At 41.4% G+C, this 144,179-nt stretch overlaps 1 protein-coding gene across 1 annotated transcript; it reads left to right on the top strand.

Moving 5' to 3' along the window:
* The first annotated feature begins 22,735 nt into the window (after window positions 1-22,735).
* Cpe (carboxypeptidase E) lies at window positions 22,736-118,809 on the top strand. Its single transcript, XM_027394064.2, has 9 exons — window positions 22,736-23,042; window positions 95,160-95,356; window positions 97,109-97,276; window positions 104,254-104,371; window positions 106,488-106,670; window positions 109,188-109,327; window positions 113,111-113,210; window positions 115,287-115,405; window positions 118,173-118,809. Exons 1-9 carry the CDS (start codon window positions 22,736-22,738, stop codon window positions 118,269-118,271), a joined length of 1,431 nt encoding a protein of 476 aa, XP_027249865.1. The 3' UTR covers window positions 118,272-118,809.
* The last annotated feature ends 25,370 nt before the right edge of the window (window positions 118,810-144,179 follow it).

Here is a 144,179-nt window from a genome sequence, read left to right as displayed (position 1 = left end):
TTGTTTGTCCACTCTGTTGACTGTTTCCTTGTAGGATGTTTCTCTGTTCCATTAGCTGTTTTCTTTCTTGCCCCGGCCCGCGGGGCTCCGGTAATTCGTGGGTCCGAGGTGGATCACGCCTGCAAATAATGGGCGAGAAAGAAAGAGCGGGACCAAGCAAATTCTCTTGTCAAGGCCCGTTTATTGATTTATCCAAGGAGTTTTTATAGAGAAAGGAGGAAGCAGAGAAAAAGGAAGTGGGGGGAGGGATGAGTTAATTGTTCTCAGGTAGGTGTTCTGAATCTCCTGTGTTTATCTCAGGCACTAGCTAAGGAAATGGGGGAGGGGATAGGTGTTAGTTGTTCCTTGGGCAGGTATCCGGAATCTCCTGTGGTAAGCTAGACTTTCTGGCGTCTAACTAGGTATGGGGTCGCCAAGGCTGGCTTCTGACATCTCCCCCTACTAAGTATAATAAAATGGAGCGTCTGGCTTAGGCTACGTGATGGGCACCCGCATCCAGGACCCTATGTTTTATGATATTGTCATTTATATGACAGTGAGGGGTAGTGCCTCTGTCTTAGGCTACGTGAGATGCACCTGTCCCCAGCACTCCGATGACCCTTCATAAGGCTAGCAGCTCGGGAGTGCTTTGGAGTGGGCATCTGGGGGTCAGTCTCACGCTAAACCCGTCATGGAGGACGCTACAGCCGTTGGGAAGGGTCGGCATCTGGCTTGCGGCACCACGATATTTCCCGTCATGGACGGCTCCAAGGCCAAGGAAATCGGGAGGTTCGATGTTAAAGGCCTGAAAAATCCAGTCCTTTAGGACTGGGGGGAGGGTTATTATCGTCAGGCAGCTCAGAATCTAATGCCGCTAGGCGATGGTAGTGAACCAAAACCGGTTTTTCGAGGATGGTGTCAATCTGGTGCTTAATGAATCTGGTTAGTTTCTGAAAAGCCCAAGGCCCAAAGGAGATTAGAATGAAAAACCCAATCATAGGCCCAAGGATAGAAGGTAGCAGGGTGGAAAGCCATGGAGAGGTGGAGAACCAATTTTGGTACCAAGATTCAGCTTGTTCTCTTAGTCTCTTACGTTCTTCTATGCTATCCTGAACCTTTTTTAGGCTATCTTCGACTAGGCCTGTCTTATCTGAGTAGAAGCAGCATTCTTCCTTAAGAGCAGCGCATAGGCCCCCCTGCTGTAGGAAAAGGAGGTCGAGGCCTCTCCTGTTTTGTAGTACAACTTCAGAGAGGGAGACAACAGAATCTTTGAGATTTTTTAATCCTCTCTGTAGTTCCTGTATGTCTTTATTTATAGCTGTGCTTAATTGTGCATATTGTTTATTGGAGGTGACTAACGAGGCTATGCCTGTTCCTGCTCCTGTGGCTCCCAGACCTAAGATAACCGCCAAGGTGATAGCAGTAATGGGCTCCCTTTTGGGTCTGGACTGGAGGGCAGCACCTCGATCCCAGAAATTCAAAAAGGTGACTGGATCATGGATGGTCAGGCGGGGTAATAGTTGAACCAGGACACAATAATCTCTTTTAGACAAAAATACCGAGGTAACAATGTAGGTGGTTAATCCTGAGGAGCAGGCGAGATAAGAATTATTAAAAGTTGAGATGTAAAGAAAAGAGGAATTAACTATAAGGGTTTGATTGCAAGTTTGAGAAAGTGGGGTTGGGGGAAGCCTATCTGGCCCAAGAAGGCATAGACTCAAACCTGACACCTGCCCAAGTGTTAGTCCTTGGCCGTCAGTTGGATTCCAGCGTAGGGAAGAGGTATCGTTAGTGGGGTGTAGATCCCAAAAACCTGCAATGCCCTCATAAAAGGGAGGAGAGGAAGAGTAGCAGACCCAACCATCCTCTATAAGGGAGTGGCTGGCTTGATGAAGGGCCTGAACAGTAGGGTTAATTAAGGATAGAATAAGGTCAGCGGAAGAGGGAGCTCCTGGGGGGGGAAATGGTCAGGGGTTCCCTAGTCTGGAGAGGCCCCTAAGGCTAAAGTATATAAGTCAACTATCAGGGGGGGAAAGGAGGGGGTGGTCGCAGTAGTTGTGAAGCATTGGCAGCATCACTGGCTGCCAGGTGTAGTTGTAGATCTGATAAGGGCTTCCAGCGGTAACGGCAATCGAAGGTGGGAACACACAAGTAGCCAAAAAGACAGCATCTTTTATCTAGAATTAAGCAGAATTAGAAGGCTCCTCAGGAGCTTTCCCTGGGTGGATTAAGAAGGCATTTAGGCAACCATCTAGCATATTTGGCCTGAGTATCAAAAATATATGTATGTCCTTTTCCCCAGATGAGGACCGGATCTGGTCCATGCCATTTGTAAGTTAGGGGATCTTTTTAATAAGGCTTAAGCATAATTTTGAGCCATTTATGGATGCCAGAGGCGATCTGAGGCTGATTTTTCTGTAGGATCATACATGAGGAAATTTAGCACAGACAATGTATGGTATAGAATTCCTCCTCCTTAGGCAACCTGGTGGCCGCCCATTCTCTGGAGGTCATCATATTGATGCCGAACTTAGTGCAGACATAGCGCATTACAGCCTAGAACTCCTGTCTCAGCCTCCCGAGTGCTGGGATTAAAGGCGTGCCATCGGGCCCGGCCCCTGCGTCCCTGCCGGCTCAGGAGCCATCGCTGCCTGGGCTGTGGGCTCGCCTCATGTCTACAGAAGTGTGGATCTACAGAAGCGCAGAGGCAGGCGCTTCATTCCCCTGAGTCAGCGGCATGCCATGTCCCAAGGACCCAGCTGTCCGCCACTGCTAGCCTGGGCTCGGCAGGCAGGTCCACGTGCACTGGGTGGGACTAGGCCATATGGGCTGTTCCGGTATCACCGGTCTGGGGAATTAAGCACAAAATTGTTGGAAAGCTTTGCTAGTATATCCAGACCCATTATCTGTTTTTGTAACTTTTGGCATTCCCATGCAGTCAAAACATCTTAAACAGTGACTTATAACATGCCTGGTGGCTTCTCCTGTTTGTGGAGTGGCACATTTTTAACTTGCCAAACTCTGTAATGTGAGGCATATCTATTCGTCATAAATGGTTGGGGGGCAGGCCTTGAGGATTCATCCTTAAATTAGCCATACCCATATTGTGGACATTTTTTATATTGTTTGATGATTTGACCAGCAGTCTCTCTGGTTAAGCCAAATTTTTTACTTAGACTTTTGTTATTATGATGAAGAAAAGTTACAAGCCTGTCGAGCTTTTTTTATTTAAGGCAAATCAACTGACTTTGTTAATCAGATAATTCATTTGGCTAGTAATCAGGGAAAGGCCTATTTAATAGGTTCCCATTGTGACCCATAAACATGATTCTTAGGTGAATATCATTTTGAATTTGCTTAAATAATATTTTGACTTGACTATTACTAGACCCTGTGTATGGGACTGTTTTTGTTACCTTATAAGCCTTAAATATATAGTGACTGTCAGTAACTCTCCCAATAGACTATTGGTAAAAATTAACATAGTATTTTTTTTAAAGGACTGCTTTTTACAATTTTGGAAATACAAAAGAATTTTTAGTGTAAATTGTAACAGTCCATGAGCTAGAAACTGATTATCAATTCTTCCTGAAAATTGAGCAAAGGCAATCGCCTATGACTCATTGTTCTGAAACCACCAATTAAACTGTTGCTTAGAGTAGGAGACAGGTATCATACTTGGTTTTTTCCTAAAATACTTTTTAAAATCTATATGGCATTTTTGTACCATGTAGGCTAATGCTTTAAAATAAGGGTTTAAAATATTTAGGCTGGTGAACCATAGTAATGGTTTTGCATAGTCAATATATCTGATGATGCTGAATCGCCTCCTCCAATAATAGAACTTGTCTACCTTTCTAGTTAGCTGTTTGGGTATATCTGGATCATTATCTCCTTATAGAATTTTACTTAAAGGATTTAAATCATCATTAGATGTCCCAAAAAAGGCATTTAACCAATGAATATTTTATAACAATTTTTAAAAAATTTATTTAAAGATTTTTAAACTATCTTTTCTAATTGTTATCTATTAAGCCTTATTTTTTTTTTTAGAATATAACATGTCTTTAACAATTCTCTAGATTTATTTAGAGTTTTTGAGTAGACTTTTCTAATCTAACCTTTGAAGCTGACAAGCTGACAAGACTTCATTTGCATGTTAGCTGACCTGCCTTAATCTGTATCTGTAAAGACAAATTTAAGCTGTGAATCTAACAGGTTGGCTCTCTCCTGAGGCTTTTTATAAACCCTTTTTAAAATCATGTATCAACTATAATTTTCTAGATTTCCTTTTTTAACCATAAAAATTTAGTAAGACCTGTATCCTCTCATCTGCCAAATTTTACAGAATCATCCATAGAATCCTCATGCCTCTAAGCTAACAATATAGGCTTTTGTTAACTTTTTAATTGACTGTCTCCTAGGGCTGAAATCAAAATTTTTCCTGCTAAGACATTAACTGACTGATTGGATGCTCCTTTTGGCAATGTTAAAGTGATTTTGATATTTTAAAAACAATATCTGAGGCAATGTAAATATCTCTCTAATCATATGCAAGGCAATTTAGGCATTTTCATTTATCCGCATTCATAAATTTACAATCATATCACATCACGCATCCAGGTGTGGCCACACCGTTCATTCATAACTTGCATACGTCTCACACATTTCTCCTTTTGCCTAGGTTATGATCAGTTTGTTGAAAAGAAAAATCCCTAATTGAAATTTCTAATATAGTAGCTATAGCCAATCATTGAAATATGAGCATCCAAAATTTGAACAATTCTAAGCTTAAATATGTTGTCCTTTTTTCTCTATAAGTCTCAAAAAGTTTCTGTCTGGCTGTATCAATAACATTTATATATGTATTAATTAGCCACCAACTATGGTGGCATCTCCCAAGGCTGGAAGTTACCACGTGGAGGCAGGCTGTCCGCTGCCCGGGCAGCCATTTTGTCTAGCCTGCCGCAGACGCCAGCATGAGGTGGTACCAAGCCGCTGGCTGAGGGCCGGCAGACCGTGGCCGCTGCCATGGCTGACTTTGGCCTTAGCTTGTCTATGCCCTCTGGGCCGCTGAAAAATCTGTGGCTGTATTTTGGGTGCAAGCCTGATCCCTTATTCTTTCTTTTGTTGGGACTCTGTCTGACCTGGAGCTCTTTCTGAAAATGCCCAAAGCAACCTCTAGAAGGCTCTGTGCACTTCTTTCTCCCTGTGCCTTGTTTTTTGTGTAGGAATAGCTTATTTTTAACTGAAGTTCCTGTAAGGCAGCCATCATCGATAATTCCTGAGTGTAAGCTAGGTCCATATCTGAACAATTCTTAATGAACTCGCCACATCAGTCCTCCTCCTGTGAGGTCTTAGCGTGGTCTGGCATGCATTACCAACATTATCATAGGCTAGCTATTTTATAATCAAAGTTCCCAACATCTGTGTCTCTAACATTTTTGTAAAATTCCATATAGTCCTAGAATTCAATTCTTAATCAACTCCCTAGGTCCCTGCCTGGTCTCTATAACAAATATCCTCCTCTTGACCGGCAGGCCTTGGTTATCCGCTTTTAATTTCCTAGGGGTGAGGCTTCTATAGTAATATTCCCTATCAGCCTCTGTTGGTCTATACTGGACACAAGCCATTAATAGTTCCTAGAGCTGTTTGAATGGTATTGGCACATGTATCCTGCTATGTTCCCCTGAGCCATTCTCTCTGACCCAAGAAACCTGTAAATTTCTTATCTCCTGTAAGAAATTTTGTTAAAATTTTTAAGTCTCTTAGATATTGTTGAATTTTACCATTGAGTATTTGCCTTTCTGTATTTCCAGTTTAAAATGAAAGAAGGAGGTGAAAGCTCTCCATTTTGGTACTTATTAACTCTCTCTCCCTGCTCATCCCAATTATTTGTCCTGTATATTCTTTACTATCTAGCCATCTCTAAGTAGGCGCGGATTTTTCTGTTCTCCATTACATTCCTAGATATCTCCTGAGGGCCTGCGTGTATGCGAGGCCGCACCTAGTCTTCCCAAGCCCCTGCGAAACTCAAAATGCTGCATCATGGCAGTGGCTTTTGTAAGCGGGAAGGATCCTTTTAAAACGTTTAAACTCTGAAATCTCCTGTACTTGAGCAGTCTAAGCTTCTACTATCTGTTTTTAGTTTGGGGTTTGGACTAAAGACAGGGTAATTTTTAAGGTTTTTAGGAGAATGAGGCTCAAGGCCCGTAACTAAAAGTCTGTGAGGGAACTGCCTCAGCTCCCTTTTCTATGAGCAATCTGTTAAGGTCCTTCTCCAACCTTTTTCCAAGTTAGGAATGAATGTCTGGGCTTTCTAAAATGACCCATGGACATTTTTTTTTTTTAACAAAAAGGCAAAAAACTGAATCAATCCTTACATTTTACTCAAACTCCTCTTTCCCGAAAGGAAGTGTTTGACTTCCTTAGACAATTTGGCCCATATTATCGAACGGAATGAGGGGGACTTACCAGGGAATCAGTCACTCATGAGCGGTGAGAACTTTTCCCAGACCAGCGTCCGTCGCAATCCGGCGAGCAGACTTTTTGTCGGTGTGCACTACCGAGGTTTCCTTGGGGCAGGGGTCTCCATTCCGACGAAGAATCCGTACCTCGAGCCGCACGTTTGGGCGCCACCTGCCCCGGCCCGCGGGGCTCCGGTAATTCGTGGGTCCGAGGTGGATCACGCCTGTAAATAATGGGCGGGAAAGAAAGAGCGGGACCAAGCAAATTCTCTTGTCAAGGCCAATTTTTATTGAAACCAAGGAGCTTTTTAAAGAGAAGAGAGGAGCAGAGAAAGAGGAAGTGGGGGGAGGGATGAGTTAATTGTTCTCAGGTAGGTGTTCTGAATCTCCTGTGTTTATCTCAGGCACTAGCTAAGGAAATGGGGGAGGGGATAGGTGTTAGTTGTTCCTTGGGCAGGTATCCGGAATCTCCTGTGGTAAGCTAGACTTTCTGGCGTCTAACTAGGTATGGGGTCGCCAAGGCTGGCTTCTGACACTTTCTCTGCAGAGACACTTCCTTTGATTCATTCTCAGGTGGTTGATATTTTCCTTTGTTGTTTGTACTTTTGGAGTCATATCTAAGAAACTACCTGCTCTAATGTTATGAAGGGTTTTGTCTGTTTCATTCTAAGCATTTACAGTTGCAGGTGCTACAATTAATCTTTAACCCACTTTGAATTAATTTGGGGCATGTTATAAAACAAAGATCCAATTGCTTCTCCAGTACTGCTTGCTGAAGACTGTACCTTTCCTAATGTTTGGAGGACTGGATGACTGTGTATGTGGGTTCATTCTGGGATTTTTATTTGGTTCCATTGATCTGTGTTTTGGAGGATTTGCTGTTTTGTTGTTTGTCTCGTTTTGCTGGTGCTGGGGCACTGAACTCAGGGCTTTGTGCATGCTAGGCAAACACTACCCTTGAAACATATCCCCAGGGTTTTTTATTGTTGTTATTTTAGTGTTCCGTGCTGCCTTTTAACTTTTAATTTAACTTATTATTATTATAAATGATTCCCTCCGTCTGCTTTCCCCTCCCACCTCTTGTGGGAACTGTCATGGGCATCCTTGCACAGTCTGTTCTCACCTTCTGACTTCACTTGGGTTCTGAGGATTTTACTCACTTTATCAGGCTGACATAGTCAGGTAGCAAGCTCCTTTGCCCTCTGAGCCATCTCACTGAGCCTTGAATTCTTTCATTGTTCACTTTTTAATGCATAATGAAGCTGAGAACTGATGCTTTTAGAACAAATTCAGGCTCAAAAGGCTTGCTTTGGCTCTACAGGTCTCTTGTGGTTCCTTGTGAATGCTAGGATTTCTTTCTGTTTCTATAAGATGCCACTGAGAGTGTGATAGCTCTTTCATTTAATCTGTAGATTGCTTCAGGCCATTTGTCATTTAAGCCATATTGTTTTATAAAGAACCAGCATGCAAGGTCTATTTGATTTATGTCTTCTTGGTTTCTTTCTTCACTGACTTCTGATTTTCAGTGTTTGAGCCTTTTATTTCTCTGATTTTTACTCCTGAGTACTTTATTCCATTTGGAGTTATTGTAAGTGGGATTATATTTTGCACATTTCTTTTAGTAGATTTTATGTTCAGAAACACAACTGATTTCTGTAGGTTGGTTTTGTTTCCTGTAGCTTGACTGCATTCATTATTCTGTGTTTTGCATTTTCTGTGTATAAAGTCACATCTTCTGTCCGAAGGAGCTTCATCTTTTACTATGAAGATGTTGTTGGTTTCTTTTTTTCCATGTAAGTGCTTTGTTTTTTAAAATTAATTTTTAAAGATTTAATTATTACATAGTCTTCTGCATGCAAGTGTGCCTACACACCAGAAGAGGGCACAAGATCTCATTATAAATGGTTGTGAGCCACCATGTGGTTGCTGGGAATTTAACTCATGACCTCTGGAAGAGCAGGCAATGCTCTTAACCCCTGAGCCATCTCTCCAGCCCATGTTAAGTGCTCTGGTTTTCAGCTCCAGCACCACATCAAGTTGAAGTTATGAGTGTGCCCTTCTAGTCTTTTTTCAGATCTTAGAGACTTTCATTTCCCCCCGTTGAGTATAAGCTATGAGCTTTTCATACAGAGCATTACTTTATTGTACTCTGGTGAATTTTTCTCTATTTAGTTTGACAAAAGTTTTCTTCTTATCATAAAATAATGCTGAATTTTGTCAATTTTTTTTCTGAGCATGTAGCTCAGATTGTAGAATGCTTGTGTATATATGAAGTTCTGGGTTTCATCCCTAGACCATTTCAGACAGGCATGGTTGTGTTTGCTGTCCATTGTTTATTAGTGTTATGTAGTTTTTACACATTTGTGAGATTTCCAGGTTTCCTTCGATCTATTTTTAGTTTCATTCCATTGTGGTTAGAAAAGTTATATGGCATGATTTTAATCCTCCTACATTTACCCAGACTGTGTTAGTGACCTAATACTCAAGCAGTCCTTGAACCCGCTTGAACATATGCACTCAAAAATATGTGTATTCTCTTGCTGTTAGGTGTCAAGTTTCTTTTTCTCTCTCTCCCTTCCACCCTCTGTGTGTGCATTCGTGTATGTGTGTGTTTATGTGTGTTACTGGGGAACAGGAGTTTGCTTTGTGGGTCTTTAGTCTTGCAGATAAAATAATTTTTTAAAAAACTTCTTTATTGAATCTTTGGGGTTTTTACATCATGCACCCCAATTCTGTTCACCTTCTGGTCCCTCCATGTCCCCCGCCTCATCCCTGATGCCCCCACCTTGAAAGAAAACAAAACAAGGTAAGCAAGTAAGCAAACAAAAGCAAGAATGAAAAACCCCACAATAAACCAAAACAGAACAAAACCCATACCAGGAACAGGAAAATCTCTGCTTCTCCTTCTCCCCTGCCTCTCCATTACTTCTTCATCAATCCTGGTAGCACTGGAGGCTTCGGTGTATCATATAGTATCAAGGCCTCTGGTTTTTGGTACACCATCCTCACTGTGTCCTCACCAGAGCTCCTGTGGGGTATCCCATGGCCACCCTGAGTCTTGGAGACCTTCCAGGTATCATTCCATAGGACCAGAACCTTCACGAACTCCAGCCAGGTCCCAGATGGGGTAGATGTGGGTCTGGGTGTTAGCCAGTCAGGTCAGATCCAGCCACTGTGGCCACCTGCCTCGGGTGCAGGGGAGGGGTGGGGGGGGCAGATTCAGCTCCCTTACATGCATGCCCTCAGGGTAGGTTCATCCTCACCTGTAGTAAGGGGTGGTGGCCCCCTCTCCTGAGTGCAGGGGCCAACTCTCTTGCTGTAGTGGCCAGAGAGAGAGAGAGAGAGAGAGAGAGAGAGAGAGAGAGAGAGAGAGAGAGGCAAGGCCAGATCAGTGAATGTCAGGGCCAACCCAGCATAGCCCTCTGATTTCATCGCTTATGGTTCCTAAAGCTTCAGACATCATATCTGGTTCCACTGGCCACAGACATCAACCTAGACCCCAGCAGTGACTAGACCAGGGACCCAGACATGGTCCTTGGCAGCAGTCTGGGTGTGAACAACATCCTGGCTCTGGGTGGAAGGAATGGACGCTCAGGAATGGGAATGGTTCTGGCAGTCATGTGGCCACTGGATAACACCAAGGCCTCAGGTTGCAGTCCTAGTCTTGGGCCTCTGTGTGACCATAGCTTTTAATGTAGGACCCCAGCTTGGATCCCAGCCATGGTAGAACCATGGACCCCAACATGGTACTTAGCAGCAGCTGGGTCTGGATGTCACCACTGCCCACTCGGCAGTATGGCCAGGAGACACTAACTTGACCCTTGGTCTTGGGTGTCTGCATGGCCTTTCATGGTAACAGGAGCATCAGACAGGAATATCCATCAATGGAGGTTGGTCAGCAGCCGCATGGGTTAGGGTCTGCAGAGAAGCAGGGAGAATATCTGGTTTCAGCCCACACATAGGTAGGATTTTGGTCAGTATGCAAAGAATGGATAGAAAGTGGAGAAAAGGAAACATTGTGCTTTTAAAGAGAGAGCTCAGGAAAGTAGACCAGCAACTGCATGAAGGGAGGGAGCTCTTGGTGGTACAGTGTTAAGTCCTTTATCTTACTAAGGGGTTAATGTTTTCAGGTGATTCAGCTTCCATGAGGGGCCCAGATACTAGCCAGGTGATTGACAGATCTAGCTGGTTTACCTCTTAAGGGAGCTCTTATATTCTTTCTATCTACTTTTGCATGATGTTCTCTGTGCTTCTGAGGGGAAGACATCAATGTCCCATTTAGGGCTGAGTACAGGTAAGGTTGAGTAACAGTCACTTATTCTTGGTACTTTGGTACTTTGACTAGTTATGAATCTCTATATTATTCTATGCTCACCACCTCCACCACCACCAAAAAAAAAGAAAGCTTCTTTTATTAGATATCTAGAAAAGGACCAAGGACCTTAAAAGCCATGGACGATGAACTTCTCCTTACATCACCTTTGGACCCTACATCCCTCTTTGCTAACTCTAAGAAGGAAAACAAGTGTGCCCTCTATAGGCCTCCTGGTTAAAAGAACCAAATACTTGTGGCCCTGGGTAGAGCTCCATCTTGCTGTTTCAAAGATTAGCACATTACATATGATTGTCTATTCCCTTAATAGTTATTTCAGCTGGGCCTGTCAATTATGTAGCCAGGAGCTCACTCCATTCTGAAAGAAAGTTGACTTACTTGAAGGCATGCTAAAAAGATGAGAAGAATAATTATCCCCTTTAGCAGACAATATATTGATGCTTTCCAGCAGCTCCTTCCTCAGGCAGCAACTTACAATGCTTCTAGTGGCTTTCACGAGTTCTTCCTCAAAAAGTGTAACACCCTGTCTAGTTAGGATTTCTACCGCTGTGAAGAGACACCATGTCCACAGCTTCTCTTATAAAGCAAACACTTAACTGGGGTGGTTCACTTACAGTTTAGAGGATTAGTCCATTATCATCACAGCAGGGCATGGCAGCATGCAGGCAGATACAGTGCTAGAGAAGCTGCTGAGAGTCTTACATCTTGATCCACTGGCATAGTTTGAGCATAGAAGACGTCAAAGCCGGCCCCCACAGTGACACACTTCCTCCAACAAGGCCATACCTCCTAATAATGCCACTCCTTATGAATTTATGTAAATCCAATTACATTCAAACTAACACCCCCTACACATACCCATTTAGATACTGACCAAAATCCTGAGCATCCTTTTCCTGATGCTCCAGGCTTTCTCACTGTTTTCCTGAAGACCCCTTTCCTTTTACCATGCATCTTTTTGCCAGCCTCCATTTTTAAACATGCTGGATTTCTTAAATCCTAACAAAAACATTGACTTTCTTTCTCCCTCTTGTCCATCTCGCTCCTTCTAGCAGATTTCAAGACTGACAGCTTTCTGGCCTTCTTGTTTTCCTCCCAAACTCTAGTAACACTGCTCATGATCATCTTTCTGAGTCCATTTTAATTATCTCATTGGGAGCTGGACAGACAGAACAGCAGCTAAGAGCACCAGATGTTCTTCTAGGGGATCTGGTTTCAATTCCCACCATCTTCTATGTAGACCTCATAGTCATCTAGTTCCAGGGGATCTGATGCCCTTTGCTGGCCTCCCTGAGTACCAGCCACATATGTGGTGCACAGACATATATGCAGACAAAACATTAATACATATAAAACAAATGAAAATAATAAAAATATTTTATTAGTGTGGCTAAAACCCTATAGGTAAAACCCTGACTTCTATGGTTACATTCTGACAAAGGCTGAGAGCAGAACTAGCCTATGACGATAAACAGAAGTGTTTAGATGGCATTTTGACAACATATCCATTTAGCAAAACAAGAGTAGTCATTCTAAAGCATGTCTCTCAGCAGGGGGTAGTAATGAAGGCCTATTGTATAAAAATTATGTATCTTTTATAGACATCACATAGTTGGGCTTAAGTCCATTCAGCTACTTTCTTTTTTTCTTTTCTGGAACATGTTTTAGTTAGGGTTTCTATTGCTGCAATAAAACACCATGACCAAAAGCAAGTTGGAGATGAAAAGGTTTGTTTGACTTATACATCCAAATCATAGTTCTTTATTGTAGGAAGTCAGGACAGGAACTCAAGCAGGGATGGAACCCTGAAGCAAGAGCTGATGCACAGGTCATGGAGGGATACTTCTTCCTGCCTTGCTTCCCCTGGATTGTTCAACCTGCTTCCTTACAGAACCCAGAACCACCAGCCCAGGGATGACACCACCCACCAAGGGATGGGCCCTCCCTTATTGATCACTAATTGAGAAGATGCCTTACAGCTGGATCTCTTGGAGGCATTTTCTCAACTGAGGCTCCATCCTGTCTGATGACTCTGGCTTGTATCAAGTTGACACACAATATCAACCAGTGCACCTCCCCAAACCCCTCCCTATTGCATTTCATTTGAATGGTTGATGGGTTTCCATTTTTGCTTCCTGTAGTTCATCTGCTCCTCTTCCTCTAGTCCTACTCTCTTTTGATCATTTTCATAATTGTTTCCCCTTTGCTCTTAGTTTATCTATTGTGTGTCTTTGTCTTTTTAATGGTTCCTATGAGACCTACAGCATCACAGAAATATAATAGATTATTTTAAGCTTATGGAAGTGTAAATTCAGTTTCGCAGAAAGGTTTAAAATTTTCTCCTCCCTTTCCTCATTTTGTACTATTTGACTCCTTGTGTTTTCATGACCACCTTGGCCTCTTTTCATGTCAACTTTGAAAAAGTCTCCTTCCCTAAGGAAGCATAGTAATGATGGGTTACCTTAATTTCCATTTATTTGGAAAAGTCTTTCTTTTCTCTTGCTCGTTTGTGGAGATGTGCAGACCCTGACAATTGTTTTCCTTTAGTACTTTGAACATGTCATCTACTTCCTTCAGGACTGCAAGATTTCTGCTGAGAAAACCTCAAATAGTCTCACGGAGGCTTTCCTGTATGTAACAGATCACTTTTATTTTTTGTTATTCTCAAAACTCTCTCCTTAGCCTTTGTTTTTATTTTTCACTCATTCATTCGTTTGTTTATTTATATATTACCATATATAGATACGGTAAAGAGCAATTGCTACTCTTCCAGAGGACCTGATTTTGGGCCTCTGGATACACCTGTCTTTCACAATTGTCTGTAACTTCAGCTCTAGGGGACCCAATGCCCTCTTCAGGTCTCTACAGGTACCTGTATACATATGACATACACTTACAGGTATACATGTGTACATAAAAATAAAAATAAATCCTGCTGGACAAGGTGGTACATGTCTTTAACCACAGAGCTCAGGGGGCAGAGGCAGGCAGATCTCTGTGAATTCAAGGTCAGTCTGGTCTACACAGTAAGTTCTAGGAGAGGACTAAACAGAGAGACCCTGTCTCAAAAAGAAAAAAAAGCAAAAAAACAAACAACAACAACAACAACAAAACCAAAAAAAAAAAAAATCACCACCACCACCACCAACAAAACAAAACTTAAAACAAAACAAAAAAACCCAAACCAAAATCCACTTTTCATCCTTTGTTTTTCCATTTTGCTTCTAGATACCCACAACCATTGTATTGGTTTACAAAATGATGTCTAATAATTTCCTTAGACTATATGTATCCTTTTTTATTCTTTCCATTTTGATGGGATACTTTCAAATAAACATTCTTCGAGCTCATTAATTTTTTCTACTTGATCAAGTTTATTGTTGAACCCTTCTGGTAAGTGTTTTGGTCATTACTATACTATTTAACTTTCATATTTGTTTGATTCTATTTAATTATTTGTCCTTATAATATTTTATTTATGTGTTTTTTTTTTCTAATTTTGCTTGTTTTGTAACTTACCGGATGTTATTTACATCATCACTTAGAATTCTTTGTCAGAGAGCTTAACCCATTTGTGTGGGGTTAGTTAATGAACATTTATCTTATTCTTTTAATTGTGTTTTGTTTCTTTGGCTCTTCAAATTCCTAGCATCTTTGAACTGATGTGTGCATATCTGAAGAAAAGGGCTTGGATATAGCTTAGGTGGTAGATTGCTTATCTAGCATGCACAAAGCCCTGGATTCAATCCCTGAACTGTGTGGGTAGGGAGCCCTGGCAGCTCTACTGTTGGCAGGAAAATGAACAACAGGAGGCAAGAAGGAAATCCAGTTCAACACAGCTTAGATGGTGCTGGTTCCATCTTCTAGAGTCTGACCCTGAGAAGTTTACTTTTGACATATTCAAGCACAGTATGACTTCGAATAAAGATTTCCTGGTGACAATTATCACAACAAAGCCTAAGGTACATTAAAACTCCTCTGCAAAGCTCATGTCTTTTAAAAGTACCTGGGACCTGTTTTATAAGAATGGGCTCTACTGACAGAGAAAGGATGCTCAGGATTCTGGGGGATTCAAGTGAGGCCTGGCTCTACAGAATAGCAAAGATCTCCAGATTATTCACAAGATATTGCACTCCAACCTTCCAGGTGTAAATCCCTTTCGTTGAAGACAATGCAAGACACTAACAAATCTCAGATAGGCAAGGCCCCAAGGACTTTGGCTCCAGAATGTCTCTTGCTTCTACTGCTGTGCCTTTACAAGTTTGCTGCTACCAGTTTTCTCTGGTATCTGGCATGGTGTGAATGGGTGTGCAGGGATCACCACTGCCTTTCATGTAGTGTGATTAGCTCATGGAAATACCTGTTCTACTGGGCAGTTTGACCTGTGGACTATTATGAAGATGATTTTCTCTTAAACTGTACTGTTTAAAGTGTTGCCCCTACCTGTGATAAAGCAGGGGTTGCAGAGGATAGAATATAGGAACAAGAAAGTGGCACAGAGCTAGGAGTTACACAAGCTTCACTTGAGTTGTATAGACTGTGGTTTCGGTTAATGATTAAGGAGAACAACTGAACCCTAGAACTAGTTAGCTCAAGTTGTTTTTGATATTGGGAAATTTGTCCATGTGTTTTGGTGTGCGTCATAGCTAAAACAAAGCTTTAAAAAATTAACTTGATGTAACTAGAAAACAAAGAATTGGATGGTTACTTAAGATAATTGGACAGGACTCTAAAATATGAAAAGTGAAACTAGTAACTTGCTTTTCTGGTCATTGTAAAAACTACTCTCCTTATAAAGGGTTATGTCTGAAAGACTCCTGACCCGAGAGAAGTCTAAAGGATAAATGTTTAACTGTGTGTAGGTTCTTGGGGATAATTTGTTTTTCATCTATAATACATAAAATGTTTACTCATGTAAGGGATGTGGAAAACATGTTGCTTTTTAAAACTTGTATTTAATGTAGTCATTCACTTAAAAATAGAATGTAACTACATTGTAATTTTTATATTGATTTAAAGATTCTGCTGGGGCATATAAACTGTAAAGGAGAAAATAAAGATGGTAGAGGGAGAACACTAGGAAAGATACAGAAGGAAAGGGAAGAAGGAAGACATCAGGAAGTAGTTAGAAGGAAGTCATTGGGAAAGAGACAGAAGAGAAACATCAGGGTAGATGAACAGAACAGAATATGAACAAAGTAGAACAAGCAAAAGAAATAACAATAAAATGGTAGAAAAACTTTAATCCCTCAGAAAAAGAAGTCTACATGTTTTTTTCTCGCTGTCCCTGCATCTCACCCCAATCTTTCTGACCTGCAGAACGCTGGACCCTCTGCATTACAGAGACTTTCAAGATTCAGGAAGGTGCTCACTGTAAGTGTTACAGCTCTGAAGGGAAAGGTATCCTGGCAGAAGCAAAGGAATACCTACCGTAACTTCCTCTACCTTTGCTGGATATCTTTCTTTCACCTTTTCTTGTACCTTTTCTCTCACCATTTTGTGTGAGGCAAGACAGAAGCTGCCTCTCTGCTTCTGAATGTTTCATCCCTTCTCCATCCCAGGGAAAAGTTTTGATCTCTCTGGATTCTAAACTATGTGGGTTTTGAAGTAGGGGTTGAAATAGGTAAAAGCGCCCGGTGTTGGTAGCGCACGCCTTTAATCCCAGCACTCAGGAGGCAGAGGCAGGTGGATCTCTGTGAGTTTGAGGCCAGCCTGGTCTACAGAGTGCCAGGAGGATAGGCTCCAAAGCTACACAGAGAAACCCTGTCTCGAAAAACCAAAAAAAAAAAAAAAAAAAAAAAAAAAAAAAAAAAAAAAAAAAAAAAAGGTAAAAGCTGTTCTTGCCTGTTTCCATGTGGCTAACCTTGACTTTATGCTTGCCTGAGGTACTTTAACCTCTTAACTTACTCTTAACTCAATTCTGGACTTGTAATGTGGCTAAGTCTTTGTTTCTGTGGGAAATTGGACGTCTCATTTTATCTTCTTACTCACAATACTATTATAGATGTCATGGACAGAGTCCGAGGACAAGGACTGAGAAAGTCACATCAAAATCTAATTACAATAGTTGTTGGCAGTCCTTGGTCTTCACTGACTGGACAGATGATGTCAGGTCCTTTCAGGGTATCCTCAGAGGCCTCATGTCATGGTTTGAATATTAACTTTCCTACAAAGGCTCATGTTGAAGGCTTGACCTCTGGCATATTCAGGGTTCATAGTTGGGGTCTTGGGAGGGTTGAATTGTAAGAGCACTCATCTCATGCATATGCTAATCCATGGATGATTTCTAATAGCTGAGTGGGTTGTAAAAAGGGATTCCAGTTGGAAGAAGTAGGGTGTGAGTCCTTGGTCCATTCTTCTCTCTTTCTGCTTCTTGGTCACCTTAGATGAGCAGCTTCCCTCCATTACACTGTCCCATGTATGGTTGTGTTGCTGCCTTGCCACAGCCCAAAGTAATGGATGTAGATGACCTAGTACTGCATCCCTGAAATGGTGAGTTAGATGGATATGTTTTTCTTTCAAATTGTTAAGCTCAGGGATTTTTGTTACAGGGATAGTTTTTTTTTTTTTTTTTTTTTTTTCCAATATGGAGCTCTCTATAACACGCTGCCAGCTCCTCTAGAATAAGTGATATATAGGAGAGACACAGAGAGAGTCACACACACAGAGACAGAGAACAAATAAGATGGAAGCTGGTGTGTGTGTATGCCATGACGCATGTGGAGGTCAAAGGACAACTTGCAAGAGTCAGTTCTCTCTGCCTATATTGTGAGTCTCGGGAGTCAAATACAGGTCATCAGGTTGGTAGCAGTTGCATTTTCCCACTGAGCTATCTTCCTTTCCTCCCTCCCTCCCTCCCTCCCTCCCTCCCTCTCTCCCTCCCTCACTCACTCCCTCCCTCTCTCCCTCTCTCTTTCTCTTTTTGTAACAGCTTTGGAAGATGCATCCCATTATTTCTTTGGGCTTTATTTTTGCTGTTGTGGAGAGCTAACCCATGACTTTATGTATGCTAGATAAGTGATTTACCACTGAGCTAAACCCTGAGCCCGAATTTCCACCATTTCTGCTTTATTATGTTCATGTGAGATACTAAGTTCTGCATACATCCTGATAGAAAGAAATTAAATCATGTTGGTTATTTGAGACTTTGCCATGGTGGGAATACTTGCATCATGAGACTCAGCAAAAACACTGAAATCAATCCATTTCCCACCAGAGAGCTGTTAACCATTTTTCTAATATACAGCTGGACAGATGTAGAGCTTCATGATCACAGAATTTCTATGGGGTAGATAGATTGGAGACAGCGCTCTGGAATACAGGAATAAAAGTTACATACATAGAAAAGTCCCTGAACTTGATGAGAATAGAAGTGAAGCTGGAGTAGGGGCTGTAGGAGTTTAAATACACAAAAACAGATGTCTAGAAGTGACATTAAAAAAAAGTCAGCACTATCTCTCTCAATGCCTTTTTCATGTTTGTACATGTATTTCAAATATGGTCTACATGTTGAATTCAGCTGTGGGTATATAGACACATTAAAGACTTGGCATTTTTATTTTAAAATAAAGATATTTTAAAATTCCACCATCAAGATGAATAAGCACATACATGTCTATGAAGCCACAAAGGAGTAATGCATGATCCAGAAAAACTCATTAGTGCAAAGACGAAGTGTTAATTCCATTGAATCAATCAATGCCTTAGAGTATGTGGCATGACATCTATTGGTTTGTGGGATACCATTTCAAAATGCAAACTTGCAGAACCACAGCATTTTAGATTCGCAAAAATCTAATAGTCCTTAGCAAATACTAATATATGCATCATTATTTCTTAGAGCATGGGTTGTGGTTTGAATGAGAAATGTCCCCATAGGCTCAAGCATTTGAACACTTGGTCCCCACTTAGTGGCTCTGTTTGGGAAGGCTGTGAAACCTTTTGGAGGTTGAACCTTACCAGAGGAAGTGTATCAGTGGGCCAGGGGAAGGCTTTGAAAGTTCGTAGCTTTGCTTACTTCCAGTTATCTCTTTCTGCTTCCAGCAGGTGGATGGAGATAAGATCTCTCAGCTCATTTCTCTGGCCACCTTAGCCACCTACTGCACAGAGTGGCCTCTCCCTGGGGAAGTGTAAGCCAGAATAAACTTGGTTCTGTAAGCCTCTTCTGGACATGCTATTTTATCTCAGTAACAGAAAATTAACTAATGCAACACATTGGTCAATCAAATATTAAAATTTGAAACCCCTCCTGTCCTTTTGGTTGTTTTTAACAGGGTCTCACACATAGAAAAGTCCCTGAACTTGATGAGAATAGAACCTAGGTTGCTTTCCAACTCATTGTAGTGGATACTAGGTTGACACTCTTGACTCTCCTGCCTGCCTTCAGTCCCAAGTGCTTGCATTACAGGCATATGCCACCATGCTTGGTTCATTTCCTGCTTAAAATCAAGAACATTAAAAATGTCTTTTAAAAAGATTTTAATGTTTTTTAAAATTTAATTTATGTGCATTGGTGTGAGGGGGTCAGATCCCTTGAAACTGGAGTTACAGACGGTTGTGACCTGCCATGTGGGTGCTGGGAATGGAACACAGGTCCTCTGGAAAATCAGTCTGTGCTGTTAATCACTGAGCCATCTCTCCAGCTCCTGATTTTAATATTTTTTTTATGTGTGTGACTGCCATGTGTATGCAAGTGCCCAAGGAAGTCAGAAGGGGGTGTCACATCCCCTGGAGCTGGAGTGGTAAATAATCATATAACACCTGACTTGGGTGCTGGGAATCCAACTCAGGTCTTCTGGAGGAACAGGATGCATCCTTAACTACTGAGCCATCTCTCCAGACCCTAATCCAAGGATGAATATTATTAATGCCTGACTCATGGAAGCTTGAAAGCACATGTATTTAAATATGTACTTATATATTTATATAATACATAAATATTATATTTATATACACATATATATACACACACATACAAATATTTGAGAACTTAAAACAATGTCATTCATATTATTATTATTATTATTGTTGTTGTTGTTTTAAGTGTATATATGTTTTGTCTACATGTATGTCTGTATACCCTGTGTGTGCCTGCTACAGGCAGAGAAAAGGAGGGGGCATTGGATCCCATTGGACTATAGTTACAGACAGTTGTGAGTTATTATGTGGATTCTGGGAATTGAACCTAGGTCCTCTGGAAGAGCAGCCAGTGCTCTTGTTACTGGGCCATTGCTCCAGCCCCAGCACATACATACATTCTGTAAATTACTTAGGTGGTTCTCCTATACTCAAACACTAGAGAATGGATAATCTAGTCAACTTTTGTAACATATTAGGGCCATAGGCATCTAAGATGTATGGGAATTCTTCAGGCAATGTCATATAGATAGTATAATCCCACATTTTTCTCCTTTAAAATAAAAACAAAACAAAAAGTACCTCATGGCCCATCAAGGTGACAATAAAAAAAAGTCAGCCAAGGAACAAGATAGGACTTCAATGAGAGGGTGTTGCTTGTGTGTAGTTACTAGTCAATACGTCCCCACCCAGCCACAAATTAGTGAGGTTGCTGTAAATTACTGACATGCAAAACTTAACTCTATAATTTTAAAGTCATTGGTTTTAGCCCTCTGTTTTCTTTTCTCTGGTTTTCCAAGGTCACCCTTGGGGGAATGATTTTTAGCAATGTAATTATAACTCTGGTTTCAAACTTCTGAACTAAGTAATCAAACACAGGCTGCCCATAGTGGGAACCATGGAGGCTTTTTGTTGTTGCTGTTTTTCCTAAAGCTCTGTCAACCTGAAGGAGGATTTTGGATGGCAGCATTCCTCCCCAAATGTCCCCTACCTAGATTGGTGGTAGGGGAGGTGTCTAACTGGACTACATGCCAGCACTGGGGAACTTGGAGACAAGAGACCAGGAGTTTAAGGCTAGTCTCAGATGAGCCTGGGCTACATAAGACCCTGTCTGAGGAGAAGGAAACACAAACAAACAAACAAACAAACTGTGCTGCTGTGGAAGATTTGACACAGGGATCTGAAGCTAGCCTTCCTGCTGGCATCTTGCCAAGCATGCCTGTTTTTATTTGTTTCTTTCTTTATTCACTTTTAATTACACGCTTAAGGTAAAGTGGGCTAGCCTTGAACTCTGTCTTCCTGCTTCCGGCTCTTGAATTCTGGGAGGATGGGTCTGGGAGGATGGGTGTGCACTATCACGACCTGACTTTTCCTTCCTGTTATATTTTATTTATATGTGTGCATGCCCCTATTTACTTATGCTCAAGGAGACCAGAACTGGCATCTGATTCTCTGGTGCTGGAGATGCAGACAGTTGTGATTCCCTGCTTGTGGGTTTTGGGAATTGAACTTGGGTCCTCTGCAAGAGTATTGTGTGCTCTTTACTGTGAAGCCTATCTCCAGCCCCTGAAACAGTAATATTGATTTGATGACCTATTGTTGAAATTCTCAAGATGAGCTGATGCCTACAATGGCTGCCTTCTTTGGTTTATGGTTGTTTCCTGAATGGGTGACAGACAATTTTTAGGTGCCTTATTCGCCAGTGCCACTAATATTTGGTGCCTTAGCTCTGGCACTCCAGTTATGATTACTCAGGGGTGGAGGGTGGGATGGGGTGTGGGCAGGGCAGCCACATCTGCCACAGGTCTACTTTTGAAGGCAGTGGGCCTTCTTAGAGCCACAGAAGCCACACAACCCGTCAGTCTTATTGGTGTCACTTTCCAAGCCACTGAGTTCCCTTTGTCATCTAGCTGCTTGAGACCCGAGTTTGGAAGAGAAGGGACATCCAGTCAGTGTTTCATGCTCCACAAAAAAAAAAAAAAAAAGAAGTTATTTATAGATATGGATTCCCTTCCAGGTGACAGGTTTTATTCAGGACAGCATATTATTAGAAAAGGTCCATCATGAAACATTGCCCAGCTGGTGTGCAGTCTTTCTTTTTGGTGGCCATGCCCAACGGATTATTTATTCAGATCCACGCTGTTGTTAAATCCAAATGGCAAACTTTGCAGAACAACATCTGCTGCAGATGTTGCAAAAATCCAAGTCCTGCCCAAGGGTGGTCATTTAAGCCCTGTTTTTACATTTTCACAGCCACTTAGTGAAAGGATGCTATTTGTCTGTATTTCCTGCATTACAGGATTTAATCATAAGACCAAACCAAATCCTTTGTCTAATTCATGAGCAGAGCCTTATTTTGTGTTTTTCAGGGTGTCACACAAGATGACTGATATAGGTCCTGCTTGCAAAGGACACTGTTCTGCCTCGCTCTTCGTTGTTGTTTTTCCTAGAAGGACATAGGAATATGTCTAAATGTAATTATAATAAGACAGTATCTGTAAATTAGTAGAAAGCATCTTTGAATCAAAATGCAGTGTTCTGATTTCTAGCCAGACCCTGCTGTGATGAAATCACAACCCTTAAATTTTCACTATTGAAGAAATGGTGATCAGGGAGAGAAGGCAGTAGCTGGTTGCTTCTCAACCCCACCCTGCTTTCTGATGCATCCAGGTAGAAATCCTAGAGATGCTACTTAAAAGGCTCTACTAACAACCCAAGAATGTGCTTTCTACAAGCATGGTCCTGGGTCATGGTTCTCTTTCATTGACAACAGCCTTCCCGGGAGAAGGCTTTAGCTGTTATTCCACCTGCATGGTCCCTGGCGCCATTTGGCTTTTGACGTGGGTCTGAGCCAAGGAATAACGCCAGCATCACTAGCTGCTGCCAGCCCTGTGTTGGGCCTCCTGGCTCCCGCTCCCCGGGGCGGGTAGTGCAGCGCGCAGGGCCGCCGCGTCGCCGCTGTCCTCTGGGTGGCTCCAGCGCGCACCGCCGCTCATTGAGCCCTGGAAGGTGAGGCGAGAGGAGGCTGGTGCTGAGCTCGCCAACTCCACCCGGGCCCGGGCAGACAAAAGAGGCCTGCGGTGCAGCTTGCTGGGACGCGATGGCCCGGTGCAGAGGACGGGTGCTGCTGGCGCTGTGCGCTGCCCTGGTGGCTGGCGGGTGGCTGCTGGCGGCTGAAGCCCAGGAGCCCGGGGCGCCCGCGGCTGGCATGAGGCGGCGCCGGCGGCTGCAGCAGGAGGACGGCATCTCCTTCGAGTACCACCGCTACCCCGAGCTGCGCGAGGCGCTGGTGTCCGTGTGGCTGCAGTGCACCGCCATCAGCAGGATCTACACGGTGGGGCGCAGCTTCGAGGGCCGGGAGCTCCTGGTCATCGAACTGTCCGACAACCCCGGGATCCATGAGCCCGGTAAGTACGCTGCTTGCTGCGGTGCCCCGGGGACGGAAAGGAGGAGAGATGGGCCCGGTGCCGATTCCCGGTGGAGGATGCCTGAATGGAAGGTGGGAAGTGGAAATGGAACCGAGAGCCCAGCCTCTTGCACATCGTTCATATCCCCAACCCAAGGGAAGCTGGAGCGATGGGGGCAGGAGTAACGGGCAAGCAAATCCCAGAGCTCGTTCCCGGGGTGTTCTTCCTCACAGATGGTCAAACTCTAAATAGAATGAAATTGTGAGTTCTCAGGAATGAAAACACCTTCCCCGCAGACACGAGTGGAAAATAAGGTGCAGAAGGCGGGGTCTCAGAGGAGACTGGGAGAGTCGTTTATCATTTGTTTGAGAATTTCCAAAGAATCAGCTTATTGGGCGCTGCAGGCTCTGCGCACCCACCTCTACCTATGTGTGAGCATTAGGTACACTCCCGGCTGTGGATACTGGCAAATTTTAAAAGGATATTGATGATCTAGGTGTCGTGTGCATGCATGTAGCTCTTCCTACCAGGGTGGAAAGGGGGGTCTCTAACAGGCATACAAATTCTGAAACTGCAGAGGGCCTTACTAAGAGAAAATAGGACATTGCATTTTTTTGCCCCCTCTGCTTTAGCCTCTCTGAGACGAACAGTTCATGACCGGATTTTATCTCCATCATGTTAGGCACTTTCCTTCGATGTATGTTACAGCACGTTTTAATTTATGTTGAAGGCTGTGGGTTTAGTATTATAAGGACATTTTAAGCAATGTTTTGGGATCTTTTGGGTTATGCTGTTCTGAAAAGATGTAGGCCTGAGCTTTCTGTTGATAATAAAGGCCCGCTAAAGCAATCTGAGCATTAAAATCAGTATGGAATGCCTTTTATTTATTTATTTTTTAATGGCGAAGAAAACACAAAAGCTAGACTAAAAAATTCTCAATGCAGGACGTGAAAAGTCTCCCTTTCTCCATCTGCCCCGCGCATTTTCCTTCTCCCTGGGTCTCTTGATCACTTAGCTTGGCCTTGAATTTGAAATGTGCTTGAGGATGGCCTTGAACTCCTTCTGATCCAAATCCTAATGGGATTATGGGTGTTTCCCACCACTCCTGATTTTTTCCCCTCTTTCTCCTGTGTGTGTGTGTGTGTGTGTGTGTGTGTGTGTGTGTGTGTGTGTGTGTGTGTGGTTTTGGGATGCAAAATATAAAGGCTGAATAAGCCTCTCTCGCCGACCCATGCATTCAGCTGCCTGCATATTTTTCCCAGCTGCCAGCAGTTTACCCATAGTCTATAAGAAGCAACTGAGAAGGGTTACAATAGGCGATAACAGAGATACCTTGGCCTTTAAATGTGGAGTGTGTGCGGTGACCAATAGTAAGCCTTTAGAAAACATTCCTTGCCTACCAATAAGGTAGAAGAAAGGGTGTGAATGAATCTGCTGTGAAACCCCTGAAATCAGCAACCGTGCACAAAGGGATGCAGCTCAGTTCGTCGTGTAAATCAGAAACTTGACAGCTAGTGTTTGCACAGCTATTGGAAAAATAAAGAAAACATGCTTTCGTGAAGATTCATTTTTCAACCAAGTGGCACAGCCAAAGCTGGCCCCTTCTGACAGTTAGGTGACTGTGCTGCTTACCCACAACCCTCTGTTCGGCTCCCTAACTGATTATTCCGGTGGGTCTCTTCAATTATTCAGAGAGATTTTATGAAACCTACGGTTTAACGCTATGTTGCCTTGCTTCAAATGTAGAGACAAAATGATAGAATGATATTATTGCAAGAATATGATAGGTTCTGCAAGTGAAAACAACGATTTTGTTTTGAATATTTGGAACGGATAGTATATTAGGATCTGCAAATCAGGTTGGAAAATGATCATTTTAAAAAAAATGTCCTTCAAATTCTTTTAGGTTAAACAAATAAAAAAAGGAATAACTTTTGAGGTAGAAATGGGTTCATTCCGTGTTTTTTATTTTTATTTTTTAAATCTTACACCCCAGGGTGAGCTAAGTTCAATGAATTATACACAAGGGTGGTTCTTGCCCTCAGGGGGATGTTGAATTGGATATTTGGCATAAAGTTATGGAGCAATTTTTGACTGGTGAGACACGGAGAATACTAGGGTATCATGGGTAAGGTGGCCTAAAGAGTGAGTGACAGAAGGCAAGAAATGAACAAATTATTGAAATTTATAAGTTCTAATATTTCTCAGATCTCTTTTGCTTTTTGTGTGTTTTTTTTTTTCCTTTGTTTTTTGATACAGGGTTTCTCTGTATAGTTCTGCTGTCCTGGAACTTGCTCTGTAGACCAGGCTGGCCTTGAACTCACAGAGATCCACCTGTCTCTGCCTCTGTTAAAGTTGTGGGCCACCACCACCCGATGGTCAGACCTCTTTTGAAGGAGGTTCTCAAAAGTACATTTTGAGTTGTTTGAAATATTACTCATTTAAAAGCTTTATTATTTATTTTTCTGTGTGTGTATGTGCAGGTGTGAATGCATGTCTCTGGGTATGGGTGGAGGTCAAAGGACAACTTTCAGAAGTTGGTTCTTGCCTCTACCACGTAGGGCCTGGGAATAAAGGTAGGTTGTCAGGCTTGGCAACAGTTGCTTTACTCCACATCAGCTCTGACGTAACACTGACTTGGCTGAAAACTTCCATGTCTTCTTAAATTATTCATTTCATTTTTTAGAATGAAAGAATAGTCAAGTTATTTTTTTCTTGCTATAAACAGTTTTAGAGGTAGCTGAGTGGCAGAACACCCACTTAGCACATTGTGTTGGATCCCCAATACAGAAAAAAAAATGTGATTATTTCTAAGGATTTAGTCCAGGTAGTGGAGCCCTAACCAAAGCGACAGCAACAATGGGAAGTTTTCTTTGGTTGGATTAGCACTTTATCGGCAGATACTTGTTGAAACCCACAGGTTTCCTCTTGGGCAGAAGGAAGCAATCTTTGTATTTGTTTGGTACAGTCTGTGCCTGTTGCTGAGTTTTCTTGTCCCATCAGGTCCCACCACCCTTCAGCCCCCAAATGAACACACAGAGATGTATATTAATTATTAAACTGTTGGCCAATGACTAGGGCTTCTTACTGCCTAGCTCTGTCTTAATTATTAACCCATAACTACTAATCTATGTATTTCTACATGGCCTACATCTTACCGGAGAATGCTTGGCACATTCTATCCTCCTGGTCCCTCCAAAAGTTCTCCTTCTGGTGCTTCTCTGCATACCTTTCCCAGAATTCTGTTAGTCTCCTCATCCCACCTGTCTTCCTGCCTCTATCAGCCAAACAGTGTTTTATTCATCAATCATTATATATATACAGAAGGACATCCCCCATCATGTGAAGTGAACTGAACTTATCTCCTCCAAATGCTGCCCTTAATTATTTGCTGTTTGAACTCATCAAAAGGGAAAGGAGGCCAGGGAGTTGTCTTTGGGGAGATGGGTTCCATCAGTGAAGTGCTTGTCACCCAAGGTGAAGGCCAGAATGGGATCCCCCAGAACTCATGAAAGAGCTGAGCAGACAGCCCTTGTCACCTCAGTGCGGCAATACACTCAGGGGACCTTAGGAGCTTGCTGGCCAGCCAATCCAACTGAACCACCAAGCTCCAAGTTCAGTAAGTTCACCCTGTTTCAAAGAGTAAGGTGGAGAGTGACTGAGGAAGGTACCAATGTTCACTTTGTACCCTCCCACTTGCATTCAAGCAAGCAAGAAAACACACATACACACGTTCATGCATGCATGTACACTAAGGAAACCCCATTTTGAAATCATCAGTGAAAAATATCTATGCATATTCTGTCATGTTCAATGGGAATCAGTTGATTTATGACTGATTAAAACATGTATTAAAAACCTTTATTAATTTGAATCTAAGTACTAGGATTGAAACGCTCAGGCCATTCTTTCCAGGGGTAAAAACCCATTTGTTTGGAGCAGTAATTGTTTAACATGCAACTTGACCTTGCTTTTGGGAAGTCCACCTGATTCATAGATGAAATGCCATTCCTGAGAGCATGAGTTTTCTCTCTCACAGGCTGGAATGATGATTTTGGACCTATTCCCCTCAAATCTGCAAAAATTTAAAGTTCATGAGTGCCAGTATGTATTTGCCAAATATTACGATGAAACATGTTTAAAGTGGGAAATTATACCAATGTGTTACGCTGAAAAAATACCTGCAGAGCTTGAAAACAACACAAACAAACACATAGAGATTTTGATGAAGTGTTTTTTGTGTATGAAATAGTGTGAACTGATTACAACCAAGCAGGAACTGTCAGGGAAGATAGATGTTAGATTCTGGAAAAGAATCTGAACCAAACCACACAAGGTCAAGAGTTATTTTCAGACTGGATGAGTCAACAGGGCTTTTGCCAGAAGTTACATTCTTGATTGACTTGTGATTGGCCAGTGGAAGGTAGGAGAGGCTAATCTGGCCTATAACCTTATAGTCTATGCCCAGACTGCCCAGGCTTGGGATAGAATCTAGGGCTGGTGCATGCTGGGCCGGGATATCCACCACCCCAAAGAGACAGCTTTTTATGGAAAGTGACATGAGAAGTAGTAAAGAATCATCTCTACCACGCACCACATTGGTTGACCTAAGGAATAAAAAGTCCTTGCACTTTACACTCACGTTCTTTGGAAATATATTAAGAAATATGGAGGAGCCTTAGGAAGAGAAACATGTCACCCTAGAAATTCCTAAGTTCATTCAATGCAGCATTGATGCATAGTTTCATAGGCATTAGATAAATAGGAAAAACAGGTTTGCTCATTTAAACAGTTCTCAGCATCATTAATATGTGAATCCCTAGATTAGCTGTATGCAATACAAGAAGGCCATCCCCCCACCACACACACACACTTCAGCAGTACTGGGGAATGAATCTAGAGCCTTCAACATGCTATAAACATTATTTCACTGAGTTCTATCTCCCCAGCCCTGTCGAGTGCATAAATACTGTATTGGCATTCATTATCTTATTATTAAGGATTTATTTTATAAGTCTTCAGCAGAGTGTCTCATAAGGAAAACTCTTCAGGAGGTGGAGCATGGTTTTTGTTATTGTTGTTCATAAGTAACTGGTATAGTGGTTTATGTAGTCACCTTTTACTTACCTCAAATGCTTACAGAAACATGAGCAGGATTTCGAGACCACGAAGCATAAGATAATTTTGATGAGAAAGGCTAGTGAGACTGAGTCATTGCAATTTGTGTTTCCTTATTAGGCTGCTTCGTGCTTTCATACTTAATTTTTTAATTATGATTATGATGTGTCTATTTGTGGCATGTGTCCATGAGAGCAATACCCAAGGAGGCTAGAAGATGGAGACAGATTCTCGGAAGCATGAGTTAGTGGTGGTTATGAACCATCCATCATGGGTGCTGGGAAATGAACTCAAGTCCTCATTAAGTACTCTTAGCTGCAGAGCCATCTCTCCACTCCCCTTGTTTTCTTTTGTTATAAACTCACACCTCACAGGAGTGCCACCAGGCCAGAGGAACATAGTGTATCCCAAAGTTAGGAGATGGGGTAACTAAAGTGTTTCCCATTACTTGGTGGCTCTGGGAACTGTGCTCCACTGCCTGAGTCTTTTCAGGAGTTTTGCCCAGCTCTTACTGCTAGTGTTACATTGGCCTGGTTGGCTTCCCTCCTGTTCTTACAGTTTTATTCTTCACGGATGTTTGCCTTTTACTTGTTTTAAAGTGAGGGGTCTTGCTTTTGTTTCAGTCTGACCGACAGTTTTACTCAGTAAGAACAAAGAGCTCCTTGTTTGAGACTATCTTCATGGTTGTTCCTTCAGGTGAACAAATACGTCTAGGACAAATCTGGTATTTTCATTGGCGATCTAAGTTGTTTTCCTAAAGAATTTATGATTACTTGTCTATCCATCTCAGCACCAGTGAAAAGTATTTGGAACTGGCTTTTTCATGCCTTCCCAAGTTTCTCTGCACTGGGGTTCTTTCTTTGTGTTTCCACGATTCTTTGGAAAATAGGGTAAAGACTACATACATGTTAAAGGACTTGAGTTCAGATCCTGTTTTTTGTTTTCAGCTAAGTGCTCATGAGAAAGCCAGTTAATTACCTTCTCACTGGTCCACATACCACCTGTGAAATGATAATGGCATGATAAATGAGATAATAAATACAAAGTTCTCAGTTCAATATGTAGTAACAGTTAATTCACCCCTGTTGTGGCATTTCTTTTGTTGGCCTATGTGTTCTTCTTGTACCTTTGTGCTTAGGGGTTTTACTCTGTTTGTTTTCCCCTTAAATGTCTAGTACAGCTGTTGTAGTTTGGCTATGAAATGTGCCATGTAGGCTCATGTGTTTGAACATCAGTATACTGGTGGCTTTGCTAGGGAGGCTGTGAAATCTTTTGGAGTTGGAACATTTCTGGAGAAAGGGTTTATGCTTCAGCCCTACTCCTTGATCACTCTCTGGTTCTTGACTGCCAATGAAATGTGACCAGATGACTACTTCTTCTATCATGCCTTCACCACCACGATGGAATAGATCTCTAACTGTAAGCTGCAGGAAACCCTTCTTTCCTGAACTTGTTTTGGTGGCCAAAGCAGCAAAGAAACTAATGCAGCAACACTTCAGGCATGGTGGCCACTCCATGGATATCTGTTGAATAAGTACACACTGTCTCAAACAGGCAAAAATGCTCATTACCAAACAAGACCATGATGAGGGTCATGATATGATGCAAGTGAGCATGCCAGAAGTGGGATAACAAAGGGTCACGGGAATGTGTATAATTATATTTTATTGCATACAGTTTCTCATAATGGAGAAATCCACCAACTACTATCTCCTCAAGGTGCAAGGATGTCCTCACTGTGTGGTTGAACTGGAAATTCTTTGCCCTGGGATTCCTTTATTTCATAAAGTTAAATTGCCTTTTAGAAAGAAAGTTAAGTAAAAGTTCAAAGTAAAATCAGAAAGAATTTCTTTAGTGACTTTTGACTTAAAAACAAAACGAGTGACTGGTGAGATGGCTTAGTGGGTAAAGACACAGCCAACCTGAAGATATGAATTCAGGCTCCAGGATGCCCATGGTAGAGGCAGAGACCTACTCCCTCAGGTTGACCTCTCACCTCTACACTCAAAGTGATAGCACATATGCTCATGCTCATATACTCCCAGACAAATGAACATAAGTGAAGTGTGATCCTAATTGGCTTTATCAATAAAAGACCAGAGTCAGATATCGAGGTACATGCTGAAAGATCAGAGAAGCAATGGAGCAGCCACAGTCATTTCTTACCTGTCTGAATCCTCAGACCAAAGGGCCAAGATCCTGTCTCTGCCCCCTCCTTATCACTTCCTGTCTCCTGTCTGTACAGACCTCCAAACTTCTATGGTTAATTAGTGGCTAGCTCCACCCTCTGATCTCTAGGCGAGCTTTATTTGTCAGAACACAAATGAACCATCAAAACACATAAGAAATATATAAAACATGTACCAGTGATTGGTGGTGCATAGGAAGAAATGCATGCTTTTTTAAACCACTGAAGCTGCACATCTCCAGGCTTTAATTTTATTTTCCCTCAGGACATGATAGTCCGACCCGTGCACTAGACAACGGCATACAGAAGACCTTTTGGAGGTGGCTGGTAGAGCAAATGAGCTCACATGTAAAAGATGTCTAAGTTGTTCTTCCCTTCCCAGTAATTATTGGAACTACGTGTATCCAACAGTTTGTGAATGTTTTTATTTCTTTAAAAATTCATGATATGGCTATTTCTAATAAAACATGCCCAAAGAGAAGGACTGCTTATGTAGCTAGAACTTTTGATTATTTTCAGATGATCAACCTATATTTCAAACTGTCCCCAAATGAGTTACCCTGAAGGAAGAAGGTGAGGTATGTAGAATATTACAGGGCATATTTTAATTTAAACAAAACCCACAGAGCTGGCTAGGACAGTACACTCAGGAATAGCTTTCTGAGGCTAGTAAATCTTGCTTTTTATAGAAACCTGTTTACTGTAAAAGCATCCTGTTCTACAGTAATCATTTAAAAAAAATCTTCATTTAAGAATATTTCATTTCAAGTAAAGGCTCTTTTTTTTTTAAATGATGCAGACCATGTATTTTTTAAAATGAGCTTAAATAAAACTTTCAACTTAAATTTAGGTTGCTAAAAAAATGTCTTGCTGTGGTTTTGCTTGCCAGGGGAATTGGGATAAACCCATAATTTATGTGATTTGCTTGCTCATGGCAGACAGCTCCATCACGTGCATATCTAAAAGGGATGCGGTCTTAGTGAACACTCACTCCTAGGTCCTCTTCCTACATCACACCAACTATGCAAATCCAGAAAGTTCCACTTTTACCAGTTGGTCATTTACTGCAATTCTACCCCCCCAAGAAGCACCTTGGATCTACAGCTAAACTCAAATAATACATTTGACCATGTTTAGGGCAGTCAAAATTCTGACAAGCAGTTTTTAAACAGTTAAATAAGTGTTTTTATTTTATGTGTTTGCGTGTTTTCCCAGAATGAATGAATGTATGTGCACTTTGTGTGTGCCTGTTCTTTGTGGAGGCCAGAAGAGGGTGCTGGATCTCTGGACCTGGGATTTCAGTGGTTGTAAACTCCACCTGGTGCTGGGAACTTTGGTCCTCTACAAGAACAACTGAGCTATAGACTTTTTCTTCTTTTGCTAGTAATTAATTTTTAAACTTTTGGCTGTAACTGTCATTTCACACCAAACCCGATTTCTGATAATGCAAATAATACTTCCACTTTAATTTAAGGATTACTTAATAAATGTTCTTCATATATATGGTGTTTTATTGTGTTTATCAGCCCTTTAAGATAAACCCTTTGCACACTTTTCTTCAAAAATTTTTACATGTTTTTGCTCTCCCTCCCTCCCTCCCTCCCTCCTCTCCCCTCCCTCCCTCCCTCTTTTGGCGGTGCAGGGCTGTGTGTTTCATCACATTAGTATAACCTTTAACCTACTGAGTACATCTTACGCTGACCTCAAAATAGCAATGATTGTCCTGCTTCAGTTTCCTGATTAAATAAACATGAGACCTGCATCTGACCCTTTACTTCTCCTGCCTTGGGTTTACCCTTTCACAAAAGATGACAGTTACCACCCTCAATTCTTGAAAATGTCTGTTGCATACAGATCCCAATGTTAATGACCTTCCCATTTTATCCTGGACACTGCAAACATAAAGATAATGGACACAGGAGAAGGTGCTAGAAATGCTAAAGGCATTTCCAGAATAAAATGGTTTGTGCTCTCGGATGCAGGGTCCAATTTCTGGTTTTAAAGTGCATGGTCCTAACAAAATAGTTTTGCTTGTGATGTTAGCACAGATGTTTTTTGTTTACATTTACTAGAGGGAATCAGTCTTATTATTGTGGAAACTTAGTAAATGGTAACCCAGATTCTGGACTTCTCCAGCATCGGGTTATTAGATGCTACGATTTTGGAAACAGCTTTAGATTGGTACAATTCACTGACGATTCCACACTCCCACAAAGAGAAATCAGCTGGTTAAATGGATTTCCTCAAGACTCAAATCCACTTGTGAAAGCTAACAAAACAGCAGCAAAATAATTCTCCTGCGTTTACTATGTGGACATATAGTTAACAGTACTGCGCAGAAACACACTCTAAAATATGTCAGACATATAAATTTTTGGTCTAAGTTTTGATGGTGTGGTGGCAAGACAGTTGTTAGAGCAGATATCATCTTAAAATGCTTAAAATTTCAGATTGGTGTTCAACATCTATAGATGTCTCATACTATGTATGCTAATTCAAAAAAATAAAAAAAACCAATTATTTCTAAACTGCTTTTTATTTCAGGAATTTTCTTTGGCTATTGTCACTGTAAAATGTGGTCACATATTCTCTGATGGTTTTTAAGTACTTGGTCCAAATTTGCCTCTTCTTTGGCATGAGTGCTCACTGGGTGCCTCTGGGTTCAACTTGGAGAGGCCCTTGAATATTAATGCGACATCTTGCTCTCTTCTTTTCCTCCCTTTTAGCTGGGGCTATCAAAAGAAGACAGAAGAGTACTCCTATCTTTAAAATTTATTTAAAGATTTATTTATCTTATTGTTTTATGTGAATAGGCATTTTGCCTACATGTGTTTATGTGCATGCCTGGTGCCTTTGGAGATCACAAGAGAGTGTTGGAGCCCCTTTTGGACTGGAGTTACAGATGGTTGTGTGCTGTCATTGGGTGCAGGGAGTAGACCTTGGGTCCTATGTAAGACAACAAGTTCTCTTAACTGCTGAGTCAACTCTCCATACCCTAATGTTTGGCTTTTTGTCTGATGTGAGTCACGAACACCCAGGCATGTATCAGCATGCCTGGCCACATATGGGTCTGTGTAATGATATCTCTTTCTGCCAAGATGCCTGAATCCTGCAACCATGTGGGCGCTCAGAATAACATACAGAGTCTTATATTAATTACAATGTTGTTGGCCAATGGACTAGGATTTCTTATATGCTAGCTCCAGTCTTAATTATCAACCATAATCATAAGGCTTATCTTATGGAGAATGCCAGCAGAATGTGTCCTGTCTTCCTGGTGGTCAGATGGCGACTCCAGAGTACAGAGCAGGAGGAAGAGAGAAGAGCAAGAGAATGATTTCCATCTTGTACCTGCTTATATACTGAGTCTGCCTGCTATGTCACTTCCTGCCTGGATATCTTTACTACATTTCCCAGAATCCTCCTTGACTCCTAGTCCCACCTATCTTTCTTTCCTATTGGCCAACAGTGCTTTATTTATCAACCAATAAGACAAACATACACAGAAGGACTTGTCCCATCAAGTCTGTGGACCCATTTGCTGTCAGTCATTTCTCCATAACTATCTTTCTCTCGGTATACCTACAAGTTGGGTTCTGAATTAAGAGCATTGTTGTGTCTATGGCACACAAAGAATTAGTGCTTACCTTCATACAACTTGGAGTGTGCAGGGTCCCTCTTCTGTAGAAAGTGATGGGGTTCTCACATATAGTGTCTGTGTGTCCAGGCACTGGGGAAAAAGAGGAGAAAACCTGAGTTTTCTTTCTTTTTGAAGATGTTGTCACATGATCTTATTCCCTACAAAATGCTTGCACCCTGTTGTCACTTCACAGCTAAATGCAAATACACACATGCAGGTAAAACACTCACATAAAGCCAGGCGTTGGTGGCGCACTCAACTTTAATCCCAGCACTCGGGAGGCAGAGGCAGGCGGATCTCTGTGAGTTCAAGGCCAGCTTCGTCTCCAGAGCGAGTGCCAGGATAGGCTCCAAAGCTACACAGAGAAACCCTGTCTTGAAAAACCAAAAAAACAAAAACAAAAGCAAAAACGAAAAGAAAACAACAACAAAAACACTCACATAAAATAATACAATAAATAAATCTTTAAAAATTATTAATAGTTTTATTTTAAGAAAGACAGGTAACTCAGGGTATTTGTTTTCCCAGTGGGCCATTTTTAAGAGGATTTATGGAGACCATGTCTTAAAATAGCCATATTTTGGTTAAGTCTATGCTGGCTTTTTTTCATTAGACAAGGATAGCCTGTGGCAGGCTGCATAAAGGAGCCTTATTCTTTCTCTTCCATGTCCTTGAACTCCCCCATTCCTTTATGACAGAAATCAGAGCTGGGAAAAAGGACTTTAAGAATGTATCTGTAAAATCCTCTGAGAATTCATGGTTTGAGTATTGTTTATGCTGGAATTTTCTTCTCTCTGGAGGGCCATCCTTTCCTTTAATTTCTTAGTCAAACATACTAAAGCTGCCAGAAGGCTGCAGTGACTTATGGCCATTTAAAAATTAAGTTTTCTAAAATTGTCTGGAAAATAAACACGATTAAAATGTCACTAAGATAATAAATGAACAAGTGCAAGAGCCTAATGGAAATCATACTTTCACAGTTTAAGACACATTTTTATGTCAGTATTAGGTTTTCATGTTGCCAAGTTATGCATTTGTATGTCCTCCTAGTTGTTTTTACTATTTTTTTTTACTTATTTATTTATTTGTGTGCCTGTGAGCATGTATGAGCATGCACATGTCATGGCACACCTGTAGGAGTCCGAGGATGACTTGCTATCGTGGGTTCTGGAGATTGAACTCAGGTCATACAACCTATTGGCAAACATTTTCACCTTCTGAGCCAGCTTGCTGGCCCTTTCCCATTTCTTAAAATTAGGTTTTTCTAACTCATCTATTATTTTCTGGACCCAGGGTAATGACTATTGAGAGTGGGTTATTCAAGATGTCAGTTGGGTCTGTAGTAGATTCTCAATGTATTAATGAAAGAATGAATACTTCAAAAAGAGAGATAAAACATGTTAGATGTACCTACCCACTTTTGCTAGCCATTACCTGTGAGCATGCTAGTTAAATGTTATATCAGTCACAGTTTTGTCTTCCTTCCCATACTCTTGAGGAGAATTGAGGCATCTCTCTGAGCTTTACTGTTATATTTGTAGTGTCTGGCACCTGCCATTTTATCACCAGTAGGGTCCTGTGTTAATGCCCTAAATTGGTCCTGTTTCTTTTTTCTCACTTTTTTATTTAAATTAGAAACAAGCTTCATTTACATGCAAATCCCACTTCTCTCTCCTTCCCCTCCTCCCCTGCTCCCCACTGACCTCCTATCTCATCCCCTTTCTGCTCCCTAGGGAGGGTGAGGCCTTTCATGGAGGATCTTCAAAGTCTGTCATATCATTTGGAGCAGGGCCTAGACCCTCCCCATGTGCCTAGAGGGAGAGAGTATCCCTCTAGGTAGAATGGGTTCCCAAAGTCTTTTCATGTATTAGGAATAAATATCGATTCACTACCAGAGGCCCCATAGATTAACCAGACCTCTAAACTGACAACCTTGTTCAAGAAGTCTGGAATAGTCCTATGCTGGTTTCCCAGATATCAGTCTGGGGTCCATGAGCTTGTTCAGGTCAGCTGTTTCTGTGGGTTTCTCCAGCCTGGTCTTGACCCCTTTGCTCATCACTCTTCCCTCTCTGCCACTGGGTTCCAGGTTTCAGCTCAGTGTTTAGCTGTGGGTATCTGCTTCTGCTTCCATCAGCTACTGGATGAAGGCACTAGGATAGCATATAAGGTAGTCATCAATCTCATTATCGGAGAAGGGCTTTTAAGGTAGCCTTTTGTCTATTGCTTAGATTATTAGTTGGGGTCAACCTTGTAGATCTTATTCTGGTCATTTGTACATAAAGCCCTCACTGTACACCAGCCCTCAGATCTGATTCTTCTTTAGACATGGTTCGGGGCCAGCGAGATGGCTTAGCAGGTAAAGGTGTCCACCACTAAGCCTGAGGACCTGAGTCTGGTCCCTGAAACCCATATGATGCTAGAAGAGAACCAACTCCTTCAGGATGTTCTCTGCCCTACACACATGCACTCACTCACACATGCATGCAGACATGCACACATGTGTACACTCCACAGCAGGGCCGTACCCACACATCTGCCCACTCCTGCACACAAAACAAGCAAACAGATCTTAAAACAACAACAAAACAAAACCCGGCTCCTCTTTCTACACGGTGGTCCCTCAGTCTGGCTGCTTTCTTGAATCAGAATCAAAGCACAGAAAGGGCTTTTGGTCCTCTGGTGAGCAATCCTGGAAACTGTGAGGGAGGGACTACACACAGCCACATGTGAGACTTCATTTTCAATGAAGCACCATTTCAGTATTGGTTAAGAGTGATGTAGGGCGCTGGAGAGATGACTCAGAGGTTAAGAGTACAGGCTGCTCTTACAGAGGACCTTGGTTCAATTCCCAGCATTTATACATTTGCTCAGCTGCCTGTAACGCCTGTTCCAGGAGATCTGATGCCTTCTTCTGACTTCCACAGGGATCAGACACACACATGGTGAACAGACCTACATGTAGGTATGATATTCATACAGTAAAAATAAAGATAATAATAATAATAATAATAATAATAATAATAATAATAATAATAAGAGTAACAGGATCCCATCAGAAAGGTTGGAGGGGGAAGTCATTGCAACAAGATACACAATACTTAAAAACCAAGGAAGTACAATACCAAATACTGTCACCTGGGAGGAATTGGCAATTCTAATTCATGTTGGAAATAAATTCATAACAGTATATAAATCTATGGATGTGGACTGAGTTAATAGCATTGCTCCTTTGTACGTTTTGAGGTATGTGAAATAGAAGCTATAAAGGGGGTTCAACACACCTGTCCAGCTGGGGAAAACCTGTCCTGCCCATGGCTTCTGGTATCACATTTGGTGAGAACTTCGGTGAGTTGACACAGTCTCTTCCTAACTTCTCCCAGCCTGCCAAGCATGTATAAATGTCTTTAACACTGTGTGCCTTGATCTCCTGCCATGTGTGCACAAATGTTTCTAAACAGCAGACCTTAACATAATGTGTGCCTTTGGGGGAAGAACCTTTAGCTTCAAGAACATTTAGAAAAAAAAATGTGTCTGCTCATTATTTTAAGTATATTTAAACCTAATGATATTTGATGGAATTTGGTACATTGCAGTGTCTAAAAGTTAAACTAATTCAGATAAAAAAGGAACAGCAAACATATGATTGGTTTCTTTGAGTGGGCATGGTAGGATCTCATGTATCCCAGACTGGCTTCCTGCTCTCCATGCAGCTGAAGATGCCCTTGTCTCAACCTCCCAAGTGCTGGACGTGCAGGCCTGGACCAGGGCCCTGCGCATGCTAAGTGCACACTCTACCAACCTAGTTGTGTCTCCAGGAAGACTTTTTTTTCTTTCTGAGATTATAGGCATTATCTAGCCAGTTTTCTGTTTCTTTTATTTTTTAGAGACCGGATTTCTCTGTGATGTAGCCCTGTCTATCCCAAAACTTGCAGTGTAAACCAGGCTAGCCTCCCACTCACAGACCTGCCTCCCAATCCCAAGAGCTGAGATCAAAGACACCACCACACCCGACTTCAGTTCCGTGATTTTTTTTAAAGACACAATTATTTTTAATAACATACCCGTACCCCAGACTCTTATTTAACAAATAAACAGAAGTCATATTTGCTCTTACCAGAATTTGTCATAACAGTTTCATAAAGTACACAATTAACCTTCATGACAGCCTGTGAGGCGAGGATTATATCATTTTATAGATGAAAAAAATGTGTAGTAGAGGGGGCACTTGCTTTGCTTTAAGTCATTTGGCTGGTGAGGATATTTTTAATCTGAAAAATTTTAACAGTATTCCAAGAGGTAAGGCTTGCTCTGGGTTCTATTGTAGCAATAAAAATCCACGAGCTGAGTAAACAAAGTGGACCCTAAGAGAGACATACATTGTCCCCTGGAGAAGGGGAAAGGGTCAAGATCCTCTGAGAAAATTGGGAGCATGGGAAGAGGGGAGAGGGAGCTAGGAGAATGAGAAGGGGAGAAGAGGAGGGATGCAGAGGACATGAGGGAGCAGAAAGGTTGAGTCAGTCGAAGAATAGAAGATACTAAAAATGGAGATGCCATAATAGAGGGAGACATTTTAGGTTTACAGAGAAATCAGGCACTAGGGAAATGTCTGGAGATCTCCAAAGATGACATCAGCTAACAATCTAAGCAACAGAGGAGAGGCTACCTTAAATGCCCTCCCTTGATAATGAGATTGATGACTGACTTATATGCCACCCGATAGCCCTCATCCAGCAGCTGGTAGAAGTAGAAGCAGACACCCACAACTAATCACTGAACTGAACTGGTATCCAGATGCAGAGAAGCACGAGTGAAGAGCAAAGGGGTCCAGACCAGGCTGGCAAAACCCACAGAAACAGCTGACCTAAACATCAGGGAACTCTTGCTCCCCAGACTGACAGCTGGGATACCAACATGGGACTGATCCAGACTCTAGGAACATAGGTTTCAGTGAGGAAACCTCGGAAATCTACGGGACTTATCCCTAACACAGGTGTGGACTTTGGGAGCCCATTCCACATAGAGGAATACTCCCTGAGCCAAGACACACAGGGGTGGGCCTAGGCCCTATCCCAAAGCATATGATAGACTCTGATGACACTCTATGGAAGGCCTCACTATCCAGGGGGAGCAGAAAGGATATGTGATTGGTAGGGTTTTAGTTGGGGGGGGGAGTGGTAGGGGATGATGGGAGGGACAAGGGAACTGGGATTGTCATGTAAATCAATCTTGTTTCTAATTCAAATAAAAAAATTATTTGGGAATTTCAAAAAAATCCATGAGCAATGATAATTATTTAAAAGTTTCTTGAGACTTCTATTATTTCTAGGCTTCCAAGTGTGCTTGGAAGTTAATAGTTACTTCAGGGAACTGGTGAGACAGTTCAGTGGATAAAGGTGCCTGCCCCACAGCCTGAGGACCTGGGCTCAGTCTTTGGAAACTGCTTGGTAGAAGAAAAGAAGCAAGTCCTGAAAACTGTCCTCTGACCTACTCTGTCTCTGTCTCTATCTCTGTCTGTCTCTCTGAAACATACATATGCCCCTATTTTGTGCATTCACCCACATGTACACACACACACACACACACACACACACACACACACACACACACACGCACACACACATACACACACTAACAAAAACATGAAAAAGTCATTGATTCAATGTCACTGGAGAGGAGTTTAGCCCCTGATTTTAATTTTTAAAACATTTTCCATTTTATTTTAACTGTATTTAAGTTTGTATAAACTGTATTGTAAAATCTCATGCAGCATGCAGGAGTGTAAGTCAGTGTGAATTTGGAGCTACTTTTCCTAAGCATTTAAAGTTCTTATTTTACTGCTGTTATTCCTTTAGCATTGAAATTGACCTCATTGATTGCTGTGATTCCAGGAGCTCTGCATATGGTGTGGGGGTGGGGGGAGGGAATGAATGAGCATGTGTTTCTTGAGTGTGCAGAAGGGTGAGGTGTGCTGGTGTTTTCTCAAAAATTTATTGGATAAAGTTAGTGTGTGTTCGGACTCTATAAAGACAGTAGCATAAGGGAAACATTCATACTTGGGCCAACATTTGCAAAAGGCTGAGAAGGCTCTTTCGTGAACTATGTAATATTTTCCATGATGTTCTCAGACCCTGGTCATATGCTATGGTATCAAAGGGCCCTGTTAACAGCATTCAGGTATAAGCACCCTAATAGGATAGATCACGAGAAGAAAACAATGACTTTCATTCATGAGGTATTTGGAAATGCCACATAGAAACACAGTCAAACCTGTTCTTTGGAAATCAAACTCTTCATCCTAGAGGGCACTGTATCATCTCTGTGTTGCTATAGCCACCCCAGAGTCAATGTAGCAATAACAGTGAACTGCCCATATGATAGACAGCCAGCAAATCAGAGAGATGTTTCAAGAGACATGAACAGCACCTGGTGGCATGGTGGCTCATGCCAGCTCTTTGGCAATCAGGAGGCTGAAGTAGAGGATTGCCGTGAGCTTGAGGCCAGCCTGAGCTACCTAGCAAGACCTTGTCTCAATAAACAAAAACAAAAGAGGGGAAAAATAAAACAAACAATAGCATATGCTAAGTAACTAATAATAGGGAGTTGAAGGGAGAGAGGGAAGTATGGAGGGAAAGCAAGAGGGATTTAATGGATAGATATCTAATTTTATCTACTATTTGATATATTGATTTATATTTAAAAGATTATGAGCACTGAAAAAAGGGTCAAAGGGGATGAGGGAGGGGGCAGACAGGATAATGGGTGGGTGAGAAAAACTGCTATCATGTGTTTTCTCTTTAGGCAGAATCTAACTACACATCCACACATTAAAGCAGAAGGGCACTATTTGCTGGAGAAGGAAATCAGGGAAGTGAGGGGGAAGGGACAGGCATAGTGACAAGAAAGAAGATGAGCAAAATTCAATGCTACATATATGTGAAATGTCATAATGAAACCCATTGTTTTATAGCATGTATGTGTGAAATGCCATAACACAACTTAATATTTTATATGCTAACTAAAGCAATTAGAGAAATGGACACAACACTTTTTAAAAGAAGGAGATCATTTTAGAAGAAGGTGAGGGTTTGAGTAGGGTTAAAAGGTGAATTTAATTTTTTGTGAGACAAAGCTTCTCATTGTGTAGCTGTGGCTGTTCTGGAATTCACTATGTAGACCAGGCTCACCTCAAATTCATAGAGATCCATTTGCCTCTGCCTCATGAGTGCTGGGATTGAAGGCACACTACACATGGCCTTAATAAAATCTCAAAAGTGGAAGAAATGGTTAATTCTAAACCTTTAAAGATCATTGCACTTGTTTTTTGAAGATTATTCTCATTTTATGTGTATAGGTGTTTTACCTGCATATAGGTGTCTGCTGGTGCTGGAGGAAGCCAGAAGATGGTGTTGGATCCTTAGGGACTATAGTTATGAATAGTTATGAGCTGCCATGTGGGTGCTGGGAATCAAGCGTGGGTCCTTTGGAAAAGAAGCCAGTGCTCTTAACCACTGAGCCATTTCTCCAGCCCCGTTTATTATACTTCTTAAACACTGTCCTTCTTGTCCCTAGTGTGGTGACATTACTGTCACATTTTCATCATGTCAGCGAATACAGTTTAGGAGCTGTTGTCTTTGGAGACTGTTTCTTCCATCAAGGAAGTAAAACTATTTTGGGTGGAGAATGCACTAACACCTTATTTAGTAAATTTTATTTGCAAAAACTAGGCATATGATATGATTATATGATTATATAGATTATTCTATATTATACAATTATAAGCATAATAGTTAGGTAATAATATATCATAATAAGCAACAATTGATCATTATTCCCTCAATAGCTATTGGACACTTTCTCTTTTTGACATAGTGTCTGACTTTGTAGGCTTGGCTGGCTTCTTGCTATGTAGAGCAGGCTGCACTTGAACTTACAGGCATCTCTCTACCTCTGCCTCCTGAGTACTGAGATTAAAGGCAGGCCTACCACGTCTGGATTGTTAGATACTTTCTAGTAATTCATAGAAAAGAAACATGTTAGATAGCTTTGATTTTGCTAAGGCAATTTCTATCAGCTAAAATAGCTCAGTTAGCATTCTGCTTTCACCCTGAAATTAAAAAAAAAAAAAAAGTATTTCGTGTTGGGCACAGTGGCTTTGCTATCAGGTCTAGATATTCAGGGCATGGAGATGGCAAGATGTCTTAAGGCTGGGATTCAAGGCCAGTGTGGATAACATATCTATACCTGGTCTCAAAAATAACACAATGAACATGTTTAAAAACAAAGTACCAAAAATAGAAGCAAGGAAAGTGATGATGTAGCTGTGGAGCTGAGGGAAAACCCAGTTTGCAGGGTTGCTTTCCAAATGGGCAGCTGCTACAGAATTTTCACCCAGCTGCATCTAACCCTCGAATAATGATCATGTAGTTTGTCAGATGATTTAGAGCAAGAGATTCACTACTCAGAAATATTTAGCATTTAGCTAATTTTTCCAATTATAGGTTTTTGATTAGGGCAAATTTATTTTGAATTACTGGTAATGTTGAACCCAATCTTCATTAGTGTTCCTTAGAACCGTGAAACATTAGAACTTTATCCTGGCTGGAAGGAATTTCTCTCTCTCTCTCTCTCTCTCTCTCTCTCTCTCTCTCTCTCTCCCTCTCTCTGATTGTATTGAGCTTTAGAGAGAAATAAAACAAGCTGTGCTACGTTGTGAAGCCCAGAGTGTGCCTGGAATTCATTTTCTGATGTAGTTGGGGAATGTATGAAGCTATCTCTTATGACTGTCAACTGGTGGTGTGGACTTGTCTGCAGAATTTACTGGAACAAGATTTACCAGTGTACTTTCAATTTTGTAGAGTGGTGCTTCCTGACCTGTGTGATGTGAACACTTACGGGTATGCCAAAGATGGATGGGCATGGCTTGGGTAGAAGGAGGTCAGGAAGGGACTGAAATACATCACTCTATCACAGTGTAAGCAAATGCAGAAGATGTTATTTTTCTTGGCAGTAAAACCCACTCTCTGGGAAGAAACAAGCTTTTGTTGGAAGACTTCTCTGAACTTGTTGGAGGGTTGGGCTTCCAGGACAGAGAAATGAACTAAAATAAATAAAAAGCATAAGCACACACACACACACACACACACACACACACACACACACACACACACAGAGAGAGAGAGAGAGAGAGAGAGAGAGAGAGAGAGAGAGAGAGAGAGAGAGAGGAGAGAGAGAGAGAGAATGACTTGATCCAGTATTTAGGAAAATACTGAGAATTAGCAGATTTACTTTATTAACAATATCATGCTTTGTGAATAGATGACTTTGGCAGATGGGAGGAAGGATTTAATCTTGCTTCAAGATACATATTGGCAGTTACTGAGGATGTAGCTTAGTGGTAGAGCATGTGCTTAAGAGAATATAGTAGTGTCTGTGTTCAGTGCCAAGTATCTCAGCTATTATATTTAAGAAACACAAATTTTATAGAACAGAAAGTGGGACTAGCCTTGAATGCATTGATATAGAAGACAATTTTCTGAACAGAACACTAATAGCATATACACTAAGATCAATAATTAATAAATGGGACCATATGAGACTGAAAATCTATAAGGCAAAGGACACTGTCAGTAGGGCAAAACAGCAGCATACAGAATGAGAAAAGGTCTTCATCCAATAGAGGACTAATATTCAAAATATATAATGAACTTAAGAAACTAGACATCAACAGACCAAATAACCCAATTTATAAGTACTGCCTGCTAACCGATTGCGCCACTGGAGCTCCCAAACAATCCAATTTAAAAATGGGATACAGATAAACAGAGGATCCTAAATACAGAAATCTCAAATGTCTGAGAAACTCTTAAATGTTCATCATCCTTAGCCATCAGGAATTTGTAAGTCAAAACTACTTTGAGATACCATCTTATACCTATCAGAATGGCTAAGATCAATAACACAAGTGATAACTCATGCTGGAGAGGATGTGGAGTAAGGGGAACACTCCTCCACTGCTGGAGGGAGTGGAAACATGTACAGCCACTATGGAAATCAATACGATGGTTCCTCAGAAAATTGGCAATTGACCTACCCCAAGATCCATTTATACCATGCTTGGGCCTATATCCAAAGGACACTCCATCCTACCATAAGGACACTTGCTCAACTATATTCATAGCAGCTTTTTCATGCTAGCTAGAAACTAGAAAAAAATTTAGATTTTCCTCACCTGAAAAATGGATAAAATAAATGTGGCACATTTATAAAATGGAGTATTTTCATTTTATACTCCGTTGAAAACAATGACATCAGGAAATTTGAAGGCAAATGGATAGAACTAGAAAAAAATTCATCCTGAACAAGGCAATCCAGGCTCAGAAAGACAATCATGGCATGCTTTTACTTATAAGTGGAACATTAGCTAATAAGTAAATGATAACCATTATACAATCCACAGACCCAGAATGGCCAAGTAAGAAGGAGGGCTCTAACTGGGACACGTGGGTCTTACTGAGAACTGGAAATATAATATATTTCTGGGATAGACTATGGGTGGGTGAGGATGGAAATAACAGGAATCAGGTCAGGAGAGGAATGGATGGAGAGATTGTGGGGAGAGAAGACTGGATTTCTGGGCAATTGGGAATAACATGGAAATCTAGTGCAGTGGAAAGTTCCTGAAATCTATGATGGGTACCCCAGTGAGGACTCCTAGTAATGGATAATTCAAAGCCTGAACTGTCCATCTTTTGTAACCAGGTAAGGCTTTCAGTGTGAGACTATGACCCATCCATAAAACCTTCAGCCCACAATCTGCCCTGCCTGCAAGTTGTGCTAGGGCAATGAAGGCTCAGGACATGGGAGAGTGGCCAACTAACGACTGGTCTAATTTGAGGCCCATTCCACCAGAGGAAACCCACACTGGACACTGCCTGTGTGACCAGGAACCAGAGACTGGATACCCCAAAAAACAGTGCAACAAGTTATGATCAGATCCCACTACACCATAGTACTTGTTAGAATAAATATATAAAATTAATCTAGGGGGAAGAAATTGAAAGTATTGAAACTGGCTATCTTCTATCAGGATAATTCTTAAGAGGTTCCTGACTTGTATTTTCCAAAGTTGAGTCCTTGTCCTAGGGGAAAGTAAAAAGTGGGAGAGGCACTTTGGGAAAGGTGCTGCAGGCATAGCTCAGATGAGTGCAGAATAAGGCAAGTGTTATGCTTGCCTTATCAGAGGTTAGAAAGGGAGGATAAGTAACCCAAATTTAGTGGGGGTTCCACCGAGAAAATAGTACTGTGTTGACCTGTTCATTTGTCTGTAGGAAAGGGAATCACATAATGATGTATTTTCCAAACTAACAATTAGCAACAGTTTCTTAAAGGATGCTGTTCCCATATTTGTGACTGTTATCTCTGCTGAAGTATCAGCTGATCATAGCTTGAGTGATCTGAAATTTTTAGATGGCCAGTTTGTCTTGAAAACCCGACACTCTTGCTGAAGTCGTGTTGCCATGGTGAGAGAACAACTTAGCAACTGAAGACTGATCTCATTGGTTGAGTGTTGGCTCATAGCATCAGTATATTCCCTCCTGTTACTTTTTTTAATTGAGGAGACCATCTGGCATTAGCTGCATTTAAATATATAGTTCTGTTGTCAAAGAATCCTAGGTCATATACACCGAGTTGTTAGGCATAGATTTGGCAGACATTCGGTGTTTTAACTAATCAGTAATTCCATCATTGTTACAGCTAATTAATTCATGGACCTAAGCTTTGGCACTAAGAATTAAAGAGCTCTACTTTTGCACTTATTTATGTTATAAAAATTGAACTGCCTAAATATAATTTATTATGTGGTCATGTTAATCTTGATGTACCTAGAAAGAGATCCATTTGGTACACCATTTTCCTACAATATATATCCATAAGCCAAATGGTTAAATATGTTCTTTTTTTTGGAACAGGATCTTGTGTTTGGTTGATGGCTCTGGGAGGTGTGCTCTTTTATGTGGGGATATGGGGGAGGGGAAACTGCAGTTGGGATGTATCATATGTGAGAAGAATAAATAAAAATGACAGGGTCTCTCTTTGTGTCTCTGGCTGTCCTGGAACTCACTTTGTAGACCTGTCTGGCCTCAAGCTCACAGAGATCCATCTGCATATGTCTCTGCTTTCTGAGTGCTGTGATTAAAGGCATGTGACACTATGCCAGGCTATACATGTACTTTTAAATTAAATTTATTTTTGTTTTGCTCTTTGAGACAAAGTCTCAATATGTGGTCCAATATGTGGTCCTCCTTGATATTCCTGGCTCAGTTTCCCAAGTGCTGGGATTATAGGCATGTATTACATTTGGTACCAAGCATTTAAAAAATGATATGAAGACAACATCTGTACTGACTAGTGGGCGAGACATTTTTACACAGGTATACATTGTATTACATTTACATGTGTGTATTTAAGATAATGATTACTGGTGGTGCTTAATGTATCAGAATATGAATAGTTGTTAGTGTTTTCAATTTAACGATAAAAATGGATTTCAAGTAAAATTTGTAAAGGTGGTAACTGTTGATTATAAATAATAAATATAAGTTATGCATCTATTTAAAAATATGCCATCTTCCACTATCTTTCAAGATGCTTCTGTTATGTAGCTGGGATAATAAGAAACATGTATATGTTATGATAATCAAGACCCAACATGGCAGGTCCACTAAGAGTGTTGACAGGTCCAAGTTACAGAATGGAGGGATATATATTTAATAGGGGCAATGAGGAAGAAGTGAGTGGAAGAAATGGTGTCCATTCAGCTGAATTGTGGCCAGTGTTGGTGGAGAGTTCTAGAAGAGCTCTCATGGAATCATAACTCCATCCTCTGAAATCATGGTAACCAGGTCTTCTTCAGGGGAGAGCCACAGAGGGTTTTGTGCGTGCAGTCCACAGTACAGACAGGGGGTGTGCAACCTCAAAAGATGGACTTTGTTCATATTATGAATGCCACTGGATGCCAGGTTGAGGATTTAACCTAGTTGTTGGTTTGTGCAGAAGGTAACACATGCTTCTGGCAGATTTAGGCAGAGTCTGGGACCAACTACCTGGAAGAAGATGCATGATCATCACTTTGAAATGAAGATCTTCATTTGAGTCAAGAGACTATTTAGGAATCCTTTGCATGGCTGGTTTAGGTAAAATGGTGATCATCTATTGACCCCAAAGGAGAGATTAGTTAGAGAAGCATGGGTGTTTCAGGACATAATGTTAGTCTCACCTTGAAGACCACAGTAGTCAGAAGAGAGCAGAAAGGAATAGGCAGAGAAAGACAGATGATGATTTATCAGTGACACAGAAATCATGGAGCCTCAGCAAAGGGTTGGGGGCCTGTGATGACCATGATGGGTTGAGCCAGTCTATTTGCAATACAAAAGAAAAATCTGCTAATGCTATTGGAGGCAAAGATTTTTGGAACAATGTACTCAATGCATACTTAGCTCCTTTACCTCTTAGACCTTTGGGTGGATTGTGAAAATAACTAGTCTCAGTGTTCCTGAGAATCCTCAAGATGCATACTTCACTCTTGAGGGATGATTTTGCCACTGTGGACTCTGGTCAATAAAATGTAAAACATATTACAAAAAGATCCATTCTCTACTGAGGAAGACACAGCAAGTAAGAAAACCCTAAGAAAATTTGCAAGTTGGAGGACAGAAAGAAGAAAACAATTTAGGCTTAAAAAATGTTCTAAAGAATATTTTTGAATAAAATTTTGGGGAGGATATGTATGGATACATACATACATGTTCTTGTGTGCAGGGCGGGGAGGGGGGTTGCATGTACAATGCAGATACCAGACACTTTGGATGTCATACTCACGAGCCATTCATCTTGGTTTTGGAGACAGATCTTTTACTGGGATCTGGTACATAATGATTAGGCTATGCTGGCTGGAAAATGAGCCCTAGGGCTCTTTCTGTCTCCACCTTCCAGCACTTGAGTTACAAACACACACAAGCATGCCCATAAAGGCTTATTTTAAATTTTTTTATGGGGATAGAACTCTGGTCTACGCTGTATAGCAAGCATGTTATGGACTGGCCTATCTCCCAAGGCTGTATTGTTTTGAAATTTGAAATATGGAATGCGAGAGTCTTGTTCCCTTTTTGGGGATTTAAGGTATGCAACCCTGGGCCATATTTGGTCCTGAACAGGCACTCCAAATTGAAATCAGGTCTTTCTTTCTTTCTTTCTTCCTTCCTTTCTTTCTTTCTTTCTTTCTTTCTTTCTTTCTTTCTTTCTTTCTTTCTTTCTTTCTTTCTTTCTTTCCCTCTCTCTCTCTCTCTCTCTCTCTCTCCCTCTCTCCCTCTCCTCTCTCTCTCTCTCTCTCTCTCTCTCTCTCTCTCTCTCTTTTTAAAGACAAGGTTCCTCTGTAGTTTTGGAGCCTGTCTTGGAACACTCTGTAGACCAAGCTGGCTCTGCCTCCCAAGTGCTGAGATCAGGTTTTATAAGTCTAGAAATCTATGGCTAGTAATAATAATTATGAAATTTTTTTTGATTGCTACAGTCTTTTGTTGTTCCATATAACTAACTGAGCAAACCATTAAGAGGAGAAAGCTGGGGCTGGAGAGGTAGCTCAGTGGTTAGGAACGTGCACTGCTCTTGCAAGGGACCTGGTTCTGAGCATGAATGTTTGATTCCAAATGGTTGTGCATCTTCTTCCTCTAGTCGATTCTCTTGGGTTCACTTAAGAACATGAGCATCGAGATAAACTATTTTCTACATGTTGATTGGACATCAAGGATGGAGGATAAAACTGTAAAAGCAATACTACTTATTGAAGAGTTCAGTGCCAGGCATTGTTTCATGTTCTTTCCCTTCACAGACAAGGAGAGACAACTTAGATTGACTTGTTCAACGATGACAGCTAAGAAGTGTCATATGAATTCAAAGCCTGTCCATGTTCTGTTTTAAAGCTCCACATACGTTTCAGTGTATGTTTCTCTCAATCTGGCGTCTACGTCGTTACCCTAGTTAGAACGGGTTGATGGAAACTCACTGTAAGTTTCTGATTAAGTAGATCCGAGGTGGTCTCTGAAGTTTTGTGTTTCTGAGTTCCCAGGGATGCTGATATTGTAGATGTAGGGATCATTGCAGGCCCCTGAATCAACAGGTACACTGTATTCATTTCGCTGTGCATCATTCCCAATATTCAGAAAAACTTACTGGTTAAAAGGGGAGAGGGAGCAGGAGGAGGAGAAGGAGGAGGAGGAGGAAAAGGAGGAGGAGGAGGAGGAGGAAGAGGAGGAGGAGGAGGAGGAGGAGGAGGAGAGGAGGAGGAGGAGGAAGAGGAGGAGGAGGAGGAGGAGGAGGAAGAGGAGGAGGAGGAGGAACATTGGCCTGCAGGAGACATTGTGGGAATAGAATGATGGAATCACCTCCATGGTTTCCTCTCATTTGTGAAATCATGGAACAGCTAGTGTTCCTTCTTACGAGTCACAAATATGTCTGTCATAGGTGAGTTCTTCCACCTGTGTATGGAAAGCTTATTCTGATTGGCTATTACATGGAATGCAGAGAGATCACAGATGATTAATCACACCAAACACAAGAATATAACATGAGGGAAATGTGTTAGACTTTTCTAGTTACACTTACATACTATGGTCAGGAAAGTTGATGTCCCTTAGAAGAGAGAACAAAATTAAATAATAGGCTGAAACTTTTGGTTGTCCTTGAGACAGGGTCTCATGAACCCAAGACTGGCTTCAAACTCTTTATGTAGCCAAGTATGTCTTTGAACCTCTGATCCTCCTGCCTTTACATCCAGAGTGATGGGATTGTAAGTGTTTACCACTATGCTTAAGTTATCCATTGAAAGGGCTAGAACTAAGAATTTTGTTTGTGCTAACCAAGCACCCTGCCAACTGAGCAGCAACCTTGGCTCCATACATTTTTTTTCTATTCTGGGTCTTTCAATATATACATGAAATCATGGTTAAAAAGAAGCGTTAATAGTATAAGTAAGTGAATTTCTAAGCATCTATGAAATACTGTGTAGTTCTTATCTGGGAAGAAATGTGATGAGCCAGTTGTTATTTATGTTATACTATGGTTGATTGATGCATTATGACCACCCGGAACTCTTACTTACCCTTGGATTCTGTATCGCATCATTGCAGGACCAGTGTCCATGAGATTGGCAGACTCTCAGGATTGTGTAGTAGCTGCTCTTCTTTCTGAAGTTGTTTGGTCTGTCAGTCACAGAGGACTCCCCCACATCCCAACAGAGAAGTTGACAGATCAATATTTCAAAAACATAATTTAATTAAAAATATAAACATTTATTTATCTATTGTGTGTGTGAGCACACATGTAAGGTCAGAGGATAATTTGTAGGATATGGTTCTCTCCTTCCATCATGTGGGTTCTAGAACTCAAACTCAGGTTTTCAGGCTTGTTTGCAACTGCCTTTTTACCTTTGAGCCAGTTCACTGACCCTAACTTAATTTAATTAAAAAAAGTAGCCTAAAAGTATTAGATATCACTATGGTTTCCTCTCCTTCCTCTCATTCTTTTCCTCTTCCACCTCTCTGTCTCTCTCTCTCTCTCTCTTTTTTTTTTTGAGACAGGATTTCTCTGTGTATCTCTGATTGTCTTGGGGCTTGCTCTGTAGACCAAGCGTTTCTTAAACTCTGCCTCCTGAATGCTGGGGCTAAAGGTGCAAGCCACCACTGCCCATCTCATGATATTTTCAAACAAACTGTGTTTTAGTAAATTCTCCTTCTCCCAGTCTCCCCCACCCTCCTGTCTTTCTTTATGATGACCCTCCTTTCCACCTTCATATCTCATGTCTTTTTGTCCTACCCTTCCTCAAAATCTCTTTTTAGTGTCTCTTGTATTCTAATTTTCACACTGAACTGCATTTATACCCATGTATGTAAATCTACACATTACACGCTGGGATACACATGAGACAGGAAGTAGTTTTTATCTTCCTCAGTTTGGGTTGTGTTACTCAAACTAGATCTTTTCAGATTCATCCATTTCCTCTGAAAACTTAGTTTTTTGTCAGGTCATGCTACATGAACCACTCACTCGCATGAATAACTTCAGTTTGTAGAAAGACAGGACACAACTTGCCGAGTGAGTCCCAGAGTTCAGAACTACCTCTTTTTATGCATCTTTGTTACCCATATTATTCATAGCTGTGCCCAAAGGAGAAAGTCACACCCAGACTGGGTGAGTAAGTGCCAGAGGCCAGAGTTCTCTTGGCTGCCAAACATCCAGCTATTAATGGCAACTTTTTTTTTTTTTTTTAACATTTGCAGTCATCTCATCCTTGATAATACTGAAATAGAAACTCATTAATACTTGGGAGGCAAAAGGTTTCTGATTTTGTAGTTATTTTTAAAAACAAGATGAAGAAGGATGATGTTTGTCTTTAGGTTTGCTCTGTTTATCAGATGGATATAAAATAATCTAGTAGAAGACATTGTAAAGGTCGAACAGGCATGTTGACTTTGGCTTAGTGGATAAGGGCACCTACCTCCTGATTGACTTCTTCTTTCCATCTATGGTGCTACTTTGCATCCTAGGGTTAGGGAGGGAGGGTGTGTGAGCACATGTTCATGTGAGCCTGGGGGCACATGTGCCTGGGGGCTTCCATTTTATGTAGGATTCAGAACCATACAGCAGGAAGCCCAGTCCCAGGGACTGTCACATACACATGCACAACACAAGGTTTCCATGTGTGTTATGAAGAATAAAAACTGAAGTGTCCAAGGATAAAAAACCAAGAGAGAAGCTATTTTCTCCCAAGTTCTATCTTCATTCAGCAGTGAGTTTGAAGGGGAAGAAGCATCCATTGATTGGAGCTGTTCTCACCAGCCATTTGGTACTGATTAATCAACTGTGTACAATGTCAGCTGTACCTGCCAGATGGTGGGCCATGAGCGAGCGCCACTGTATAAGATAAACTAAGTACAAAAGGAATCAGGCAAGCTGGGAATGCCTGTCATTTCCTGGATTGCTTGGTTGACAAACTCTGGCTGGAGAATAAGTGTGTGTGGGATGTGGGGCCTTATCTTTCCAGTCTCTAATGAAACAGGGGTGATCATGTCAGTATTATCCCAAGGAGGTTGCCCAAACTATCACCTTGGCGTTACTTAAGATAAAAGTCTGGCTCACTGCTTTTGAGAATCGACCTCTTTTGCTTCACCAAAGGGAATAGTTCCCCCTTCTTGTCCAAGGAAATAAGCGATTAAGGTATGGGGAGGTGGCTGGGAAGGACCCTTTAGTGGTATGAGAGGGACTGGGGTTCAGTATTTATCTAAAAGAGAAGTTTCCTTTGAAAACTGTTTCTCCTTGTTCTTCTCATTCTTGTCTTCATTTCTCCTTCTCCTCTTTCCCCTCTTTCTCAGTCTCTTGGAATAGAGGTACCTAGAGACACGGAAAACTGAGCAGTTTTGATCTTTCTAAGCATGATTCATTAAAGGTCTTTCTGAAGTGAGGGTTGGGCAGGTGGTCTGTTCATTTACAATCCTGCTCTGAGTTAAATGATTCATATACTCTCTGAGGAAGATTTTGCTACAATGTGAACAAGAATGTCCAGGTTTTTTTTTTGTTTGTTTGGGTTTTTGAGACTGGGTTTCTCTGTGTAGCTTTGTAGATGGCTGACCTCGAACTCAGAGATCCACCTGTCTCTGTCTCCCAAGTGCTGGGACTAAAGGTGTGTGTCACCATGATCTGGCAAGAATGTCCAGTTTTAAGCACTTACCAAGCTTACTTATAAAAGACTGGGGAAAGTCACTTGGCTTTGTTATTTCTCAGAGTGTTTATTCTTTTCTCCTGCTGTATAAAAAGAGAAGCAAAGCCTGTGCAGAATTTAACACTTTCAAAGCTGTGTAATCATGTTTTGAGTTTTTCTTTTCCAGAGTTATTAAAATAGCTGAAGGAACTACTATTTGGAGGGAGGCATAACTTATTAAATAGATCAGATTGCATTTATGTTGGGGGAGTTCTCTATTTTTTAATAGCAACCTTTTTTCAAAAATTGTTTTGCTTTAAGATAGGTAAAAAGCAAGATGTAATGTTTTACAGTGAAATAGGATGATCTGCTTCAGAGAAAGATGTGAAAAATATGTTAATTAATATGTGAATATTTGCATACATCTTGAAGCCATACGTGCTTTTCAGAATAGTTCTTATACAAGCAAAATAAACAACAAAACAAGTGGTCCAACCAGGAGGTTAAGAGTATGTTCTCATCATGCGTTAGACTTTTGTTTTTCTTGTTGCTGAGACAGAGCATCTGAGCAATTAGAGGACAGAAGTGCATGTTAAGTGCTATGCAGACATGGAGGATTTCTCTTGGTTCCCAGCTAGGGACAGTTTATCAACACAGAGAAAACACGGCTGGTGGTGTGGGTCATTGTGTGGCAGTGATGGCAGTGGTAGCTTCTCATATGGCACCAGCCAGGAAGCAGATGATCAAGATGGAATCAGTAGGTCAGGCTACAGTCCTCCAAGACCTGCCAGCAGTGACATCTTCCCAACTTGCCTCCTATGCTGAAGATTCCATATTCCCCACCCTTCCCAAAGGTGCACCACCAGCCGGGGACCAGGTGTTCAAACACATGAGCCTGTGGGGAAATGCTTCACATCAAAACTGTAAAACATCATGGAGTTCTGAGTCACCGTTAAAGTAGTTTGGTGAACACCAGCTGGTTTAAGCAACATGCTTGAAGACATTTTTGAATATAACATACGCATATAAGTAAATAATTTGGAAGAAGAATGCATCTGGAAATAAAATCCAGCCTGAGAAGTGGCATGTCTCAGGACAGCAGGGATGACCGGCTGTTTTCTTAGTATACATTTGCATCTGCAAGTGAAGTACAGTGACTTTGTGAAAAGCTGGAACGGAAGAGCAAGAAGCCAGGTTTTTCTTTCTTTTAAAATATAATCAATGCTGCAGACATGGGATTTTGACTGTGCTTGAAGGAGACATTCGTTTTGTATTGTCAGTTCACCTGGTGCTTGTCCTTGGTATTTGCAAACTTGGTCAGTAGAGAAAATGATTGAAATGTTAACAATGCCAATTCTAGGAGAGTCTCAGGATAGTGGAGAAAACCTGCTGGGAAGGCTTTTTGCGGGTTCCCATGATGGACAGTTAATCTTTGTTTTTTTTTTCCCCAAGAAGAGGCAGTAGAAGCCGTGCTCCTTCCTGTCACGTGCAGGATCTGTTGTTCTCTGGGGACGATTGTGTGGAAAAGAACTTGCATTGTCAGCTGCAGCAGAGGATAATTTTAATAAGTTCTGGTAACAATTGGATTAAGAACAGCAAAACAAAGAGCACCATTAATCAACAGAGCTGTCACTAAAATCATTAATGTTTTCTGAGTATTATTTTTCCTTAAAGTATATTGTGGGACAAACAATAATGACCAGTAGATAAAGTTTAACCTCCAGTTAAAGCTTTTTGGTAAACATTTATATTTCATGTTCCTCTAATATTCCAGCTCATGTACCAATTACTTCATAACTCAAGAGTGGGTAACTTCAAGTATGTATGCACATATAGATCAAAGTTAATGTAAACACAGGTGTGACATGTGACATGCTATATTCGTCATTTATGGTTCTTTATCCTTTGTAGTAATGCATTTAGTTCTGAAGTGAAATTGACAATTTTGTCTGTTTATTTTTTAAAGGATGTATAGTCACTAAGGATAAACATTAAACAGAAATCATGGAGTTGGGGGTCTAGGTTCGGTTTTCCAATTCTAGTCACAGCATCAAATCCTTTCCTCTCTTCCCCATCCTTCTGTCTCCTCCTTCCATTCCCCTCCATTTCTTCCATTCCATAATGTTTAGAAAGGATCTCATTATAAAATCCAATATGGCCTCTCAATCTTGTCATCCTCCCACCTCAGGCTCTTGAGTGCTGGATTTATTGACTGCTTTTTGTGGCAACTTTTTCTGTTTTCACATTTAGGCCCTAGATAAGACAGAGGGTTCCTATCTATAGTTTCCTATTAACTCAGCAATTTTCCATATTCCTGTAACAGCTCAGGCCTAAGTCTAAATGAGACTAAATCCTTTATAAGGACACATTCTGGTCTTAATAAAACTAAGCTAGACCTTCCCAGCTTGACAATGGAGGGAGGTGGTTTAACTACCCTCTTGTCCCTGCATTTGCTCAATTTCCTTTTATTTCCTGCCCTAGGGAGCCCTCATTACTACAGCCACATTAACTGGTGTTGGGTGGAACAATGGCCCTTAATATGCTTCAGTTTGTGGAGGGGGTATAATATGGTTTTGAATTTCTGAAAGCATAGCTCATGGGAAGATGAAGCCCGTATTCAAGGAGGCTGGAGGGTCTGTGGTAACAAGAAAAACCAGTGAGAGGAGCTAATGAAGCAGACACATTGGTCTGTTTGGTGTAATTTCCATGAACTACAAATCACTTGGTCCTGCCCTGTCCCAGGCTCTCCACATGCTGTTTCCTCTGTCTTCTGCAGGGTCCCAAATCGGGCATCACTGCCTGGCTATCTTTTCCTCACTCCTTAGATTGCACCATGTTATGCCTTGCTGCATCCCCAGGCCTGCATTAGCTGTCCCCGCACAGTCTAGGGTTCCCAGCTGCTCCTCCTCATCACTCCTGTTTGCAGTTGTTTCCCTCACTTTGTGTTTTTCATTACCATTATCAGCACCCTGGACAGCGCCAAACACACAGTGGGCTCTCAACACACACTTTGGGATGAAAGAATGTGTTAGTGAGTGAATGGAATCACAGAAACATGAGTCAGATTTCTGACATTACCATAGGGCTCTTCTCTCATTATAACCGTGGAGGACAGGGATTGGATTTTTAAAACAACAACAACCACCTGAAAAATTTCCTTCAGAGGCACCCATGAACCATTGGCCTGGCCCAGGAAACAGAAGTGGCACTTTCTCAGTATAGAGAGTAACATGGGATGGATTAGTGATGTAGGTTGAGATATGTGGATAGGGTTGTGAAGCAATAGGTAGCAGGTGTGCTGCTGTCATTACCAAAATTTGCAAACTGTCCATTTTTCCTTAGTTTGTTTTTCTCCTCAATGTACTGTTCAATGTCAAATGTGCCACAGGAAATTATTTGAGTAAAGTTAAATGTGACATCCTTGATATTCTAAAGTAACATTTGACTTAGAGAAAGGGCTACTTATTGTTGGTCTATTTCTGCGCATGTTCATAGAGATTACAGCCTTTAAAAAAGAATTATGTTTCCATTATAGATTAGAAATACTGCTCAGAGGGAGTAATTAATTTCAGGATTGCAAAACTAACAAATTGAACTGAAAGAGATTCATTTGTCCCCTTCTCAAATATGTACTGGTATGCTTTTCACCAAGACATTCTTTCTTTGGTGGCAACACAGAGAAATCTGTGTAGGCAAGGCTACTGAATCAAGTAGATCCTTTCAGTATAAATGGGAAACTTCACCAGTTTGCTCATCCAAAACCTCATTGGTCTTGTCTAGGGAGGTGTCTCAGTCATTAAATGTTTTCCATGCAAATTTAGATCTCCAGCATCAGTGGAAAAACTGGGCATAGTGACATGCATTAGGAACAGGGAAATAGAGACAGCTGGGTCCTAGAGCGGCCAGCCAGCTTGTCTACCTGAATCAGTAAGCTCCACTTTAAGTGAAATGGGCAACTATGGAAGACATCAGATGTTGATCTCTGGCCTCTACATAAGCACACATAGGTGAAAACACATAGACTGACATTTATCATACATATACAAGTGTGTAGGCTTTAAGTCCAGTTATTTTTTATTAGAATTTTAATATCTTGTTTGTGTTTTTAAAGATGTTTTTAGATTTATGTATTTTATTTTACTTGAGTGAGAGCTTTGCCTGTGTGTACATGTGTGCACCACATTTATGCCTGTTGCCTATGGAGGTCAGAAGGGGGGCAGCAAGATTTCTTGGAAACTGGAGTTATGGATGGTTATGAGTCTCTATGTGGCTCCTGCAAACCAGAGCCTGTAGGAGGAGTTTTCCATCTAGACAGCTGATCAGGTCTGTCCCACCAGCCGCTCCCTGAATAACCACACCAAGACTTAATATTAGTTATAAATGCTCAGTTGATAGCTTAGGCTTGTTTTTAAATCTAGCTCTTATAAATTAAATTAATCCATTTCTATTAGTCTGTGTGCTGCCCCAAGGCTCGCTTACCTCATATACATACTTCCCATCCAGCTTGCTCTGCATATCATGGCTGCCTCCTTCAACTTCACTCTTCTTCTTCCCAGCATTCTCTCTGCCCCCCAAATCCTACTTATCCATCAGCCAACCAGCTTTTTATTAACAATGAGTGCAACATGTCTTCACAGTGTGCAGAAGGATTATTGCACAGCAAAACCCCAGTCCTTGACAAGAGCAATCTAGCATGCTTGACCAATGAGCCATCTCTCCAGCCCCTGTTTTTTTTTTTTTTTCTACTAAATCACTGAATTCCAAGATCTTGGAGCCTTACTTAAGCCATGATGACCACTGTCTTAGTTAGGGTTTTCACTGCTGTGAAGAGACAATGTGACTATGGTAACTCTTATTAAGACAACATTTGATTGGGGTGGCTCGTTCATAGTTTGAGAGGTTCAGTCCAAGATCATTATGGTGGCATGCAGGCAGACATTGTGCAGGAGTAGCTGAGAATCCTACATCTTGCAGGCAACAGGAAATCAACTGAGACACTGGGTGGTATCCTGAACATCGGAAACCTCAAAGCCTGCCCCCATGGTGACACACTTCCTCCAACAAGGCTATACCAACTCTAAACAAAGCCACACTTCCTAATAGTGCCACTCCCTGTGAGATACGGGGCCAATTACATTCAAACTACCATAACCACCTAAGAAATAATTTACAGTAAGTGAGAGAGTTGAGGACTGTGAACCATTTACTGTTCAAGTATTAACAGAGGCTGCAGTTTGGGTTGTTTCTATATGTAAAGAATACTTCACTAAATGAAAATTATGGGAGACTTCAGGGATCAAATTCACAAACTGCTGTTATAGGCATCATTGGAAATGAATTGTAAGGGATCTTAGAGTTTCTTGCTCTCTAAACCTTTCCCAAAACCAATAACCATAAATGCAGATAGTCACTGGGCACCACAGTGAGGAGTAGTGTAAGGATGCTGTTTTTAAAACACAAGTAGGTTGCAGAGATAGTTCAGTAGGTAAAGTAGTTGTTGTACAAATACAAGGATCTGAGTTTTGACCCCCGACACGGAAAGAAATGTAGTCCCAGAGAGATAGAGATGGGAGAATCTCTGAGGCTCCTTGACCAACTAGTGTAACCAATTGGTGAGCTTCAGATTCAGTGAGAGACAGTCTCAAAAAAGAGAAGATGGAGAGTGACAGGGCAGGGCAGTGATAGAGAAAATTACCTGACATCAACCTCTGGCCTCCACATTTGCACACACACACACACACACACACACACACACACACACACACACACACACACACACACACACAGAGAGAGAGAGAGAGAGAGACAGAGAGAGAGAGAGAGAGAGAGAGAGATTAGCTAATGATGTTGCAAACGTTGTATGAATGAGAACTCAGCCTGCTGGTTGGCATTCCAGACCAATTGGAAAGATTGGGACACACACTAGTGGGAAGAGCTTAGGTGAATCAGACAGGAGCAGCTATCCAGAATCCCAGAACGACAGGAGGTGGTGAGAGAAAATGCCAGACAACAGACTGGTAAAAAATAAGCCGAGGAAAGTGCATGTTGGCCCTCAAAGAGACAGATGGTAGCAGGAAGTGTTCAGTGAGGGCTGGTTGTGATAAAAATCACAGACTATAAAATCACTATTTGTAGTTTGAAGTTTAGTGAAGAAATTAAAACCCTTTGCTAGTACAGCAAGGAAGGGTGGTAACACAGCAGCAGCATATTAAGAACTGGTGTATTTGTATCTAGAGAAAGAAATGTGGCCTGGGTCATTCTATTAGGATGGAACTTTTGCTTCTTGCACAGTTTCATGTAATAAAGCTTCCTCCTTGGCATCTAAGACATGCTTTGCTTTCTACCCTATCCCATTCCTCCTTAGAAAGGAGGGAATGCCAGTCATGATTGCTTATGCCTTTAATCATGAAACAAATTTTCTCTATTATTTTGAGTGAATATACACTAAAGTTGAGTTCAGAAAATGAAAATATTTTGTTTTTCTCTTTTGGGAGATTATAGAAGGTTTTCTAATGTGGTAATGTGTCTCAGTCATTCCTATGCAAATAATATTTTTACTGCTACTGTGGATGGATATTTTTCTACCCCCTCCCACACACAATTGCTGTTGAGACAGGTTCTTGCTATGTATCTTAGACTGAATTTGAGACTCTTATGTAGCCCAAGCTTGCTTCACATTCATATTCTTCCCTCCTGGGTTGCTCAAGGACTGAGGTCTCCAGCCTCACGATTCCTGAGATATTTTTAACATGCAAAAATCAAAAGCAGTTTCTCCAAATGGAATGCTGTGGTTTTCTGTTGCCATGTGCAGCCATCTACAGGGAGCCACCTACACTGACTTCACGGAAGGAAGCTCACTGCTTGGGACAATTTATTTGCAAAAAGCAATGTTAGCTGTGTTGCGACATTCTTGCAGCCTCTGTACCCATGCCCCCAACAGGCCTTCCTCAACCACCGACCTGCAGAAAACCAGAGCTTTTACTTGCTGTAGCTCAGAATGCTGTTTGAATGCCAGCCATCTGCTGCTTCTTTGGGCTTCACACTTTCTGGGATTCCCACACATTGTATGCTATTCTAAAGCCATTTCTCCTGTTAGCTTGTCTGTGGTTGGTTTGTTTTATGGGCTCAATGATGGCACTTTAAGGATCTGGGAGGAAGGTTCTCTTGCCCGATTCCCAGGCTAGGATCTGGAGACTTCATGTGCTTACCTTCTGAATGGTTTTGTCATCCCACTTAATATTCTCTCTGAAGTGGGGCACACTCTATAAATGGGGGAGCTGGTGTGGACAGCCACTGTGTCCTTGGATCATTCTCCCACGTCAAACTGTCGGCATGGCATTGCATTTTATACTATTTCTCTAGATTCCTGATTTCCTTTTTATTGTTTCTAACCTAATTCATTCATTATTCTAGGTTTTTTTCCTTTTGTAGTCATGTAAAAAGTTTGTTTATCTAGTTCAGCATTTTCCAAGCCTTTCTCTACAGAATACTTAAAAAGTGGGGCGGATTAGCTTGGGAAATTGTACTAAATACCCTACTTGAAGATTCAAAGTACACATTAGCATAAGAAAAGATCGGAGAAGGCTTTAAGTGAAAGGGGAAAGAACTTTTGAAGTTGATTTAATGATTCCAAGAACTTCAAAAGTAAGGACTTACTGTGTAGAGGAAGACTTTTCTCCAGCTACTGAAATCACCAACTGACTTTGATTATTTTCTTTAACACTGGTTTGAGAAATGCTGATCTATTTCTTTACTATTTAAAGTAAGGAGTTTTCCAATTTATTTATTCGAGCCATTTTTTTTCTTCCAATTGTTTACCACATATATTTTAAGTATGACTTACCTTTGAAAGGGAACTTTCTCATTAATTTATATTATAAAAGTTGTTTGGTTCATTTATTTTATATTCAAACTGGAAAAAAATGAAGCTATGACATTTTCTTTGAATATAAAATGTCAATACTACTGTTTTATAAAATATTTTAATTGCTTTCTTTGACTTTATTTTGAGACAGGACCTTACTATATCACCCTGGCTACAAGTTCATGGAAATCTGCCTGCCTCTGAGGCAGGCACCTCATTTTGTGTGTGTGTTGGGGAGGGGGGCTGGGGAGATGACTCAGTGATAAAAGTGTTTGCTGCCAAGACTGATAACTTGCATTCAATTCCTAGAACATACAGAGTGGAAGGCAAAACCTGAGTACTAAAAGTTGTCCTCTGGCTTTCACATGCCCTGGGTGCATAAGGATGGCCTCTCCCAGACCCTCTTCCCAAATAAATGGATAATTATGAATAAATCTAAAATATTAAAATATCTTACTCTAAATTTCCTTTCAGTATATAATTTTTCCTTTTCTTTCCTTCTTTGCTTTTCTTTGGCTTTTCTTCTTTCCTCTCCTCTCCTCTCCTCTCCTCTCCTCTCCTCTCCTCTCCTCTCCTTCTCTCCTCTCCTTCCTCTCCTCTCCTCTCCTCTCCTCTCCTCTCCTCTCCTCTCTTCTTGAGACAGAGTCTTACTTTGTAGCCATGGCTGGCCTGGAACTCATCATGTATACCCAACTGGCCTTTAATTCACAGAGATCCATGTGTGTTTGCGTATGCTCATACAGATGTGTCTGTCTCATTAAACTTCTGTGGAGGTCAGAGAAAAACTCTCAGGACTTTCTCCTGCTACCTTGTGCGAGGGATGGGATGTGGGGGCGGAGGGGGGCCATTCAGGGATTGGACTCAGGACATCAGGCATGTGTGCAAATGCTTCTACCTGTGGAACCATCTCACTACTCCTCTTTTACTTTTGGTTTCTGTAATTATTTTTAAAAGATACAAAACACAAAACAAAACAAAAAACAAAGAAACAAAACCCCAAACTCAAACCTGAATTTTTAAATTCCACTTTGCTTATTATAAAAATAATATAAATTTATGACTTTGTTATTATGAGAACATACTTCAACATTTAATAGTTCTTTGTATTTGATATTTTAATTCTGATTTTTAAGCCTCTGTATATTTATTTTGTTTAAAGAAAGGTACCAGTGATTCTTTTATATATCTTATGGTTCTTGAATTAATATTTTGAGTCTAAGGACTATTTTCTATTTATATATTTTGCTTGTTTTATTGTCTCACACAATCCATTTCTCACACAGCTCAGGCTGGCCTTAAACTTCCTGTGTCACTAAGAGTGACCTTGAACCCTAATCCTCTTGCTTCTACTTCCCAAGTGCTGAGATTACAGGCATGCATCACCACACTTGGCTAGACTAAGGACTATACAGATCATCACCAGATGTTTTCTCAAGGTGTTTGCCTCTTTCTTGTTTTGGAAAACGGTACACTTTAGCTGCCTGAAAAAGATAGCTGGGATGAAAGTCTACCAGTTATCAGATGCTGACAAGAAATCACCCAGACTGATTAAAGTCAGCTCCATATGCAAGGAAAATGGTTCCTCAAAAACCCACTTAAATTTCTAGATAGTCAAAGATGTTTCCAGAAGGTGGTTCTCAGCTGCAGGAGTTTTCCCATTCAGGACACTGACTAAGCCTGAAGAGGGTTTTGGTTGTTACACTAAGGTCAGAGTAGGTGCAGACAGTGGTTAGTGAAGAAGCCTCTAGTAGGTAGAGGTGGGAGACACCACTCAAAACCATATGCCACGCAGGGTAGCTTCCCAGCAACACAGAATGACCTGATTCCAAAAGCCAACAGAGCAAGGTGATACCTGTCTGAGCTTGGGAGAAGCGTATAGATGTCTGCTGTGGAATAATCCTTCTGTTCAATGTGGAGATGTGTTGCTCTCATTGTTAATAAAAAACCGATTGCTTGATAGATAGGCAGGATTTTCAGAACAGAGAGAATGCTGGGAAGTAAAAGGGCAGAGTCTGACAAGTTGCCAGGAGATGCAGAGGGAAAAAAACACAATGGAGGACAGGTAAAGCAACGAGCCACATGGCAATACATAGATTAACAGAAATGGGTTAATTTAAGTAGTAAGAGCTAGTTATAAGCCAAGCTATTGGCTGAGCACTTGTAATTAATATTAAGTCTCTGAGCATTTATTGGGGAGCTGGCGGTCCAGACAAAAAAAACTCTGCCAACAGATGCCTTCATGAGCATCTTGAAGATGGAAGCAGTAAGCTTTTACAGAAAAGCTTCTCTGTATTTGTAATTCAGGGCTCTCACATGCTCAGATAAAACTCATTGTGTAGATCAAGCCGGCCTCAAACTCAATGAGTTCTTCCTGCCTCTGTTACCTGAGTGCTGGGATTAACGGTGGCTCCTATGCAGGGGCCCAAGTGTCTCAGCACTTTGTTTAGAAGCTGGCTATTCCCAGAACTTCTCCTTGCTCTGCACATTGTGCTGATTGACAGAGAACTCAGCAAGGCTCAGCAAAATGTTTGGAGACTGTTAATGCAGCATTTTCCTGCCTCTTCCATTTTCAGTACTTTTGTCAGTCCAAGTTATATAAAAGTATCCCCACAATAGGCATAATGAAGAGATTCTTTTCTCTTTTCAACAAAGTTTTAAAATTAGGATGCTTAAATAAACGACGCACAGGTAAAAACAATAACCAGTCAGGACAAAGGGTCATTTCAAGCCTTTGTTTATCCTGTGTTTGTCATTCAAGGGCTCTTTTTATACTGTGGGCATGACTAATAGATAGGTAAGGAACATCTGATCCTTAGGGAAATCATGACATTGTTTGGAAAGTTGTGGCTGGGTTAGGAGCTTCTCTGTAGATAATTCTCATGAACCTATGATTTTTCTTCTTTTTTGATATTTGAAAACTGAATACAAACAGGAAAAAAGAAAAAGTATAGTATTATAATTGTTATTGGGTGACTCTTTAAAATGGATTGGTTGGCAACGCCACCCCTCCAACCCCAACATACATACACTGTTTGGTGTTGAAGCTCAAAACCCAGGACTTTGAGTTCTCTAAGCAATTCTTTCACCAAGTTAAATATCTCACTCCAGAGTCTGTGTCTTTAAAATCACTTTTTCATAGCTGTAGAAATCATATATTCTAAGGACAGCTTTCATCCTAAAAGAATTACTGTTTGTAAGTAATAAGTTACCATCTGTGGCTAAATTGATTGCATGTGTTGACTCAATCCTTGGAAGAAATAATCTTAGTCATACTTGTTACAAGGGCGTTTTGTTCCCCAAGGAAAATGTCACTTTGGGAATTTTGCACAAAGTTTCTTGAAGTAGTACAAAACAAACTGTGCAGCAAAATAATATAAAAGTTTTTGGGGGAGGTGCTTAACTTTCTCAGTGTAGGGCTTGTGTAGGGTTTCAGAGTGATGCTTATTTTGACACCCTCAAGATTCTATTTCAGGGATGTTTTGAAGTTAACACATTAAACTTGCATTAATTAATATGCAAGCTACATCATTTCTGGTGTACATTCCCACAGGAAAACAGCAAGGACTTTCTGGAGCTTATAATTGATTGTGGAAAACTCTTAGGGATTAACATATAGTCTTTATTTCATGTTGTGTTTGAAAAAATATAAATCTAGGGGCTAGGGATGTAGCTCAATTGCTAGGGTGCTCACCTAGCATGCACAAAACTCTCAGTTTGATCCCCAACATTCCATAAAACTGGGATGGGTAGCTGCACTTGGGAAGGGGGATTAGACATTCAAAGCCATCTGTGGCAAGTTTAAAGCTAGCTGGGATACATGAGACCCTATCTATAAAATTATATGTATATATTTATATATACGTGTATTTGTGTATATATGGAAGCATTTTTATATTAATAAATTTCATTTAAATGAACCTTTTCTACAAAAATCTGAAAATGTTGCTAAATGATACATACTTTCCAAGCCTATAAAGAGAGAGTGAAATTTAGGGTGAGATCGTTTGATGTTGTTGTGTTTCAGAAAAAGTAAAAAGAGCCACCTGGAAATGATTAAAGCTAAATATCTGGATTGTGTGAAAACACTAAAGTTGACAAACACTGGCACAATTTGGAGGAAACTAATAAGAGAGTGACACTCTACACAAGGCCTGGCAGCTGTACCATTACTACTGCCCCAGCATTTTGATTTTATTTTTTCTTGCCCCCTTTGATTCTTTTATTCTCAAGATTATGATATAGTTAAGCCATTTTCTCCTTCTCTCCAAACTCTTCAATATACCCCTCTTTGGTTTCTTTCAAAGTCATGGCCTCTTTTTTTCACTAATTGTTTTTAAATGCATACAAACACATGTACACACACACACACACACACACACACACACACACACACACACACTCGTAAATATAACCTGCTCAATCTGAATAATGTTACTGGCATGTATGTATTCAGGGCTGACCATGTGGAATTAAATAGGTAATAGGTTATTTCTCAGCATTCCTTAGTTGCCTGTAATTCTTTGTGTTGGGTTGAGGCCTCATAGTCTTGCTCCCAGTTTTGTTTCCACCCCTGGGCTCTCTGGATCCATGTTAGTATGTCTATTGTACTTGTTCAGTTCATGTTTAGGCAGTCATGTTAACGAGACTTTAAAGGGTAGCTTCTGACAATCTTACGAGACATAGTCTCACAACTCCTGACTCCCTGACTCTTACAATCTCTCTGACCCTCTTCTGCAATGTTCCTTGAGCCTTAGGTGTGGAGTGGTTTTGTAGATGTATCCATTGGGATTGGGTGCCACAATCCTGTATTTTGATTGGTTGTGGTTTTCTGTAATTGTGTCTACTGCAAGAGACAATTCCTTGATGAGTAGTGAGGATTGCATTTACCTGTGGCCCAGCACATTCTGTTTCCAGAAAAACTGTCTTCATAGTGCTCACAAGCAGCCCTGTTTTCTGGCCTTTTACAGGATCTCTCCACTTGATGACCACTACAAAGGCTGCTTTGGCACCTGCCCTAGCTTATTGTGAGGCAGCAAGCTCTGGAATGAAGCCTGAGCTGTAGTCTTGCAGTTTCCACCATGCCCCTGCCTCTTACCAGCCTCCTGTCTTGCTTGTTTCCATCGTCTTTTGTCTATTGCACAAGGTTTCAGGAATTGATTTATCTCCATGCCTTTCAATCCCTACCCTAGTCAAACTTCTCCATCCTAATGTGGTCCCCCACTTCTACCATCCAAATCTCTGGACCATATTTTATCAACAGTACTTGTTTTGGTATCTTTCATACCAGTCTGGTTATGGCTTAGATATATTATTATCACAAACAATACTTTTATAAAAAGGTTGTCAGGACTAGCTATCTTGCTGAGTAACAGAGGGGAAGAAGGAAGAAAACACATTTAGGCTCCAGAGCAGATGCCCTCCATACAGAAGCCCATTTCAGAGACTCACCGCTCTGTGAAGCAGTTGACACCATCGAAGTAGGGCCTCTGTCGATGGTGGAGGAGGGTTTATGACAAGTCCACGCCTTCTCCATTCTAACAAGCTGCTCCCTCAACATTTTGTAATATGTGAAAGGGATGTATCTGTCTTTTCCTACATAAATGATACAATGGTGGTATTTGAAATTAAGTCCCAAAGGAACTGAGAAATTTTGGCAATGATGTGTGAAAGCCATCATGATTGACTATGAAGACATTTAAAATGTGGTAAGTAGGAAAGCTGCCAAAGAATAACGAGAAAGCCATTTCTCTAGCCCCATAATTCCACAATTATAATTTTTTTTTGAGATAGGAGCTCACTATTACATAGCCCTGGCTGTTGTGGAGCTTACTCTTGTAGACGAGGCAGGCCAGGAACTCACAGAGATTTACTAACCTCTGCCTCCTGAGTGCTGGGATTCAAAGTGTGCACTACCAGGCTGGGCTTAATTCTATTTAAATTTCAGTTGTGCTGGTTGCTCTTCACAATCCACATTTCCATCCTGGCTTAAGTCAATGGGTCTCCTGCATAAGGTTTTCTAGTACCCCTTGACTTATTCTCCTTGTTACTGTCTTAGCCCTGATGATGGATTCCTCAAACCAGAAGTCATCGAACACTTTCTGTACAGGGCCAGATAAGGATTTCTAACTTTGTTGTACATCATATCTCAGAGCTCCTCCCTCCTAGTACTAAGAGAAAGCACCCATAGTTAACAACACACAGGCAAGGCTGTGTTCTAATAAAACTATTTATAAGAGAGACTGTGGTGGGATTTGGTGCTCTAGCTGGGGTTTGTTGAGATCTCTGCTCCCTGTTGGATCTCATGGTCCCTCTGATTTACAAATGACTCTTGTCAGGTTATTGCTTAATGCTAATTAGTTGCTCAAGTTGCTCAGTAGAGGGACACTCCTTGTTCTTGCTCCTTCAGGTTCCTTTGTTTTTTTGCTCTCTTTGCATAATTCCTGTTGCCTTATTTCCTGCACAGTCTATTGTCCTTATTTCCTGCATAGCCTGCTGGCTTTATTTCCTTCAGATCCTTGAAATACTGCCTTTATGTTTGAAGTGGACTGTTTTTCCTCTCCCTGAAAAAAACTACTTAACTCCCACTCAACTGTCTGTTCTCAGTTGAAATGCCACTGTCTCAAGGAAACTTCCCCTGTCCCTTCATGTTGACTTAGGTGCTTTCAGCTATATTCACACAGTTTTGAAACTTATACTTCCATGATGATAGTTTTATGTCAACTTGACACAAGACAGGGTCATCAGAGAGGAGGGAGCCTCTGTTGAGAAATGTCTCCATAAGATTAGGCTGCTGGCAAACATGTAGGGCATTTTTTTAATTGGTGATTGATGGGTAAGGGCCTAGCCTATTATGGATGGTGACATACCTGGGCTGGTACTACTGGGTTCAATAAGAAAGCAGGCAGAACAGGCCATAGAGATTGAGCAGAAAAGTAACACCCCTCCACGGCCTCTGTATCAGCTCCTGCCTCCAGATTCCTGCACTGTTTAATTTCTGTCCTGACTTCCTTTGATGATGCATAGTGATATGGAAGCAAATGCCAAATAAACCCTTTCCTCCTCCCCAGCTTGCTTTTTGGTTATCATGGTGTTTCATCCCAAGAATAGAAACCGTAGCTAAGACAAGTTGGTATCAGGAGTAGGATATTTATGTGACAGATCTGACCATGTGTTTTGGAGAGGATTGTGGAAGGACTTTGGAACTTCTGTGAAAGAAAATTCATTGAGTGTTCAATGCTTGATGAGTTGTTCTGTAGGAGCTTTGGAAGATAATGCTGTTGAAGGCAACACCGAAGATTGAGGCCTGGCATGTAAATTTTGTGATTCTGGTTAGCTGGGGCTGAAGAATCAGCTGTGTTTAACAATATACTAGAACTACCAGAGAGAAACCTTTTATTTGCTGGGATACTTGGCTGGAATTGAGAAATTAGTGGTGATTAAGAAGAGACCATCGGGCTGGGCGTTGGGAGGCAGAGGCAGGAGGATCTCTGTGAGTTCGAGACCAACCTGGTCTACAAGAGCTAGTTCCAGGAGAGCCTCCAAAACCACAGAGAAACCCTGTCTCGAAAAACCAAAAAAGAAGAAGAAGAAGAAGAAGAAGAAGAAGAAGAAGAAGAAGAAGAAGAAGAAGAAGAAGAAGAAGAAGAAGAAGAAGAAGAAGAGTTCAGCGGAATCCGGACATACCTCACCCCTGCCTATACCCTGCCCTCTGTCCAGTGGCGGATGCCCTAGCCTCAGAGCCCTCATCCAGTGGCTAATGGAACCAGAGGCAGATATCCACAGATACACAATGAACTGAACTCTGGAACTTAGTTGCAAACAGGGAGGAATAAAGATCGAAGGGTTGGAGAAACCCACAGAAATAGCTGGCCTGAACAAGGGGGAAACACATCGACCCCAGATGCTGTCTGGGAGGCCAGTACAGGACTGATCCAGACTCCTGAACATGGATGTCAATGAGGAGGCCTCTGCACTGTAGGAGGCCTCTGATAGTGGATTAGTATTTTCCTTGGTGTAAGAAGGGACTTTGAGAGCCCATCCCACATGAAGGGATGCACTCTCGGTCTGAACACATGGGGGAGGGCCCAGGCCCAGCCCAGGATGATGGACTGGTTGACTTTGTGGAGCCCCTGTCCAGGGCCCTACCATGCGAAATGGCGGGTGGATAGGGTGGGGGGTAGGTCGGGGAGGGGTAGAGGGTGAGGGTGAGGGTGAGGGAGAGGGAGAAGGGATTGACATGTGAAACAAGCTTGTTCCTAATTTGAACTAATAAAAAAAATGAAAAAGATAAGTTTTCCAGAAACAAACAAAACAAACAAACAAACAAAAAAGAAGAGACCAGTATCTGAAACCCACAAAAATAGCTGAGTTGAACAAGAGGGAGCTCTTGGCCCCCAGACTTATCACTGGGAAGCCAGCATGGAACTGATCCAGACCCCATAAATGTGGGTGTCAGTGAGGAAGCCTTGTAAATATATGGGACCTCTTGTAGTAGATCAGAGGAGTGGACTTTGGGATCCTATTTCACATAGAGGTATACTCCCTCAGCCTAGACACATGGGGGAAGGCATAGGCCCTATCCCACATGATATGACAGACTCTGAAGACCTCCCATGGGAGGCCTCTCTCTCCCTTGGGAGCAGAAATGGTATTGGATAGGTAGGGTATTAGTAGGGGGCAGGGAAGGGAGAGGGAACTGGGATTGACATGTAAAACAATATTGTTTCTAATTTTAATAAAAAAAAGAGACCAGCATCATCGAGGTGCAATCTTCTGGGAAGTCTTTCCTGAGAGTCCAGCACACAGAAGCTGTGTTCTAGAGGCAGCCAAGGTTGTATCTCATGCTGGCAGCCAAACTTGGAAGTGTAAGAGTCACCTAGATGGTACTGTTTTGAAGGCATGAAGGGGTCATGGAGAGCAGCCGAGGCTTGGCACTGTGAGCAACCAAGAGAGGCCATTGGTGAAGGTGTAGCCCACTGGTAGTTGAAGGCCCAGATTGAAGGAGTCATGAAGAGAAGCTGAGGATTGACACCATGAAGAGAGCCTGTGAGATGCTATTGGAGAAAGTTCAGCCAAGTTGCTGCAGAAGATCCCAGCATTTTGGAGATACCAGTACCATGGGATGACAACCAAGAACAGCAGCAGTACTGGAGTGGAGCTGATCTGAACTTAGAAGACAATCTGTGTGTGTTGCAGAGGGCAGGGCTAAAGAAGTGACCCAACCCCCCTGGAGGAGCCCAGAAGATCATGAGTGGATCCAAGATATTAGATATTGAGTTATTGACACCTTTGGGGTTTGTTTTAACTTTGATTTGATTGTGGCTATGCCCTGATTCTTCCTTTTGAAGTAAGACAGCACTTAATTTTTAAATTTTATTTTATAGAAGCTCACAGTTGAGAGGCTTTGGATTTTAATAGATTGGCTATTTTAAAGAGGCTGAACTTTGAATGTGTTTGAATTTGTAAAGACTGTGGCATTTTTAAAGTTACTTATATTTTTAATGTGAGGTCTTAGGAATGAATGAGTAGTGAAAGGTTTTGGCTTACCAGTGATGTGTTTGTATGTCAGATTGACAAGTGGTCCATTGTGCTGGAACAAACAAAAAACAACAGAGAGAAGTAGTTTCAAATTGGAGAACCAAAGTGAAAATAGAGATGTAGGGTTCAACTGAAAGCTGTAAAGGACACAGCAATTTCCCCCAAGAAAAACCAGGCTGAACAACACACAGTTTTCTACATTTGACTAGTTGTGACCTACATGCAACACCATGTCATTTGCTTCAATTCTAGATATTGAGAATTCTATTTGTTCAGCCCCTTATTTCCAGTACTTGAAGAACTTGAAGGGATGAGGAACAGAGCATCCACCAAGTATATGTGACACTGAATTCTAAATTTAAATCTTATTTATTATTATTGCATCTAAGTAGGTGTGCTTGATGTGTGTGGGAAGTATGTTATGTATGCTATGTGTGTGTGGGCATGAATGTAATGTGTGTTGTGTGTAGAGGTCAGAGGACGACTCTGGGGAGTCAGTTCTCTCCTTCCACCTTTATGTGGGTTCTGGGGGGAGAACTCAGGCTGTCAGGCTTGTGCATTGAGTGCTTTGGCCTGCTTACCCATCTTGATAGCCCCAAATCCTGAATTTAAGAACCTTTTGATAGCTTTGAGCTACTGGAAATAAGAGAGAGACACTACTAGTCAAGAAGCTGTGCACAGGAAGAGTAGCTGCAGGGCGACTTGATATCTGAGCATGTGTTAGCCAGCTCTTTGGATCTGGTTGGCCACAATTGTTGGGAGAGCTGTAGCCACACATCCGTGATCGAGTCAATGAGATGAAAGGAGTGTGGCTTTGCAAATAACAAACAGCTTTCTGAGAGAATAGAAATGTCAGGATCTTTCATGCTACCCAAAAAATCGGGGTAAAGGAAAGACAAGCAAAGTGCTTTGGGACAGATTGTGAAAATCTTGGAATTCTTGTGTTAAAGCACAAAGGACCACTGCACACATTGGTAAAGCCTCTTTGCATTACATCATTAGAAGAGACCAAATAAGAAACAGCTGGGTACTGAAAAACTCTGGCTTGATTGTACGTGGTTATGTTCTTCTCAAAATGTATTTTTATAGTTAAATTGATCATAAGTTTAGGGACATTTCAACAGAATAAAGGCATTTCAGTGACCTGAAGAAAACCTACTAGATGGCTGAACTTTAAAGATGAAGATACATATTGATACAAAACTGTCAAATATTAAGTTCAGTCATGATGCTTGCAATTATAGGCACCTGTGTTCCCAGGGTCTGTGGAGGGTCTGGCTTAGCATGTTTCTTCTGTGGCCTCCAAGCAACGATGGATGAAGGCTTGGGCTGGGAACAAAGCAGGGCCTCTCCTCCTGGGCTTAGGAAAGCCAACTCTTTGGAGGTTCATCTGTAGCCAGCTGGGTAAATTCCAACTGGAGAACAAACAGAAGAACATGCCAAGTACCAAGGAAGCAAGTAGGAGAGGGGACCCTGCTGCAGAGTAAAGTCAAAACTCAGCTACATATACGCACATGTATCCTCCCATGACAACACCAGGTACACCTGCCCAACACACTCTCATTGAACAAAATACTTGAATTTCCTTTACTCAATGCAAGTGGATGGTTCTTAGCATATTAGTAAATTGCAGAGGAATACAGATGTAGTTATTGCATTGAGCACGTAGCACACATAGATGAAAGGAAATAAATAGAAGGAACAGTCCATTCATATAACAGTTTTCAGCTTATGGATGCTTTCAAGCCATTGCTCTGGTATTTGATCATTACCTCACCTCATCACAACCTCCTTTGATAGATGATAGAACTGGGAACAAGCAACTTCTTCAGGATTGCTTTGCCAGCAAGGTGCTGGGATCCTGATGTTGATTTTCCCAAGGCTAGTCTAGATGCACTCCCTTACACCAAGCTAATGCTTTGAAAAATAAATGCCACGTGTCCACACAACAACAAAATCACTCACCAGGGCCCCACACCAAGGCATCCCTTTTATTTCTAACATGCATCTACTAATTATTATCACTTGTTCTGGCTTACAATCAGGAAAACCAAAGGACTCTATGGGAACTTAGAGGGGATACAGAAAAAGTCACAAAGCTTATTTTAGGCTGGGAGAATGAATATTATTATAAAGGAATGCAGTTGTTTTCCTTTCAAGAGAAAAGCCAGGAAAATGACTTAATAACATTTGCTATAAAGCAGAGGCGCATTAAAGAGAGGTTGAGAAGTAGATTTATTCTGGATCTGCAGAAGGAATAGGAAAAGTGTGGCTTCTGCTGTGTATGGCAGCATTAGCAATGCTGCTCACTGCGGCCCATCAGCAGTCAAGGCAGGGTGGGAGTTGTTTCTCATCCCTGTGACAATACACCTGACTGAAGCTGCTTAAGGGAGGAAGAATTTATTTCAGCTCACAGTGTCCACTTCTTAGTGTGGGAAAGGCAGCAGGAGTGGCTGGACCCATGGAAACAGGAGTGTGTAGTAGGACTCCTTACATGGTGATGGGACCTGCAAACAGAGAATGACTAGAATGTAACCCTCAAAGGGCCACTCCCAATGACCAAGTTCTGCTGGGAAGGCTACACCTCCGAAGGTTCTCTATCATCCCCCATCATTGCCACCAGCTGATACTAAGTGTTCAGACATGGATTGTGCAGCTCATTTTATATTCAAACCATGACTGTGAAGTTATAGTTTAGGCAGATCCTAGATATAACAAATATCGAAGGGAAAGTGACAGTGATAGGTCTTGAGGTCACTGTCTAGTATTGGACAAATGTTGTAAACACTTAGAATATAAATCGGCACTATCATGGAGGCACTCCTACTCAACATCCTGGCATCAAAACTTACTGGCTTCAGAAGTGAGCACTATGTAACCAGCAAAGCCCTGGGAACTGGAGACCCACACCAATCAGAAACAGGATGCAATAAACCTTTGGAGGACTCTAAGACTCCTGCCTCCAGGCAGCTCTGCAGATGTTGGTCCAATGTACCTCAACAAGGGACCCTTCAGTGATTGCTCCTCCTGCCAGGATCTCTTGCCTCTGGCCTGGCTCTGACTTTGATGACTGTTGAGTGTCCAGCACTCTGCTTGATGCAGCTAAGCCCAGCCGAGGCTATGACCTGCTATCCTCCATCCATCTGAAGGAACGTGGCTCTCAGGAACATTTGCTACAGAGATAGTATCTACTCATTGCTCTTTCCTTACCATGGTGGCCTGCTGTGCACTGGGCATCTCTACCTGGCTTCAGATATTGGTGGCATCACTTAGAGCTAGGCTGTTAGGTTGTTAGAGCTCTTTGTTGTGAGTTGCTTCCTTCCCCCCGATGTGTGAACAATAAACGGTGCTCTCAAATATCTACCTCTCTGTAACTTGTAAGTTGTGTTCCAGACAACACATAAACATGTCGACTCTGCACAGTACCATGCTAGCTTTGCTATCTTCATTCACTGGCTATTGTGGGAAGAAAGCCTGACAATCTAGGGACAGGATGTGGGATGTGGGATGTGGACAGAATTCAGAGAAGGTTTTTTTGTTTTTTGTTTTTTGTTTTTCTGAAGGAGCTAACACTTAAGCCAGATGAGTAAGAGAGTTTGCATGAGGTAGGAGAGGGAATAAGGCATCTAGGCTGAGGCAACAGTGAGCACACATGCAGAGGTGAGCAGAGCTCTAAATAATTGTCTGTGGCATGAGGGTGAAGAGTAAATCAGGGAGAGGTCGTAGATGAGTGCCAGATGTTGTAAATCAGCACAGGTTACCTACATACCAGTGGATGGGTTCAAGCAAAAGGATTCAGACTTTTGAGAGAGAAGCTGCTTCATGTTTGAAAAAAAAAATCACTCTGAAGCATGGGGAAGAGGAGTTGGCCGGCTGCTTCTGGAGGCAGAAGCCCTGAAGAAGTTTTTAAAAGCTAGTGAGAGATAATGAGGTAGTGGAGGGAGAAAGAACAGATCTGAGAACACTGGCAAAGTTTGACAATGAGATCTACCATGTGGTGTTGTTTTGTAACCCAGGGCTTCTCCCAGATATAAGTGCATAGTATCAGAAGAGTGTTTTGGTCTTGGCCGAGGTACAGTTATGTGTGAAAATACACAGAAGTCCCTGGAGAAAGAGTTGGGAGGCAAGTGGACATCATCTGGCCTTTATCTGACCTTTATCTGAAGCACATTTGTGCCGAATGAGTTTTCCCCTCCTTTCATTTCATCAACACGTGTCTTTCAAAGATCTGTCTGATTGTCCCTAGACTGAGATACTAAGGATGAACAGAACAAAGCGACCCCTGTCACCATGCCTACAGTGTCTTGAGGGAGACAAATGATGAGTTTGAAGGCATAATGTCAAACATTATGAATGTTGTAAGTGACAAAAGTAAAAATGGTTTGAGAAAGAGAAGATAATTATAATGGAGTATAAAGCCTAACTGGCTCCAGGGCTAACAAGTGCTGAAGACTGTAAAGGTTAATGCTAGTTGCTGTGCTGGGGCCACCTATGGAAACACCCTAGGATTTCTTAGAAACCACAGGTGGACAAATTCACATGAGCACCAGTGGTCAAAAGGATGGGTAAAGAGCCCTAGCTTCATCTAGCCCAAAGCTAGTTGTTTTAACACCGAGTAGTCGGATACAAAGGTGGATTTGATGCCAGGGCCTTCCGACTAGAACGTGTGCTGGCATGTTATGAGTGTTGTTTTCAGTAGTGTCTGATTTGTAGTCAGCAGGAGGCTTAAAGCTCTAGAGACTGGCTCCTGTGATTGTGCTTTAGAAAAGAAATAATGAGAAACCCTTCATGAGCCAAGCTCACCGAAGATGATCCTGGATAAGTAGCCTTGCTTCATACTTGAAAGCAACAAGCCCTGATGGTGATGTCAACACCATCGCCAACATACAGATAATGACATAAAATCCAGTTGCTTGGTAATTCCCTAATGGCGGTTTGTATTTGGGCCAACCTTAAAACCTGGTAAGGCAACATGGAGATCTTATGAAAAAAAAAATGGGTAAGGGAAAAGAGATGGGGAGAGGTGAAATTAGTTGAGAGGAGAGGTAGCCGGCCTATTGTTGTTTATTGTTCTGATTTATAAGTCAACAGAAGTTTCGTCTCCTTGTGAAATTACAAGAAATAAATTATTCATGGGAGAGCCATCTGGAGTGCCAGTTCTCCACATCAAAGGAACAGGGTGTTGTAGCAGAAGAGCGGTGGGGCAACTTTTACAATGTGACTGTGTCACTTTAAAGATTTGCTTCAGCTTCACACAGGTCACATGTCTCAATATCATTGGAGGATCATCTGTGCTTTTGACACTCAGGGAAAACCCAGGGAAACTGATAATTCAAGAGGGTCATGTTCACTGTTGATACATGAGCTATAGTTGCATGGTAGTTTCTCTATATGTAGACATTGGGGCTGTAGTCCAACTAGAAATCCATTTTAGATGATGCCAGCATTCTAGGTAAAAGATCGTTGGTGAGACAAGGGGCTCAAAGCATTTCTTCTTTGAGGGACCACACCAATGAATGTGATTGGAACAAATCTTGAAGTGACCCAGCCTTCATAACAGTCATAGAAAGTGGTACCTCTGAGGAAGGGAAGTCCTGAGTAGAGGTATATCAGCTCCAAGGAACTTCCTGAGAGAGACCAGAATGGAAGACTCAAGAATTGAAATTAGCCCTGGCTTTGACTGACCTATGTGGGCTTAGAGGTCTCCTCAGGTCATTTCATTACCCAGATGAAAGAATACAGGCCTTTTACTTGTTTGTGAAGCTTATTTCGCTGCTTTCTAAAATCTTTGGATTTTATCCCCCATACCCTCCTCTGATTTAAGATCACCTTTGCACAATGCAATTGTTCAGTCATAACATAGAGCTTCACGTAAGACTCCCCCTTTGGCTTCCCTAACGTGTAGGCTTTTATCCACTGAAAACAGGCATGTGCATTTGCTTTTCTGCTTTTCCTTTGTGTGCACCCTTTCTGAGGTCTCACCATGCCAGTTGTGCTTTGATGCCTTAATCCAAAAGTTTTGTGGCATTCCTTGGCCAACAATGAGTCATGAGGATGCAGAAAGAATAGTGGCTTTGACCCTAACTGTCATTACATAAAGTAACTCCACCTATTGTTTGTTTACTTTTCTGTTTCCTTTTTAAATTTGGAGACAGGGTCTCACCATGTAGCCCAGGTTGGCCCTGAACTGGACTTGAGTTGTTGCTTCTTTTGTCTGCTGGGATTATAGGCTAGCACATCTAGCAACTCCATCTCTTTTAATTATCTAAGATTCTAGATGCTGTGTGCCAGGCTCCCTTTACAGGAAAGATGACGCTCTACTGTACAAAGTAGATGGGTTACTCAGGTCCATCTGCAACAGAAATGAACCAGACAGCAGCCTAGAATCTTTCTCTATAACTGCTAAACCCCTTTCAGGTGATGGTTTCTTGGGCAGTGGCCTGATTTTCAGGATTATGGGAAATGATATTGATTTTATGATTCAGAGGAGCATCATGGGGCATGGACAAGAGAAAACATCTAATAATTCAGGTGCTTTGAGCCTACTCTGCCTTATGGGATTTCTTTCTTTTTTCTTTTTTTATTTAAATATTAAATTTATTAAATATTAAATAAAAAAAAGATTTGTTTATTTATTTTACTTATAAGAGTGCTCTATCTGCATTTACACCTTTATGTCAGAAGTGGGCATCAGATCCCACTAGAGATGGTTGTAAGCTACCATTTGGTTGCAGGGAATTGAACTCAGGACCTTTGGAAGAGCAACCAGTGCTCTTAACTGCTGAGCCATGTCTCCATCCCTGGGATTTTTTTCTTGTACTCTCTCTATAGTTCCCAGCCCCTAACTATCATCAGCATCAGTGCTGGGAGAATTCCAAGCAGTGGTCTGGAAAACGCTGCCTCTGCCTTATTTCTTAAAGTTGGAAACATTTGCCTTGAAGAGTCTTCCTCTGTAGTTTGTACATTTTTCATAGGCACTGTCTCATTAGTGCTGGAAAATTCCCTAGAGATTTGGAGACGCTGAAGTGTTTCTTTTTCCATGTATCATATCAGCAAATGTTAACTGGATGGAAATTGTTTAACATCCTATTCTTAATAGCAAGAGTATGAACTGTTGCTTTATATTTCCCAGGATGCCCCTGGATTGAACACATTTCAGTGCCGAGCACATCCTGAGGGAAGAAAATGTGGGGAGGCTTGGGTTATAAAACACCTCCTGGCCTCTACCTAGACTATTGTATAGTGAGTTCGAGGTCAATTTTGATTTCATAAGATCAACTATTTCCTCACTTTGAAAAGAAATCAGGGAAAATGAAGTTGTCACAATAGACTTCTAGTTTCTCTCCCTTCCCACCCCTCCACACTGGCCCAAAGCTGTGAATTTGGAAATTAAAGTACAATAAAATTGTCATTTTTATTTGCTTAATTTTTCTTTTAAGGAGAGAAAACACTAGATGCCATTTAAGAAATGAGTTGGATGGTTTTTATTAATAAATTATGAATTTCTATGTGGAAAAATGCATGACAAAAGAAAAACAAGTTTAGAGAAGACATTTGAAGACTGTATGACAAATAGAAATATAATGTACTTACTATAGAATAAGATTTCATGAAACATTAACAAATATAGGCCAGCCATGGTGGCTAACACTTGGGTGGCTGAGGCAGGTGGCTTTCAGTTTGAGGTCCACCTGGGTTATAAAGTGAATTCCTGGTCAATCAAGTTTCTGGGATGAGACTCTGTTTCATGAGAATAAAATCCTAAAACAATACCATTTCCCAGGAATTGTGGGTTTAAGACCCACTTGAGCTAGCCACATGATGAGTTTGAGCCTCAACTACAGAGCAAGACATGTCTCAAGACACCAAATCCTATCAAACCAAAGAGTTAAGTTCTTTTTCTGTGGATCCAGATCTTCTGGAATCCTGTTAGTACCACAAGAAACCTCTCTGATACTGGGGAAGTTGATCTCCTGGCATCTCCCAGGGTCCTTGTGTTCCTGGCCTATAAAATGTAGAAGAAATGGTTCCTAACCATGAGGTATGTGCATGTGTGTATGCGCCTTGTACTAGTCCCCGACACAGTGAGTGTTTTCTACACTTAACCATTATGATGATGACACCAAGTCCTAGACTACAGGTTCTAGATGATTGTCTGCTTGGGACATGATCAGCCTGTTGGTAAGAGATTAAGGGACACTTGGACACTGATGTGTCTGTGAGTGTGTGCTAGTATGGCTATCTCCTTTCAGACATAGAAATATCCATTGAGAAAGACGTAGAATCAACAGATGGCTGTGTGTGTGTGCTGGGGTCTTTCTGCTGGTCTGCTGGAGACAGAGAGACATGTGTGAAACAAGCATGAAGACAAGGTGTGTGCTGAGTGGTGCAGGGGGAACAGATGTAGGAAGAAGATGGCAGAGTGTCCCATTTTCAGAGTCCTGAGATGGCTAGATCTATGGAGAGTCATATGGCTTTTTGGTTGTTTCTCTTGGCTTTTAGAATTTTCCTGAACATTTTTGTCTTTTGATTATCTGCCAGGGTGAGAAATTCTTATCTTGTGCTGAACTTGAGTTATAGTTATTTTTTTTGCTCAAACAACTAAAAACAGTTAGAAAATCCGAGAGCCTTCATCCAGTAACTTATGGAAGCAGATGCAGAGATCCACAGCCAAGCACTGGGCAGAGCTCTCAGAGTCCTGTTCAAGAGAGGGAGGAGGGATTATATGAACAAGACAGGGGCAGGGGAGGTCACGATGAGAGAACCCACTGGGACAGCTGACCTGGGCTTGTGGGAGCTCACAGACTCTGGACCTACAGCTAGGAAGCCTGCATGGGATTAACCTATGCCCTCTGCATGTGTGTGACAGTTGTGTAGCTTGGTCTGTTTGTGGGGCTCCTCGCAGTGAGATCAGGACCTGTCTTTGGCACTTGAACTGGCTTTTGGTAACCTATTCCCCATGTTGGGTTGCCTAGCTCATTCCTAATGCAAGGGGAGGAGCTTGGTCCTGCCTCAAATTGATGTGCCATGATCTGTTGATGCCCATGGAATGCCTGCCTTGCTTTGAACCTACTGGGGCAAGGAGGGGGAGGGAAGAGAGGAGACAGCCAACAGGGAACAGGAGGAGAGGTGGGAAGCATATATGATAAATCGAAAGTAAAAAAAAAAAAAACTGAATTGTAAACTTGATATGTCCATTTGATGATTTTTATTATTGATCATTAGCCAGAATGCTGTTTTCTTTGTTTGTAAAGAGCTACTTTAATGGGGCTGTGGAGATAGATGCCTCCATGAGGAAAGTACTTCCTGTACAAGCACGGGGACCTGACTTCAACCTCCAGCACTCTCACACAAAGCTGGCTGTTGTGGTCCGTGCCTGCAATCCAAATTCCAAGACAGTAGAAATGGGACACTAGATGGGGCCTGCTCTCTAGTTAGTCTTGGTGAATCGACCATCTTTAAGTTCAGTTCAGTGAGAGACCCTCTGTCAAATAAACTGGAGAGTGATAGAGAAAGACACCTGATGTCAAGTCTACACAACACATACCACACACACACACACACACACACACACACACACACACACACACAGACAGACACAAAGAGACACGTAGACATATACACATAGGCATACACATGCACACACACATACACACACACACACACAGACACACATGTACACACACATACAACAAACATACACACACATAGAAAAGCACAAATACACACACACACAGAGGCAGACACACAGGAAGGCACATGTAGACATACACACACACCCACACACATGCAGACACACATAGACAAACACATGGACACACACGTGTACACACACAGACATATTGCACACACATACACACAACATAAACACATACACAAATAAATGCTTTAAATCTGGAATTCAGGAGGCTCACCGGCCACTGGAGACAAGCCTGTGCTCCATAGGGAGACCCCATAAAAAGATAAAGGGAAGAAACATTTAAATAAGAATGTTTTGATGTCACATCTCAAATCATTCAATACAGAATCCTGAGTAGCTTTAAAAAGCTGTGACCCTTTAAAGCAAAAATTGTGAATTTTTATGTTACCACTTTTATGTTTGTAGATAATGTTGATTGGGGGAACACATAAGTTGTAAACAATGCATATTTAATGATTGTTTTTCATTGAAGTGGTTATGTTTCAGTTAGCAAAATATTTCAGTATCTTCTACTTTGGTTTGTGGACATACTGTAGTATTACAAGACCCTTACAGGAAGGGATGGGTAATATACTTAGGCAAACTCTTAAGTGTTCAATGTCAGGAGGCTGAAGCCTTTGTTGGGGTCAACATGAATCTGTTTAGTTATATACTTGACGTTGTATGAGATTTCATTTCTCATTGTACTGCTTATTCTTCTTCGGGAAAACAATTCTCCAAAGGTCTTGTCTTAGTCTCAGGAGAAATAAATAAAGCAGAAGAAGGATAATGGGTGGGAGATAAAATTGGAATTGCTGTGATCAGTAAAAATCTTGAACGTGCTTCAGTGAGAGAAGAATGAAGAGAAGATGGTAGCCCATCCCCTGTAAGGAACCACGATTACTCATAACTTATTGACGAGTACATTAAAAATGTCATACCATGCATAATTTTTTAATGTATGTTTAAAATTTAAACTTTGAATTGGAAACCTAGGAGAGCAGTGTGTTCTCTTAACTGAACACTTCAGGGGAACAGCACTGTAGGGTGTTTCAGTAATGTCTTTGGATGCTCAAGTTGACTGGAGTAGCCAAGAATAAGAACAAGTGCTTGACTTTAGGTTTTGTGATTTTCTCTTTCCCCGTCTGCCTTCTTTCCACTACCCTCCTTTTCCTTTGTGTTTAAAAAACCTTTCCTGCTCTTTGTCTTGCTCTGCTCTGGACTGGGAAGGCTCAGATAGCCTTTCTATACTCAGTAGTAACAGCCCAGGCTCCTCTGAGAGCTCATCCTTCAGTTTGGTTTTGAGGAGGGGGTCTTATGCAGCCCTGCCTGGCCTTGAACTTAGTGTATAGCTGAGGGTGGTCTTGAGCTCCCCATCTTCCTGTCTCCAGGGTGCTAGGATTCAATTTTGTGCCACCGTATACTGGGCCGCTGGGAGTCACTAGAGCTGCAGTTCACAGGTCATGATATATTGCTCTCCCAGTATTGTGTTCATCTTCATGGTAAGACATGGTATGGAGCCATTTCCTGTTTGCTTGTGATCAGAAAGCAAGCATGTATAATCCATGCCTGTGGATATTTTGATATTTGATATTTTGATATTTTGATCAATTTTTCTTTATTCTAACTTCCAAACATCTAGAATAGATCCTTAAAAATGTAAAATCTTCATATAATATAACTTTTGGGGAACAAGTAAGAGGGAAGGGAATTCATACTTCTGTTCAAAATCAAAATCTCATCTTCCTCAGCCTTCAATCAGGTGGTTCTCAGATGCTTAAATTCCCACTGTCCAGCTGTCACTTTGGGACCCCTGATCCCTATACATTTCAATTGTCAATTCCCAAACCATTCCTTCTCAACCTTTTCAAAGGGTCTTGATCATCTTTAGACCCTTTATAGAGTGTTGGTGCTCAGGTCCCTTCTCAGACTTTCCCAAGAATGGTCTTTGGGTGTGGAGCTGGGAAATCTGTGTGTGTAACAATACATAACCAATATACATGAGCAATTTTAACTGAGTACTGTTGGCACCATTTTAATTTTGAATTTTGAATAAGTTCAAAAGGGGTTGTTTTGTGTGGTATGACCTGCCCTGATGGGAATGATCACCTGAGGAGAAGAGGCCGATAGACCAAGCTTTCCCAAGGGAGTACTCATTACAAACTGTTGTGAACTAGAGAATGCCATTTGACCTTTCCTGTCCTTTAAGCCATCATCTCTCTATGAAATCCAGACTGTTGCCTCAACGTCCCATGTGCTGTCATCACAGGTCCCGTAGCCTCATAGCCAGTGGCCCTTGATTTGGTTTAAACAAATCTATTGCATTGCCTTCTGCTTCTGGAACCATTGTGACATGTAACACAGAGTTTTTAGTTATATTGTTGAAAAGGTACCTTCCTGAAAACATTTTGACAAGTCAATTTGACTTCTCTGTTATCTTCTTCCTGAGAGAAAACAAAACAAAACATGTTCTGAGGAATCATTTGAGAAGTAGTTCAGACAGGCTTTTACATGTTGATTTCGGAGGTTAATCCTAATTCCTTTTCATCAGGTTATCAGCAAATGGAACGCTTTGTTCTTGTTTATCCCTGACTGCCTGGATGTTTTCCACCCACACAGGTGCTGATGACATCAGTTTTACTCATCCTCCTGCCTGTACCCTTTCGGTGGATGAGCTGTTCATTCATGGGTATAAAGACAGACAGTGAGTGGAAATGGACTGGTGTTTTTCCACTGCATTTTAGAAACATTTCTTAATTCACTTGTAGCTTTCTCATTGTTCTGGAAAACTATCAGATTTATCAACAACGTTTATGAACAGCCATGGTTTGTAAAGAACAATATTAGAAGCTTGACTACCTACCAATAGTTAACCAAACAAAGGATTTAGAACCCACTTTTTATAGACTCTAACAGGTCATTTAGTCCAAACTCCAAAGAACATTTCCTAGAGACATTTCTGTCTCTGTGGGAATTAATCACTTCCCAGCATCCCCTCTGCCTTCCAGTTGCTCTAACTGAAAGGAAGTTTGCTCTTCAGCTGTGTTAACTGCTGTCTCTGAACCTACTAGTTACTACTTCTAGCTTTGTCTCTGGGGGTCTTTGTCTCTGAAGAATGAACCAAATGCATTGATACATCACAACTTTCAAAAGTAACAATTACATACAATCTTTAGAGACTTGATAGTGCCACCCAATATTCTCATCTCAAGCCATGAAGTAAATCCTCATGAAATAATATTCCAAAGTAGATGTATGAAGTCTCTCTCTTTCTCTCTCTCTCTCTCTCTCTCTCTCTCTCTCTCTCTCTCTCTCTCTCTCACACACACACACACACACACACACACACACACACACGGATATGTCAGTAAGAAGATCAACAAAGACCCAAATCATATCCATAGACACGGTCCACGGTCCACCCACATGTATCTCCTACATGCTTTTTTTTTTTAATGATGGCAAAATTCATGCTATCTGGAGATTCTTAAAAAATTATCTTTAATTGTGTGTGTATGTGTGTGAGTACAAATGTCTACACAGTCAAGACAAAGGAATTGTATTCCCTAGAGCTGGAGTTATAGTCCATCGTGAGCCATCTGATTTGGGTGCTGGAAACCAAATTTGATTTCTGTAGCACTTTAGCCATCCCCTCAGCCCTGTGTTTTTTCTTTCTTTGTTTGTTTCAAAATCATACTTCATATAAGAAGAGACAGAGAGAGGAAGAGAGAGAGAATGAAGGAGGGGGAGTAGGAGAAAGGAGGGAGAGAGACAGAGACAGAGAGAGAGACAGAGAGAGACAGAGACAGAGAGACAGAGAGACAGAGAGAGAGAGGTCGATTCAGACTTCACAGGAGCAGAGCCTAGTGTGGGCTGGTGTCCCACATAAATGGGAGTGACATCTTCCTTGCCTCTTAGGGTGGTTGCTGAGTTTTGTATGAGATATTAATGAAAAACCTAGCCCCTGCACCTGGTATATACCTAATGAATGTTAAACTTGCTTTTGTTCTCACTAGTGCTTAATAAAATCAGTTAAAATAAACAAAGGAAGCAAATGTTTAGAGTCAGTGACTCCTACTCTTTTAAAAATCTTTAATTTGTTATTTGATCATTTCATACATGTATGCATTGACCATATCCACCCCCAACTCCCCTCTTCTATTCTCCTTAGACACCTCCAGCACCAGCCAACCTTTATGCCTTCTCCATTTTTTTTAATTCACTGAGTCCAGTTAATGCTGCTTACTGGAATACTGACTGATCTCATTGGCTTGATGTTGTAGGCAACCATAGATGCAATGAGTTCATGAGTTAAGTGACAATGTGGCCATGTGATGTCTAGAAGACAGTAGTTTACAATGTTCCTTCCATCCTCTTGCTCTTATGTTCTTTCATAAGCTTTGTGGGTAGGGATTAATACAGATATCTCATTTAAGGATGAGCCCCCAACAGATACTTATTCTCAGGGCTTTCACCAGTTAGGAATCTGTGGGTCAAAGGATTAATGGGTACAGGGGTGGATAGGGGGACAAAGTAGAGGAAGGGCTTTCTTGTAAATGCCTCATGGAAACCCATTGCTTAGCTAATTTAAAAATAAAGCTTAAAGAAAAGGGAAATTTATCTTTCCATTTTATCTATATCCTTTGCAAAGAATATTACCAAAGGACAGCAGAATGTCCCAAGAGTTACCTGAAATAGCTAGGAATTGAGAGTTTTAAAAGATCCATCAAGATCCAAAAGGCTTCTTAGCAAATCAATTCACATGGGCATTCTGGTGAGTGCTTAGAGTCAATAACTGTCACTACTTAAATGATGCCAGGCCTTTCTGTGGGACTGGTATGCAGAGAAGTTTCCAGTCATAAGGCCTTGCCATTCAAACAGCCCACATCATACCTGACTTGCTCAAGAAAGCGTTTCCCCAAGACATTCTTGGACAAGTCTAAGAATGTGGCTTCTGAAGTTCTCAGGGGCTGCTTCTCCTTGGTCACTAACAATAAGGTGTTTTAGGTTAACAACTTAGGCGTTTATTTCTAAGACACCCTGTGCTGTGAATGTCTGGGAATGGACTGTGACTGCATTTTCCATCATGAAAACAGTTTTGTTTGTAGAGACTGTAAGGAGAGCAAGGGATGTTTTGGACAGCTGATGTTATTACAAACATATATATATATATATATATATATATATATATATATTATATATTAGATTAAAATGTTTCCTGAGATTTCTTGTAGCTAATTTCTGGGCAAAGGGGAGCAAAATGTGGTGAAGCAGTAGTTGTTGGAAGCTTTAACTCCGTTAAAAACAAAAAATCAATTTCCTAGGCTTTTACTATTCCCCTCCTATGTTGAAGTGATGATGCCACACTCAGTACTCTGAATTTTTCCTGCATGATAATTTAAGTTTTTAAAGTGCTGGAGATCAAACCTAGGGTCTCATGTACACTAGGCAAGTGCTATTGATTCAACCACAGCCTTTGCCCTTCCTGTACAAAGTGGAATGTGTTAGTATTCAGGCATCTGTACTGGCCTGTATTCTGAGAGGATACACCCTCAGCTGCAGCCACTAAGAGCACCACCTCTGCACATTCACTATGTTCCCTTTTAAAAGGGCCCTGCCCAACTCCAAGTTCTCTCTCTCTCTCTCTCTCTCTCTCTCTCTCTCTCTCTCTCTCTCTCTCTCTCTCTCCTCCTCCTCCTCCTCCTCCTCCTCCTCCTCCTCCTCCTCCTCTCTCTCTGCTTCTCTGCCTGTCTTGCTGTCTCCCCCCATCCATTCCGCCTCTCTTTTTTCTTCTGCTGCTCCTGTCCCCAGAGACTGGTCTCCCTCATCCCTTCCCTTTTCCCCATTCCCTTTCTCTTAATAAAGAACCCCTCCATGTGAGAGTTCTGTCGAATGGCATCTTTCTCTCTTGAGGCAACTTTTAAATTACAACAGAATGAAACATAAAAGATGAAGGGAAGGGGCTAGTCTGTTTATATCTCTCATAGTATGCTTGACATTCCTAAGATTTCATAGGTTTCTATTTTCTTTGGTGGAGAAGCTATTTATCCCAAATTATTGTACTGTGAATGCAGTGCTTTATTGAAGTTTACTTGGACTAGTCTGTGACAGCCTAGTTTTTGTTTTCATTTTTTTTTCAATGTAAGGACCTCATGCTGGCAGTTACAAGTTGGCTGGGGTGGAAGCATTTACACACTATAAACAGGCAAAGTTACAAAGTAGGGCTGATTGTTAAACACGTACCCGCACACCACTGTGTATGGATGTGTGGTGAGTCTCCACCATCTTCTCTGAAGATGCCATATTGTTTCCTTTGAGAAGACTGAGGCCATTTCTGATAGTATTTGACATGCTGAGCTCATTTGTTGAGCTTTGGAAGAAGAGGGGGTCGTCTTTTGTTTTGATCAGTCCCCTTTGAACAATGAGGATGCAACCTGAGCATCCTAGATTCTAGATGTCATATGTAAGAGAGTTAGAAATTAATGTTAATATCTAATGCATAATTGACATTTGCTTCCTTCCTTCCTTCCTTTTTCCTTTTTTTTTTTTTTTTTTTTTTTTTTTTTTGACAGGGTTTCACTGTGTAGCCCTGACTATCTTGGAACTCACTCTGTAGACCAGGCTGACCTCCAACTCAGAGATTCACCTGCCTCCCAAGTGCTGGAACTAAGGGTGTGCACCACCACTCTCTGTTCATAATTAACATTTTCAAAAACCATCTTGGGGCTGGAGAGATGGCTCAGTGGTTAGTAGGAAATACTGCATTTTCAGTCTTCGGGGTTCCTTTCTCTGCACCCTCATTGGGTAGTTCAGAAACACAGATAACTCTAGGTTCAGGGGATCCAATATCCTCTTCTGGACTCAAGGGCACTTGCGGTCCTGGGGTCACACCCACCCTGACAAGGCACAAAACCCCTCATGGACACATAATTGAAAGTATCTACTAAATCTTTAAAGAAACAATCCATATCTGATTAAAAAATACTGGTGCAATGTACTCTAGTTTCACTGGGTATTAAAAAAATCAGACTAAATAAAACTTCACTTTAAGACTTTGAGTGAATTGAGTTGTTCTTTTCAATATGGCTTTAAAGAATGTAAGAAGCAAAGGGACAGCCTTAGGTCTGCTAGATCCCTAGGTCTGCTCCCTAATTTCTTCTTGCATTTTTTAGCATTTTAAAAATTCCATTTTCTTCTTAATTTTTCATCATTTATTGTATAGAAAGAAGATGGATCTATTTTGTGAGCTAATTCACTTCTTTCATTATTTATCTGACCCTTGGAATTTTGAATTTCCTTTAGAATTATGCTCAGTGTTTTTTAAAGAAAGCCTACAAACATTGTATTAAATCACAAGCCAATTAATGATGTCTTTATTGAGCTTCTAGTAAACTAACTCACAGGGTTTCGCCCCTGCTAGGCTGATTTATAGCTGTATCGGTGTAGATGGTCAAATAAATAGAAGCAGTTTGTGCCACTAATGTGCTTACCCCAGACTTACCACCGGGGAGAAGCTCATTAAGAGGCTCATCTGTTCCACAGGTGTTCCACCACCTGCGAGCAGTGTGTGAGTCAGATCGGCTTGATGATTGCCTTGCTTTCACTGCCTTTGCCCATTTCTCAAAGTCATTGTTCCTTGAGGAATGTCCTTGAGAAATGGCATTTTATTTATGGACTTGTGCTATTCAGCAGTATAGTTAGTGAAATATGTGTACTGAGAATATCTACTTTGAAATGATCAACAGTTCTAAGAGTAACTTAGTAGCAGCTTAAATACACACATCTACACACATGTACATGCGTGTGCACACACAATCAGCACGATACGGTAATGCATTCTGTATTTTCATATCCAGTCAACTCCGTATTAAGATCTTAGATTTAAATTTTATTTTTTATTATTATTGGTTTTTTTGAGACAGTTTCTCTGTGTAGCCCTGGCTGCTCCAGAATTCACTCTGTAGACCAGCCTGTCTTCAAATCTACAAAGATCTGCCTGCCTCTGCCTCCTGAGTGCTGGGATTAAAGGCAGGCATGCAACACCACCACTCCTAAATTTTTTAAAGGTTTATTTTATTATCTTTAATTATGTGTATGTATATGTCTCTCTGTGTGTGTATGTCATGTGCTTATCGATGTCCAGGAAGGTCAGAGGTCCTTGGATCTGAGTACTGGGAGGCAAACTCTGGTCCTCTAACTAGAAGACCAGTATGTGCTCTGAACTACTGAGCCATCTCTCTATTCCTCTCAAAAATATTTTAAAATTTCACGTATATTGACTATGTACAGATGTTTTAAGGTTGATGTCCCTTAAGCAGCACTCTACAAGTAGTTATTTGCATATTTGCATGGTGTTTGTTCTGTGTTACACATTATATGTAGTTTAGATGATATAAAGTATGGAGGAGAAAGTGGCAGGTTACATATAAATACTATGAATTATACCTCAGGGCCTTGAGCATTGGAGTGTTCTAGAGCCAGCCTCCCTCCGTGACTGAGTGGTAAGTGTACAGCCTATATGAACAGGGATGCATTTTTAATAAATGTTGGTAGACAGGGATGTGTTTTTTAATGAATGTTGGTAGATGAATAGATTCATCTTGGTGAGTGTTTCATCTATTTTCATGCTGAATAATGGGAGGATTCAATTACTATAACTCAAGCTTGCCTTCCCTTTAACCTCCATTTTTTTCTAAACAAAGATAGTGCATTGGTGTCGAATTTCACAATTTACTTCCCACTTTCACATTCTGTATCTCATTTTCCAACAGTAATTTTCCTTGTACTGTGGCTCTTCAATCTCTCTTATTGGCACTGTGCACCTTGGCTAGTTAATCTGTCTGGCATTTCTTCCTTCCTTCCTTCCTTCCTTCCTTCCTTCCTTCCTTCCTTCCTTCCTTCCTTCCTTCCTTCCTTTCTTTCTTTTTTGGTTTTTCCAGACAGGGTTTCTCTGTGTAGCTTTGGAGCCTATCCTGGCACTCTCTCTGGAGACCAGGCTGGCCTCGAACTCACAGAGATTTGCCTGCCTCTGCCTCCCGAGTGCTGGGATTAAAGGCATGTGCCACCAATGCCCAGATTCTGTCTGGCATTTCTAAGAGAAGAAGGACTGAATTAACCTTCCTTCCTTCCTTCCTTCCTTCCTTCCTTCCTTCCTTCCTTCCTTCCTTCCTTCCTTCCTCTTTTCTTCCTTTCTTTTTTTGGTGAAAAATATAGTAGGTAATAATATCTTTTTGGTTTCTCATTTCTTTAAAACATTTTTTTGGATAAAATTTTATTTATTTATTGTATTCGAACTTGGATCATGATGTTTGGCTGCAAGCACCTTTACCAGATGAGCCATCTCACTGCCCTCCATTTGACTGTTTCTTTTAGACTAGCACCCTGGGCATCTGAGCTTCTGCTTTAAAGCCTCACAGATCATTTTACAGTATGTCTTCTACACCTGACAGCATTGCTAGCTTGCCTCCTGCTTCACTGTTATCCACACCCTAGTGGGTTTGTTTCTTAGGTGTAAAATATTAACATTTTACTTTGTGGCAATAAAACTTTCTTAAAAATTGTGGGTTTTGATATGTTTATTTCAAGTAATACTAATACATACCTCAGCAAATTAAGAATAATAAGGATAGGCTTAAAATCCTTTGCTGCTCTGGTTTGGGATTTCTGAAGTCATTCTGCCTTTCTTAAAACTGTGGTTCTTGACAGGTGTGGTAACATCTGCCTGCTACAGTCCAAGTACTGAGGAGGCAGAGACAGGAACGTCTGAGTGTGGGGCAACCTGGGCTACTTAGCAAGACTCTATCTAAAAGAAAAGCAAAGAGAAACAAAACCCATCAAAATCCCAAGACAACAACAACAAAAAAACCCAACCAAACAAAAAACTTAAAAATTTTATTTTTAAAATTGTTCTTATCTTGTGCTAATGAGAATGCAAATCCAATCAGGCAGATTAGCTATTCCATGTTACAGATGATGCTAGAAACTTGAACCAATCATATATTACATAGGTTTTTGGAGATGACTGCCTTTTTTTTCTCCCGTGGCTGGGTTTCTCTGTGGTTTTGGAGCCTATCCTGGAACTAGCTCTTGTAGACCAGGCTGGTCTCAAACTCATAGATACCTGCCTGCCTCTACCTCTCAAGTGTTGGGATTAAAGATGTGTGCCACCACCTCTTGGCTAATAACCAACCTCTTGATTGAGGAAATTTGTGAAGTAAATGCAACACTGATAACTTAAAAACCAAAACAAAAAAAACAAAACAACCCACCCCCCAAACTGTGTGGAAAATGAAGGAGCAGGGAAGGAGAGATTTCTGAGAACCCTCTGTGCAATGCATTTGCAGTTGTGCTAATCTTCAATCATCAAAGGAGTTTGGGATCGGTTACGTAAAGACGAGAATGAATTCAATAGTGAGTGAGGAAAAGCAGATGAACATAAGATGCCTATCCCCTAGTGTTTGGAGAACTGTGCTTTGTGATGCACTTTGCTTTTCTGTTGCTAGGAGAGAGATAAGTGAGCCCCTGTGGCCGTGTGTGCATCACCAATCACATCCATAAGCAGTGACGCACCTGGTAGCTTCAGCCCTGGAGAACCCCGGACTTGTCTTTCCTTGTACACTCTGTAAACAGGAAGACAAATGCCACCACCTGTCCTCAATGCAGAAAAAAAAAAAAAAAAAAAAAAAAGCACTGGTAAAAGCCGTACTTTCCTCACCCCCAGATATACTAAAGACACATTGGCACCGAGATAACTATTCATCTCCACTCCAAAACTGTCACCTGAATCTCTATTTTAGGATTAAGGGTTCTGAGGGAAGTTTCTTCAGAATCCATTGCTTAGCCTCCACAACAAAAATAAGGATTAGGGAGCTCCTGCCTGGCAAGGTTTTGTGGTGACCATGGAGATTAATCTCTTTCTTGGGAAATCAGCTCTTAGCAACCCTGCTGCCTCCACTCCCACTAAGAACAATTTCCATTCCAGTTTGGGGATGTTGGATAGGACAGCAGCCATGGAGGCTTCTAGGTATTCAGCATGGGGTATTCTAGATATTCAGTCTTCCTTGATGATGTTCAAGTTCCCTTCAGTTTTTCTTTTTTCCTTTCAATGTGTGGGAAGATGGGGCCTTAAAGCAAGGTGCTTAACTTACACTTACTCAAGATTTCCCTAGATTACCATTCATCATGCTGGGCTCAATATGGCTGACAGGCTAATGAGCCAAAGTAGATATACCATTTCACCTCTAATAGAACTCTCAGACTTAGTGTGGGAGGGGAGGGAATCAAATCCCAGTGATTTATGTATCATTTTAAACTGAGATATGAACAATGCCAGAGCATTGCTATTTGTATCAGTTGATTAGAAGGCTGTGAAGACAAAAAAGTATACTCGTGTGTTAAACTGAACATTCCAGGCAACAGCACTTTGGCTATAGAAGAATGGCTGAAAGAGAAATGGTAATTGCCTCAGGGACTATGGTCAAAGCTAGGCCATATAGAGAATTTTTGTATGTACACTGGAAAAACAAGGGTAGTTATTGATGGGTTTTTAAGAGAGCTGTAATTTTAAAAGATAACTCTGGTCCAGCAAGATGACCCACTTGTTTCACAAACTTGATGACCTGAGTTCAGTCCCTGGACCCAAGAAAAGGAGAGAACTGATTTCATATAGTTGTCCTTTGACCACCACACATTTGTTGTGGTCCCCAAACATCACACGCACACACACACACACACACACACACACACACACACACACACACACACACACACACACACACGTGCAGCAATAGTAATGACAAGTTATTTCTTAACAAAAAGGTTCTCTCTGGATTTAGGTGGGAGAAAGAGTGTGGTGATTTAGAATCTTGAAGCAGGGTCATGGTGTATTCAACATTCCTTTGTCATTGCTTCACTTCCCACATAGTTAAAAAATACGGCTGTGTCCTTAAATCCCACATTCCTTGCATTTGGGAATTTTTAATTTGCTGTTTTATTTGCTTCTGGGTCCCCTGTAGTCTCTTCTATGAGGGAATTTACATACTATCTGATGAATGTTATATTTAAGCATTGTGGCTCATCTCCATCTCATAAGCTGTGTCAGCATGCTGGAAAGAATTCCGTTTTTCATATTCTGGTGCTAGCATTGTGTAGGGGACCATTTTGTCTCTGGGTCAGGGGTAACTTTCCTTGTCTTGTGCTCTGTCTTCATCCCCATGACACACATTGTCTTATGCTCACCCCAAGCTTGATTTTTATCTACTTACAAGTATAACAGACATTGAGGGGAAGCATGGCTGTGAGAGGAATGTCCTGCAGAGGTGAAAACAAGAAACCATAGTGAAATTCTTTTTGACCAAGAAATCAGGAGTTGCTAGCACGTGTGGATAGGAATGGTGACACCCATGGCAGAACTGAAGAGAATGTGCTCTATACCAAAACATTTGTGTTCGAATGCAAATAAACTGCCCAGCTGAAGCAGATGGGGCCAATTTGGCTAAGTGATGTGAATCTAATATTTCCTCCTTTAAAAAAAAATAGTGTAGCCATCTTCTCTTTGAGATGTGTGTGGCGCAAGCTCACACTTGCCAGTGAAGTGAAGCTTCAGACTGTTCTAGAGTCGGGACTGGGGTTCCTCCCACAGTCTTTTCACACAGCTGTGTGAAATGGCTTCTCTTCCTTTCCTCTTTCTCCATCCTCTCCCTACCCTCTCATCTTTCCCCATTTTTACATCTCTGTCAGTCCCGTTTCTCCTCTCATCTCTCTTCACTCTCTATTATCTCATCTCTCCCTCTAATCTCTTCTTTCTCCCTCTCTTCCTACCTTCGGATCTCCATTCTTTCGCCTGTCCTTTCATCTTGCCCTCTCCTCCCCTCTCTCCTCTCTCCATTCTCTTATCTCTAATCTGTTTTTGTTTTCCCTTCTCCCTTCAGTAGTTTCTTCTGCACCCCAACCAGATGTTGCACACAATAAGGGAAAGTGTCAACTGCAGATGTTTCACACAGTAAGGTAGCAAGTGTATACTTTTCACAGAAAGGAAAACAGTTGTGATTTAAGGACAGAAGCAAAGGGAACATATCTCATCCTTCTTATCTCCCCATGACCCTGGGCTAGTCCCTAGCAGGTAGTTTAGTTATGGACTCTTCCACAAAAGAAAACAATATGAATTGGATATAAATAGCACTGACCCATTTCCTACCCAATCCTTAGATTAAGATTAGCATAAACCCAGGAGGAGGATACACAGGAGCAGCTTGCATGATAAGGAGTCACTGCCATGAGATGGCCTGAAATCTTAGTCAAAGAATATTTGGGTAATACATATCAGAGAGAGAGAGAGAGAGAGAGAGAGAGAGAGAGAGAGAGAGAGAGAGAGAGATGTGATGTCTCTTTTAACATCCAGAGGAGCAGTCTTCATGTTTTTATAAGCAGGAACATCCCTTCCACTGCAGAAATTGAGGCAGATGATGGGCAGGACTAGGGAAGACCACTTGGCCACTATGCTCTGCAATGTCATGACTCCTCCCAGAATGCAACAGTAACAGCAGAAATGAGTAACTGCATTCCATTTCAAAGGCTTTCAGCAATACTTTCTTTCTTTGGGCTTCATTCGTGCCATCATGATAATAGAAATATGTCTCCCATATTATTCTGGGAAATTAGTTATAAAGAATAAATTAGGTTATGTAAAGCACCTCACTGTGACAAGATAATGTAGCAGTAACAGTAATACCAGTAGGAATAATGACAGCAACCTCACACCAGTCGCTATTTCCAGATACAGGTCTAAGAATCTGCAGCCATTATTTCCTCTCCTCTCCTCTCCTCTCCTCTCCTCTCCTCTCCTCTCCTCTCCTCTCTCTCTCCCTCTTCCTTCTCTCCTCTCCTCTCCTCTCCTCTCCTCTCCTCTCCTCTCTCTTCTCCGCTCCTCTTTTTTTCTCTCTGAGGTACAACCCTTTGTTTTCTCTATTTTTAAGATGGGAAACAGAGAAAAGGAGAGCTGAAATGACTTAAAGAAGATCAGCCAGTACAAACTGGTACCTGGGTTTGATCCCACATAGTTTGTCTCCTTTTAATCTTTATGATTCGGGAAAGAGACAATATAGACTTTTAGCTAGTGCAGAAGGTCAGGATTTGAATTCTGGCCTCACGGTTTCTGCGGTCATGGTCATATTTCTTTAGCAGTGTGGATTTCAGTTCATCCACCTGTATATAGGAGATGGGTAACATTATTTATCTTTAAGATGTTTTGTGAGGATTACATAAGAAAACAAAGCGTGGTGCATAGCCTACCATGGCACAGAATATCTTATCAGCATTTGTACTTGGGCCTGGTTGATCTGTCATCACAGGCCTGTGACTTAAGCAACAGAGGTCACTCCCTACCCAGGTTTTGGATGCTAGAAACTTAATATAAAGGGGTGGCAGAATTGGTTTGTGGTTGGGACTCTATTCCTGGCATATAGGCAGATACCTCCTTATTGTGTCCTCACAGGGTCTCTTCTCACCAAGGAGAGTCCTGGAATCTTATGTTCTGTAAGCACAGCAGGTCTAATTCAGCAAGACTCTTGGGACTCCAGTGAACCTTAATTACATCCTTGATGACCATGTTTCCTAATGCAGTCACACTGGGTGTCAGTGCTTCATATCGGAACTGTGTGTGGACACAATTTTTTAGGAGGTAGTCATCAGGGAGAGGTGACTGGAAGGATGGAGCCATAAGGTGTTTGGCTAGCTCTAACACTCCAGGTGGATTCCATAGATGTCCTCTCTAGAGTATTATTCATGACAAAGTAATAGATACATTATATATATTTTGGGTGGTCATCTTAGTTTCTTTTCTATTGGTGTGATGAAGATCGTGGCCAAAAGCAAAGTGCACACGTGTGTGTGTGTGTGTGTGTGTGTGTGTGTGTGTGTGTGTGTGTGTGTGTGTATTATTTGGCTGACACTTTATCATTACAGTCCATGATCAAAGGAAGTCAGGGCAAGAACTCAAGGCAGGACTATGGAGGCAGAAACTAAAGCAGAAGCCCTGGAGATGTGCTGCTTACTGGCTTGGGCTCCATGGCTTGCTCAGCCTGTTTTCTTGTACTATTGAGTACCAAGTTCTCCGGGTGGCACATCAGCGAGCTGGGCTCTCCTACATTCATCTTTAATCAAGAAAATATCCTACAGATTTGCCTATTGGCCAGTGTTATGGAAACAGTTTCTCCACTGAGATTCCCTCCTCCCAGATATGGCTAGGTTTGTGTCAAGTTGATAAAAGTCAACCAGCACAGCATGTGTGTTGTCTGTCTTCTCTTTGTTGACATTGGAAATATCTCTTACCATCTGTCTTTTTTAGGTGAACCTGAATTTAAATACATTGGGAACATGCATGGCAATGAGGCTGTTGGACGAGAACTGCTCATTTTCTTGGCCCAGTACCTGTGTAATGAGTACCAGAAAGGGAATGAAACCATTGTCAACCTGATCCACAGTACCAGAATTCATATCATGCCCTCCTTGAACCCTGATGGCTTTGAGAAGGCGGCGTCTCAGGTGAGTGCCGGGCAGGGTGGATGTGACCTGCCTTCTTCATCGTTCTGAGGTATTAGAACACGTGTACTTGTCTATCCACAATTCCATCATAAAGCATAGAGATCACACAGAGTAGAGAGAGACTTGTTGCTAAGAAAAAAGTCAACACTGTAAAGGATGAGTTTCTTCAGTAGAAACTTTGCTGATGAATTTTGCAAATATGTTAATACTTTCATAATAATGTTTTGATGGACTGTTAAATAAATGACATTGATTCATCCATAGTTGTGACTAGGCAAATTTGCTTCTAAAACAGTTGTTCTCAACCTCTGGATCGAAACCCCTTTGAAGTTGACTGACTTTCACAGGGTTGCCTAAGACCATTGGAAAACACAGATATTTACATTATGATTCGTGACAGTAGCAAAATTATAGTTATGAAGTAGTATCGAATATGATTTTATGGTTAGGGCTCACCACAGCATGAGGAACTGTACTAAAGGGTCAAAGCATTAGGAAGGCTGAGAAACACAGTAAGCAATGCCTACTACCATGCCTGTAGCTGGGTGAATTGGTGTCATAGCGCTCTCTGCTGGAAAGAAGGAAGAATGACTTGAGATTAGATTGGCATTTTCAGAGATTTAATTAATTGCTGGTTTTATGAAAGATCAGTAAATAAAACCAAACAAAACAAGTTCTCCATGCTTACAATAAAAATAATTTTATAAATTTTAATTGTTAGGATTAAAAATAATGGCTCTCTTTTTGAGATAGGCTCTCACTATGTAGCCCAGGTAGCCTGGAACTTGCTGTGTAGATCAGGCCGTCCTTGAACTCACAGATATCCTCCTGTGCCAGCCTCCTGAGTGCTGGGATTAAAGGCACTATATAGGGCACTAGAGGCTTTGTAAGAGTATATGTGTGCTTCCATTTTGATTGGACAAGTTTGGGGATATTATAGTTGTATATTCTGTTTATGGTGTAAAATGTAAAATTTTGATACAGGTTGTATAACAATTAATCTATCTCCTCTCACACTGATCATTTATTTTATGGTAAAGACATTTAGAATATTTAAAAGTATATTTAAAAACCAGCCTACTGTGACTTCAGAGAAATTTTTACTTAATTCCAATTGTTTGTGGTGTGATTTTAAAGAGGTCACCTATGATTAGTGAATTTGTACTAACTGTTAGTATTCAGACATCTGCACTGGCCTGCCCTTGAGGTTCTGACAGGATATGTCCTCAGCTGCAGCCACTAAGAGCACCACCTGTGCAATTCACTACTTTCTCTTTTAAAGGGGGCTTGCCCACCTCCCATCTCCCTTCTCCCCTCTCTCCCCTCTGTCTCTCCCCCTTCTCTCTGTCTCTCTTTTCTCTTCTGCTGCTCCTGTTCCCAGAGGCCTCTCCCCTCCCCCCTTTCCTTTTACCCCCCTCCCCGGTCCGTGAAAAAGCCCTTCACCCAAGCTCTGTCATATGGCATCTTTCTCTGGCACAGCGCTTTTTAAAATTACAACACCAGCATTTATTGAAATTTGGTAAACATCTCTTTGCATAATTATTATTATTAATTTAAAAAATCATTCATTGAAATACTCCTTTTCACAATGCTTCTAACAAATATTTTAAGCCGGGTACCTTTAAGAGTACAGTGTGCGAGATACTGTAACAGATGATCCCAGTGAATTGTTTTTGAGAGCAGTGATGGGGACCATAAGTAGGTATTGACAGCAGTAATAAGTAATGATGGCTTTTCTGTTGTCTTTCTTAGCCAGGTGAGCTGAAGGATTGGTTTGTAGGCCGCAGCAATGCCCAGGGAATAGATCTGAACCGGAACTTTCCAGACCTTGATAGGATCGTGTATGTTAACGAGAAAGAAGGTGGCCCCAATAACCATCTGCTGAAGAATCTGAAGAAAATTGTGGATCAGAACGCAAAGGTAGCACGAGCATGGCTTTCTCGTGTCTCTTGTGCTTGGCTTCCTTGGGGTTTCACATGTAGGACTTTTCCAGGGTCGCACATGCTCAGCTTTCCCAGAGTCTGCCGCATAGCCTGGGGAAGTATGTTCCAGTATCTTCATTACAGTGAATAACATAGGAGGGGCATGCATCTTGAGTGGAACAGTTACGCATGACTCGCAAGGCCAAGGCTGGAGGGGCTGGATGCTGGGGGTTAGCTTGCTCCTGAGGACTGAGGATGACTTGTGGAAAGGGAAAGGGATGAGGGAGCAGTGGAGAAGAGCCCACTGGGAATCTTGTGTCTAACGAAGTTTGCAACACTTCACACTGTTGATCGTTGTCCTTTCTCCTAAACCTTCCATAAAATCCCACGTCACCTACCCGTTCTATTACTCCTCAAGTCTGCTGAGTTTCTTTCGCTACTATGTCTTGGATGAGACATTTCCCCTGAGTTCCAAATTATATTTACCTACGTCCCAGCATGAATATCGCTCACCAGCAATTAGCTCTAATATCTCAGTGATTTGACCTCCGGAACCCATCCATTCCCATATCCTTCTCTGGCTAATGGTCTACTAGCCTCATGGTCTACTGTTCTTTCTTTTCATTTTTATTTATTTTGGTTTTGGGATATAGGGTCTCGAAATGTAGCCCAGGCTGGTCTTGCCTTTACAATCCTCCTACTTCTATCTCCAAGTGCTGCTGTCTGTTACTTCTAGGACTTTCTTTGAGATTTTGGAAAGTGGGATCTCAGTCTCATTATAGCTCCAGGACCCTTCAGATGCCCTGTGAACCCAGAGGCTTCTGGATGACTTATTCCTTAATCTGGCTCTCTGGAAAGTGGGATCTCAGTCTCATTATAGCTCCAGGACCCTTCAGATGCCCTGTGAACCCAGAGGCTTCTGGATGACTTATTCCTTAATCTGGCTCTCGCGGTCATCTACTCCAGTATACCCCCCAAATGTTCTATTTGCTAATAATACAGTCTTCATATCAGCTGTTGTTCCAACTGTCCCTTTTACTTCAAGTGATTTCTGCTCCCTGAGACAGCTCTTGTTAGACTTTCCTTGTGTTCTGTGACTACAGTGCAGTGGGACACTGTTCTTACATTGAGACCTGTATGGATGACATCACAGTTGTTTATTCCTGGAGTTGTTTGCCTTTGACTTCAGACTGCAGTCCATTCCCTGCAATGATTCATATCTGACCCTGACATGAAGCAGGCTAATGTAAGTAAGGGCAAACCAGGCTAACGAGTGAATTGCCATATCTGAAAAAATTTAGCTAATGGAAATCAACACTTGGAGTTCAGACAGGCATTCATTGTGTGTAGAGACACTGGAGGAGGCCCCAGGAGGTGGTGAGTTCCAGGTTTTTGGCCCAAAGTTCTATACTAGGCCTGGAGGTGGTGAGTTCCAGGTTTTTGGCTCAAAGTTCTATACTAGGGTTCTGTATTTAGGATACCAGCTGAGCTCGCCAGGGGGAGCCAGTCTGAGACAAGGGCTATGCAAGGAGGAGGATGCTGGTAGCATCTGGTGTTAAGAGACAAGCTTCCCTCCTTCTGAATCACAGATGTCTCTGTGATTTCTCCTCCTGAAAAACTGCTTTCAGGAGAAGGAAGAGCTGGGAGGTGGTGAGGCTGGGTGGAAAGAGAAAAGCCCAGTGTACAGCTGTAAGGAATAAGACCAAAAGGAAACTGGAGGCTGGGCATTGATATTGCCCACACACTTTCTCTGCTACGTTCTTGAAGGTGTCTCTGTTAACTCTGAGAAAGGAAGAAAATACCTATAGTTACCAATCAAGGAGAACTGTGAGACTCTCTTGTTCATAGGGGGTCTGACTGGCAGCTTGGTGCAGGTGAGATGGTTTCCAGCCAGGATGGCTGTCTCTTTCTCTAGTTAACTCTGTGTCGTGCTTGCATGGTTGCCATGATGTTTGTGTACTCTTGCTTTGGGCATTGTTATGAAGAAACGCCAGTGGGGCCTGGAGAGATGGCTCAGTGGTCAAGAACACTTGTTGCTCTTACAGAAGACCTGAGTTTGGTACCCAGTACCCATGTTGGGCAGCTCACAACCACTTGTAACAACAGCTTGATGGGATCTGATGCCCTCTTCTGGCCTCTGCAGGAACCTGTACTCACGTGCACACACTTCACAGGCACAAATAATTACAAATAAAAATCAGTCTTAAAAAAGACATGCGTATGTATTTTTAAAATGAGAGCCTGCACTTAAAAAAAAAAAAAAAAAACAATACCGCTTCTACATTAAAGAGAACGATGCAAAAATTCAACTTGAATTTATTTCCCTGAGATATAATCAAGATTGATTTGTAATGGCAAATCTTTAGGGATTTGAATGAGAATGGGCCTCATGGGCTCATATATTTGAATACTTGGTTCTCAGTTGGTGGAACTATTTGGAGATTAAGAGGCATAGCCTGAGGAGAGTGTCACTGGGGCCCATGACTGCCTGCTCCATTTTCCCTACCATGTTGATCATGGATTCTAACCCTCTAATTATAAGACCTAAATAAACTCGTTCTTCTGTTGGTTGCCTTGGTCATGGTGTCTCATCACAGCTTAGAAAAGTAACGAACACACACACTGGCCATGTCTGGTTCTTCTTCCTCTTCACTTTTGACATTAAGAATGATGCAGAATTTAGACTCAGAACAAGTATTTGATTAACGGTCTTATTCAGTCCTCCTTTCCAAGTTCCCATTTTTCAACATAGTATCTTGTTTTTACCCCTTAAAAAAGACTTTACTTTTCAAGATTTATTTTGTTTGGTGTGTCCAGAAATCATAGCTTAAGGATGCAGAGTTTTCTGGCTACAGATTTAGGGTCTTTGGGGTATATGCATGGCAGTTAGCTGGCAGGAAGAAAAAAACCTTCCTATTCCCTTAGGAGGCCCTACAGATGCTGCCATGATCCTGTGATACACACCACTAGAGATGGATACTCATTCTTCTGAGACTCTGGGAATAAAAGTCTCCACCTGCTCCCCAGAGATCTTCTTCTAAGTCATTTCTCAGTCAGTCAGGCCTGAGGCTCACCACCTGGCTGCCTTGGTGGTTACTTGAGTTCAGCATGTGAGCCTTGGCCTGAATTGCTTGAAAACAGCAGGGCTTAAAAATACATCTGATAATTTATTACTGTTATGCTTTTCTTTAATGGCTGGAGGTGTGAAGGAATCTGGACAAATACAGCTTTAACATATTTTCAATGCCAAAGCCATCTAATTATAGAACTTGTCTTTGAGCTCTACTTAAAGTCTTTTAAATTGAAATTCAGAAGTTTTAAAGTGTGTGTGTGTGTGTGTGTGTGTGTGTGTGTGTGTGTGTGTGTGTGCCTGTGCATGTGTGTGATTGTGTGGGCTTGTGCCTGAGGGCTTACATGTGTGCCTGGAGGCTAGAGGATACCTTTGGGAGTGAGTTTTCTCCTTCTGCTTTGTGTGTCCTTTGGATACACAGAGATTATCATACTTAGCAGCAAGCCCCCACCACCTTGCCCTCTGAGCCATCTTGCTAGCACATTTACAGGAGTTTTGAAGATAAATCACAAACAGTTCTGTAATTTTCTAGCTCTTGCTTTTGGGGTGCTCCACAAAGGGGATCAGTTAGACAGATAGCTACAGTACCCAGGGGCTCTGAGCATTTAGTCAGGCTGAAAGACCCTGTTAAAGTCAAAGAGAACAACTCTTCAACTTGACCAGTCATGAGATTGACTTGATTGCCATTGAAAACAGTAACATGCAGATTAGCCATTCCATATTTACAATATGAGAGCTAATGGAAAAATCTAACAGCTGCACGAAACTGTTTGTCTAGGACTATATTTGAGCTTGGTACAAAATTGATTCTTTGAAGTTTTAAATTGATAAAATTGCATAAAAATTCAACTGTTGTAAAATAAATGTCCCAAAAAACAAGGGCTGAAGAGATGGCTCAGTGGGTTAATAAAGTGGAACACAATTAATGAGGATCGCAATGGAGTCAGAACTAGTATGAAAAACAGATGGTTTATTAGGAAGTACTCACACGACGGAGCCAGCGGGAGAGGGAAAAGAGCACCGAATGTGTGGGTCTCTGATATTTAAAGTGTTGCTACCTCACTCTGACCATGCCCAAGTGTGTGTGGTCAGCGTCACCTGTGCCAGTCTCCAGGAGGGTGTTGTCAGCATTTCCCCCTACAGGTTAATTTAAGTACTTTCTGCCAAACATGTGGACCTGAATTTAGATCCCCAAGACCTATGTGAAAGCCAAATATTACAAAGAATAAAGCAGATTGAAATAACAAGAAAAATGACCCAAGAACTGTGGTCTTTAATGACCCCCATTCACGTGTTGGTATGTGTTCTTTATTTGTATGTCTATACACAATGCTCTAAAAGTTCATGTTGGATCCATGTGTGAGGGAGAATGTGATTCCCCTGTTTTGCTCATGCTCCAGTACCCACACTCATCCACTAAGTCTACTGTTTAAGAAAGCTATTCATTGACAAAACATTGTTATCTGTATGCAAGCAAGGAAAACCCACACATAAAAGTGATCACATTTAAAATATTACTTAGTTGTAGATATTATATCAGACCTAGTACAGTTGATAGACTACTTGGCAAGTATGTGCAAGCCTTGGGTTTGATCCCCAGCACAAACCTGGCATACATGCAATCCCAGCACTTGGGAAGTAGAGGAAGGAGGAGCAGATGTTCAAAGAACATCAGAAACGAAGTGAGTTCCTGGCCTGAGTGAAACCCTGAATCAAAAATAAAATAATAAATGAATTGTCAAAAAACCTCAAAGGAGATATATGAAATGTGGCCTAGTTAGGGTGACTATTGCTGTGATGAAACATCATGACCAAAGCAACTTGGGGAGGAAAGGGTTTATTTGGCTTACACTTCCTTATCATCAAAGGAAGTCAGGGTAGGGCAGGAACCTGAAGGCAGGAGCCAATACAGAGGCTAGGGAGGAGTGCTGCTTACTGGCTTGCTCCTTATGGCTTTCTCAGCCTGCTTTCTTATAGAACCCAGGACCATCAGCCCAGGGTTGGCACCACCTACAGTGGATTGGACCCCCATCCATCATTAATTAAGAAAACACTCTACAGGCTTGACTACAATTGGGTCTTATGGAGGCATTGTCTTAATTGGGGTTCCTCCCTCTCAAATGACTTCAGCTTGTGTCAAGTTGACATCTGGAGCACATAATGTTAGTAGTGGGTGTTTTTAGGTGGCAAAATTATGAAGTCACTTAAATATTCTTCTTTGAGTTTGTATGTCTTTACTATACTTTCTACACAACACATTTATTAGTACAGAAAATAAGATCAACCAGCCAAATAATAGAAATAGTCCACAATTCTTTTTGGTTTTTATGGACACATAATTTTGCATTTGTTGGTTTAAGATGATCCATCCATACACAGGCAAAGGTATAATCATCAATGAGGGTGATCAGCATTTCTACCTCCTTAGATCTTTGTTATTTCTTTGTTATTTCTTTGAGAATCCTTAAACATCATTTTTCTAATTCTCTTATTGTTTAATATTTTATTTATTATTAATATTATTATTAATATTTTGTGTATGTGTGTGTGACACGCATGTAGTGTCTTCAGAAGCCAGAAAAGAGTTTTAGATTCCCTGAAGCTAGAGTTACAGGAGGTGTGAGCTGCCCAAGATGGCTGCTGGGCACCAAATCCAGTTTCTCTAGAAGAGCAGAAGTGCTCCTGACCTCTGAGCCATCTCTCTATCCCTATTCTAAGTCTTTATAAACAGAATAAGTTGTAGGATAGAATTATCCCAGTGTGTTGTCGAGTACCAGAACTTATTAGTCCTATATAAATGTCTTTTGGCACCAGCTAACTGCATTTTCTCACAAGTATGAACAGCCTATGTGGAAATCAGAATATGTTTAATACTGAAAAACTTGATAGTCTAAAGTGAGTGTGTCCCTAAACTTTGTAGCCTGGGTTTGAGTCCTTGGCTATATGAACTTAGATGTACTTGTTACTTAACTGCACTTGGCCTTTGCACTTTGCAAAGGAATGAGTTTCTACATATCCAATAAGGATGCTGCAGTGCTCAATAAAAATGCTGTGTGCAAGACTTGGTCATAAACAGCACAGAAATACAAAAGATATAACGCAGGGTGCAGTTGGAGGTTCTGTCCCAAAAAAGCAGAACCAAGTGCATCTTCAAGTAAAACCCTTCCTTCTCATCAGAATGCTCAGAGGTCGGAAGTCTGTCTACTTAAGGGCTCAGCACACAAGTTGTTTTCCTCCAGATTCTTTTGTTATGAATTTCTTTTTATTTATGTCCAAGAAAGACCATGAATCATTGAAAAGACAGCATGAATTCCTGAAACTTGCTTCTGTTTAAAGTTTAAGGTTCCCGTTCCAAAGTAAACTGTTGTTTTGTGGTCAGCTTTCAATGAGATTTGATCTATTTTCTTTCTTAAGGACAAGGTCTGCATGCAATGGTTGAAGGCAGTTGGAAAAATAGTAAGAAATAAGGGGAAATAACATTTGCCATGTGTTAGAGCTGCCGAGTAGGGGAGGCATCGTTTTGTGGTTCAGCAGGCTTTTCTTGATTTGCTAAGGGTTATTATAAGGCTGTGTGGGCCATGGCAGACAGAGGAAGGGGTCCCAATGTGATTTGTATGGAGAGAGAGAGAGAGAGAGAGAGAGAGAGAGAGAGAGAGAGAGAGAGAGAGTTCCCCAGTGTGGAACTTTTAAGGAAATTTAAACACAATGGTTATTTTTCATAATAAGTCTGGGAATGTTGAGTGTTGTTCCTACATAAACATGCCCCCCCCCCCCCCAGTGAATTCAAACGTATTTGAACTATGAGCAGTTTCTGGTACTTTGGCTTTTCTGTGTCTTTTCTGTGATGTCACCAATGGCAGTAATTGCCATCTTTTGACTCATGTGGTCTTTACTCTTTGACACAGCTTGCTCCCGAGACCAAGGCTGTCATCCACTGGATTATGGACATTCCCTTTGTGCTCTCCGCCAATCTGCATGGAGGAGACCTTGTGGCTAATTACCCATATGATGAGACGAGGAGTGGTAGGTAGTTCTTCTTCTCCAAGAGGCGTAAGGTCTGCAGGTTCAAGTAAAGAGTTACAGCAACATTTCTTTACTATTGCTGTTGTTTGTTCTTTAAAACAAAATCCTACTCCACAGTCTGAGATGGCCTTGAATTTGCACTGTCCCTGCTTCAGTCTCCCTGGCATTGGAATAGGTGTGTGCCGCTTTGTCCCATACTCTACTAGGGAACCAGCCAATATAAATGCTCAAATTTATAAGCATCCCCAGATATTTCATGTGATACCGACTTAGAGAGGTAAGCAGTAGAATTGGCTTGCAATGCTCTGTTTTTTTTTTTTGTTTTTTTTTTTTTTTTTTTTTTTTGTTTTTTTTTTTTGTTTTAGATGAAGGACAACAGGAGCTAACTAACTCTTACAGAAGAGAAGGGAGAAAATGGAAGTCCTTTTGGGATCCTGTATCAGATAACCTACATATCAAATATTTACATTACAACTCATCACAGTAGCAAAATTACAGTTATGAAGTAGCAAACAAAATAATTTGATTTTCTTGGGGGGTCACCACAGCATGAGGAACTGTATTAAAGGGTCATAGCATGGGAAGGTTGAGAACTGGTGTACAGTCAGTTCTGGCCTCCAGAAAGTGGATCACATACAGACATTGGATAGATTCATGTACAACATGGCTTATAAATGGAGCAGCCTCTGATGCTTCAGACTGCTGTGGGAATCCTGACACCTATAGTGCTCTCACCTTTATGGCCCTGGGTCCTCTTCTGCTAGTGTCAGGGAGGGGAAGAGGTGCCTTGACTTTTCTCTAATGTGTTTCAGTTAAGCCTTAGCCAAAGCAAGAGAGAGAGAGAGAGAGAGAGAGAGAGAGAGAGAGAGAGAGAGAGAGAGACTCCCGAATTGACCCTTTCCCGGAGAACTCAGAAGGGTAAGATCTTTGTACAGGGTGGAGTTTTAGGGACTGAAAACTCAGATTTGAAGAAAGTCAGATTAGAAAGCACTATTAGATATACTTTGAGATTCTGTGGTTGCCGTTACCTGGGCAACTTGTCAGCCACGTATATTTTATAACACATGAGTGAGAATACAGGGTATGAAAAGAAACCTTTTCTATAATACACACAGGGAAAGTTTAGAAACACCTGAAGTTAAATGCTGGATGTTTGTGCATCAGTACTTAATAATGCTTATAAAACTGCTGATGATGAATTTTTAAAATTTCTTTTTAATTTCTTTTTGAGATAGGGTCTTACATAGCCCACGTAGGCCCAGAACTCATTGTGCTGCCAAGGATGGGCTGAAACTAGTGATCCTTTTGCCACTATCTCCTAAGTCCCGGTGTCACAGGCACTGTGCCCTACTGGCTTATTAAATTAGACAATTTTAATAATGGAAATATCCTATCTTCTCAGGTCCAGCCTACTGTGGCCTCATCTCCTATTCTTGTGAGGCTTTCAGTAGGGTAAGAACTCTATCTACTTTCTCATCCAAGTACTAACCAGACCCAACTCTGCTTAGTCTCTGAGGCAGGGGTATTTAGAGTGGTATGGCCATAAACCATGCTGCCTAATTTCTATATTTTCCTGTTAGGGGTGAAAATCATAGAACCTAAAAACTAAGTATATTTGACATTTTAACTTTCACCTTTCCTGAAAACTTTCACAGCTTTTTTTTTGGGGGGGGGCGGAGGCGGAGGCGGATTTCCAACACAGGGTTTCTCTGTGTAGCTTTGGAGGCTGTGCTGGAACTAGCTCTTGTACACCAGGCTTGTCTTGCACTCACAGAGATCCTCCTGCCTCTACCTTCTGAGTGCTGGGAGTAAAGGCCCACCACTTCCCATCTAGGCTTCTAAAGGCTGCATCAGCAGGAGCTTAACATTGAAGGCCTCTTAAGAAAACAAGCCATGGCTGCTCTTCCAGAGGTCCTGAGTTCAATTCCCAGCAACCACATGGTGGCTCACAACCATCTGTTATGAGATCTGGTGCCCTCTTCTGGTGTGCAGATATACATGAAAGCAGAATGTTGTATACATAATAAATAAATAAAATATTTTAAAAAAGAGAAAGAAAACAAGCAGTGTTCTCTGTCACTGTTCGTTTCTCTCATCTTGTGTTTTCATTTTCTAGGTACCGCTCATGAGTACAGTTCCTGTCCCGATGATGCAATATTCCAAAGCTTGGCTCGAGCATACTCCTCTTTCAACCCAGTCATGTCTAACCCCAATAGAACTCCCTGTCGAAAGAACGACGATGACAGTAGTTTTGTAGATGGAACGACCAATGGTGGTGCATGGTACAGTGTACCGGGTGGTGAGTTTCCCTTTTCCTCTCTGATTGTGCGACCTTGGCTTCCTTTATTCACCTTGTACAGTCAGAAAGCAATTCCCATCTGTAGAATTGTCATTGCTCCTCAGTCGTTAAAAAATAGATGGAACTTACAGCTGTCTCAGCAAAGTATTGTTATGTATTAGTTTGTTTTTATTGCTTTAAAAATCAAGGTGCTAATGTCTGAAGGAGTACACTGGAAGAACAGAAACTGAATGTTGGTAACTGACCACTTTTCAAGTTCAGCCTTCTTCAGTAAGAGTGCATTCTTATAGTAGGCGAGCTATGCCTTTCATTGTAAGCAAATGTATTAGAGACTACGCAATAGTCTTTAGCAGACCTTGTGCAGTGGTTTGAATGAGAATGGCCTCCATAAGCTCATACACTTGAATGCTTGTTCTCCAGTTTATGGGACTGTTGGGGCACACCTTCCCCCACAGCTGAGGCAGCACCTGGTTTCCTCTGGACTGCTGCAGACTCTGCAGAAGTTGTATTTGCTGAATTTTCCCAGCCACTAGGAGATGTGTAATTTCACCAAGAGATAAAGAGCAAAATATAAAGTAATTGGTAGTAACATTCTATATGACTCACCTGGTAACAAAACGGGGGGGGGGGAAGAGAGAGAGAGAGAGAGAGAGAGAGAGAGAGAGAGAGAGAGAGAGAGAGAGGAGGAGGGGAGGGGGAGGGAGAGAGAAAGAGAGGGAGAGAGTGAGGGAGAGAGAGAGAGAATTTAACTTCTGATTCATTATGCTGTAAGAAAACATTCATGTTTTCTATGGTACATGTTTCTTCTGTTTTTACTCATATTTTGTATTTGGGAAGATATGATCTGGTACCCCCCTCCCCAAACCCCATAAGTTGAGAAGATTATCTGTGTGAGCTTTAGGATTTAGAGTACATCAAATACATCTAGTGGAGAGTAATATATCTTCATTTTATATTAGAAAACAATTTTGCACTTTGACCCAAGGTACTGGTTTTATTCACAATCTAGAGAGTTGCTATAACCTAGCTTCACCTGAGAAGAGAACCTCAAAGAAGGGACTATCTAGATCTCATTGGCCTGGAGGCATGTCCGTGGGGATTGTCTTGATTGTTAATTGATGTAGAAGATCCAGAGTCCTGAGCTAGGCGAGATGGAAGAAAACTAAGTGACAGCCAGTGGGCATCAAGGGTGGATTCATTTAGGTTTAAAAAGAATTCTTCAGTAATTTCTTTGAAACAAACTTACTAAGCAAGCAGTGTATCACTGGCAGTATATGAACCAAAATGCATTAGTAAAGCACTGGTAACATAGTAAACATAGCAATGCATTAGCCAATCATTATGCCCCACAGTAACAGCCAAAGAAAGCTTGGCAGATCTTTAGCTCCCTGTCGTAGTTGTATTTCTATTGCAGTGACAAACACATGAACCAAAAACAGCATAGGGGAAGGAGAGTCTATTTGGCTTTCAATTCCAGGTTACAGCCCACCAATGTGGGGAGAACAGGAGGGATCTTAAGCATCTCTTTCCCAGTCAGGAGCAGAGGGATGCTTCTAGCCATGGCCAGATGCTCTCTGTAAAGGGTCCACATTACAACTGTCAGGAAGGCCATCTCTGTTAGAGGGTCATCTTGGGCTGTTCTATTGTTTCTGGGCTGCCAAAAAGGATTGGAGGTATGACCTCTCTAGTCTTGTAGCCATTGTCAGCCATTCTCCAGGAAGTGGGGATGGGTTGGGAGCAATTGTCAACTCCTAGCTGTCAACACGGTAATTTGAAGGTCGGTACTCTGGTTCCAGGAAAGCAATATGGTAGGCAACAACTTCCTTAGTGAATCTGAATGATAATCTAATTAAAATTATTCTGAGTATCAAATCTTCTCTGTGATTTAGATTGCAGTATACTTAACGTTATGTCTAATACAAAGTAGATGTTCCATGTTTATTGAATTAATATATGATGCTATATTTCATATCCTATAGATGTGTGATATATATGTATACATATATGTATATATGTATATCTTACATATCATATACTAGGAATGTACATATAGGTATGTATATATATATGTATATATATTATATATATATATCTTAAATACCATATAATAGGAGTCCTAATCCCTCAGGAATACACTTTGATTTTGTTGGGTTTAGGAAGGAATAGCATGTCATGGGACTCACCCAGTTCCTGCTCCATAGGAAGGCAGCTTAGAGGGATGCACATTTCTTTAATAGGTCACTAAGCTTGTCTTTCCTGAAGTCTATCAAGCACTGTGCAATGTGGATGACATCTGCTTTTGGTGGATGCATTAAGCTAAATGATCATTTAAGATACAAGGGTTCGTGCTTTCAAAACAAGAGTCCCCCAAGCATGTTTTTGGTTCCCCCATGGGAGGACATTTCTGTGCAGGTTCTTGTGAGTCAGCCTTTGACTTAAGCTCTTAGATGATCAGGACAGCATGCGTAGAGTTGTCACTGTGTGTACATACTCACTCTCGGTTTGGTGATTGTGCAGGGATGCAAGACTTCAATTACCTGAGCAGCAACTGCTTCGAGATCACTGTGGAGCTCAGCTGTGAGAAGTTCCCACCTGAAGAGACTCTCCAAAGCTATTGGGAAGACAACAAAAACTCCCTCATCAGCTACCTGGAGCAGGTAAACCCTGTATCTGGTCTTTAACAGAGTAGTATGTTAGACCCATAAAGGGGGTTCTGTTCAGGCAGGTTCATCTGAGTGCAGAGGCCACTATGGGAAATAGGTATCTGTAGTGTCTCAATTAGATGTTCATTTGCCATAGGTTCATGACTTCTCACTGAGAACTGATACACTGGAGAACTGTGAGATGAGACATCTTTGTTTCCTTTATTCATACTGTGCCAAGCAAGGAAAAGCTTAAGACACTCACTTAGCCGATCATCTTGGGCCTTTTGCAGTGTCCCAGGCAGGGTTAGGCTATGAGCAAGGTGAATGAGTCATGCAGGTATAGGACTAGTGCCTGAGTGAGTCTCCTGGATTTTGTGCTCCAAATGCTTCACTCATCTCTCACTAGACTCAACTGCATCTCAGGTGATAATTTACTGAGACCTTAGTACTTTTCAGGCATTGTTCTGAATATCTTACATGTAATAATTATGTAATGAATCCTTGTAGCAATTCTGTGAATCATGTGAGATCATAACTTCCACCCTCATCTGTGAATTAGAGCAAGAATTTGATATTAAAGAGGTCGATCAATTTTGCTAGGTTATGTACTAAAGACATCCAGGAAGTCTTGTTCTAGAGTTGTCTTGCTGTAACTGTCTCTCAAGACAAACATTTTTATCACAGTCACCTACATATCCATTGCAATATGGGGCTACAGAATTTCAGGGTATCTCAAGTCTGTCAAAATGAAATTAGTTACCTACTCAGGCTGGTCCTAGTGTTTCTATCCTTTCAATAGCATATGTGGATGCTGGTACCAGGGAGTAATAGTGGACAGACCAAAGGACATCACCCCTTGCTCACAGTGACTTAACTGTATTCAAATTCTATTCTCTATGTGGCCATTTTCACCTGCAGTCCACTAGAATGATGTTTATTTCGCACACCCCAGACAGTCTAGACTAATCAAACTGATTCAATATAAACAAATGTTCTTAAATAAACATTTAGTTACCGAATTGGATTCATTTCTGTTGCTGTGACTGAATACTCTGATACAAGCAACTTAGGAGAGAAAGAGTTTATTTTATCCCAGAATTTCAGGTCATAGCACATTGTTGTAAGGAAGTCAGGTGGCAGGAATGTGAAACAGCTCCTCATGTCCACAGTCAAGAGCAGAGGGAATGTATGCTTGCATCTGTAGGTAGATCAGACAACTCCTCATGCCCTCAGTCAAGGGCAGAGGAAATGCATGCATGTAGCTCGATTTCTTTACAAATATGGATTCATCTGATGGCAGAAGCAAGCTGAGAACAGAAGGGATGGAATCATGTGGTGCTGTTTCAGGCTATTTGGAAGGAGAATTTGCTCCGATTAGTGCAGTGATGCAAGCTGTGTAGAGACAGGAAGAAGTCTTTATGATAAAAGCACCCAGGCGAGCCATGGGATTCTCCCGATTAGGAATCAAGGGCGAGATGAGCGCTCATGAAGACTGCCAGCAGCTCTCTGCTGGAATTGTTTTCTTGACAATGGTGCTGATTAGGCACTGAACACCTGGGCCTGAGATCTAAGCAAGGCCTATGTTCCCATCTCCTGCCAAGTAGGTGATTAGGTCTAGTTTCCTTGTTGGTGCAGAGGACATCTCCTGCAGAGTTTTAACTGGGATGTTTTCGGGAACTCGAATTGTAAAGCTAATTAGAGCTGATAGCTAGTTTAAAAAAAGCTCCCTCTTCAATAGTGTTGGAGTAGCCTAGTTCTCAAAAATTCTCAAGGAATTTCTCATACTGCTTCATAAAGCACTCAAATCAAAACAGTCTAAGGATCTTGTTAAACAAGGGGTTCCTGTCCTGTCCTGCGGAGAATGACTCCAGTGTGCAAGCAATTTGGGTGACTAAAGCTACAAAGGTGTTTAAATGCGACCTGTACAAACAGACCTTAGGAACCCAGAGCATCTGCCTTTGTATCCTGGGGAATGGAAATGTCCTAAAGTCTAGGGAGAGATTACCACAGAAGGGGACAAGAAAACCAGGAGGGGACAAGGGTAGGAAAACAGCTTCTCCAAGCTTCAGTGAAATCTGAGCTCTGTGGTTTTCTTTGCAAAAACCATAAAATATCTGATAGAGGTTTCTAGTCCGAATTCCTGTCTATGCAGTTATAATTGCTTGCTACATTTCTTCTGGTTAATTTATTGCTACAGCAGGAGTTTTCAAACAGAAAATTTTCTCCATCAGAAAAAATAATAAAGTCTAAAGAGTAGTAAAAATATTGATGCATAGGAAAAATTACTCACAATTGGTGTATAAGATGTTCAGAGGCAGGAGGACAGTGAGTCCAGTGCTGACTTGGTCTGCATAGAGAGTTCCAGGACAGACAGGATACATAGTGAGGCTCTGTCTAGAGAAAAACAAAAGAGTTCAATCCATCTTCAGCTTTTTTTTTTTTTTTTTTTTTTGAGGTTAGAGAGACAGCTGGTCAGTTAAGAGCACTTGCTGCTCTTACAGAGAATCTAGGTTCAGTACCCACATGGCAGCTCAGAGCTGCAAAAATTTACACACACACACACACACACACACACACACACACACACACACACAGAGTCTAAAATGGGGAAAGGCATTTATTATTTAAATATATATTTCACTGCATATTCTAGGTCCTAAGTGGTTGGCACAAACAGAAAAAGTCATTAACTTTGACTCAGCATATATGTGCCTAATACAGACTCATCACATGTTTTTGTGTGATTGCATGACATACTTTTCAATGATGTGGGAATTTAAAAGTTTCATTTTCTGAAGCTTCACAAGAATCTGTGATGTCAAGATTACTACGGTATCTCAAGCTGGACAAAGGGCTTCTGGGCAAGTGACCCTTACAAACTGGGGCCATTTTGAATTTGTTCATCAATCCTCAACAAAAGTCCCTCATCCTGATTCAGAAATTTCCAATTTGTGGTGTGTCTGGTTTTCTGAGATCTCTGGATATATTCCTCCACCCTCTCTACAGTCTGTCTGACAAGGGGATGATTCGCTCACCTTTCCATTTAGCAAGCAAACCTTCACGTCTCCTAGCTCCAAGTGGATGGTTTTCAGTATTTCAGTTTTGGTTGGCTGGTTCAGAAACAAAAAAAACCAAACCCCAAAAGTAATCAGAAACAAACAAACAAACAAACAAACAAATAGTAAGAGCTTCTCTAGGCCCTAAACAAAAATTTAAGATGTGTTTCTTCTCTCACTAAATTAGTTCCCATCAAAAATTTTCTTCCCATTCTTAATTGGTATCCATTTCTCAGTTGTTCCGTTCACTGATCTATCATACCCTTATTTTCAGTCAAAACAGTATGGTTAATGAGCTTGATGCAAAGGTAGGCACAACTCACATATTTTCTTTCAGCTCAGCTAGCATTAATAGGTTGTGACAGAATTGTCAATCACAGCACTATAACGGGTTTGTATGGACAATCCTGTTTGGAAGAGAAACACACTACTAAAAATACATGGAGGCCAAAACGTCACAAATAAAACAAGTTTTTTTTTTTTTTTTGTTATACAGAATGTCCCCTTCAAATCTTTGCTTGACACAGAACAGGACATTCCTTCTCAGAAGGTGACTTCTCATTTGTTTAAGAAAAAACCCAGAAAAGAATGTGCACATTCACTGGCGGTTTGTGCCTGTTCTGATTCTTAAATAATGAGGCTGTACAGTTTATTTCTGGAAAACAAGGGGATGCTTGACATGAAACATTTTAAAGCCATTTCTATTATGATTTTTTTTTATTGTTTTTGACCTTTACAGATACACCGAGGAGTTAAAGGATTTGTCCGTGACCTTCAAGGTAACCCAATTGCCAATGCAACCATCTCCGTGGATGGGATAGACCACGATGTTACTTCGGGTGGGTTTTTTTCATTATTATTATTATTATTATTATTATTATTATTATTATTATTATTATTATTTACCTTGATCTGGAGGCAAGCACTATGAAAATGAACACAACTACTAATTATTGTAATTATAATTATATACTAATTCTAAGCATAGCAGTTAGTTGGCTCATCTGCCTTTTCACCCTCTGGGCCCCCCTCCGTGTTGTTTGTGAAAGTAAACAATAAAACCCAGGGAGTCTGTGGCTTGTAGAAATCTCAAGCCAGCAGGTGGCGCCCTTTCCCTAGAGTGGGCGGTCATATGTCTGCAGCCCTGCCTTGCTGTTGGGAGCTGTGGAGGTTAAACTCCCAGCATTTGGGAGTATCCCGAATGTGTTTCTGTTAAGCTCACTTTACTTTAACCATCACCCACTCAGAATCCTTCAGCCAGATAACAAAGGAACAAGAACACTCTTCTTGGTCCTTAGAACTACTTAACTTTTATTCTCAAAACCTCATTGTCCTGTAAAATTCATTTACACATTTATTTAACAATGTTCATCGCTATCCCACCAAGTCTTGGGATGCTTTTCAGCCAGCATTCTAGAAGCCATGCCAGTATCCTACTCTCCTGCCTCCATGGCAAGGATAGGGCTCAAGCCTGGTGCCCTCTGGCCACAGGATATCTATTCTGTTAACTCCGAAAATACTATTTACTCTGCACTCCACGATGTAAAACTGGGGAAGGGGGGAATCTAACATAGGGAATAATTCCTAGAAAGGAATGAAACAGAGGATTTGTAAGTGTTACAGCTTTGATGGGAAAGTTTCCCCTAATAAAATATTGCATCCCTGAAGGGAGACCCTCCCCCAACCCAAACTCTAAAGGGAGAGGTATCCCCAATGCAAGTGTTAGCTCTCTGAGGGGAGAGGTTTCTCCAATGCAAGGGTTAGCTCTCTGAGGGAAGAGGTTTCTCCAATGCAAGGGTTAGCTCTCTGTGGGGAGAGATTTTCTCTAATAAGTGTCACAGTTCTGAAGGGAAAGGTATCCTGGCAGTCTGGAGCCAAGAATACCACAGTCACACCATGCGACAAACTTCACACAAGAAGAGATTTATTGAGAGTGACACAAAAGGGTGACTGCCTCTGCTTGGTGAGAAGCAAAAGGGAACTGACCAGGACACAGGCTTTTTTATGGAGGGAGAAGTTTTCCAGGGTGGAGATATCCAGGGTTGGGATTGGTGAGATTTCAAGTCCTGAGCTTGAGGCAAGCCCAGGGATTTGGTGGAATTTCCAGCTCAGGGATTGGTGGATTTTGGTGGGTTTTGAAGCCTGAAGGTGAGCTTGGATCTTTTATTCTACTGTTTGGGCTTCAGGAATAGTGTCCTTTTGAGGCTATGGACATATGAAGGAATGAGAAATGAACCCTAACATAGAAAGTAAGGTGTGTTGTTCTGGAAGCCCAGAGATGTCTCAAGAAGGAGAGAGAATGGTCAATGATGTCCAGTGATTGGCCTTGTGAGTGAATCATTGGATTTGGCAGCGTGGAGACTCTTGACCAAATTTCTATTAACAAAGTGGGTGGAGTGAGTAGAGTTGGTCAAGGCAAGACTAGGCATAGAGCCTTGAGTGATGGAAAATATTCACATTTTAGTGACATGTTTCTGTAAAGCACAATTATCAATGCATCACTGACAGAAAGGAGATATTGGGCATGCCGGAAGATAAGGAGTTAGGGGATAAGGGATTTTTAGGGTTTTTTTTTCTGGCTGCTTTTTTTTTTTTAATGATAAAATGCCTTGTAGAGCACCAACTGAGAGTAAGGATAAGGGGGGTGTTTTAAAGGCCCAAACTCTTACCCATGCTACTCCCGATATGACCAGAAGACTCATGTATGATAAGGTTTATTAAATATTTAGCATGGGTGTCTCTGATCTAGCACTAAGACATGAGGCTTGTGGGAAGGTGCTTGTCCTCTTTCCCCTAGAATTTCATCAGAGTAGGGACTTGGTGAAAGTCAAGCAAGCTAATGATGTTGTTGTGACTACCACCATGTGACTACCCTTTCACATGTGTGCCTGGCTTTGATGCTCTGTTCCCTGCAGCCAAGGATGGGGATTACTGGCGATTGCTTGCGCCCGGAAACTACAAACTTACAGCTTCAGCTCCTGGCTACCTGGCAATAACAAAGAAAGTGGCAGTTCCTTTCAAGCCTGCTGTTGCGGTGAGTAGTCATGGAAGTAGCTGAGAATATAATCCTAATTGATCTAATAATAACTTAGCACTTGCCACGGTCAATCATATTTAATCTTTACTCTAGCCCTATAAGGTAGGCACCACTATTATATTCCCATTTAACAAATGGAGGTCTAATAAGGTGAGGTGGCTGGCTTGGTCATGGTCTCTGGCTTCTTGAAGAGTCTCATAAGAACACAAAACAATACCTAAAACATTAATTTTAACTTTCTAACTTTGATTTCAATATAAATGGGGTTCTGTTCCAATCAGCTTTCTATCTGAAACATCCAGCACAGTGCCTTACTCAAAACATATTAGAGAAAATGCCAGTAAGATAATCGTAGGCATTAACTAACATCTCTTAGGAATACTTGATGAGGTGTGGGGAGATGACTCAGCAGGAAAACACTTGCTCCCCACGTGTGAATACCAGAGTAAACAAACCCAGATCCCAGAGTAAACAATACCAGATCCACAAACCCAAGAGAGCCATGGCAGCCATCTAGGATCCATTGCCAGACGACATGGCAACCCACCTGGAATCGAGTGCTTTGAAGGAAGAGATGGGGGACCCTCAGTAAGCTACCAGCTAGCACATTCTAACATGAAAAACAAAAATCCAGAGACAGATATTGGGGTTCTTCAGGCTGAAAATCAGAAAAGCAAAGCAGCCAAGCAGCCAAGCCACTAGTTGTTACCTCTACCCCAGGCTGAAAGGGCTGATCCTGTCTCAATGATCTCTCACCAAGCCTCATACCAAGCCTCTCCTCAGCATGCTGGAGAATCAATGTCTTCTTATCCTCAGTATGGCTAGAGAATAATGCTAGCTCTGAGACCATGTTCCTATCTTAAATACCTTTCATGAGTCCTGGGATTAAAGCCATGAGCTCTGTTATTGTTTTAGACTGATTCAATCTCGTGTAGCCCTGGATAGCCTTGAACTCAGAGAAATCCATCTGCCCCTGTCTATGAGTCCTGGGATTAAAGGTATGTTCTCCCACTGACTTGTTTCTATGGCTAACTGGTATGGCTGCTTTGATATTTTGATCTCCAGTGGCTTTAATAAATCATAAATAAAATATCAGCACAGCACAGCAGTTAACTCTGGATCCTGCCCTAGTGAATAAGGTGGAGAACAACAGAAGACTGCTGATGTCAACATCAGGACCATATGGTAGCCTGCAGAATTTCCAATAAAAAGGCTGGCTGGAGGGAACTTCACTGTAGTTTTGTTTATACATCAGGGATTCATGCATGTGAGCACATGTGCACTTGTATATACTTGAAACATGTATGCACACATGCACACAGGACTACAAATACAGGAATACAAAAAAGAGAGAGAAAAAATATACAGTGAGCTGAATACTTCAGAAAGTATGTTTCCATTTTCTTTTGGCAGGTGTAGGTGGTGTTTCTGTGGCAGGGCAGGGTAGAAGGAAGCGAACATCTGAATGTGTGTGATGTGTGTGCATTCATGGAGATCCCCAAAGTTGACACTGAGTGTCCTCAATTGCTCTTCACTTTATTCCATGAGGCAGTGTCTCTCACTGAACTGGAGCTTGCCAATTCTGTCTATTCTAGTTTAGCATCTTCCCCAGAGATCTCCTGTCTCTTGTCTTCCAAGTGCTGGAATTACAGGTAGCCCTCACACTTGTGTGGCTTTTTGTGGACTCCTGGGATCTGAACACTTTTTATGCATGCATAGCAAGGGCTTTATCCACCCAATCATCTCCCTAGTCCATCACAAAGTGTTTTCAATTAATTTTGTCAGGAAAATGATGGCAATATCCATATTTCTCTGGGATCAGAATTCCACTACCATTTTATATTATATGATTGGGACCATGAGAATTTCCAATGGAAATATGTGCTTGAGGAAACATCACTGTAATTTTGTTTGTATACTGGGAATTCAGAGATAAATAACTCTTTTGTGTGTGTGCTGTGTGGTGCAGCCATATAACTATGCCTCAGACTTGCTGAGCAATGGCTCCTACCACTGAACTGGCCTCCCACCTCCAAACACTTGTTTTTCCAAACAAATGATCTTGAGTTTTGAAAATGGTTTATTATATTTGATTGCATGTACATGAGGCTGTGAAACCTGGAAACAGGGTAGCCCTAGGCACAGACTAGGAAAGGTTCAATTCTTTTCCTCCCTAGTTTTTCAAATAGTCTGAGGATGTAGTGAGCAAAAGTTTACAGAACCAATAAGCAGGTACTGAAGTAGGCATATACGTAAGATTCCTAAGTAGGAACACTTAGTTCCGTGTAAGACAGGAGATGCAGGAGAACTGGGTGGGGTCTGTGAGTGGATCCTCATCTATGTGTGCAAGTTCTCCATAGACCAGAAAGGTCTCTTTAACAAAATTCATGATGTGAAAAACAGCACTTTGTGGACAAGTCACCAGCACACTGAGCTGTATTCTATTAGGTCAAACCCGAAGCAGGACAAAATTCAAGGCTGTTGGGCAGAGTTTGTGAGATAAAGGGCTATCCTCAAGGTGGAGAGGGTGGGTATGGGTTTTATGAAACTATAGCTGTTTTGAAGCTATTACATTTTGGCACATTCCAAGCAGAACAGACTTCTGAATTTTGTTCCTATAAAAGCATATTTTGTTTATTATAGATAAAAAATCTCCTTTAATTTGGGTGACTGGATTGAATTTGTTCTACTGTATATGCTATAAACTGCCTTCTTAGTTATATAAGTGATTTTATAGCAATTTGTTATGGATTTTCTTCTTCAGGTTGACTTTGAGCTGGAGTCGTTCTCTGAAAGGAAAGAGGAGGAGAAGGAAGAATTGATGGAGTGGTGGAAAATGATGTCAGAAACTTTAAATTTTTAAGAAAGGCTTCTAACTAATCGCTTTAATCTATCTATATAACGTAGTGAGATGCAATGTGGCTCTTTTATTTTAGATTGTGTGCAGTTAATATTTAACACTGATTTACTTTAAATCATTTAAGTAGTAATTGATATTACTTAAATATACTCAGACAAAAAACATAAGGTCTCGATCTACTTCAGTCTCATTAGCATTTGCCTCCCCACATAGCTTTAAAATATAGCTCTTTTAATTTCATTGGTGACAATGTCCCATGAAAAAGCCAACAGATGTAGCCTGGAGTTGTGAGCACTGCACTGCAAGAATTACATAGTTCTGTATCAGTTGTCATTTGTCTCTCGTGCTGACTCGCTGTATAAGCATGATCTTGTTAATGCACTTCTGCTGGGAAGAAAATGTACGTGTTTCAAAGTGGCTTTAGGCAGAACGAAAACCTACTTCTGGACTGTACTTTATAAAGAGTGGTCTTGTCTTATTAGTCAGCCTGTTAAGGCCAGTCCAGAGTTTGGGGTTTTGTATTGATTGCAGATTGGCCCAGAATTGCATTGTGAATGAATAAAGGTTAAAAAATTCCATGATGCTCTTGTTCTCTATGATTTTTTCTTGTCTAATATTATGGTTTCATGGTGAAAAAGCATTTCCTTCACCATGGTTTCTTGCTTCACTTTTACATTGAAAAAAGTTCACACCAAGCAGTGTGCAGGCTTTGAGTACCTTATCGTACTCAAAGGTTCTGATTCCATGGAGTTTAACAAAAAAGATTTTATTTTTATATTTAATTATGTCTGCATGTATGTGGCTGTGTGTGGGTTTGTGCACCTTAATGCCTTACAAAGGTGAGGGCTTCAGATTTCCTGATGCTAGAGTTGCAGGTGGCTGTGGGCCTCCCAGCACCTGTGTTGGGAAGCAAGCCACTCTGCTTCTCCTGAGAACAACATGCACTTTTCACTGCTGAGCCATCATCACTCAAGCCTGCTGAGTCTATGGATCTTAATGGACCTGCTGTGGACACGGACTTTAAATGAATATATACACAGTTATTGTGTAAGTGTGTGTTGTTAGGAGGAAAATGAAAGAATATGGAGAGAAGGAATGGCTGAGCATCCTAGATGAGACTGGATGAAAGGAGTTAGCGATGGTCTCTTACTGTATACAAACTCAGGCTTACAAGATGTAAGATCAATGTGGAGACTGAGTATAAGAGTGTGTGTTTTTGCCATGTGTGGGGCTGCTGGCAGTTCTGGTGTGATTGTCTAATGCTCCAGATAGAAGGGTTGTGTTAAAATAACAGCAACTGTTATTTGGGGCGCAAGAACCCCAATACTCGGTAGTTTACACAAACCAAAGGTGTGTTTAATGCTTGTTAAACTGTTCTAAACTAAGCAGAAGACAAAAATGAGGTAGCTTTCTTCCACACTGTCTGAGACCATAGTCCATGACCCATTCTTGTGGAAGACATGCCATCATCTTGGGGTGTCTATCCAAGTTGCATTGGCAGTCTTCTTCAGCATAGCCACTGGGAAAGGAGAAAACAGGCCTGGGACTGCTATACACTGATTAAATGACATGGTCTAGAGTTGCATTCCTAACTGCAAGGGAATCTTGGAAATGTAGTCCAGAAGTATAACTAGAGAGGTGAGAAGGCATATATGCTACACATTGTTTTGAATTATATTCCTAACTGCAAAGGAGCCTGGGAAATGTCACCTAGCAGTATTACTAAAGAGGTGAGGAGAATGCAGACTGGGTGAACATCTAACAGTCTGTAAGTTGAATGGCCCCACAGATAAAAGAGCATGACAATAGGAAAGAATGGCATTTTTGATGGACTTACCAAACAGAATGCCTGTAGCAAAGAGATGTGGGTGGTGGGAAGTAGAGCCCGGGAGACAGGTGATCTTTCAGAGCAGAACTGAAGATTTGGTATTTTTATCTTAACTGAATAGTCTTTAACTTGGAAGGAAGATGACCTAGTTTATACTTTAAAGACCATTTTGGCTACTGGGTTGCAAATAGAAGAAAGAACAGAGGCCAGGTAGGAGTCTACTGCAGGGATCCAGAAGAAGTGACTTGGGTATGGTTGTGAGAGTAAAGATGAGACATGGGTGGGTTTGTAAGTAGCATGATGTGTTTTGTAAGTAGCACTGACAGGTCTTAATGAAGAATCGGGATGAATAGTGAGGGAGATGGTGGTTGTTAGAGATGACTTGATGCTTGAGCAATTCGGTACTCATTATGTGGCCTAGTGAAAAGAAACAGATTGGGGACTGTGAGACGTAAGCAACTTCAATGTAGGAGATGTCAAGTTCGCGACGATAGACAAATGGAGGTGCTGTGTGGGTGACTGGGCTTTCCATGTTTAAAGTTTCCAAAAAAGATTTGAGAGTCGAGATGGAAATATGGACATGACTGGCATGGGCTCATAACTTAATCATCCAGATTGGGACGCTAGAGAATGCAGAGAGCACACTAATTATGTCCAGACAATTGGAGTAGTTCAGAGCTCTCTGGGTAATCTGTGGTACTATTGTACTCATGTTAGCACTATGCAAATAATTTCTAAAACCATTCAGGTACATATAATCTTCCAGGAGGAGCCCTTAGAGTTAGAAAAAAATAGGACTGAACCCTAAGGAAATTCAGGATTCTACTGCTCATGGTTTCCATATAACACAAGACAGTTTTGGCCATGTCTAGCTGAACCAAATGCAGAAAACCACACATCCATCTCTGCCCCTGGAGACCAGGTGGAACAGTCACTCATATACAAGGAGCTGGGAGTTGATTCTTGGTGATCTTCTATCATTTGGGGTGCTCAAGAATATCACTTGGACACAAATAATTTTTGGACACAGGATTTGTTTATGTACTCGTATACATACACAGATAAACATACATATATATGTATGTACATTCTCTAGACTGGCCTTACTATCTAACCCAAGATGGCCTTGACCAATCTCAAAGCAATCCTCCTGCCACACCTCCTGAGTGCTGGGATTATAGATGTGAGCCACCATGCCTGACTTCATGGTTGAGGTCTTAATGTCTTTCAGTTTTACCTAATGTGAGATATATTGTGTGTGGTTGGGAGGAAACTGCTTTCCCTGGTTTCATGACACTGTGGTGAAGTAGCTACACTGGAATGAGACACCCAGCCTTCAGTCCTAACCCTCACTCATTCCTTGAGAAGTTGCTTATCCAATTGCTAGGAAACACCGGGTATGCTAATCAAGTGGAACAAGTTTATTCAAGGCCTGAAGCACTTCTGTCTCCCTTTCCTTCCTAGGAAAGCTAGTGTAAGCTTTGGGTACTTGTGTGGTATGGTGAAAGAGGCCGATGAGCACTGAGAATTACTAGGGTTATTGGTAGAGCTAACAATTTCCTTAAATAATTTATCAGGAAGAAAGTTGTGCTGCTATCCATCTAGTCTATTTTCCAGCTGGTTCTAAATGAAGGAATGGAAGAGATAGGTCTTACGTGTTCATCCCCTAACCTCCTCAGGGATATAATACTTAGTGGTTTTTGCATCACTCTTTTTTTCAGAAGATATTTGGTGTGGTTTTTAATAGAAGGTTGAAGCAGGCAAGGGCACTGGAGACATAAGTGAAGGGTTATACCCATGTGGGTTAAAAACAGCCAAGTTATGTTGCTCTAGGTAACAAAAATCAGAAAGGGAGGGGCCTGGGAAGTTGATTTTAATTCAATGACACATTTTGAACTTCCTTTTCTCATGGACAATGAAAACCAGACACATCACTGTGCAGGGAATGGCTACATAGACTGATTTCCAGTTCTTGACATAAACAAAGAGAAACATTATTTGCAGAGACAGAACTCTGAACTTTGGTATTCATATTTTATTTATACAGACAGTCTCTGAAATCTTCCCATGATTTCATGTGGGAAGCTAAAAAAGAAAAAAAAAAAAACATCATTTAATCCAGCATGTTGCTCAGCTTGTCTTTTCAAGGTTCTCAGGAGGATCATCTTCTGCAGTCACATTTGGATGGCATTTGGTATTTCTGCCTCAAAAATGTCAAGACAGAAGGTTCCTTGACTTTCATGTCTCACCTTGAAAAACACGACATCCTGATTCAGATATTTTAAACTAAACGGCAGTCTAGGTCTTTATAAATGCTCCAATTCCTTCCTCCACTGCTCCCCCACTTCCCACCCACCCGTTCTCCCTCCCTTCCTTCTAGATGATTGCTGTGTGTATGAATTGACTCAATTATGATTTGAGTTTCCAGGGTAGTGTTATATGTTTTTTATGTGCTTAATTTATATCACTACAAAATTCCCCAGGAATCTGTGTTTGTAAAACATGGCAAATATCTGGCTTATTTGGGGTAAAAGCCACCAGAGTGATACAAGCTGATACTGGATATAATCTGTAATAGTGACTCTGGTGAGAAAACTCACATTGGTGAAATCTGTTGAAAGTTTTCCTGATGTCAGGTACTACAAGAGTCTGAAATTGTGAAAGGATCATACAGTTTTATCTTCTTTATGATTTTAAGCTACTTTGGCTCTTTTTGTATTTTCTTTTCCCTGTTCATCCCCTGCTTTTGAAGATTCATCCAGTAATTACTAGGTGCTGAGTTCTCTTCTTGGAATCAGAAAATCATTTTGTCCTGTTCTGAGATATTACAACCATAACTATGAATGTCATCATCGCCCTTACTATCATCACTGTAAACATCCTCACAGTCTCAGCCATCCTCACCACTATCGCTGTCACCCACATCTCTATTATCATCTCAGCCATCCTCAGCACCATCACTGTCACCCACATCTCTGTTATCACCACCACCATACTCATCACCATCACCATCATATCCATCTCCATTATCACCACCACCATCACTGCCATCACCATAACTGGGAGCATCCTTGTGAGCATCCAGCTCTGCCTGTCACTGTCCTCACTGTCTCTACGTTCTTCACCATTACTGAGTAGGTATCTTGTGCCACATTCCACATTGAGCACTGAAGTACACTCTTTTCAGACCACATTTTATGGTAAGAACTCTGTCAGTATTCTCATGTAACCAATGAAGAGAATGATCTAGAGCTTCGAGTGAAGTCGCTCACCTCAGTCAGCTGGTAAATAGCAGTACCAGATTAAAAGTCCCATCAGCCTGACTCTGAACTCACCCTGGTTTGCTTACTTGGCATGACCTAGAAATTCTGATTTTCTACTCAATGTATCCAGCTGACATTTTCACAGATGCCAATGGGTATACTCTGGCTTCAGGCAACCCCTTATTACCTATTCTGAAAGATGTGTTAAGAACTCCATTTAAGTAGGTGCAATGTCTTTATCATAGCTTTCATATCAAGAGGATTTCTGTGAGTCTAATTAGCTCAACCAATTTCCCAGTGGAAATGATAATGTTTGGCACAGATGTTTGAAGACAGACATGTTTCAGGATTTACCAGGGCAGGCCAGGCATTTATATCATCCCAAGAAAGGAACACCCAGCACTGTACCCTCCTACTGTCTCCCAGCTTCCCAATGAGGGAAGGGATTTCCTGGGAGGCCACTCTGATGCTGGTTCTGGTTGAAGTCTTGTCTTATAGTTATAGTCACATTATGGTCAGGGGAAACCCACAAGGGTAGGCTGCACAAAATGAAGTAGACAGGTTCTTAAATCAGGTGGAAACTGATGCTGACAGGGGCTGAAGACAAAGCCAGACACTCACAATCCTGCATAGTGAAGCCCTGCTCAGTGAATAGTCTAGAAAGAAGGCTGGCGGGAGGGTCCTGTGCAGCACATGTTAAATAAATCAGTATGTGCAAAGCATTTAGGAAATTGACTGCATAGAACATGTGCTTAAAATGCAATCTATCAGGATTTGGCTAGCACTTAAAGATATACTATTATGTCTTGTGTGTGTATGTGATTGTGTGTGCATGTGTATGTGCCAGTGTGCATGAATGAGGGAAGACCTGAGGTTGACTTTAGTGTTTTTCTCAATCACTCCCTACCTCATCCAATGTGGAGCTCTCTGGTTGAGCTAGGCTAGCTGAACAGTAGTCCCCAGAGATTTGCCTGTCTGTGCCCTTAGCCCTGGGGTTGCAGACATGTACCACTTCCAACTTCTCCCTCCCTCCCTCCCTCCCTCCCTCCCTCCATTCCTTCCTTCTTCATGAGTGCTGGGAATCGGAACTCAGATCCTAATGCTTGTGTGCCAAGCACACTGTTGACGGAACCATTTCATTAATCCCTGAAACACTATCATTTTAGAGTTACAAAACAAATGAAAGGACTTGATACTAAGAAGCTGGGGACTGATCTAGGAAGCTAAAGGCCCACAGCTGGGAGTTCTTGTACAGGAAGGAGGCAAAAGCTTCGTTATTGGAAAAGTGATGTGGTATACTATTGGGCTACAAAGAGTCCTTGGTTCCACTTAAATATCCCTGTTTCAGATCAACTTGAGTTTAGGGACCTGCTCTTGATGGGTCTGCCAATAGCCTTGAAGGAACAGCAGTGAGGACAATGTAAGGATATTGGTGGGATTCCATGCCTTTAGCCACAAATCTGAGTACCACTCACAGTGGTCCTTGAATGCATCTGCAAAATGAGATGTGCATTTTCTATTTATTATTCTTTAATTGTCCATTATTTGATATTAAGACAGAAAAATAAAAAAGAGAGAAGCTGGGGGTGTTGGTTCATGCCTGTAATCCTAGGACTCGCAAGATGAGACAGGCTGGTCCCTGTGGATTTGCAGTCAGTGTGGACTATATACTGAGTTTCAGGCCAACCTGGGCTACAGAGTGAGAGTGCTCAAAAACAAAACAAAGCAGTTTTCTCTCTTCCATTTGAACATCCCTGTTTCAGATTGTGTGTGTGTGTGTGTGTGTGTGTGTGTGTGTGTGTGTGTGTGAGAGAGAGAGAGAGAGAGAGAGAGAGAGAGAGAGAGAGAGAGAGAGAGAGTTGTTAAAAGTTGTTGGATAAAGCTGATGTTTCTGAAGAATAGTCACCCAGGCATCCACTGGAGATGAAATGGTCTAAGACAAGGAAGTCTCTCCAGATGTTTTGGGTTCCTGGAAAGTGAATGTCTACCAGCAGGTGTTTGCTGAGAGAGTGAACCTGGAGGAGTGTATGGAAGGTGATGAGCATCCACACATCTAAACACAGACTGTCCAACGTGAACTTTAACTAAAATCAGAGCCTCGTCACCAACAAATAATTGACACCGATACAACCCCATATCTCCCTGTTTTACTTCAGAAATGCCTATGGACACCTAACATTTTCCTGTCATAATTGCTGTAAAACTGAGAGAAATTTAGTCTTTTCCGTGTGCTTCTTTTTCCAAAGTTAAACCATGACAGAGTCCCTCACTTCAAATTATTCATGGACCAGCTGACAGATTAACACTGTATTTAGCAAATTCCTAAGGAGCCACTAGTTTATTAGTCTAAAACAACACACATCAGGGAAAATGATAGGCCCTTTTATGGGCAGCAGAATCGCTGGTTTGAGGATTAAGTTTCCTGAGTTTGAATAACAATACATTCCTTAGAATTTTCTAGTGGGCTGTCTGACTGCAGTTGCTCGTTCTTCTTACATCAGCTTACAGCTATTCCAGAAATTTCTGAAAAGTCAGACCCACCCTGTGAGGCCCACTTCTGGCCCCTGCTCTTGCAAGGGGGCAGAGGGACTCAGTAGCCACCCCCATCCGTGGCCATCGCTGTCTTTTGCTGTAGACACTTCACTCCAGCTTTCATCTTGGTTGGTTTTAAACCTTAAATTCAAAGAACAGGTTGGTGAGAAATAAAGAATCTTATCAGGGCTCCCTGTCTCTGTTGCAATGGCTTCTGGGGTCTCCTGAATTACTGCTGTGAGATTTGGGGTCTCATTAAAGCTGCAGGCAGGATAGCATTCTGTGCTTAAAACCCAAGATGCCCTGCTGTGTGTATTAAACACTCAGAATTACTGTGATGCCAAGGCTGCCGGTCATGAAGGTAAGGAGGGGCCTCCAGGATGGCCCTCCAGGACGGCTCTCGGTGAAGTTGGTGAAGCCGCTGGAGTTCAGTGGACTGAGCTGACGGGCAGATAGGAGGAGAGGGACTACTTGCTGGAGCTTTTCGTTCAGTCGTCCTTAACGAGGTCCTGCAGGATGGTGCTCGCACTGACTACTGTCTCCCATCTTCCCCTACCCTCTTCTCCTTTTCTTGCTGTGCTGGGATTGAACACAGGGCCTTACCAGCAAGCACTGCACTTTATCACTGAATTCCACCCCTGCACCATGAATGTGGTCTTCATGTTTCTTTTTCTTCAACAATATAGAAGTGAGGCTCAATGGGGTTCTGGTAATCACAGCACAGCAGGGGTGACAGAGCTGACTTCTGAGGGGCCTTCGTGTGGCTTACCTAAGGTGATGAGGTGGCATGAACACTATTGACATTCCAGATTCCCTGAGATTGTACACTGTTGGGGGGCGGGGCGGGCATTCGAAAGGAATAGCAAGACGCTTTGGAACTCAGAACACAGCTGGACGGTCAGCAAAATCCCGCCAAGTGAGCCTTGGAGAGGCAGAGCCCAGAGGACTGTAAGTCTTCATGCTGTTATTGAGCATAGCTCTGCTTATTGCCCTCGAGGTCACTAAGTCCCTCCTACCTATGTGTTGTATGAAAACTCTTAGGGCTCCCTAGCACCTCACTGGGCAGTGTCACTACTGCTCACAATAATAGTGATTGAGTTTTTCCAAGCATTGCTGCTGGATCAGATTAATGATCAACCACCACCCTTAGGAAGAATATAGACATGTAGAAATGTTAGTAAAGTTAGGATAAGATGTTTTTGTTAATGCTTTTGAGGCAGAAAAACTTGGGGAATAATTTAAAGGATAGAAAGGCACACTTTTAATAATTGAGGTCAAGGGACAAGAGCAAAGGCACCCTGGTTATTACCAGCTGATGTCCCTTTTTTGGCTAAAGATGGGTTGGTGATTAAACGCTATCATTAATTCCTTGTATCCATTTCTGCCCTCAACTTCCTCATATGATTTAATAAAAAAAACTGTTGATGAGTGGGTATGTACCCTGAGGATTTAAAGTAGAAATGACTGTTTTTTATAGATAAAAGTTAAGATTTTTGATTCTTTTAAGACTTTTTATAAGATTACCTTTGAGATAAATAATAAAATGATTGACTCCTTTTTTTTTTTTTTGTAACTGCAAAATGCAGCCTGCCAGTAAAAGAACTGACTGAGAAACACACCTTGTTTGATTACACTTTGTTAATCTATGACAAGTTGCTTACACATGAATGTGTATAGGACTTTGGGAATAATTGTTTTCACCTGTAATATGTAAAATGTTTAATCATGTTTTTTAACTTGTATTCATTGTAACCATTCACTTGGAGAAAAGAAGAATGTTACCACATTGTAATTTTTATATTGCTTGAAAGATTTTTGTTGGAGTATATAAGCTGTAAGGAAAAAAAATTAGAAGGAAGACATCAGGAAATAGTTAAGGGAAAAACATAGAGAGCCTAACATGTTGAAGGTGGGTGTGTGCTTTAGTGTGTGTGTGTGTGTGTGTGTGTGTGTGTGTGTGTGTGTGTGTTTCCCCTTTTTTGCTGGCCTAGAAAATTATGTTTTGCCCTGCTCTCCTGCCCCAGAGAATTAACTTTTACTCCCTCAGATAAAAAAGTCATTTGTGTGGAGGACCAGAAATGTTGAATTGGGAGAAGAATAGAGGAGAGCAGGATGAGAGATACCATATGAGAGGGAGCCATTATAGGTCCGAGGAGAGATCTGGCACTAGGGAGATTTCCAGAGATCTACAAGGATGACACGAACTGATAATCTAGGCAATGATGGAGAGGATAACCTAAATTCCCTTCCCCTATAATGAGACTGATGACTACTTTTTATGCCATCCTAGAGTCCTCATCCAGTGGCTGATGGAAGCAGAGGCAGACACCCACAGATATACACTGAACTAAACTCTGGAACCTAGTTGTAGAGAGGGAGGAATGAAGATCAAAGGGGTCGGTACCAGGCTGGTGAAACCCACAGAAACAGTTGGCCTAAACAAGGGGGAACACATGGACCCCAGACTGCTGCCTGGGAGGCCAGCACAGGACTGAATCAGGACCCTGAACATGGTGTCAATGAGGAGGCCTACACACTCTGGGGGGCCCCTGGTAGTGGATTAGTATTTTTCCCTGTGTAAGAAGGGACTTTGAGAGCCCAACCCATGTGAAGAGATGCACTCTCGGCCTGTACACATGGGGGAGGGCCTAGGCCCAGCCGAGGATGATGTGGTGGACTTTGGGGAACCCTGTTGAGGACCCTACCCTGCCTGGGGAGTGGAGGGTGGATGGGGTGGGGGGCAGGTGGGGGCTGGGGGGAGGGTTGGGAGGGAGAGGAGGGAGAAGGGATTGACATGTGAAGCAAGCTTGTTCCTAATTTGAACTAATAAAAAAATTAAAAGAAAAGTCATTTGTGTGATTAATTGCCCACTCTATGCCTCCTCTACAGTATAAGGATAACTCTGCAAAGCTTCTTGAGCCCCACAGCCATGTGGGCACCCCAAATAACATACAGAAATTAATATTAGGTACAATTAGCCAATGACTAGGATTTCTTATCTGCTAGCTCAGTCTTAATTATTAACCATAACTATTAATCTATAAATTTTATAAGGAAATATCTTATTGAGGATGCCAGTGGAATGCATCTTCTTCCCGGGATCACATGGCAGCTCCTCAGAGAAGAGAGGAGGAGGAAGAGAGCGATTTCCTGCTTGTCCCTGCTTATATTCTGAGTCGGCCTGCTATGTCATTTCCTGCCTGGATTACAGATTTACTACATCTCTTTACCACATTTCCCAGAATCCTCCTTGACTCCTAGTCCCACCTATCTTGCTTCCCTATTGGCCAACAGTACTTTATTCAACAACCAATAAGATAAACATACACAGAAGGACCACCCCTTCATCTCCTCTTTTCTGTCTAAATAAAAAGAAGAGTTTTAACATTAACATAGTAAAATATACAACAAAACAGTTATCAAGTAAGAACTTTGGTTACAATATTTAGTCCATTAACATTTAGTAAGATTTAAAGAAAATATTCTATCATCTATCCTATCTTTGTGAGTCCAAGGTCTTATATGTAGCTTATCTTTTATAATTACTAAAGAAAACTATAACCATAACTACCTGTCTTCAACTCTATCAAAGACCACAGAAGGATAATTTATAAACTCTAGATTTGACAGAGACTACCTTGACAGTCACCCAAAGTTCCTCTGTAATGTTGGGGCATCCATCTTCAACCTATAGGCCATAGTGTGTCTGGCAGACTTCTCCATGAAGCAGGAACCCTTCAGGACTGTCTTGTTTTGCAAGTTCAGCAGTCACTTTCCTGTGGGTCCTGCATGTCCAGTTTATCAAACAGTCCAGCCAAGAGCAGCTTCTTGCCTAAATGGCTTATCTTGCCATGTTGAAGGCAAACTCCATACTGAGTTTCTTCAATGCCCATCCTCCTTTTGGACGTAATTGGTGTGTCAGGAGCAGTTGTGTCTCACTGTCATGGAAACCCTAAACTGAAATCCAGTCTCTGAATGAAACAGAAATCTAAGGAAGAGTTAGAAAACTTCCCTCACAGTTGAAGAACACGAAAAATTGCAACTAACTTACTAATTAATTAATTAACCCATTAACTAGAAGCCAGAATTTCTGTCAGCATGGGAGATTAGATAGGGCTCAGACCAGTGAACTCAAGGAGTTCAGTAGGTTTTGTTAGCTTCCCTGCTGCAAGGATAACTGGAAGCTTGGAGTACTTAGCACTTCATGGATAACTAGAATTCCTGGGCACTTGCTAAAGGTCTTGCCCTGGTAATCTCCTAAATCTATAAAGGAAATTTCCCATGGGATGTAAGTGAAAGTGGAAATGGAAAGTGAACTCAATCCCCGCCCCCATTTTCATGTGTGTGCAGTGTTCATGCATATGCATGTATATTTGCCTCTGTGTGGCACATGTGTGTGGGTGATGTGAACATGAGCATGATGGAGTTCTGAGGTAGATGTTGAGAATCATCTTTGATCCTTGAGCTCTCCCTTGTTCAGGTCAGCTGGTTCTGTGGGTTTCTCCAGCCTGGTCTTGACCAGGTTTGCTCATCACTCCCCACTCTCTGCAACTGGATTCCAGGAGGTCAGCTCAGTGTTTAGCTGTGGGAGTCTGCTTCTTCTTCCATAAGCTACTGGATGAAGGCTCTAGGATGGCATATAATGTAGTCATCAATCTCATTATAGAGGAAGCACATTTAAGGTAGCCTCTCCACTATTGCTTAGATGATTAGTTGGGGTCATCCTTGTAGATCAACAGACGTTTCCCTAGTGCCAGATTGAGTGTTAATTCTTGTTTGTTTTGGATTTGTTGTTGTTGTTGGTATTGTGTGTGGATTTACCCACTTTTTCTTTTGGCTTTTGGTAAAGTGGGATGATCTATTGCCTATGTTTTTGTGAGTGGAGTTAACTTCCTTAGGTTGGAGTTTTCCTTCAAGTACTTTCTATAGGTCTGGATTAGTGGCTATGTACTGTTTAAATCTGGTTTTGTCATGGAACATCTTTTTTTCTCCATCTATAGTGTTTGAAAACTTTGCTGGGTATAGTAGTCTGTGTTGGTATTCGTGGTCTCTTAGTGTTTGTAAAATATTTATCCAGGACCTTCTAGCTTTCAGAGTTTCCATGGAGAAGTCAGGTGTAATTCTGATTGATGTGCTTTTATATGTTACTTGGCCTTTTTCATTTGCTGCTCTTAATATTCTTTCTTTATTATGTATGTTTGGTGTTTTGATTATTATGTGGTGAGGGGACTTTTTGTGGTTCACTCTATTTGGTGTTGTGTAGGCTTCTTGTATTTCATTAGGTTGGGAAGATTTTCTTCTATGATTTTATTGAATATGTTTTCTGCACCTTTGAGTTGGGTTTCTTCACCTTCTTCTATACCTATTATTCTTAGGTTTGGACTTTTCATGGTGTCCCATATTTCCTGGATATTTTGTGTTAGGAATTTTTTGGACTTAAGATTTTCTTAGGTCGATAACTCTATTTCTTCTAATGAGTCTTCAATGCCTGAGATTCAGTCTTTCATCCCTTGTATTCTGTTTGTTATGCTTGCATCTGTAGTTCCTGACTGTTTATGCATCTTTTCTAATTCCAGCGTTCTCTCAGATTGTGTTTTTTTATTGGCACTATTTCAACTTTCAAGCCTTACACTGTTTGAATTGTTTCTTGCAATTTTTGGTTTGCCTTTTCTTCCATTTCTTTAAAGGATTTTCTCATTTTCTCTCTTAGGCTCTCTATCATCTTCATGAAGTTGTTTTTAAGGTAGTTCTTTTCTGTTTCATCTGTGTTGGGATGTTTAGGTCCCACTGGTTTAGAGTCCCTAGATTCTGGTGGCATCATATTGGTTTTTCTGTTGTTGAATCTGTTCTTATATTGTTGTCTTCCCATCCCTTCTTCCAGTGGGTACAGGTGGGAAATCTTCCTCTCCTGGTGTGTACCGGTCCAAGGTTCTCTTCCTGTGGGTACAAGCAGGTCCAATACTTGGATGGGTCTTATAGTGGGTGCAGTCAGGTCTGAGGCTCTCCCTCTTCTGGTAGGTAGGAGTGGGACTAGCACAGCAAAACAGCAGATTTGAGAGCTGCTTATTCTGCTTGGGGTGAGTCGACCTGCCTGCAGTCCCCAGGTCAGGAGATTCCAGCGGAAAATGTTTTCTTATATTCAGTTGGTTGCTTTGCTCAATGACAAAAATAAGTGCATAATAGTGTGCAAATGGGCAAAGGACACTGTCTCCAGCTGTTTATGGGGACATGTGGCCACAAATATTCCACATGGGAAAATGTACTTTGTAGAATTTTGATCATGTAAACTTTTAGGTTTAAAAGTATGTTGCCATTTATACAGAATTCTGATGATTTTTTGAATGTCAGGATTTGCCAGCCTCCTTGCAAGGTTTCCCACTGTCTCCCCCCCCCCCATCATAATGAGTGACTGAATACTGCAGGCTGCCAATGTAGACCTCTGTCAATAGAAGGCCTCTGCTCTTGTCAGTCAGCTCTTAGCTCTTTGCAGTTGTTGTTGTCAGAGTTTCAATATTTTTCCTCTTATAGATGTGTTCTTGATGGTCTATGGACAGTGTTTAGCATGGTGACATACTCAGCAAATACTGTTGGGTCTATGTCTGGTTTGTCATAGATCTTGGCAATGACTTTAAAAGTGAGTTATACTACATATGAAAGAAAGTGTTATAGAATCCATCAGGAATATATTCAAAGCCTAAGGAAATTAAGATATAAGAGAATAAACTCATTTGAGAGCATGAGGGAAAAAAAGACAGATATTCCCTTCCACTGTCTCCATTTGATTGGATTTTGTTTGACCAGTTTCTTCTCCTCTTCCTTCTCCTTATTTCTTCTTCTTCCTCCTCCCTCCTTTTAAAAGGAGTTTTAAAGTTTATTTCTTAAAAATGTAATATGTGTGTATGATGTATTTTGGTTGTGTGGAATACCTTTCCTCTTCAGAATACTATACTACCATCCGACTTTTAGTTCTTCTCTTTAAAATTTTATTTTTATGCCCTACGGAGTCCAATTATTGTTGTATGTGCATGTGTGTGGGGTCATCCATAAAATATGGACAACTTACCAGTGGCTACAACCCAGAAGAAAAATGATGTCTGCCTCAGCAGGCAGCCATTGGTGATACCTCTCAGCAAGGATGGGAGCCTCACAAGCCCATTTTCAGTTCTTCTGGACTGTTGACTATGCCAGGCTATTTACATGTGGGTTTCGGGGGAACTGAATTCTAGATTCCTGTTTGTGTGGCAAGCACTTTACAAGCCATCTCTTTTGCACTTCAAACTTGTTTTTAAGGTCATGGGCAATGGAGACCCTGGTAAGAGAAGCAAATGGCTTTTCATGTTTTAGCCACACCAGTGTTGGGCAGAACCTCAGAGTCCCTGAGGATCATTTACTCTGGCAACCTACAGCTTCTGAAATGGCTCCTGCTGTCATTTTCTAGTAGAGACCAAGGTGCCAAGAGCAGATGAATCTGGCAGCATGATGAGTCTGCCCTGGGAAGGGCATCAGCATTGGAGAGAGCCACATCTGGATTGAAATGCAGGCTTGACCGCTTAGCTTAACCCTCAGAGATATACAATTTTTTCAGACTTAGTTTCAAAAAACAAAATGAAAGACCCTCCCTTGCCTGGTGGTTCTGAAACTTCCTTGAGATCAGTCACACAAAATCTACTAGTGTCTTTTTCCTGGACAAAGTCACAATTTAGGGACAGTAGACTTCTATGTTTTTAAAAAGCTTAGGATAAGCTATACACACTTAAGTATGTTTATACAACCATGAAAACAGCTTATTTTATAGAAAATAATGGGAGCACTTCTCAGACATATGGCTGGGGAGTGAGGAATTCAAATTTGTTCTGGCCAAATGAAGAGGAAATCAAGTGAAGGTGTAGGGATTCCTCCATCTTCTTTTCTTAAATATATATGTACACAAATATTTACATATAAAATAAAGTACATATAATTTATTATCTATCTATCTATCTATCTATCTATCTATCTATCTATCTATCTACATAGTCTTGGTTAGGGTTTCCATTGGTGGGAAGAGATACCATGAACATAGCAACTCTTATAAAGGCAAACATCTAATTGGGAGTGGCTTACAGTTTCAGAGGTTTAGTCTATTATTGTCATGGAGAGAAGCATGGTGGCACACAGGCAGACATGGTACATGGTACTGAAGAAGAAGCTGAGAGTTCTACATATGGATCCACAGGCAGCAGGAAGAGACAATGAGCCACTGTCCTGGCTTGAACACTGAGGCATCAAAACCTGCCACCCCCACCTCCAGTGACACACTTCCTCCAACAAGGCCACATCTTCTAATAGTGCCACTCACTATGGGCCTATGGGAACTGTTTTTATTCAAACCATCATATATATAATATAGAGAGGAGGGTATTAGAAGTCTGTCTATCTTGGCAATCATATTTGGCAATTCAAGGGGAGTAAGATTTCCATTCTGTTTCTAGTTTCATTTTCATATATTTTATGAAAATAGTTATTCAGCTTTTTTAGATTTTGTTGCCTAAGACAAGAAATTTGTTTTCCCAGGGATGTCATGGAATCAGGTAATGCCAACATAGAAAGGATGTGAGCTATCTGGGAGCAAAGCAGAGGTGGGATGAATGGGACTAACCTAAGACTCAGTTGGCAGCAATTACAATAACGATATAATGATAACCGTTAAATTTACTGTTGAGCTACTGTGGGTGGAGACTGTGCTGAGCTCGTTTGCTACATTTTTTTTCTTTTCCTGCCTTTAGTACAATTTCACATCCTCAATTCAAAGACAAAGGTACTCTATTACTTGACAAATTTGAGGTAGTCCATGAAACCTTTGTTTACGGTCTCTAGGAGAAAGCTGTCAGTCAGCATCTCTGAGATGTGGCTTCACACATATTCTACTAATGACTTTGATTGCAGTTAATATGGATTATCCCATTGCTGTTATGATTATAAATTCTCTTTTAAAACACAAGTTATTTTGTGTGATATTGGAGAGTGAGGTCACAGTGGTCAAAGAGCAGGGCTTTGCTTGTGCAGGCTCTGATCCCAAACATACTGCCCAGTTACACAGTTGCCCTGGCTCTGAGCCAGGATATCTGAGATGGAAAATGCTTCATTTTTCTGGATTGGGACTCCTTGAAAGACCTCCAGGGTCTGTGCTGTTCATGGAGGCCATGTTGATATCTGGGATCCTTGCTACAGTGGGAGATGTACTGGTGGCTGGAAGCCATGTTGGTGTACATGGTTCAAGTTGCTGCTGGGAGTCATGTTGATGTTTGTAGCCTGTGCTGCCACCTGAGGCCATGTTAATGTCTGTGGCCTGTGCTGCCACAGAGGACCATGATGGTGTCCAGGGTTCAAGCTGCAGCTGGAGGCTGTGTGGATGTCTATGGTCTGTACTGCCGCTAGAAACCATGTGGAAGTCCCTGATCCATGCTGCTGCTGACTGTAAAGGGCAAGGAAGTTGACTGAAAGTTGAGAATGAGAAACATTGACAGCTTCAGAGACAACCTCTTCCTCCTCCCCCACCCCACCCAAAATGAAACAGTCTAAACAGGAAGCTATTGAAGAGAATTTTTTTTTTTTTTGGTTTTTCGACACAGGGTTTCTCTGTGGCTTTGGAACTAGCTCTTGTAGACCAGGGTAGTCTCAAACTCACAGAGATCCGCCTGCCTCAGCCTCCCGAGGGCTGGGTTTAAGGGTGTGGGCCACCAACGCCCGGCTGAAGAGAATTCTTAAAAAATTGTGATAGGGAAGCCAAAGTGTAGCTCTTCACACTTGATGGCTTCTGGAAGGGGTTGGGGTGGGGAAAGACGTAGTTTTCTTTACAGAGCTGGCCACTGGGAGTTTGACCATGCTCCAGGTAGTATATTGAACTTGTCAAGTTTTTTTTTCTTTTATTCTTCCTTATTTTGGGGAAGGTCAAACGGGGGGGGGGTGGGTGGACCTGGAAGACTGGGAAGTGAATGTGATCAGGGTGCATTATGTGACACTACAAAATAATCAATAAAAATATTATGTTTGGGGGAAAGAGCCCAACAAATTTTCTTAAACAAATTCCTGGACTATTCCTTTAGATTAGAGTTCTCATTCTTGGCAGTATTGACAACTACCTGTGCTACTCTGTGCTATGTAGGATGGTGGGTAGCACGTCTGCTTCACCATGTGACATGCAAGTGTTACCTAAGAACTGTAGAGATCAAATATAGACAGTGAAAAATGGCTACTAGAGAACAAAAGAGTTTTTGACAAAGAATTATTGCTTTAAAGTTTAGCTGGTTTTAGAAAAGTTTCCAAAAAATCATAAAAAACGTTATATATAAATTAATTATAGAATCATCTTATATTACCAAGTACTGGTCATTTAGTACATCCGATCAGAACATTTATCATCAACATTAATAGATCATTTAAAAAATTATCTCTCTCTCTTTCTCTGGGTATGTGTGTCTGTGAGTGTATGGTGTGTGTGTGTGTGTGTGTGTGTGTGTGTGTGTGTGTGTTGGTGTGTGTGTGTGTGTGTGTGTGTGTGTGTGTGTGTGTGTGTGTGTGTGTGTGTGTGTGCCTGTAGATACCAGAAGAAGGAATTGAATTCTAGCAACTGTAATGTAAGCTATCGGACATGGGTGCTGAGAAGCAAACTTGGGTCATCTGGAAGACCAGCAAGCTCTCTTAACTTCTGAGCCATCTCTCCAGCTCCAACACTAGTGGATCTTAGTGTTATTGTCACTTTTCATTTTTAAAAGGGGAATTATCCCTGTAGAAATTATGGCGCCTGGAGGAAATTTTTATCATGTATGATGTTTGTGTTTTGGGATGATGCGAAGGCTCATCTTTATTGTCAGCTTGACAGGATTGGGAGTCTCCTGGGAGACACACTCTGGTTGTGTACCCGAGGGTGTTTCCAGAGAGACTTACCTGAGGTGACTCACTGAATGTGGGAGGGACCATCCCATTGGCTGAATCCCAGGTCCAGTAAACTGGAAAAATGAGCAAGCCATCCCAGCACAGGCTTTTATCTCCTGCTTCCTAGGTGTGGACCTAATACAGCCACTGTCCACGATTTTCCACCTACGACTGGCCTGCTGTGTGGTAGACTCTACTCTCACAAATGGTGAGCAAGAGCAAACCCTTCATCTTCTAACTTGCTTTTTGTTTGAGTGAAGAGAAAAGTGATACACATGATAATATCTGCATGTGGATGTTGACACAGGTTCTAGATGTATCGTATACACAGTCTTTAGTTTTCTAGGGCATCTGTACAATTATCATCTTACATTTCTGGGGACTACAAGTCTGAAGTCAAGGTATTGACCAGGCTGTGATCCCTTCAAAGACTCAAAGGGAGGACCCCAACTTCTGGTGCTGGCAATCCCCAGGTATTCCTTGGCTTGTAGACATGTGGCTCCAACCTCTGCCTTTGTAATCACATGGAATTCTCTCTGCCTCTGTCTGTCCAGATCTCTCTTTTTATAAGGATGCCAGTCATTGAATTAGGACACACTAATTAAATATAACATCACTCTAAATTGATGACATCTACGAAGACCCTGTTTCCAATAAGGTCACAATTCAGGCATTAGAGACTGACACTTGGGTATGTCTTTCTTTGGGACATAGTTCTATTTATCATGGAGTAAATGCCGCAAGGACGTGTGGTGGCAACATGGAAGCTATGCTGTCCTTATTTCCCATAGCCATCTCTCTGTGTCTGTACCTTCTCTTTTTCAATCTCTAGGGGACCTGCATCACTGGATTTAGCACACTCTTGGATAATGCAGGATAATCTATTCATATCTAGGTTCCAAATTTCAATATGTCTTCAAAGACACTCTTTTCAAATAAGGTAACAGCCATGAGTCCCAGGGGTTAGGACATGGGCATATCTTTTTAGAAGACCCCCATTTAACCCAACACAGAGGTGATCTGATTTTAAAATAGGGTAGGTGTTCATATCTTTGGAATGGTTCGGAGACAGTATTCTTGAAATAGAGCAAGTCAGATTTGTTTTGAAGTCATTTTTAATTAATTTAATTTAATAATTGTTTTATATTAAATTTGTTCTTTGACAATTTTATATATGTATGTGATACATTCTGATTATTTTTATCCCACCTTCTCTTATCTCTCTCTCACCTTCGCCCACCTCATCCTCACAGGTTCCTCTTCTGTGTCCATGTTGTTTTGTTTTATGACTCACTGGGTTTTACCAGCGTTCTCTTCTAACTGTGTCAATGGAGCTAGCTAATGGAGCCCTATCTTATTAGTGTTGTGAAGATGTCCATTGAAGAGGAGGAAAAGACTCTAGGGAAATCACACATATGTAAGTGAGATGTAAGAGATCCCATTTTCAGTAGATTCAAATTCACAAAACTCTGTTTTCAACTTTTGAAGAAGGCAGATTTAAAAAAAAATATCCAGCAACTCAAAGATGACCCAGTTTGTATCCAGGATGGATATTCACACAGCATAGGATTCTCAACTCACTGTGCCAGGCAAGTCATACCTGGGTGGTTAGAAGATCAGGCCAAGGCCAGCAATAACACATTGTACAGTCCCACATGATACTCAACATGAATGGTCTGTGCTAATTACTCTCCATTTTACATGCTCTGTTCCATGTTGCATCCATGCCTGTCCTGTCTTCATACTTATGTGTGTGAGGCCCACGAAGGGCAGAGGTTAGAGGTTGGAGGTGAGGGGGAGGTGAGACAGTGTTTGTTTCCTAGGCTTCTGTCCTGCCAGACAGTGTGAATTAGCTATATTCTTCCGTCTAAGCATGCAGCGGCTGTCCCCGGGTTTATGGTGCATGCTTTGCTATGGCTGGCCACAGCTTTATACTCTCTTCATTATCTCTCTTAGGCCTGTCTGCCTCTTTGTTTCAGTCTCTCAGCCAGTGGCCCTGTCTTCTTTGCTAGACCTGGATGGATACAATTCTGAAACACAGGCATCCTTTGTTTAGAAATGTGTCTGTTTGTCTCTTTAAATTACAGACAAAACCTGTATTTCAAATTTATGTTTCCCCTCTCTTAAATGAGCAGATGAGGTTTCTGACAGGTTGGCACTGGGCCACACCCATGAAGACACACAGCTGCCTTCTGCTTAGTGTTTGGGTTCCTTTTCCATGAAACAGCACTAGCCTTGGGAGGAGTGTTTTCTTGCAGGAACTATTTTATGCTTTATCCATCCTCTCCTTGCAAGCCCACCCCCTCCCCTCTTCAGTGATAATGGTGAGGACTCTGACCTCTGTGAAATTTGGAATGACACCGCTCAGAATTTAGAGGTCATTCATCAAAATGGGAATGATTTACATTTCTGGGTGGGATCCAGCTGGCCACACCAGCTCTCTGTGGTGGCTAACGTTCTCTCAAATCAGAAATTCTGGGGCTCTGAGAATAGACAGCATAGTACCTCACTGATCCCATACAACCAAGCTGTCTCGAATGTACTAGAGACCACCACCCCGCTGATAACAAAACTTGCAGCAATACATTCCCTTTTTTTTTTCTTGACTGGCTCATCCTTTCTTTCTTAAATTTAAGAACAGAGCTGGGGGAGAAGGAATGCCAGAAGACATCATGGGCACTGAGGTCAGAGGACAGTGGTGCTGGACGGTGGCTTCTGAGGCTTTACTGCCTGTGAAACTTTGATGGTACAAACAGACATCTCTAAAAATGTGTTTTATTTATTTTTTTAGTGTGTGTATTTGTTTGTGTCTCTCTCTGTGTGTCTATGTGTGTTTGTGTGTGTATCTTTTGTGTGTCTCTCTGTGTATGTGTGTCTCTGTGTGTATCTGTGTCTATGTATGTTTATGTGTGTATCTGTGTCTGTGTATCTGTCTGTGTGTCTATATCTCTGTGTGTGTATGTATCTGTGTCTGTGTGTCTATGTCTGTGTGTGTATGTATCTGTGTCTATGTGTGTTTGTGTGTTTGTATCTGTGTGTGTATCTGTCTCTGTGTGTGTATGTGTGTCTGTGTCTCTCTCTGTGTGTATGTGTGTCTGTGTCTCTGTGTGTGTGTTTGTGTGTATCTGTTTGTCTGCATGTGTCTTTGTTTGTGTGTGTGCAGCTATGCTGCTCTCACGGGGTCCTGATACAACTTCCAAGAGTCAGTTCTCTCCTTCCACCATGGGTCCTGGGAATTGAACTCAGGAAGGAAGGCTTTCCCCACAAGTGCTTTTCCCCACGGAACCATCTTGGTGGCCCTGAAATATTTTGATTATATAGGGATTTGGAGGTTTTGGGGAAGGCTTCAAGTGTGCCCTCCCCTTCCTTCCTTTTATGCCGGTGACTTTGCTTTGGCCTTATTCTGAGTGTAGGACACATGACCTGAGTGTTGTACGCGGGGGCAATCCATCCATGTGCCAGTGAACTCTGCCTGAGACACATCTGCTCAGCTTTGAAATTATTGTAAATAATAAGTTGCAGTGGTTTTGCTGTTCATACAAGTTTTTTGCTGTTACAGAAACATAATTTTGGTTTATTTATGAAAAACAAGGATTTTCAACATTTTCCTACCATCTTTCCTCAGCATTTGAGAGTCATACTCATTTATCTTTGGAGGATTTTAAAAATGTCTGAGTTGCTCCATAGAAATCATTAAGTTTTGGCTCAGGGTTAGGAGTGGATGTATTATATGAAGCAGTGTTCTCAGCATTCATAATTATAAAACTAAAATATTGATAGCTCTGAAAATCACTAAAGGTACTCTACAAATGTCCTATATTTTCCAGTATACAGCCAGTAGTTAGTTCTTTTTGTGAAAATAAGCAAGCACATCATTTGTTAGTATGCAAAATTTCTATAGTCTCTAATAAGTAGTAAATTATATGTGCATCAAAGAATTGTTTTCAAATAAGTTTCTTTATGACTAATTTTATCAGTAAATATTTAATTTGTGTACCTACATGCCAGGGATGAATAACAATTCATTTTTGGCAGAAAGGACTATAAGTGGGAAAGAGTCAAGAAGCCCTGATCTATGCTATACATGGTAAGCATGTCTTTGTCTGGGGGAGAGGACTGGCCATGGTTCACAGCTTGGGATGGGAATCTAGTCACACTAGAAAGACCAGCCATGTGGTCTGAGGATTGGACTTTTGTATCATGTATCAGCCAACCTGGAGGTTGAGTTTCTACTGTGAAGATAATCAATCAGTCATTCATGCCTAACGAATCAGGCCTCAATACAATTCTGCCTGTGGAGACTTGGGTCTGCTTGGCTGGCTGGTGATGTGCTGAGTATTCTGCCATATATCAATGAGAAGGGGGCAACCTGAAGACAGAGGAAGCGTCATAGTTGGAGACCTTTGTATCATCCTTGCATTATAACCACCCACAGCCATGAGGGCAAGCCCTTCAGTGAGGACCTGAATCCCCCCAGTGAAGGAGCTGAGGTGAGATGGTACTGGAAATCACGTGAATCTGGAGTTGGTGCGAGGGGTGAAGGGGACTGGTGGGATTTCCCCTCTACTTTTGTAGCTGGACTTGAAGCCTTGTACTTAGTATAATTAAAAACAGCTAATGGCTAACTTTGGTGTGGTGGTGGTGGTGGTGTGTGGTGGTGTGTGGTGTGGTGGTGGTGGTGTGTGTGTGTGTGTGTGTGTGTGTGTGTTTATTTGCAACTTTTTAATAAAATTTAAAAAAGACTTAAAAGATCCCACCACCACCAAAAAATATAACAAAACAAACAAACAAACAAATAAAACTCAAAACTCCACCCAAAACAACTTTGGTTTGTGTAACATGAAATCCTACTAATCATTTACAGTGGTAGGTCATGTCATGTCAGGACTGTCCCAACAAGGACAGACTTTTTAAAATTGAAAATAGATTATTTCCATTCTGATTACAGTTTTCTCTTCCCTGCTCCTCCCGATTCCTTCCCACTTTCCTATTCACCCTGATTGGCCACACTCTGTTGTCTCGTTAGAAAACAAACAGGCACCTAAGGAATAATAATAAAATAAAGTACAATAAGAAAAATAAAAAAAGAAATCAAAAGATGATGAAACTACCAGACATGGAAAAGAGCCAAAGAAAAGGCATAAGAAATGCATACAGATGCAAAGGCACACATAGGAATCCCATGAAACCCAAAACCAAGCCATAATATATACACAAAGGACCTGTGAGGAAAGGAGGAAAATCCACCCTCACTTAATATTGTGAGACAAACAACTTTCTAAAAATGCCCTTGAATCATGTTTTTCCTACAGAGATAGGGTTTCTCTGTAGTTTTGCAGCCTGTCCTGGAACTCTCTTTGTTGACCAGGCTGGCCTCAAACTCAGAGAGATCCCTTTGCCTCCACTTTCCAAGTGCTGGGATTAAAGGTGTGCACCAACACCGCCCAGCTTGATTTAGCTTTCTGTTGGCCCTCCACTGCTGGTCATGAGGGCTAACCCTTAAGGGTGGTTTGTTTCCCCAGTGAGACTTTCTTGTAGAAATCTAAGTTTTCATTTTCAAGTGGCTATCAATTGGAGATAGCTTCCGAGTTAGGCATGGGGGCATGTGTCCACCTCTCCCTAGGACCCCATCTGGTGAAGACCCGTGCAGACTCTGTATTTATATTGGGGCTATCTATGTTTTGCCTCCTGTATTCTTCTTCTTTTCTTTTTTTTTTTTGATTTTTTTGAGACAGGGTTTCTCTGTGTAGCTTTGGAGCCTAACCTGGCACTCACTCTGGAGACCAGGCTGGCCTCAAACTCACAGAGATCCGACTGCCTCTGCCTCCCGAGTGCTGGGATTAAAGGCGTGTGCCACCAACGTCTGGCTGTCTCCTGTATTCTTTTAATGGGCAAATAATAAATTATGATGAAAATGAAGGTGGGCCTTTAGGAGGTAATGAGAGAGATGAGGGTGTGGCCCTCTGAGATTTCTGTGTCTCTTGTTAACTGTATCCTGCAGTTGCTACCATGGTATTACTGTAAATATGGTTTATAGTAGTAACTGTCTCCTAGAGATGTGTGCCTGCCACAAGTCATTAGTGACCTCCAATATGGTTCATGGTTACTGTATTAATAAATGTTTGCATTGATAAAGCCAGGAAATCAGTTTCCTGAATAGACAGTGTTCTGTCTACAGGGTGTTGTGGCCCTTTGCATTCCTGGCATTGTCTTTCATCATCCCTGCCCAGAACTGCTGCATTGAAGTCATCTTAGCTGGTACACTCTTAGAACAGGCCAGCTCGCTTTGGAGTACATTTGGGATCACAAATGTTTCCATTTAGAATTGGCTTCCCCTTAGAATTAGTTGCCTGATTTGGTGGCTTACTTATTTTTTAAAAGCAGGATATACAGCCCAGGAGGGTCTCAAATACGTAATCTTCTTGACTCAGCCTCCCTGAGTATTGGGGTTACAAGTGCTAATTACCCATGCCTAGCTTCAAATGGAGGGTTTTTCTTATCCAAACTCTCAGTTGTATGCTACTCTCTTAGGTGATGCAGGCATTAGACAAATACTTGTAGAATGAATAAATGACAATGATTTATGGCAAATGAACGAGGAGTTTAACAGGGTGTTGAAAATTAAAGTCTCTTTATTCAAGAAAACACCAGGGCAGGCCAGAGCGAGGTTACAGGAACCCAGCAAGCGCAGCCAGAACAAAAGGGTCTGGTCTCCACGAGCCGTCTTTAAGAAGTCTCCCTTACGTCACCTTGGCTTTCCTACACCATGCCCTTATGGCGAGTCCCGGGTCTACCTGGTACCTGTCCCAGGGGCTAGGGTGTCTCCCTACAATTCCCCTTTTAGTCTAAAAGAGGATTAAAACTTAATAGTGCAAAATATCCAAAACTAACAATCATAAAGGTAAAATATAAGAAGATACAATAATCTGCTATGGCAATCCTATGTCTATTCCAGCTAAGTCTTAAAGTCATGTGGAAAAGGTGTCTAACCTGAACACCTTCTTCCAATCCCAACTCTAAACAATAAGAAGGTCATTCTTAACTAGGCTTACAGTATCCTAATAAACAATAATGGGGAACGGGGGCGTAGCATCTTCTAGGTTACTTCCTGTTGAAATGGGACGATGGTAGTCATGTGGGAGTCCTATGGAAAAAAAAGGTAGTACAGGGAAGGTCTCTAATGAGTTATGTCTAGTCCATGTTAGATGAGATTTGCTTGATTGAAGATCTACGTTGAAATCCTCAACTTGATTGAAGTCATTACTCGAGGTTCTGGTTGGAGTGTCAGTCGAAACGGAGTGAGTTGAATCTAGTGCAGTCTGGGAGGTGTAGTCCAATTTTTTTCCGGAGCATGCAGGGATTGCTGTCAGGCTG

Source organism: Cricetulus griseus (assembly GCF_003668045.3).
Source record: "Cricetulus griseus strain 17A/GY chromosome 1 unlocalized genomic scaffold, alternate assembly CriGri-PICRH-1.0 chr1_0, whole genome shotgun sequence".
Taxonomy (NCBI): Eukaryota; Metazoa; Chordata; class Mammalia; order Rodentia; family Cricetidae; genus Cricetulus; species Cricetulus griseus.
The sequence above is the reverse complement of the archived record's forward strand: the minus strand, read 5'-3'. Positions and strand labels throughout refer to the sequence as shown.

What these genes read in the sequence shown, in the direction of transcription:
- Cpe (XM_027394064.2), top strand. Translation starts at nt 22,736, where the DNA reads ATGGCCCGGTGCAGAGGACGGGTGCTGCTGGCGCTGTGCGCTGCCCTG. An exon ending in TCATCAGCTACCTGGAGCAG is followed by an intron (nt 109,328 to 113,110) that starts GTAAACCCTGTA and finishes TGACCTTTACAG; the next exon opens with ATACACCGAGGAGTTAAAGG. An exon ending in AGACCACGATGTTACTTCGG is followed by an intron (nt 113,211 to 115,286) that starts GTGGGTTTTTTT and finishes TGTTCCCTGCAG; the next exon opens with CCAAGGATGGGGATTACTGG.